The 137,500-nt window shown below is 47.2% G+C and overlaps 8 protein-coding genes across 8 annotated transcripts in view; 3 read left to right on the forward strand and 5 right to left on the reverse strand.

Annotated features, from left to right (window-relative positions):
- The window catches only part of cnpy4 (canopy FGF signaling regulator 4), a 4,060-nt gene extending 1,782 nt beyond the window's left edge, over positions 1 to 2,278 (forward strand). The window contains exons 5-6 of the mRNA XM_080023778.1: positions 926 to 1,043; positions 1,836 to 2,278. Coding sequence (XP_079879904.1) covers positions 926 to 1,043; positions 1,836 to 1,939 — 222 coding nt within the window. The 3' untranslated portion in view covers positions 1,940 to 2,278. The remainder of the gene's footprint in view (positions 1 to 925; positions 1,044 to 1,835) is intronic.
- Positions 2,279 to 7,273: 4,995 nt separating this feature from the next.
- On the forward strand, positions 7,274 to 23,435 carry ntn5 (netrin 5). Its single transcript, XM_080022911.1, has 7 exons — positions 7,274 to 7,370; positions 13,302 to 14,746; positions 15,336 to 15,524; positions 18,114 to 18,263; positions 20,601 to 20,651; positions 21,360 to 21,440; positions 21,696 to 23,435. The coding sequence occupies exons 2-7, from the start codon at positions 13,312 to 13,314 to the stop codon at positions 22,313 to 22,315; spliced, it is 2,526 nt and encodes an 841-aa protein (XP_079879037.1). The 5' UTR covers positions 7,274 to 7,370; positions 13,302 to 13,311; the 3' UTR covers positions 22,316 to 23,435.
- A 7,442-nt stretch (positions 23,436 to 30,877) lies between these two features.
- Positions 30,878 to 46,212, reverse strand: LOC307247092 (active breakpoint cluster region-related protein; the record flags this gene model as incomplete). Its single annotated transcript, XM_080023157.1, has 23 exons — positions 30,878 to 31,112; positions 31,387 to 31,519; positions 31,634 to 31,736; positions 31,837 to 31,971; positions 33,440 to 33,662; positions 33,913 to 34,044; positions 36,178 to 36,288; positions 36,367 to 36,464; positions 36,567 to 36,641; positions 36,851 to 36,943; positions 37,178 to 37,253; positions 37,805 to 37,918; positions 38,382 to 38,541; positions 40,249 to 40,370; positions 40,735 to 40,872; positions 41,276 to 41,328; positions 42,860 to 42,914; positions 43,099 to 43,206; positions 43,597 to 43,667; positions 43,811 to 44,051; positions 44,893 to 44,997; positions 45,433 to 45,530; positions 46,161 to 46,212. 23 exons carry the CDS (start codon positions 46,210 to 46,212, stop codon positions 31,011 to 31,013), a joined length of 2,598 nt encoding a protein of 865 aa, XP_079879283.1. The 3' UTR covers positions 30,878 to 31,010.
- A 560-nt stretch (positions 46,213 to 46,772) lies between these two features.
- Positions 46,773 to 55,919, reverse strand: ponzr1 (plac8 onzin related protein 1). The gene is made up of 4 exons (XM_080022951.1): positions 55,821 to 55,919; positions 52,957 to 53,073; positions 48,620 to 48,765; positions 46,773 to 47,698 (listed from the first exon to the last, which is right to left on the reverse strand). The coding sequence occupies exons 2-4, from the start codon at positions 53,063 to 53,065 to the stop codon at positions 47,567 to 47,569; spliced, it is 387 nt and encodes a 128-aa protein (XP_079879077.1). The 5' UTR covers positions 53,066 to 53,073; positions 55,821 to 55,919; the 3' UTR covers positions 46,773 to 47,566.
- A 623-nt stretch (positions 55,920 to 56,542) lies between these two features.
- On the reverse strand, positions 56,543 to 83,149 carry acadvl (acyl-CoA dehydrogenase very long chain). The gene is made up of 20 exons (XM_080023258.1): positions 79,638 to 83,149; positions 79,479 to 79,545; positions 77,601 to 77,672; positions 77,268 to 77,340; positions 76,547 to 76,611; positions 76,261 to 76,395; positions 75,588 to 75,732; positions 75,169 to 75,298; positions 74,921 to 75,046; positions 74,144 to 74,342; positions 72,547 to 72,651; positions 72,355 to 72,441; positions 71,730 to 71,792; positions 68,380 to 68,481; positions 67,590 to 67,687; positions 67,363 to 67,435; positions 66,843 to 66,915; positions 66,609 to 66,681; positions 57,858 to 57,933; positions 56,543 to 57,737 (listed from the first exon to the last, which is right to left on the reverse strand). Exons 1-20 carry the CDS (start codon positions 79,694 to 79,696, stop codon positions 57,600 to 57,602), a joined length of 1,959 nt encoding a protein of 652 aa, XP_079879384.1. The 5' UTR covers positions 79,697 to 83,149; the 3' UTR covers positions 56,543 to 57,599.
- A 157-nt stretch (positions 83,150 to 83,306) lies between these two features.
- Positions 83,307 to 102,614, reverse strand: dvl2 (dishevelled segment polarity protein 2; the record flags this gene model as incomplete). Its single annotated transcript, XM_080022946.1, has 15 exons — positions 102,109 to 102,614; positions 98,332 to 98,401; positions 94,238 to 94,392; positions 92,796 to 92,905; positions 92,421 to 92,550; positions 91,608 to 91,698; positions 91,330 to 91,399; positions 91,016 to 91,155; positions 89,894 to 89,970; positions 89,736 to 89,803; positions 89,461 to 89,595; positions 86,778 to 86,909; positions 85,668 to 85,844; positions 85,095 to 85,319; positions 83,307 to 83,860 (listed from the first exon to the last, which is right to left on the reverse strand). The coding sequence occupies exons 1-15, from the start codon at positions 102,267 to 102,269 to the stop codon at positions 83,307 to 83,309; spliced, it is 2,295 nt and encodes a 764-aa protein (XP_079879072.1). The 5' UTR covers positions 102,270 to 102,614.
- An 8,301-nt stretch (positions 102,615 to 110,915) lies between these two features.
- LOC307246899 (RING finger protein 227) lies at positions 110,916 to 112,332 on the forward strand. The gene is made up of 2 exons (XM_080022939.1): positions 110,916 to 111,364; positions 111,727 to 112,332. Exons 1-2 carry the CDS (start codon positions 110,950 to 110,952, stop codon positions 111,783 to 111,785), a joined length of 474 nt encoding a protein of 157 aa, XP_079879065.1. The 5' UTR covers positions 110,916 to 110,949; the 3' UTR covers positions 111,786 to 112,332.
- Positions 112,333 to 126,008: 13,676 nt separating this feature from the next.
- Positions 126,009 to 137,500, reverse strand: part of LOC307246830 (insulin receptor substrate 1-B) — a 61,946-nt gene continuing 50,454 nt past the window's right edge. Inside the window, exon 9 of the mRNA XM_080022859.1 lies at positions 126,009 to 128,330. Within this exon, the coding sequence (XP_079878985.1) occupies positions 128,323 to 128,330 (8 nt within the window). The 3' untranslated portion in view covers positions 126,009 to 128,322. The remainder of the gene's footprint in view (positions 128,331 to 137,500) is intronic.

A 137,500-nucleotide genomic window follows, 5' to 3' on the forward strand; every position in this document is an offset into this window, starting at 1 on the left:
TAAACGGGTGAGCTGCGTTTTTTTTTCTGGATTAAAAAGCACTATAGCGTTTACATTTCTCACCTGATTTCAATGAGTCGTTTTTATATCCAAGAGTTTATCATCTACCTGGAGTGGGGGGGGTTGAAAATTTTTATTTGTTTTTTTTCTACTTCTCCACGTTAAAAAAGAAAACAGCTGTGGTATTGAGATCAGTATCGGCACGTGTGTATTGGGATCGGAACAGAAAAAGTGGATCTCGATATAGAGATCGAGCAAGGATATTACATCTTTTTATCTGTCTATATCTAGGTAGATATAGATAGATAGTAGTATCTTCATATATTGTAGGTAGGGAGGTAGGTAGGTAGGTAGGTAGGTAGATAGTGTCTATATCTAGATAGCGTGTCGATAGATACTTTATTCTACCTGGAGGGAAATTGAAGAGGCACAGTAGCTCACATCAAAACAATAGACAATAATAATACGAATAATACAAAGGAAATAAAAATTAAAAATTGAAAAAAGAAAAAAGCAAACAGCAAGATGCAGTAAACCTAAAAGTTAACTAGCTATATAAACTTGCATGAGTTTTAAATGTTTTACATTAAATGTGTCCCTTTTTACTGTCAATTTTTGTTTGACTGCAGTCTTGGTAACTCACTATTTATAAAAGGCACTTTGGGTTTTTATTTTTATTTTTTTTATTCTATTATTAGCTCCTTTCGAAAAGCAAATTAGTGTGTAGTTTGGTTATGAGTCACCCATACGTGTGTGTGTGTGTGTGTGTGTGTGTGTGTGTGTGTGTGTGTGTGTGTGTGTGTGTGTGTGTGTGTGTGTGTGTGTGTGTGTGTGTGTGTGTGTGTGTGTGTGTGTGTGTGTGTGTGTGCGCCCCGTGTGTGTGTGTGTGTGTGTGTGTGTGTGCGCCCCCGTGTGTGTGTGTCAGTGTGAGACCATGCTGGAGCAGTACGAGGACGTGGTGGAGGACTGGTACTTCCACCATCAGGACGAGTGGCTGGAGAGCTTCCTTTGCGAGGGCCATGTCCTCGGGAGCTCCGAGCGAGGTAGGCGACCTTCCTACACACCCATATTAAAATAAAATAGTAAAAAGTAGAACGAGGTGTAAAAGGCTGAAAAGTCGATCCTAAAATGGAATGAGTTTAAATATTTAAACAGCCAACAGGTAGAAGTGTGTGTGTGTGTGGCTATTCTTTGTCAGAGAGTATACTAGGTGCCAGTGAGTGTGTCTATAATAATTATGGTAATAGAAAAATAACAATATTATTGTCTATATTATTAGTAATAATAATAGTACTGAGAATAATATAGCAATAATAATGAGATAAAATACTACTACTGATGATAATTATAATAACAATAGTTAGTTAGTTAGTTAGTTAGTTAGTTCCTCCCGTTCCTTCTGGAACATTGGGCGACGAGCCCCCACCATTTGCGCCTCACCAGCATGGCTTCTTCTCACCTCTTGAATAGAAAATAAGAATAACAAGAATAATATAGTTGTTATTTATTATTAATATTAATAATAATAATAAAAAAAAAAAAAACTACAGAAGCATATTTCTGTCGAGGAAAAAAAACAAAAAAACATCACATTGCGTAGATGTAAAGGCTCATCACACAAAAAGACTAGTGTCAAGTAGCCATGAGAATACATGAGTTCCTAAATGGAACACTTTTCGGGCAGGCACATATGCAAATATATACGTAAATATAAAAATATATACATACAATTCAAGTTCAATCAGAACACCGGAGATATATATTATTTTTATTTTTAAGTTTTTGTACAGCAACGTCTACTTTGTTTCTGTTGACTTTTCCCTCCTTTCGCCCAGAATGTCTGAAGGAGGTGTGGAAAGCTGACACGGGGAACAAAGTGAGCGATGAGGGGAAGAGCGACGGAGATGAAGAGAAGAAACACGATGCAGGGGAACTGTGAAGAGCAAAACTAAACTCTCCCTCTCTCTCAAAACAGTATCTCTGATGGTAAATTCCACTACACACATTCAACCACAGGTTTCACACTGTTTACAGTATTTGCTCTGCAACGGGTCAAGGACTGTTGAAGTCCACTAATGCGATGGTGGTTTTCATTTCAGTAAATCAGCAAATCCTTTCAGATTTGATGGCACTCCTGTTTGTACAGACCTGCCATGCCAGATATTAATGTATAATTTGCTCTTACAAAGCAAAAAGAAAAGTTTTACCTTGTCAGTGTTATTTTATGGGTCAGCACTATTTCCTTTTTCCTTTCTATCTCTATAAGGAACATATATATATATATATATATATATATATATATATATATATATATATATATATATATATATATATATATATATATATATATATATATATATTTTCTTCCGAACCATTTCAGCAATTTGTACAGTTTTTTAATCTTTTTAATAAACGTTTTTTTATTACTATGGGTTGTTCAGGCTTGTCCCCTGTGTGATTGAATGCAACTTGTCAGATGTTACCGTTATATCTTGGAGGATCATGTCGGATGATCAAAATGTTCCTCATGGACTGACAACAACGGTGAGAAGTTTGAATTTGGACTGATCTATGACGCAAAACATTTTTGGAAAGGTTAAATAATTGGGATATGTCGCCACCTGGCGATTTGATTTGGGAAGTGTTCTGCATCGCCTCCTAGCCGCTGAGTTTTTGGGATGAAAGTGTTGTGATCCCGGCTGTCCCTGAATGACTAAATGAAATGGACATGCAGTTGAGCGAATCCAACACGTGTATAGAATGTTGGAGAATGGATTTTTAGTTTTGTTCCCCGTCATGGAAAGTGATTTAATGGTCAACACTTCTTATCGCCTCTGTATCTAGAAAGACGTCTGTGTGGCCGCTCTTGCTAGACCCCGACAGTGGGTCGCCAGAGACCACAGAGATGGGTCGCCTCGGACAATTTGAGGCGGATGTTTCCGAACGGGCAAATATGGGATCAAAAATCAACAAGTGTTGCTTCCAATATGGAAACCCATGACTACGTATTCTAATGTGCTGTACGCCCTAAAAAACCTTGCTCTTTCTCTCCCATCAAAACCGATCTAATTCACTCAAAAATGACCGCCAATACATACTGTACATTAAAAGAAAATGCATGTCTTATAAATAGCGTAGTGGGCAGGCTCAAGCTAAGCAGTGAAATGTCATTTCGATAGGTTGGCTTTTCAAACTGAAATCCTTTCCAGCGGTGAGGCTTTTTTCAAGTTCAAGTTCAAGAGATTATTTGTCACATACATATACATACGTTCATACATATATGCAGTGAAATGTCATGACACCCGGTGATTATGCACAATAAGCTCTATAAATACTAAAAAATACCAAAATGTGCGTAATCGACACAAGGTGCTCGCGCAGGCAGCCGCAAGGGGAGGCGCCACAATCGCGATTCTGGGTCCTATAAGTTCTCTCACCGGTTTGAGTAATTAGATAAACTTCCTCCGGTATCATCATCATTATGATTATGGTGACAGGATGGCCCGGGGGGTTAGAATTAAGTCTTTCATCAAATGATGAGGATTTGAGCGCGCTGTTGGAAAACTTCCCTTCCCACCGAAACACCCTTGAGCAAGACACTAGAGAAGTGGTGGGTGCTGCTGTATTCATGGAACTGATCTCACAACAAACCCCCGCGGGCTGCAACCTCAGCTCCAACAACACTCAAGTAGGAAGCAGAGGGTGTTGCCGATAGCTGTAATGGAGTCAGAAGTAGGATATTTCCTGTGAAATGCACTGAAGTAATAGTGTGAAGTCATATAAAATGCAACAACTTTAGAGCCATACGGACAAATGGACACCGACCGAGGAGCACCACCAGAGGGCGCTGGTGAACAAAATGAAGGGTTAATAAATAATGAGCTTTCTATGAAAGAAAGTCCTGCACACCTTCTTTATGAAGACAATAAAAAACACAACAAACAGTCCAAATCCCTCTTCTAGAACTCAAATAAAAGAGGTTACTTCATTGCATTGTGGGAAAGGCTACAAAAAAAAGAGCCTCCAACCACTCATTAATTTATTTATATCTGTTTACTGGCTCGAAGGCCACGTAATAAAATACAATAAAAACTCGGCTTGGGAATGAAACATTTATCCCTCCGAAAGAACAAACATGATCTCCTTCCCTCGAGCCAGTTACCTGTCCTGGGCGTGACAGGCCGCTGTGCAATCAGCTGTGATTGCTTTCCTCGTGGTATTGTTTTGTTGTTTTTTTTACCGACTTCTAAGCCCGACCAGTCACACAATAGGCATCCGGGGTGAGCTATCGCTCTACCCGACGGGGCAGCGGCGTCACCGGGGACGGCGCCTCGCAGTGGGATGGACGGCAGGGCAGCTAGTCTGCTCGAAAGTTCATTTTGAGACCATCCTGAGACCGTCCCGTGGGTGGGGTGTCGGTGCTCTGGCGCCGGCCCGGCTACTCCCGTGGCCTCTGTACACGGCCTTCCTCTACGCTTCCTGTCCAAGCTCGGGGGCCGCTCGACGCGGAGCCCCGACTGGACTATCTGGTCACGAGGTATCTCAAACAGTGGTTACCCAACAGCTCTGTGGAATACTCCATCCCGATTGGTCGATAGCCGTCGATCGGCGGTCCGTTATTTCTGAATAATGACCGCTGTCTGTTTACAATGACTGTTGTCACGGGCAACCGCTTCTCCGCCTGGATGCGTGCCATTTCTACCGCTCCACCTACGTGCTAATGTTAACACTAGTTAGTGGCGCCATCTTCAACGCTACATGGGAACTACAATGGAAGACTTGAGATGAACACATATGTCCAGTCTCACAAAATTTAGGGCATGTGTGCACGTTGTTGTTGGACCGTCTCGAGGGGCCGCGTGTTAAGCACCACCAGATGACTGGAGCGGAGGATCCAAAAATGGACGTACTGGACGTGATCGTATCGGCGAGGACGGCCCACTTCCGGCACTACGCCTTCCACATGCTCACCTTCGGGGACCAGGCCTCGCTGCGACACAGAAGGGAGCGGTAAAGACTCTGACAAAGACTGGTAGAGACTAGAGACTGGTTTTTAATAAGCCCCGGGGGCTCGACCCCTGACCCGCCCGCGGCACGCCGGCGGTCTGCTCTCCGTGACAGCCCCGCCCCGTCCCCGTTCGCCCACGCGAGCGACAAAGTGAGCGACGCCCACGTCCAAACGCCGGGCTCCGGACGCGTTTTTCTGAAGCCGCCGAGGACAAACGCCCCCATCTTTTTTTTTTTTTTTCATCAGTTCGCTCTCTGCAGGAAGCTACGTCGGCTTTACACCGATTCCGCCCCGCCGGCGCCCCCGCCCGGGGAGCTTCTCTTCAGACTTCAGAAAAAAAATCCATGAAACCTCTGCTTGACGAACCAGCCTCGACGAAGGGAGGGCGTGAGGGTTTGACTGTTGCGGGGGACGGTGGCTTCTCGCTGCACCGTTGTAACACGTTCTATTTTCTCTTCGGTTTTTTCATTAAAATTTTTTTTTTTTAAGCTCCTGGATCGGTCCCAGGCCCGTCAGTCCAACCCTCGCCAGGTAATGAAGACGTCAAAATCGTGGAGTGGAGACGCCGTTGAACCAATCTTCTCCTCCGCCCCGTGTCCCCGAGGCTCAGTTCTGCTTATGCATCAAAGACTGATGGCTTCGTAGCACAAAGCCACCTTGTTGCAATTTGGGTGTCTCTGCTTCCCCCGTGGAGCCAATCCCTCAAAAACGGACGCCAACGCGTTGTGCAATCGGCTTCGGGGTTGTGTCACGCGGTTTCAATAACCGCTGTAATAATTGCACTCCTCCGATATCCCATTTGTTAAGGCTTTGCGTTGCAACGCCGCGGGGGTTGTGTGCGGTTTGGCGGAGCGCAGATCTTCCTTTTAGGGCCGTCCGGTTCATTCTGTTATCGATTTTATTTTTTCATTTACGCCTTCCCCCCCGTAAATCAAATGATTAATTAACCGCTCGCTCGTTTCCCAAGCCGCCCCGCCCCGGGGCCCGGGGCCCAGGCCGCGGCCTCTTGCGTGACGGTGGATCGTGCTGCCAAAACGCACTATCGACGCGCAAACGTGCCATTTCTCCCTTCAATTTGCTTTGTTGCGCTTGTCCCGATTCCAAGGATAGCATTTCTGAACTGCACCGTAACTACCACGTACACACACACACACACACACACACACACACACATACACACCTGGGGAAACATTCCTCCAGGGAAGTCATCAATCAGTTTTATGGCTTTCCCTGGGAAACGTCCCCCCCCCCCCCCCCCCCAGACCATAATATTCCCCTCACCTCTTTTAAAAAAAATTGTGTTCTTTTACCATGTTTTCCATCTGTATCCGTTTTTTATTTTATTAAACTTTTTTTTCTTTCTTGAGTGATGGGCCTTTTTTTTTCATATGGGACCCTTCATGCGCGTTCAGCCACAAATCCCATTTGACGCGATTTTTCGTCTCCTGAAGCCGAAAATCGGAGAAAGTGTTTATTGTTGGATACGATTCAGTGTTTACACTATAGTGAGGGACCTTACGGTGACGTGTCAAAACAGTCATTGTTGTATATTCTGTAATGCTAACGCTAATGACTGTATGTATATGTATGTGACAAATATTCTCGTGAAGTTGAAGTTGAAGTTGAAGTTGAAGTAATGCTCACATCTTGGACATGTAACGACGGCGCAGTTTAAGTAATTGGCAGGGGCCCCCCTGGAGCCACTCGAAGGACCCCCATGGGGTCCCCGAACCCCAGGTTGAGAACCGCCGCTCGAGGCTACGAGCACATCTGAGAACGATCGACTCCGGTCGATTAACTTAAAGTTTAGTTTTTTTCCTTCATTTCACGAAGGGGTAATTGGAACAACCTGGGGGCGGGTCAAGTCCTTTCAGAGCAAGGAGGCGACGACTGCGTTTTGTTTCATTGTGATCCTTAAATGGCTGATCTGTTCGATCATTTCATTCAAAAGTCTCCACATTTATTAAGCTGGCGCCTAATCAGAAACAGCCCCTCAATGTGCATTTGCGTTATGGGTGGCGGGGTCCGCCTTTCCCAGCCCGGGCCCGTCGACGGGCGTTAAATTAAATTGCCCGTTCCTTTGTACCTTTCCAAGTAGGATCATAAACCCCAAACCCCGTTTCCAAAGGCAGTTCTGGAACTTGTAGTGTCGTCCACCCGACGCGGAGGAGCTGATGGATTACCACTTTAAATTGTCCGCCAGCCGCATTGAACGCGAGGCTCGGGGTGGGACGGTCCGCCCTCCCACCGAGGCGCCGCAGGGACCCCCAGCCATGCAGCACAGCAGCGGGCCAGTGGACCCCGACACACCGAGCCATGAGCACGATCACACGGAAGGGCGGATTTAGCTTTGACGCACATGGTGAGTTTTTGTTCTATTTTATTCGGGATTTATTAGAACGGTTGTGACTGACAAAATCCCACTCAGTCCAAGAGAAAACTTCTTTGAATGTGTAACTTCTATATTTCTGTATTTCTACACTGGTCTTAAAGTGCAACCTTTGAGCCGTTTTGGCAATTTGAGATTCCAAAATATAGATTATTATTTTACTTCCATTTTTCACTTTAATTATAAGAATAAAACAAGTAGCACAAGGACAGCCTAATGTTTTTTTTTAAAGCTATTTTAAGGCATACTATATATACTATTCTATCACCCAATTATTATTTTATACTTATGCTATCCAAAAAAAAAATCATAATTACACTAAATGTGTTATGATTGAGCTACTTCTCATTTTTTATCAGCTTTATTATAGTGAAGCGTCGACTTTAAATAAGGGGAAAAGAAATGCAGACGACAAAAAGAAAGTTATAAAATGTGACTAATTTGTGCCCAATGCCTAATTGTGATCTGGTTTTATAAAAATACGAAATAAAAATGAAAAAATAGCCACAACATTATAATGCAAAGAAAGAAAAAAAAAAGCCATACCAACCCATTAAGAATACATTTCATCACATAGGCATTCATACTGGAACCAATTAAATGTAATTACTGCAATTAGGTCTGTAGAAACAATGAATTAAGGTGACGTCGCTTTAGGGAGAGAACTGCTGTAAAAACATTGAAACTAAACCCAAATATGATAAACATTAGTGTTTAATGAATCGTGCCAAAATCTTCCTCTCTATGTAAAGGCCCAAAGGCCCATTTCGATCCCACCGCAGCTTTCTTGGAGTGCGCGTCCATTCAGATCATTAGTGCAATGAACCCGAAAACACCCAAATTAAGAGAAATTATTCATTCAGTAATGTTTGCGTTGTATTATAGATTTTTTTTTTTTTTTTAATAATTAAGAGACCTACAATTTTATAAACACATCGACAGTTTGGGCCTCCAGTGCGTCTGAAACGTATTTGAATGTGGTCACGTCATGTTATCACGTTTGGAGACATTACAAGCACAGACAATATTGTGTAAAGTTATATGTGAGACTTTGCAATTGTTTTTTTTATTCTTTTGTTTTATAGAGCAGCGGCACTCGAATTAAAGTGACGCTGTGCATCCGCATTTGAGGGTTAAATCCAATTTACATTTTTGAATAAAACGAAAAAAAGAAATTAATACATATACACATAATTTTACAAGAGCTTGATTAAAAAGGCGTCCATATGTTTTGAAATGTATTTTGGGTTGTAAGGTTGACTCATCTTGGCCCTAATTATGACTTAACTATTGTATTACACTTTTATTAATTAAACTAACCCACAAACGAGGGCCTTAAATGTATTTCTTATTATTTGTTTTTCAAATGATTTTTTTTTCGAACTCCGGTCCAATATCTAAATAAACCCCAACTAGTCTTGAGTCAACTTGTGTAAGAGGCGTTAGAGGGGAAAGGAAACATAATAATAATAATAATAATAATATTCTTTATTAATTACAATAACACAATAATATTTTTTATTAATATTTACATTTTAATTATTATCTATTATTATTATTGATAGTAAGACAAATATTAATTATAATAATAATAATAACTGATTTACAAACACCTTTCAAGGAACCCAAAGACACTTGCAATTTTTTTTTTAAAGTTAGAAAGTTGAGCTGAGCCCAAACGTTGAGAGGAAATGTGGCTTTTGAATATGTAGGACATGTGTTTTCTTATTCAGAGGGAAATGGACACACGCGCTCTACAGTTTCGGCGTCGATGGAGAGGCAGATTATGGAACATTACATGCATAATAACAGCCAATTTGGCTTTCTTTGCCCAGAATCCCACTGTTTTGGGCGGCGTCTGAAGGCTGTTCCTCCCTTGTTGCTCCACTAAACTTAGGGTATTACACCCAAACAGTGGAATGCCGCCAGGGAATACAGAGGCATGTACATGGACGCTCCCCTTCCTCGCACCCCGGGCCCAGCGTCGAGGCCTATTTCGGACTGGCAAGGACAATTGAAAATTAACAAAGGTGTCAGTGTGGTAACGGGCACGGACAGGTGCCTGGTCTCACATTCAGATATCTGGGCCGTACGGTCTCCGCTTACGTAATCGATCATATTTATTCGGGAGTCCGATGCGGCTCGCGGCGTCCAGCTGTGTACGAAAGAGCGTGCCCAAAAAACAACTTGCGCGCGATGGCCGACACTCTTGTGTTTGTCCGGGCGTAGCGAAAAACACCGCTGTTGACATATTGGTAACAGAAAGATTGAATTTTTACAGCTTTCGTTGAACCCCCCCCCCCCCGTCTCGAGTGGTGCGGGGAAGCGGTCATGGTGGGATCCTCACCGGCCATGGCCGCTGCCCATGACGAGGAATGTTAAAATGTGTGGGACGGGCCAAATCCAGCTCATCTGCTCCCCATAACGGCTCAAAACGAGGGGCAGGCCTCGAGGAAAAAAAAAACCCCCAAAAAAACCCCACTGTGCTGGAAGTGGACAAGTGGACGTAGCAGGTAGCAGGGGCTTTCAACCAGAGGTCCCGAGAGAGGGGGAAACTCTGCTTCAAAAGCCCCTTGATGCACGCCACATGTTCGGGGCTCTGGCAGGTGATCTTTAGGGGGAATTGTTGACTAATCCATTCATTAGATTGGTCTGCTGTGGTGAAGTGGACAGGATTTGCAAGTCAACCCACTGTTTAACCGTTCATAGCCCCCTTCCTGCCTTGGCCGTTTTTGGTTCAATCCTTGCACTCCGCACATCCTGGTTTCCAATCTGCCGGTCTCTAAATCTCCGTCTGGTTGGCTCTCCATCGAACCCCCTCCACCCCCACCCCACAGACGTGCCTGAAAACACAATTGGGACTACACCACCTCCGGGCCAAATGAAATGTATAGGACAGTTTGCCCCTTCTGTGGTAATCCATCCCCTTAATACTTAATAGTTACACCACCTTGCAGCGATCGCCGCAGCCCGCCTCTCCAGAAGCCCTTTCCCATGCTCTTTTGGAAATCATAAAGTATCTCACCTCCGCCGCCACCCGCCAACTCCAACCCCCTGCTCCCCCGCCCCCCGACCCACTCACTCCGTAGTGTACCCCGGACCCCGTCGCAGCCGAGAACCTTCGGAGTAGAATGACGTGAGAAGGTAAAAATACGGACTCCAGAACATGAGCTCGTCGACTAGGGGACTGTGCCGTAAACATGCCCGCCGGGGGCCGTCGGCAAGTGTTTTTCCAGCCCCGTGAGAGTGGCGAGGTGCCGTTGATCTCATCGCCGCGCTATTGGCTTTTATAAGCTCTTTGAGGGACAACGCGCGTGTTGGTACAAGTTAGCGGGATTCTCAGCTTCGAGTACCAATCCCGTCGATCACTTTAGTTTGGAGTCTTTGGAACACGAGGATTACAATGTAATTGCGCATTTCTCCAGTGGAGATATGGAACATGCCTTCCAGCCGTTAAAGAAGCAGAAGAATTCAAGTTTTTTTTTGTTTTTTTTTTGTTCGATGCAAACTTTGATATGGTTCTTGGAATCCGATTTTTCTGTCATTGGGGTTAGATTGGGGGTATATTTTACAGACATATTTACAGTATCTAACGCCTCCAGATATGAGGACGAGCCGTATCTGTCGCGTCTAAGTACCGGCGAAGTACTCGACGGCGGGGAATCCGTGTGCCGTTTTTACAACCACTCGGAACGCTCTCCTGATCAAACGGCACATTAGCGGGGAAATGAACGCCACCTATATTTCATGTTCTTCCGACACGCCAGCTGTCCCCGTTAACTTATGGACAGCGGCTGAGGGAGGAGGGGGGAAAAAAAAAGAAAAAAGAAAAAGAAAAACGATGTTGAAACCGTATCCCGCGGTTTAGCGTGGTGGTGCCAGACGGATGAACTGGTTTTCAGAGAGGCAATCTGGATTTGGCCTAGGGGGGCACATTAGGGATCTCCAGGGCCCACTCTCCGAAGGGCATCCATCTATCAAAGTAGGGGTAATGGGATTATGTTTAATTGGTCATGTAACCTGACAAAGACAAGTGCAAACCATGAGACGAGGGTGTTAAACAAACCGCAGCTCTTCTCCGTGGGTCCTTGAGGAAGTGCTTTTAACCGCCGCCGCAGGCCTCGGTTTGTCGCGGGTTCCGCCGCCACCTTACACGCTAACCGTTCCTCGATGATCTCACACCCAAACCTCCCCCATGACGGGGCCGTCTCCCCTCCTCCGGGTGAGACATCGACACCGTATGAAACCCGGCGACCCAATTAATCAACCGATCAATTAAGGAGGCACGCTTTTTTAGAGGTGCGTTCGCGTTCCCGGGGCATGTCGCGACCTGTCTGGAATGCCCCCCGGGGAGGCGCACTGGACACCGGGAATGCGCCTTTTGTAGCGCAGGTCAGACCAGTCATCGCCCCCGACGCAAGTCATGGGGTTTCCAGTAGCAACACACCGCAAAACAAAGACACCTTATAGCCGCCTTGGCCTCCTTGTTGCGCCCGACCCGGTTAAGCCGATCCACCGCTTCGGATCGTCATTCCCTCCGGAGGTCAAAAGCGGAGCAGCCCGTTCCGGAGGCCGACGGCGCGGCTGCCTCTCTCCGCCGTAAGCCCCCCCCCTCCCCCCCAGAGTGGCGAGGTCCTCGGGGGAAGCCTCATATTTCGGCGTCGCCGTTCTAATTGAGCGCGATGACTCCGCCGGTAGGGCTCCCAGCCCTCCGCGCTCCTCGAAGGTTTATCCAGCCATGCTGACCGCGCTGTCACTGTCAAACGCTTGTTAGGGCATCATCAATCTGGAAGCGGTTAAGAATATTCCCAGAGCTGAAGGAAGGGGGCAGGTGATAGACGGGCGGAACGGCGGAAGAGTGTGTGAAAAGTCGTCCCGAGACGCGCTAAGGCTGCCGCCGATGTGCAAATCTACGGCAAAGCGGCCCCCTCAACACACGCACCGCGCCGAGACCCTACCCTACATCATTCTGTCAAACGGATTGTTTTCGCCGCGCTTTTTTCCCTTGTTCGCTGTTGCCCCTGCGCGGCGAAGTGAACCAACCCTCTCTGGTGTCAGATGCTGACAGTGAAATAAATTACGCTCATCACCGGTTGTACGAACGGAAAAGGGATTTGCCGGCCCGGCGTAGGACAGCCCCCGGGTCTGTCCTCCGCGCGGAAGCGTCCGGACGGAGGCTCAACCCCGACACGCGGGGTTTTTTTTTTTTTTTTTTTTTTTAACTGTTCTCTCGATAAATCTTTCCTTTCATGCCGGGCTCTAATCTCCCCCGACTCCCTTCCCTACGCCCCCCCCCCCCCCCCACTCTGGCTCTCCCCGTACCCCGGCTCTCGTAATCGAGCGGGCTCCGTACAGCTCCGGCTCGGGGGCCCTTCGCTCGCCCGATGTGTGCCGACCAGTGGTGAAGTGATTTGAAATGCGGGACCATAAACGTGATGGATGTATTCCAGCTCATGTTTTTCGGGGCCCAGCTGTCGGGCATGTTTTTTGTCATCTCTCCACGCGGGCCCGTTGGGTTTGCGCACTTCTTTATTTGTGAAGCCCACCTCCCGCTCAACCCCACGGCTTTCTTTATAGGTTGAGAGGCTTTTACGATAAAAATGTTTTTACAGGCTGTCATACTCTCTCTGTGGCCAACTCTGCGGTGAGGGTTGAGATGACATTGTTATGGGATGAGATCTTTACTGAGATTTGCTTTAAGCAAACAAAGCCCAGATGAGAAGATGCGTGAGGCTGGTATAGTGTGTTTTCAATAAAGGTGCAGGAGGTCTAGCTGTGGGTTCCCCCCCTTTGGCTTGGAGCCCAACTCTTATAAATCCATCACTCCTTTCTTTTCTTTTTTTTTTTTTTAACTCATGGCTTTTCTCCTAAAATCGTCTTTTTTTGTTCTGTTTCCCGCCACAGGCTCGATGACATGATGTCCCTGCCCTTTTCCCCTCCCCCTCCCATCTTTCTTTTCTCCATCTTCCCTATACTCCTCCTCTTCCTCCCTTCATCCCACCTCTCACCCGCCCTCTCTCAATCCCCGCTGAGTTGGACCTCGCCCCATGACCCCTGCTACCACCACGACGGCCGTCCTCGGCACTGCCTGTCGGAGTTCGTCAACGCCGCCTACGGTCTTCCGGTCAGCGCCGGCCGCGCCCTCCGAGGAGCCGATCATGACGCGGACGTCGTCTCCTTGACGGACCTCCACAACCCGCACAACCTCACCTGCTGGGCGGCCCACACCGGGAGCCCCGGCGGCAGTGACTGGGTCCTCACGCTCCGTCTGGGCCGGCGCTTCGAGGTCACCTACATAAGCCTGCAGTTCTGCCACCAGCGGGAGCCGTCCGACCCCGTCTCCATCTCCATCCTCAAGTCCATGGACCACGGACGCACCTGGAGGCCCATGCAGCACTACTCCAGTGACTGCACCGGGAGATTCGGTCTGTCCCCCCAGACCGTGGCCCAGACCAGACACCAGGAGATGGAGCCCCTGTGCTCTGACCCGAGGCCCCTGCAGAGGCAGCGCGGGGGCGTGGTGCTGGCCTTCTCCACCCTGGACGGACGGCCGTCCTCCCCCGACTTTGACTACAGCCCCACCCTGCAGGACTGGGTGACCGCCACGGACATCCGCGTAGTGTTCCACCAGGCGTCCAGAAACGACCTCGCGAGTGACTCGGAGCGGAGAGGGGCGGAGGCGGGCGAGGGAGCAGGCGGTAGAGCCGGGGTTCTTCGATGGAGAGCGGGATCTAAGGGACGTGTCGGAGATCAGGTGGAAAAGATGGACGTGGAAAGTACATTGACTCTTTTGGACGGAGACACACAAAACACCAGGACAGGGGCGAGAAGCAAACTGGGAAGGAAGGGTCACGACAAACATTTAGGGCATGGAGAGATGGAACACAACGTCACTGGGAAGGAAGGTGGCGAGACTCTGAGCAGGGACACACTTGCTTCTTCCAAGAAGGGGAATGGGAAGGGTAAAGGGCGCGGCCACAAGAAGGCCACGCAGCAGTGGCAGCCCTGTCCCGGCGGGGGCTGCAAATGGACGGTGGAGGGGCAGAGCAAAGGCAGCAGAGGACGAGAACTGAGGCGCAGGAGGAACAACCACCCCAGCGGCGGGAAACGCTCTGGGGCCTTACAGCTGGCCCCTCCTGCTCCTCCCGTTCTGGCGCTCTCTGACCTGCAGGTGGGCGGCAGGTGCAAGTGCAACGGCCACGCCTCCACGTGTCGCCGCGATGACAGCGGCCGGGCGGTGTGCGTGTGCGAGCACCATACGGCCGGGCCGGACTGCGACGTGTGCGAGGATTTCTACTTCGACAGACCCTGGCACCGGGCGACGCCCACGCAGCCCAACCCCTGCGTTGGTAGGTCCTGGAATTCAACCGGCATTGGATGAGTTTGGGGTAGTTTGGCTGTAAAAAATAAAGGGTTTTGATCCACACAGTGATCCATGTGCATCCTTCAAATGCTTTAGTCTTGTCCCCTGACTGGTTTGAATAACCGATAGACTTGATGTGAAGAAGTGGAATTGTCTTTTATGGGACGTCACTTAAAGAGAGAAATTTGTTGCTTCAAGTTATGTGCTTTGTGTACAGTAGAACTATTGGTGTCCCATAATATGGAGAACAAATCTGAAGACTGTACAGTTCTTTCTGAAAATGACCCCAAATTCACAGATGAGCTCCTTAGGGTTTTAATAAAAGGCATTATTAAAATGTTGGTTCTGTCATTTATAACTGTTCATCGCACAACCTTGCAAAACGCTTTATTATTGGGAAACTTACCACTCTGCTGCAAGTTTTCACTGTGCTTCAATGCAGTCCTATGGGGTCAAACGTTTAAGCCTTAAAAATAATCTCTTTCTCTCCCTCTCCCTCTCTCTCTCTCTCTCTCTCTCTCTCTCTCTCTCTCTCTCTCTCTCTTCCTCTCGCTCGCTCTCACTCACCCTCCCAGCGTGCGAGTGCAACGGCCACTCGTCCAAGTGCCGCTTCAGCATGGAGGTGTTCCAGCAGTCGGGGCGTCGCAGCGGCGGAGTGTGTCAGAAGTGCCGCCACCACACGGCGGGACGGCACTGCCAGTACTGCCACAACGGGTTCACACGGGACCACAGCAAACCACTGAACCACCGCAAGGCCTGCCAACGTCAGTCACTAGCTGTGTGTGTGTGTGTGTGTGTGTGTGTGTGTGTGAGGACCGTATCCAATTTATTTATTTTTTTTCTTTTGGTTTAGAATGCAACAAGAACATGGGTCCTCACTTACCAGGGTTATGTTCTTGGTCATCACCTTGATACCAGTACAAGAACGTGTGTAAGAATGTGTGTGTGTGTGTCCATAATATAAAGCCGTGACGAATCGACTTCCAACGACTGAGGGCGCCCTCCCGGAAAAACATGGAAAAGCGGAACACTAGAGATGGTGTTTATGTCAGCGCACGTACACGCACGTTTGATTGAATGCATGATTGTTTTCGGCGCGCACGTCCATGTTTACCTCTGTGTGTACGACTGAGCCCGCACGAGTGTTTATGGGCTGGTTACATTGTGAGAGAGGACAGCTATTCCTGTTAGGGATCCGCATGCACGCACGCATGCACACACACACACACACACACACACACACACACACTCTTCTCCGCTGCAACTTGTGGACCCCATCGTTACCGGTGGCTGGCATCTGCTGTGACCTCTGACCTTTGACTGGTCACATGTCCGGAGTGACTGTGACACTGTGGAATGCTCGTTTGGAGTTGAAGCGCAAGGCCCAATATAACTACTGTTAATGGGGGTTTTCTCTGAGGCCGCGACACACAGGTGTGTGCGTGTGTGTGTGTGTGTGTGTGTGTGTGTGTGTGTGTGTGTGTGTGTGTGTGCGTGTGCGCGTGGGTGTGTGTGTGTGTGGCGCATGTATCGCCGAAAATGTCGCCACGGCATTTTTGATTTATTGTCAGGGATCTGTTTTTTTCAGCGTTGAGAGGAGCAGCACATTAAAAGCTGGAAGTCCAGCCTCGTGAGACTTTTCTAAAAAAAAGCATTTTCCCCAAAAAAACAACTGATTATTTTTAGGCTGATATAATGACAATAAACTCAATAATTAGTGACAGAATCCAAAATTTGTCAATACCGTCACAAAAATGATATTTGATAATCATATAATTGTATGATTTGAAGTTCAATTCCTTAATGTAAAGACGTAATAAGTCTTATTATTGCCATATTACATTATATTATTTAATTTACGATTATCATAATAAAAAAGAATAAAAATATAATCTATTATTATAATAATAATAATAATATTTTTTTTGATCATTATAATCATTAAAATGCTTTATATCATTTATAATTTCATAATATTATAATATTATATATAATTTTCACAGTTTATTTTATTATATATATTTATTAATTTGATATATAATTTTGACCATTATTTGATGTTCTATCTATTCCGTCAACAGGCAACGTTGAACAATGAGACGATGTGTAGGAAACCCTCAAAATGTAAATCAAATCAGGTTCTTACCCTTTTTAAATGTATTTATCCATTATAGCACAAGGAGAAATAAACAACATGGAGTGGGTCAGCGAGCGGCCACTCCAAACACTTTCCAAGGTCGGCGTCGATGTACGCTCTGGGATCCCCCCTCCTCCCCCACCGTCCCGCTCGGACGTCTCCCGTTTCCACCACTTTCACCGCCGGGCGGAGTGTTTGGACAAGATGCAGGGATTAGTCAAACAGTCGCGTACCGAGATAAAGCAGAGCTGCTAAACTTTGGCTTTTTCTCTCTGTCTCTTCTCTCCTCTCACCGTCGCCCCGTGTCTCAAAGATGGCGTTTTACGTTCGCTGTATACACAGAGGGCGGGGGGGGGGGGGCGGGGTCGCGCGGGGTCGGGGTCAGTTTAGGGACGGTCTCGGCGCTCGGCACACTGGGTGTCCATCTACAGAAATGGGAATATGCTGAGGCTTTGTGTTGTTCACAACAATCGACGCTCACAAGAAGACGTTTAAAGCTAGGGCAACATTTTGAGTCTTGCAGAGGAATTCGGGACCCCGGGGTGTTTTCATTGCAGGTGCTGCCAGACGGCTGGAGAAATACTGTAATGCCAAGTAGATGTGAGGATTCTTTATTTTTTTTTTTTTTTTGGCACTGGTTATCCAACCATGATTATTTAAATGTTGGCTCCGATCATTTTTAACTATAAATACCGTGGCACAGCCTTTCAGAACGATTTACCGTTCCGTACCGATTAGCACTCTGCCGCTGCAGCTCCTCACTGTGCTTCAGTGCAGCCTAATGGAGCAAACGGCGAACCTGAAAACTACACCTTGAATCCCCCTTTTCGAAAAAGGCAAACGCTTTTTTACTCAGACTACTTTTTGCAAATGCGTCCAAAGCATCAGTAGGAGGCGACGCTACTTCCTGTTTCTAGTCCGATTTGCAAAAGGGTCGATGTAAACCTGAAAAACCTGATGTTTTGTAACCGTTTTATTTGAAAGTTTGTGTCCCCCGTTGTGCCGTGTTTTTTTAGCGCGCCGCGTGAATCCGCGGAGGAGTGGTAGGTTTCTGGTCAATCTTTTTGTTTAATAAGGCCTGGGTTGAAAACTAGCCAACCCATCCGTCAAGTCTGTGTATTGGTGAACTTGGCGAAGAACGACTCGAGGTGTGGACGTTAAAACTGAAGTCTCTCTCTCTCTCTCTCTCTCTCTCTCTCTCTCCCATCCCCCCCAGTGTGTCAGTGCCACCCGCTGGGCGCCGTGGGCCACTGGTGCAACCAGACCTCGGGTCAGTGTCTGTGCCGGGACGGGGTGACGGGGCTGAGGTGTAACCGCTGTGCGCCTGGCTTCAAACAGGGCAGATCCCCCCTGCAGCCCTGCATACGTAAGTCCACATATGAGAATGCGGGGGGCTTATTTTGGAGGGTGCGACCGTCAATAACGCGAAGGGCGCAGCTCGTCGTCACCGCCGTGGTAAAACCGCCGCGTATGACCTGCGAACAACGACCTTGCTGACTCCCTCCCTCTCCTCCGAAACCCTTTTTGTTCTTGACCTTAATGGATTAATCTCCCCATCAGGAACCCTGAGCCGTTATCAAATAGCCGCTTAAAATCAAACGGGCCGCCGACGGCCCAAACTAATTTGACCGATAATTTGTCCATCCCTCCGTGGAGATGGTTTCCATTGCGGCGTCGGAACGGACCTTTCTTTTAATTCAGAGCCGTATCTCCCAGCTGATCTGGGATCAGGGTCAGATCAAGGGGAGGGGGGCGGCGCTTCTGACACGCTGCACCTCGGACCGTCCCCGGCGAGCCGCCGTCGGCGCTAATCCACGCGCGCTCCCACCAGCTGATTGCACGAGTGCCGACAACTACACGGGGGACGGGTGCAGACGCGGCGTAAGCCCGCGATCCGGCGGCGGCGGCGGCGGGGAGGGGGCGGCGGGCCGCGGCGGCTTTCACACCTGTCGCATGACTCAAGCCTCCCCCCCGCCGGCCCCCCCAGACTCATAACTCTCCCGGAGAAAGGAGCGAGTGAAAGAAAACCTTGTTTGTTTTTACTGCCAGGACATCGCTGGGCTATGTATAGCATCGCCCCCGTCCTCCTCCTCCTCCTCCTCCTCCTCCTCCTCCTCCTCCTTGCTCGTCCTCTCCACTCCTCCATCTGTGGAGCTTCATCGTCAGGATTCGCGTCAGGATTCCAGTTCCAAACCCACCATGTGCCGCCCCCGCGTTCCATTAAGAACATCGCTGCGTCGCTCCAAATGTCCCGCTCACGGTGAAGTTTATACAGAGGCTCAATTTCTTCGACTTTGTCAGCTTTTCACCGCTGTGGGAACAGTTTGCATTTTAGGATATTTTGCGTTCTCGTACGGGACTTTTTTTTTTTTTTTTCCATTTTCGGTCACATGATGGGTACTGATCGATCCGGACGCACGGCCTCGATCCCCAACGGCTTCGGGGTTTTTTTTTTTTAACTGAGCAGCTCCAAAAACTAAAGCTTAACCTAGACCTGTACACACACAGAGCCTGGTCTCAGTGTTGGGTACTGTAGGACACACACACACACACACACACACACACACACACACACACACACACACACACACACACACACACACACACACACACACACACACACACAATTAACACAAGTGTCAATTTGTGTTTATTTGTTTATTTGATCAGGCGTTGGCGGCTTGTTTGATATTAAGCTACTATTTGATAAAGGCTCAGGGTTGACCTTAATGGAAGATTAATCCATTAAGGTCATTTACACAAATAAAGTCAAATAAACACACACACACACACAGAACGCTGTCTGTGGCGTGGTACCAGGAACATGGGTCTCACTTACCAGGTGTATTCACTCAGACATCACTTTGATACCAGTACAAGTGTGTGTGTGTGTGTGTATGTGCGTGCGCGTGTGCGTGTGTGTGTGTGGTTGGGGGGTGTTGGATCTCACTGTCTCACTTGTGTCAGAAAGAACAGGAAAGTGATGGGACAGAGGGTCAGCGTGGTTGCATGTGGTTGATCTACACACACACACACACACACACACACACACACACACACACACACACCATGCACGCACGTAGCACAGATGTGAACAATTGCCGTGCGCTGTATTTTGGAAGAACGCTTGACAGGTGAGCGAGTCATCCCTGCAAAACAGACCTGAAGCAGATGTCTGGCTCTGGGTAGTGTTATTGGCAAAATCAGTCAAACGTGTCGTCGTTAAGATGCTTAGCGTAAACTGTTTGTGTATGCTGTGTGTGTTTGTGTGTGTGTGTGTGTGTGGGTGTGTGTGTGTGTGTGCGTGTGCGTGTGCACGTGCGTGCCTGCCTGCGTGCGTGCGTGTGTGTGTGTCCAAACATGTCGGAGGGTGTATGTCTAATCCTGTAAAAAGACCACACAGACACACAAACACACACTTTGACACATGCATCTCCTGGCAAAGGCATTCCTCACACACTAAGAGGCGTTCACACATAGTACGCATTCCCATCCTTGGTCATTGCACACACACACACACACACACACACACACACACACACACACACACACACACACAGACTGCCGCAACCTGCCGTGACCACACAAAGACAAAGACGTCCCTTGTAGCCAAGGGCGAGCTTGTGCCGATGCGTTCCTCTCACCTGCCTGCCTGTCTGTCTGTCTGTCTGTCTTTCTGCCTGTCTGTCTTTGGGTTTTTCAGGAATCCAGGAGGTTGCCCCGACGCCCGTCTTCCAGCCTCAGTACAGTATAGGTGAGTGTCCACCTCCTCACCCCGATTCCTGAAATACAGGTGACATCAGTCGCTGATGTCACCTGTGATCCATGGGTCGTTCAATCCACTCGCAGATTATGTCAAAACGACTCCTGGTTTACATTGTCAATGGACGGATCATTTTATTTTAATATTGTGGAATCGGCTTTAAGGCAGGAACTTGAGTCCGGATGATGATCTGAATCAAAATAAATCAAAGCTAAATAATGACGATTTAGAGGATTCTAATAAAGCAGAATAAAGCGGCGATTGTGCTCTTATTGACATTAAGTGCTGTACAAATAAACTGTATAGTTATCATTATGCATTAGACAAATAAAAAAATATATAATTTTATATTAATTAAATAAAATAAAAGTATTGATAATAATAAACGACAATAACCGTATTGACTGTATCACCGACCGTCACACAAAGATTTTTGGAGAAGTTCCCTTCTTGGTGGCTCGGCTTTCCATCTCCCTCTAGCGGCGGCTGGTGGAACTACAGCACCTGTTGCAGAGCGCCTCATCTGTTTGCCATGGGATACTGTGATGACAAATACAAGCCAGCATATTGTAATTAGGAGGGGAGACTTGTGCTGATATGTCGGCTATGAAATTAAACCATCTCTCATTTGATACTAACCCACCCCCATCCCCATCCACCCCCACCCACCCCCACCCCCGCCCCATCTGTTTCTCACAGCGGAGGAGTGTGTTTCCTACTGCAAACCCTCTCAGGTCAAAGTCAAGATGAACCTGGACATCTATTGTCTCAAGGATTTCGGTTCGTGCAGCAGTCATTACATTTAGGGTGGCTTCCCTGACTTAATATTAGAATATCAAATATTCGGAATATATGAAATCTTTCATATTTCATGACATATTGTCGTGTCATATTTTGTACAAACATTTTGAGAAATAATGAGATATGATTCAGTTCATTAAAATGATTAAAATAATTAAAAAAGATGATTGAAGATGTGTTGTTTATTGTGTGGGTGTGTGTGTGTGTGTGTGTGCGTGTGTGTGTTCCTCTCAGTGCTAAAGATCCAGGTGAGAGCGATGGAGCGCTCGGGCCCCTGGTGGAATATCTCCATCTTGGTGCAAACCATCTTCCGCACGGGCGCCACGTCGCGGGTCCGCCGGGGCCCCCGGGCCCTATGGGTCCCGGACCGGGACTTGAGCTGCGGCTGCCCCGCCCTCCACGTGGGCCGCACCTTCCTGCTGATCGGCGGGGAGGAAGGGACCCGCGGCTGGGGGCCCGAGGAGAGCCGCCTGGTGGCCGACCGCTCCACGCTGGCCCTCCAGTGGAGGGAGCACTGGAGCCCCAAGCTGCGGGGGTTCAGGGGCCAGGACAAGCGGGGCCGCTGTCCCCCCAAGTCCCCCGACCTCCAGCGGAACCGCGGGGGCCACGCGGAGCCGCAGACGGGGTACGTCCCTCCGCATCTAGTGTCTGAGAAAGGCGTAGAGACGCTCGGGCGGCTCACACACACTGCGGCGCACACACACACACCGGAGGACACTGGAAACCCGGTGGTGGCGGAGGCACACACACAGGCACACACACAGGCACACACACACGGTGAATCGACATCCTCGACGCAACCCGAGAGGACCACGGAACCCACCCTGATGTGCTCCACCCAAAACCCCCTGTGACTAAAGACTCAGAAGAAACCAAATCGGGAACACACACACACACACACACACACACACACACACACACACACAAACACACACCGTTGCACAATGGTTTGATGCTCATTTCGTAATGTGAAAAACAACGGACCCTTTTTGATTTCATTTATCAACGGCTTTTCGAATGAACTTATTTTAGTTTGAGTCGGATTGCAGCAGTGTTTCCCAAAACCGTGTTTGCAATAAAAACATCCCATCGTCCTGGTAACCACTAAAAATATAGAACGCGTACAACTCTGCAATATTATCATTGTCTACTCATAGTTTTCACTTTCAATGTGATTTTTCTTTTTCTTCTGATGATTAGTGAATTAGAAGCCTTGCAATTTTGATATTGCAACACAAAGGCTCATTTGAAGGGAAGGGACAGAATAAAACAAACGATCAAAATAGAAACGAACAAATGATGAAACCAAGACAAATAATTCTACATTGGATAATATTATTGATTCATAAACAGAGGCACGCTAGACCAAAGTAAATCATGGATTGCGATTGTGTGAGTATTTCAGTATTAAAATAAAACACAAAGTATATATTATTTAGTCTCATAAAATTTTTTATTTTACAGGTTGTTTGACTGATAATGATTCTAACAATATAACATGCACATGCAAAAAATATACAAGTTGCATCATTACATTAAAATTAATAATACATTTTCTTTTTGCCAAAATGATCAATATGAAAGACCTTCTACCTCACATTTTTTACGCTCACCCTTAAACCAAAAATAAATTCTAGCTCTAAATATTTAACAACACAGAATTCAACCCTAAAATAGAAGAGCAGCAGCTTTTTAACCAAGCGGCTCAAGTTTTTTTTCGATAAAATCTAAATTATTTGAAATATTTAAACATTTCCACGAATAAGAAAATGCTTTTTTTTTTTGTTGCCTTTTTTGGTTTGTGACGGTGAACATGTCGTGGATGTTCTGAAAAGCAGCGATGTAAATCCTCATATCCAGGGGATGAATTTACGTTCGACTGTGTTGAACGTTAAAGGGCCTTGAAATAATCCAGGTTCATTTACATTTGAATGTGTTTGACAGCTGTGGACTTTGGGGAGGACTCGTGCGTATGTGCCGTGTTTAGATATCAGTCGGTACAAAGTGTATTGTTTTCGTTTGCGGCGGCGCTTGAATAAAATACCAGAGCATTTATTTAAAAAAAAAGGGGGGAAATCTACATTTATTGTCTCATACTTTCATTGCCTCAATTTTGCCAAACATTCATGATATTATAAACATGTTATGGCATACGATATGTTATTTTTGTTATTTAGTTTGTACTTTGTTTAAATTGGATTACAATTTGGCTACATCAAATAATGATTACATTTATGATTAAAATAATAATATATAAAATATGCATTTACTATTATAGTTATAATAATTAATAATTATAATTAATCTATATTATATATATATATATAAAGTTTTTATAGATAAGACTAATTATATATATATATTTATATATATATATATATATATATATATATATATATATATATATAGATAGATACGATTTTTTATTTATATATTTTTTAAATAATAGGGGAAAAAATATTAATGACAAAAGGTGAACCCTGTTGCTGCAAAAGCAAAAAGCAACTGCTAATATTATATCTTAAATGATGCGGTGCTAACACACACACACACACACACACACACACACACACACACACACACACACACAAAATCATCCCAGTGCACTTCTTGCAGTTGTTTACATGTCGTTCAATATTTTGGGAAAATGACACTATCTGCCATCTCTCCCCCCAGTCGGACAGCTGACTCAGAGACCAAACACACCCAGTTTCCCACTCAGTACGGGAGCCCCCCAGGGACATTTGGGGGTGGGGGGGTGGGCAGGACGGGAGCCTCCAAGTACAGTGTCTGATGATACTGATCTAAAAAGCATCGCTCTGGCACTGCGCCAGGACTCCTGTTTGGACATCAGAGCCTGGGGGGAAATGTGTGTGTTATTCAGACGTGGTGGGTTTTGGGATTTTGGTGTGTGTGTGTGTGTGTGTGTGTGTGTGTGTGTGTGTGTGTGTGTGTGTGTGTGTGTGTGTGTGTGTGTGTGTGTGTGTGTGTGGGAGGGGGGTGTTAAAACAGATGGGAGGGCTCCTATTTGTCGTGCCCTGCATGGGGGTAATTGGCTGCTCTGCACTGTTGCGGTCCCGCAAATGAAAATAAAGGTTGAAAAATAGAGCTGGCGAGTGACGACGCTCTCACTGGGACCTCACACACACATGGAGGGGACGTGTGTGTGTGTGTGTGTGTGTGTGTGTGTGTGTGTGTGTGTGTGTGTGCATGTGTGTGGGTGTGGGTGTGTGTGTGTGTGAAAACATGTGACGATGGCAAAATTTGTCCTATCCCATGTATGTGAATTTGTCTGAAATACATGTGTGTTTTGTTTGGGTATTTGTGTGGGCGTGTGTGTTTGTTATCCTGTACTTGTGAGGACCGTTCTCCGAATTTACTATTTATTTGATTTAGAAGTGCACCAGCGACATGGGCCCTCACCAACCCGGTGTATTTACTCGGACCTCACTTTGATACCAGCACGAGAATGTGTGTGCGTGCGTGTGAAAACAAAGCACCTGCTGCGTTCCTGCAGGAAGCACCTGTTGCCGGCCGTGTCTCCCTCCGACGACAGCGGGTTTGATCTGAAAACTCCCCAAACACACACACTTACACACACACTAACAGACGGCTTGAGCCCACGGTGCATTCTGTCCCGAGTGGAGCACGTGACGGGTGCGTGTGTGTGACTCTGCTCGTGAGGACCGTTCTCGGAATTGGAGGGGCACCTGAAGGGGGTCCTCACTAACCAGGTGTATTTACTCGGACATCACTTTAGTACCTGTGTTTGTGTGTGTGTGTGTGTGTGTGTGTGTGTGTCTGTGTGTGTGTCTGTGTGTGTGTCTGTGGTGTTATGTTTACAACTCACAGGGGGTAAAGTTTTATGGGAGGTGACTGCTGCACTGCAACCAATGCCAAAGTTCAACAAGACCTCTTGCTCTCTCTCTCTCTCTCTCTCTCTCTCTCTGTATCCCCCTTATCCTCCTGACGAACCTCCCCCCATTTCCCTGTCTGTCTTCTTTTCATGTCTTCTCCTTTGACACACACACACACGCACACACACAGACGCAGACGCAAATGTGATCTCATTCTCTCCTTACAGTCTGTCTCTTTGTTTGACACCTACTCCTCCGTTCTGAGAACCATGCAGAGTCCAAGTTCAGCAGGTTTCAGGCGCACACACACACACACACACACACGCACACACACACACGCGCGCACACACACACACACACACACCATACACACACACATACGCACACACACACACACACACGGCTTCTGTTAACCTGAGAAGGAGGGGGTCAATCCCTGTGATCCACAGCCTGCATGCCTTCCATACAGACATGCTGCCGACAGAGCAACCCGACTCCCGGCCAGATTAGAACTAATCAAGCATAGAGCCGGCAGATATATATACACACACTCTATATACAGTGTGTGTAAATATATATATATATATATATATATATATATATATATATATATATATATATATACAGTTTTTTACTATATACATCATTGATCATTGGGAGTGGATCCAAGTGACCGACCAGGTCAGTTCAAAAGAATCTTTCAGGCTGATGGTGTATTGACAGACGTCACCAAACAAGGCTTTGGTCGTTTTCCTTCAGATGGAGACTGGACTCTAGGCAACAACAAGCTGCAGACGCTCCGCTTCTGTGACGTTTGAATGCGCCGCCACATTTGGTTCATTTGTGCGCGTTTCGAGCCGTCTGGCATCCTTTTGGAAAGGACGACACGTTACCTGTAACTACTGAGATGTTTCTAGAAGCAAATTGGACAATTAAGTCATCGAATCATATGGAGCTCTGTGTTTCAGATCCTCCTACTAGTAACTATTCCCATTGTTACTAGTATCTATTTCCATTGTTACTAGTATCTATTTCCATTGTTACTAGTATGTATTCCCATTGTTACTAGTATCTATTCCTATTGTTACTAGTATCTATTCCTATTGTTACTTGTATCTATTCCTATTGTTACTAGTATCTATTCCTATTGTTACTTGTATCTATTCCCATCGTTACTAGTATCTATTCCCATTGTTACTAGTATCTATTCCTATTGTTACTAGTATCTATTCCTATTGTTACTAGTATCTATTCCTATTGTTACTTGTATCTATTCCCATCGTTACTAGTATCTATTCCCATCGTTACTAGTATCTATTCCCATTGTTACTAGTATCTATTCCCATTGTCACTAGTATGTATTCCCATCGTTACTAGTATCTATTCCCATTGTTACTAGTATCTATTCCCATTGTCACTAGTATGTATTCCCATCGTTACTAGTATCTATTTCCATTGTTACTAGTATGTATTCCCATTGTTACTAGTATCTATTCCTATTGTTACTTGTATCTATTCCCATTGTTACTAGTATCTATTCCCATCGTTAATAGTATCTATTCCCATTGTTACTAGTATCTATTCCCATTGTCACTAGTATGTTTTCCCATCGTTACTAGTATCTATTCCCATTGTTACTAGTATCTATTCCCATTGTTACTAGTATCTATTCCCATCGTTACTAGTATCTATTCCCATTGTTACTAGTATGTATTCCCATTGTTACTAGTGTGTATTCCCATTGTTACTAGTGTGTATTCCCATAGAGATCAAGGTTAGTACACGTGTACAGCACATTACCAGCGGTTCCCATATATCTCACAGTAGTAGTTGCACATTGTGTTACTATTAGTTTGGAATACTGCATGGTACGTCTGCAGAAACGCTTTGGGCAGCTTTCCAAACTCCCTGAACCCTCGTATCGTCTGCGTTTCCAACACGTTGACTCTGTCGGAGCAGCGGTCGTGTGGTTCCCAGCGGCTGCAGGTGGCACCAGTCGTCTCGTCGGCCTGGGGTCGCGAGGCGTCTGTCACGTCCCTCCGTCCCGTCGTCCTTCCTGCGTTGCCGTGGCTTTGTAGTCTGCCTTGTGTCTTTGTAGTCGGCGGCTCGAGCCCGACTCTGACAGTCACTGCGTTTTAGGGCTGAGCCGGGTGATTTACGGCACGGGGGGGAGGCTTTTTCTTTCTTTTTTTAATCATTTCTTTTCCAGTGGGTACGGCGTGGTCTGGTTGTTGTTAGAGTGCGCGCACACAGTCACAGACACAGACACAGACACACACACACACACACACACACACACATGCATTCAATTGGTCTAGTGGCTGGTATTGGGGATCCAGGAACTCCAACCTCTCAGTAAGAGTTTGAGGGGGTAACACTAGCCTCCCCAGCCCAGATGCTATGGTCAAAGGCCCCCACCCCCACTTCCAGCTGTGGGTTGGATGGGTCAGCTGTGTGTGTGTGTGTGTGTGTGTGTGTGTGTGTGTGTGTGTGTGTGTGTGTGTGTGTGCAGGACCGCCACTTTCATGGGTTGCGGTGAACTCCGTCTAGTTGCATTTGATCCGTAACTGATTGGATTTCAGGCAGGACACGGTGACCCCTGACCCCCCCGATACACACACACACACACACACACACACACTAATTATTCTGACAACCACCATTCCACCCTGGTTCAAACAGGTTCTCATCTGTACAGCTTTTTGTGTGATAACTTCAGTATATATATATATATAATATATATTACAGTATATATTATATAGCGCTGTAGGGCTGGGCGATATTGACCAAATCAAATTGTGAATTAAGTTTTTATTTTTATGAATACCTCTGTATTGATAACTTGACGACATTTTGGGGGATGACAATTGGTGCTTTCGCGATATATTGACACACCAGAAATATTTGAGAATCAGTCGCAGGATATTATGACGTCAGCAGGTAGGTATGGACTGGAACAGCAAGAAGAGTCGGCGAAGTTGCGAAGTTCCATAATTTTATGTAAGCGTTTAAGAAAACATTTAATCTAACTGCTTATGCATCGCGATATTATGTTACCAAAATCGCATCTTCATGCTGCACGGGAAAATTCCAGGTCAGGTTCTACCTGAACTGCCCGAACAGGAAGTCCTAAGCTTACAGCGGCTCGTCTCTCTGAGCCAATGAGCCTCAGGGAACTGGGCCGTCTCCTCTTGATCGTTTGATTAAAACAATAAGACTCGGATGTAAAAAATCGGGACGTGGAAGTGGACGACGGTCTCTGAAACGACCCTGCAGCCGCGGCCTCGGGGCGCTTTGAATTGCGCCCTCAGGTCTGCTGTCTTGGCATTCAACCCTCAGGTCCAAGTCCTCCGGCGGTTTATCTATTTGAGCCACAGAGTTTCACTTCAATGGGCGCGGTCATCTCCTCCAATCGTCTGGTTAAAGAATCCTCCATTCTGATGAATCAGGACTTGAATTTGCGGCGACAGCTTCTGAACCATCATACTGTCAGGTCGATCACCCACGGGAAAGCGAAAATGAAGTTACATCATTTTGCAGTGTATTAAAAAAATTGGAAATTATAGATATTTTGAATATGTTATATTTTTAATATACAGAGTGAACACTGCAAGTCAGAAGAATGGAACAAAAGGTTAAGATAAGTACTGTATTTTAAAAACTTTTGTTTATGAAACTCAGCCACATAAACGCCTCAGTGAGGTTTGAAGCAATATATATTTGTTAATAATAAAAAGATAAAAACGTGGTTTAACAGTAACCCTTCAGGAAATCCGGACCTTGATTCAGACACATATTGTTAAAATTAAAATTGTTAAGAATTAAAATATATTCTGTTTGCATTTTTTACAGTGAGTTGTTTTTTTTTTTCATAAAAACATCAGAAACATAAGGACGTTTAAATATTGATATATTAACCTCACCTTTCCTGCGGGTGAGCGACATAGACAGAGACGAAGAGAGAAAGAGGAACCGAGCCATCTGAGTATATACCAGAGACAAAGAGAGAAAAAGGAACCGAGCCGTCTGAGTATATACCAGAAACTTTTTACAGTGGAGTCTCCAAAATCTTCTACTCTGAGTCTCCTTTGAAGTTACATAGTGTACGAAGGCGGGCACCAGATCTTCACTGGGGACCCTGATGTGAAGAAAAACCGGCAAAGATCACCTCAGAGAAGCTGAACACCGCACAACCCTGTGTTGCGACACGTTCAGATGCAGCTTGTCCCTCCTGCTGTCGCAGGTTCAAGTCCCAGCTTTTCCATCCGAGTCCTGTTCCATTAATCACATGATCGTAGGAGACGACAGAATGTGATCAGACTCTTGACTGAGGATGTTGAGTTTCCCAGACTTGACGGTTCAATGCCAGGTGAGCTTTTGAAAGCTGGCAATATAAGAGAAGGGACCTGGCAGTTTGACTGCAACCTCTGTGAAATACATATCAAGGGTGTCTAACCCTACAACAAAGTCAATAGCAAACTCAACATGTCGCAAAAGCTCAAAGCCCACATGAACCAGTCTACGAAAACCCCTGGCTTCATACTTCCCAGAGGCTGGGGGGGTGCCAAGTCCCCCCCCAGACCCACCACAGCAGGATTTGTTGTTGTTGCGATCCAGCTGCCAGGGCAGAGAGGGAGTCAAACCAGCCGCCTGCCCAACATCCACAGATGCGCGCCGGGTTTGTGACACCATCACGCCACCAGGTCCCCTTCACACTCCAGCCTGTTCTCTGAGCGCTTTTTAAGTCGCTCTTATTTTGCCGGCTTTCAAAAGCTCACCTGGGATTGAACCGTCAAGCCTCTGAACTTGAAAGCCCTCGAGCCAACGACATACCTCTTTGAGCCACCACACCTCTAGAAGTTCGGTCTCCTCCGCCAAACACCTGATTAAAGGAACAGATCTTGGAGACTTAAACCAGGGACAGCAGCATGTCCCACTTCCCCACCTGGTAACATCCATAGCCTGTTGAGTTCTCCGGGCGTGTTTAAAGGCGCACTGGTAATGCTGGCTTTCAAAAGCTCACCTGAGATCAAACCCTCAAGACTCGGCACACAGACACTCGTATCGAACGACTTATCCCTTTGAGCCACCGAGGCTTACCGAGCTCAGTCTTCTCCGACAATGACCCGATTAAGCGAACCTATGGAAAAGTGGGAGCTTGAACCTGTGACTTCAACGCAGCATCTCAACCACTGCCGCACCTGGTCACAGATTCCAAAGTTGCACTCGTGTAGCCGAAGGTCAATGGCATCGAACCATCAAGTCTCAGAACACCGACGTTCTCTTTTAACAGCTTATCTCGGTGAGCCACCGAGTGGGTCACTGTTTTTTTTTTCTCGTTCACATATAGGGCACTTCACACACACTATAATGGTTTCGTAGAGGCACCTTAGCGGGCACTACATAATGTTTCCTCTATCGAAGCGGCACCGTAAACAGCTGATAGTCCCATTCCAGAGATGAAGAAAAAACATAAATCCAGACTTTCATTAATAAATATTTTTATTTTGTAAATACTCATAGAGAAACTGTAGAAAAGTAAAAACCTCTGGGATATACTTGTTATGATTTGAGCATACCATGGCTTCACACTAAACAGTAATTTGCCACAATAAATAGTACGCAAGCTCGTATGCCATTTCGGACGCAATCTTGTTGGCCAACCACGGCACAAGGAGGAGCTCATCGATCCTCAGAAGCGGGTGGTCTCCTCCTCAAGGTCTGTGTCGTACGGTAGTGAGGTCTGAGCGGGCGGAAGGCCGTCACAGAGCAGGTAATGAAAGAGCACCTGGACCTAAGTACACAAACACACACATCTCATATCACAACAACAAATACCATAATGATATATCGCCCAGTCCTAGTCATGATGAGAATAAATGACATGATATATTGAGTCAAATTTCCTTGGACAATAGAATAGAGGTTCCTTTATAAGTTTGATGTCCCTTCTGAATAAGGTAATCAAGAATGTTCCCATTGTGAGAATCCAGGTATTCAATTCTACAACATGAACAAATACACTCAATCCAATACATTGTCACTTTGCTCCATGTCCCACCCCTTACCTGCACCACCACCTCCTGGGAGATGTCCAGCGTGGGGCCGCAGTGTTGCACGGGAGCACGGAGGAGGCTGGGACCAAAGACTGTCGCCAGGTTGATCAGAGACATTTTATTCACCTCCTGCCTCAAGGAAACCCTAGAAGCAGGAACAATTTGAAAAAGAAAAACCGTCAGGTCCATGAGGCCAAAGACAATATTATAACAAATACTGTCTGTGTGTGTGTGTGTGTGTGTGTGTGTGTGTGTGTACCGCTGTAGGTGGTGCAGGAAGTAGAGGAAGGTGGAGCGGTTGGCGTCAGGGCAGGACTGAAGCAAAGACAACATGGAGGCCAGTCTGGAGTTCATGTCCATGTCTACACAAAATATAGAACCGCACATTGTTGGAGATAAAGAGTGTGTGTGTATGTGTGTGTGTGTCCGTGCGTGCGTGCGTGCGCGCGTGTCCTACAATACCCAACACTGAGACCAGGCTCTGGAACAGCTCGGCCGGAACAAGGGGTTCTGGGAGTTCCCTGAAGTAGAGTTTGAGGACGCCCGAGACCGTGTTTACTTCGGCTCGTCTGATCCTGGAGACGGCTTCACGCAGATCTGGACACAGAGCGTCCACCCCCCTTAGTTAGTCAGGTTAGTATGTCCGGTCAGTAGTCAGCCAATCAGCAGGGAGTGCAACCAGTGCTGTGATTGGTTAAAGCTAAAAGACTTGCGCCGACAAGTACTAGGTAGAACGTGCAACCCATTGGTAGAATGTGCAAACTTCTGGTAGAACGTGCAAACCATGGGTAGAACCACTGGAGGAACATGCAACTAATGGGTCGAACGTTTACCCCTTGGTCAGACAATGCAAACCATGGGTAGAACGTGCATACCATGAGTAGAATGCGCAAACCACGGGTAGATCATGCAAACCACGGGTAGTATTTCCAAATCCTGGGTAGAACCACGGAAGGAACATGCAACTAATGGGTAGAACTTTCAACCCTTGGTCAGAACATGCAAACCATGGCTACAATATGCAAATCACAGGTAGAACCGTGGGTAGAACATGTAACCTATGGGTAGAACGTGCAAACCACGGGTAGAGCCTGCAAATTATGGGTAGAACCACGGAAGGAACATGAAACCAATGGGGAGAACATGCACACCATGGGCAGAACAAGCAAACCACGGGTAGAACATGCAAACCGGGTAAAACGTGCAAACCACGGGTAGATCATGCAAACCACGGGTAGAATGTGCAAACCATGGATAGACCGTGCAAACCATGGGTAGAACATGCAAATTATGGTTGGAACATTCAAACCATGGGTAGAACCCTGGGTAAAAGATGCAACCCATGGGTAGAATGTGTAACCAATTTGTAGTACATGCAAATCACAGGGAGAACGTGCAAACCAGGGTTGGAACCATGGGAGGAACATGCAACCAATGGGAAGAACACTCAACCCTTGGGTAGAACAAGCAAACCAGGGGTAGAACATGCAAACCATGGGTAGAGCCATGAGAGGAACATGCAAACCACGGGTAGAACTATGGGTAGAACATGCAAACCATGTGTAGAACATGTAACCTATATGGAGAAGGTGCAAACCACAGGTAGGACATGCAAACCTTTGGTCGGACATGCAAACCATGGGTAGAACCATGGGAAAAACAACATGAAAAACCATAGGTAGAAAGTGCAACCCATGGGTAGAACAACATGCAAACCATGGGTAGAAAAACATGCAAACCATGGGTAGTGTGCAAACCATGGGTAGAACTGTGGATAGAACACACAACCCATGGGTAGAACAACATGCAAAACACAGATACCTGGAGACGGGACCCTTGAGATTTCGAGCCCAGTCTCTGGAGCTGAGAGACAACAGCCACTGCACCACTTTACGGAAGCACCCTGGCATCCTTTTAATGTGGGGTCCAGCCCGTTTGATCTTGCAACACAAGAGCTAGTTTCCATTACCTGACGAGCTCTCTCGTGTGTCACGGCACAGTGGTTGTAAAAAACACTGATCTGATCGAATGTTATCTTGCAGTGATAGCTCCGCCGCGCTCTTACCGCTGTCGAAGGCCTTTTTCAGGGAGCCGATGTCGCAGGCGGCCCCAGAGACCCTGTAGATCCCGACCTCCTCCATCCCCCTGCGCTCCACCTCCTCCACGCAGCAGCGCACCACGTGAGGCACCAGCACCCCCTCCTGCCTGGACACAGAGAGAGGCGCGCGCGCACACACACACACACACACACACACACACACACACACACACACACACACACACACACACTTTAAACCCAAGCGTTGCACCACTTCTGCTATTCACAGCTTCTCATTATTGCATTATCCACAACGACATCACTTCACTTCCCGAAAATGAATCATTTTACAACCAGGCAGAACAGGGAAAGCACCAATGAAGAAGTGACATTTTTAGTTTTGTAGCGGCGCTCGGACCGGGTCGTCTCCGTGCAATTGGAGAAGTGGGTTGTCACGGGGGACCGTACCGCGCCGCCGTCCCGATGGGGATGCCAAACACCGCGCGTGGCCCGCCTGGGGCGAGGCTCGGGGCCCCCAGGGGGTGTGGGTGGAACATCAAGGACAGGGTCAGCTGGATCGGACCGAGCGGCAGCGTCCGTCGCGTCTTCTTCTGGAGAGACGTGCCGTCCAGCTGAGAGACAAAGAATCTCTAAGCACGTTAGCGTCTCTACCTGTCTGTTTGTTCGTAGCTAAGGAAGAGGTTCAGGAAGAGGAAGATTGGGAGGAAGTTCAAAATATTGTTGTGAAAAAAAGATTGCCTCTGAGAATTCTTTAGCGTTATGAATTTTTTTATTTTTTTTCCCCACATGGCACAATCCGCTTCCTTAAATAGCATTTTGAGGTCTGTGTCACGATACGGTGACCACTTCCATAACATAAAAAAGGAGAACAATTTGGGGGGGAATGAGCGAGTGTCACCGTTATGCATGGTGCTTTTTTTTGTTTCAGTCAATAAGGAAATTGAGTAAAATAAAATACATCTAATGTTTTTATTTGCTTTATTTAGAGGAATGGGACCCACGATCGCTCCCTCTCCAATGCACACACACACACACACACACACACACACGCACACACACACACACACACACTTTGTGATCCAGGGTTATTCATAAAGCATTCAGAGCTGAAGCCCCGGATCAGAGTTTCTGTGAGAAAAAATTGTTGCTGGTCAGCATGTCCTGGAAGATTTCAATTTCCCGGACAAATGGGAGAGATTCCGGTCAAATATTACTTCAAACTGTAGGCAGGCTGTATAGAGAATGACATCATCAAGGTATGTAGATGTAAAATATATATTTTTAAAATGAATATTCAAAATAAAAGAAGCCCTGTTTGTTAAGGTACTTTAAAAGATGTAAAAAATATTAGGAATATTACGACTTGAAATCACATAATTTCCGTTTGTGAACAATAAGTAACAAGTGCAGCTGCTTTAATTAATATTACACTAAAATAAAAAAGTTTGATCAAATCAAAAACAAATTTAATATGCCAAATAAATAAAGTTTGTGGTGTTGTCCGTCTTCGTCGGGACGTCCCGTCGACATATTTTACAGCATGACTATTAACCGTCTGCTTTGGGTCAGAACTTAAATATATCAAAAAAACTAACAAAAAAACCCCAACTATGGACGTATGTGTCCCAGCGACACATCATCTTTCTGCTTCTCCTCTCAGTTTAGGACGCTGCCGCTCCCTGTGCACTGTGTTGACAAGCGTAACCTGCGGGCGGAGCTTCTCTCATGGCGACAAACGTGATTGTTCAGAGGTGAAAGGTCAGAATCAGATCGTCCAAACTGATTGTCTCTCTGTTGCGACTTGCCCAGCGCGGGAGTGAACAGATCTGCGGATCTTATCGGTATCGAAGTGGTCGAGTCTATTTTATTTCAACATAGAGGGGAAAAAATATGGGAATAGATATTGTTTTATCGCCCAAAACGAATTAAAATTGTGCTTAGAGGGAATTATTTCCACCGGATATTATGACCACAGAGATTTAAATATGTCGGACTTCAACAGATTTTCCCAGTCAAAAACCCGGCAAATTACCGGATAACGAATACCCCGCTCCGGATGCCCACCCCTAACGACGCCACTGCCTACTGCTATAGGTAGATTTTCTTAGGAATTCTTAAGGAAATGTATATATATATATATATATATTTTGTTTATATATATATATATATATATATTTTTTTTTTTTAATTTATTTATTTATTCTTTTTTGTATTTTCTTATATATTTATTTATAATTATTATTTATATATACAGTACACACACACACACACACACACACACACACACACACACACACACACACATATATATATATATATATACACACACACACATATTGTTTTTTTTATTATATACCCTTAGATAAAGTATAAAATAGGGATGATCTCAAAAGGAGGACAAATGAGTGTCTGGCAAAAGGTTGCACTGGTGAACAGACACAGTATTTCAAAACCAGACTGCCTGGCCTAAAAACCGGATGGATGGCCACCCCATGTCACCCTATGACAAAAGTAACTTCTTGAAGAAAGGGGAAGTGAAACACATTTGTAGTCAAATGTCGGCTTCTTTCTTCTGTGTGCCTCCAGAATGCAACTGTTTCACAGTGTTGCACACAAAAAAAAACCTTTGCATCACCTTGGCGATTCTTTTATTCCAAAAAAATCCAAACGTCAAGATTCGCCCCTTCGATCCGAAGGTGGATGCTGCATTTGCTTACGCTTTGGCGCCGTACGCACACTCGTACCTTCACGGAGGCCTTCCCCAGGACTGAGTCGTCCTCGCTCCGTCCGGCGTCCGCCTCACTGACGCACAGCAGCCTCAGCGTCCGAGCGCCTTCCACCTGGAACCAAAACTCCTGAGAGAGAGAGAGAGAGAGAGATGAAGAAACAAATAGATAAATGAACGAATGAAAAACCAGGGGTTTCACACCCACCTGCTCCCACTGGGGGCTGAGGCTGGGGAGGCAGGAGTGGCTGCGAGCCTGGTTCTCGTAGAGGCCGACGCCGTCCACCTCCACGCACACATACGCGTCTGCGGGACGGGACGGATGGAACGATTACCACCATCTTAAAGAGGGGATCCGAGAGGATTTCCACACAAAACAAAGTTCCGCAGCGGGCGCTGGTAACCTACATGCCGGGCACCGCAGTCCACAGGCGGAGTGGACCGCCACGCTCAGAGTTCCACACAGAGAGTCGGCCATGTTGTCTGGAGGGAGATGGGGGAAGGTGAAGAGTGAAGAAACCGCCATGAGGCCACAGGAACAGTGGCGACAAACGTCCGTCCAGACACAGGACGTGTGTGGGTGTGTGTTTGCAGAGATAGTGTGACAACATCAATCAGAGAGAGAGAGAGAGAGAGAGAGACAGAGAGACAGAGAGAGCGAGAGAGAGACAGACAGAGAGATAATGTGTCACCATCCATGCTGTGCAACGGTGGCTGCTGGGTCATCCTCAATTTAGCACAGGCGCTGGTGAGGGTGAGAAGATCTGGAGGAAGCGTTTCCACATCTGGAGATGACACAAGTTAGACCAAGTTAGTCATAATAAAAATAATAATAATATTATTATTATTGTCCTGTGTCTGTGCCTGTGTCTAATAATAATAATAATAATAATAATAATAATAATAATAATGTTCAATAAAATGTTGCTATTGTATCTTTTATCATTTTTCTTGTTTTAAAGCTGCATGAAGTGACTCAAGGATGTGATGATGGATGTCAAACTCAGACAGTGACTCACTGTCTGTGCTCAGCTTGCAGATGGCCTCCCTCCACTCCTCCAGCTCGAACAGGGAGGAGAGCAGCACAGAGCGACTCTGCAGAGACACACCAGCTCAAAATAACACACTCACACATTCACACGTACGCCGCTGCGCACATCATTGACATACATAAAAATAACACATTTTAATTACAGCGTCTCATTTGCGAATCACCATGTCTGCAGGTATCAGTGAGTGAGGTATACAGCTCATACTTTTTAAAGGTGCAGTGTGTAGAATTTACTGAACGGACTTCGCGGAAATTGAATAAAATATTCACAAGTATGTTAGAATTAGTGTATGATACTATGAAAATAAGAATCGTGTTTTCGATACCTTAGAATGAGCCGTTTATATCTACATAGGGAGCGGGTACGCTTTGACTTGGATCACTGTGTAGATCCTAATGGGCAGATCCAGATGGTCGGCACAAAAACCCGGATTTCCCACCTCTGATAATCTGATTATTTAATGATTTATAACTGTGGAATATTTGTAAATTGAATTATAGAAATTGGAAGACATTGGAGGACCTTGTGAAATGTAACGCTCGTTGTACGTGTGTGTGTGTGTGTGTGTGTGTGTGTGTGTGTGTGTGTGTGTACCTTGCCACACAGGCTGTGCAGCTCCAAGCGGTGAACATGTGTGTGTGTGAGCAGCATCATCTTTATCTGTTCCAACTTCTTCCTGCAGCGAACCGACGAGCCTTTGGACTCCCCCTTCACACACACACATACACACACACACACACACACACAAGTTATAGTTACAAATATAGTACAACATTTTTCTATTTTTTTTCTTCAACTTGACAACTATCCATTCATCCATCCATCCATCCGTCTATATAATTCAAAGTGCTTTCCATAACAGGCATTTTGTAAAAGCAATAAAAGCATATAAATAAAAATCTAAAAATATTTACAAAGACATAATAAAACAGGACTGATAACTACATACTTAACACAAGAACACAATCTAAAAAGAGACAGAAAAACATCATAAAAGGTCAAAGTGCAATTTAACACATCTACACACTTTTCAAGATTTATTATTTTATTATTCTATTATTATTCCAACCATCGAAATGACTTGTTTGCCCCTTGTTTGTCCTTTCTATCTCTGTTATGCAAATCTATACGCACACACACAAATACATAAACAACACACACACACACACACCGTGCGCTGCTGCTGCTGCCGGAGCTGGAACATCTTGGTCCTGATGGTGTGCGTGTGTGTGCGGGCGTGTACATCAGCGTGCTCATGCTCCTCCGTCCTCCACCGTAGCTTGACGCGGGACAGCGGTGTGTACCAGCAGAACCTGTACTGGGCCTGTTTTCTGCCGCACACACGCGCGCACACACACACACACACACACACACACACACACACACACACACACACACATACACACACACCTCAAATTCTGCCTCACCCGTTTCGCCTGTCTCACATACAGGGGCGGTCTTAGTGATTAGGGGGCCCCAGGCAGGACCAATGCGAGGCCCTTCTCCACCTCACTTAATACATTCATGACTAGTGAGAAAAAACTATTAGAAGGTAATTAGGAAACCCTGAAAATGTATTTTTTTCCTCCTCGTTTGTTATTTATTTTTATTTATGTTGTTGTACATTTTCGGGTCGGACGCCGAGTGAGCCCGGCGCGGGGCAGGCCTGGTGCCGTGATGGTTCAGACGCTGCCTTCACATGTTCAAGTTCTGCTTTTCCACCTGTGACCACAAGGAAATGAAAACCTGAGAGTCAGAGGACTTGAGGACTTCCGTGAATTCAATGGTTGGAGGAGAAGACCAAGCTTCATCAGGCTCTATGGCTCAAAGAGACACTGTAAGTCGTTGGTGTTCCAAGACCTGAGGGTTCGAAGCCGGCAATGCCAGAGCGACTTTAAAAGCTCCCGGAGAACAGGGCGGATGGCGGAGGTGGGGTAATGGCTGAGTGCTGCCGCATACTCTGTGACCTGTCCCGGCGCTTCGGTCGAGGAGGTGTGCGGTGCTATTTCCCCGGGCGGCACCGCGCACGTTCACCAGATTCTACCGTCTCCACGTGACGCCGTCAGCACCGGCGCAGGCTGTTTTGACAGCTGCGAGGTGTTGTGTACAGGGTGAAGCTATGCGGTTGAGAGTCTGTTACGGTCAGGTGATACAAGCTCAGCCGTATGAGGAATCCCCACCCACGAGCATTGTGGTGGGTCCGGGGGGTGGTAACATCATTTACCTCCACACCGTATGAATGGGTTCTTATATGCTGTAAGTGGGGGTTGAGGTCACATCTGCCAGTTGGTCCTTGGAATGGACTACTGGGACCCTGGGTGCTATGGCTCTGCCTTTGGGGGCTTGCGTAGGACACATCGGTTCTGACCTCGCGGCGGGTGAGGGTGGTGGCTGTACAATACGGCATAAGAACTCGAGATCTGAATGAAGTAACACGTTTGGGTTGTGCTGCATCCCGGGATTTACGGATGAACAATGAGAGTTCCTACCGGTGGCATCGCTCAAGAGCTGAATATGTCAGAGGAGGTAAGAGTGGCCCAATCACAGCCTGTCGGGGCCAAGCTGAGACCTGGTTGGTTTAAAGGGGCTTTCAGCTTCATTCAGGGGAGCTGTCTGGAAGCAGCTGAAGGCGGACTAAGAACTCTCGTTCTACATTGGGAAAACCAGGGTTGTAGCACAACCCAAACGTTTTGTACTGATGATAATCCTTGTAGTGCCGCGTAACAAGTTGTATTATTTATTTTTCTTATTCACCTGGTTTATTTATCTTATGTAATGAATTCAGATGACATTCATGTGACAATTCCATTCGCGTAAAGAGCAGAATCTCTAAAAAGAGACAAACTTTTCACCACCAAAGTCCCAGCACTACAAGTCGATGTAGTTAATCGATGTGTCGTTATTATTCTAATTGTCGGGATACTTATGGGATGTGAGTGACGCACAGCGCTGGTCGCTGGAGTTTTTATGAAGAAGAAAAAAAAAGAAAAAGCCACACAAATTCACGAGGCTCCAGGCAATTGCCTCGCCCGCCTCACCCTCTGGCTCCGGGTTTGAGCTTGGTGCACAGCAGGAGGTCGGTGTAGAGGAAGAGGTGACGGAGGTGACGCTCGCCCTCGCACGCGTCCACCACGAAGCCGTCCCGCATCAGCTTCCGCCGCTGACAGACAGACAGACAGACAGACACACACACACACACACACACACAATACAGATAAAAATAAAGACTTTAGATGTTTATTTGGATGTATCTGTCGAGACAAATTCTCTATTTTTATCTTCTATGTTTATTGGTCAACTTGACAACTATCTATCTATCCATCATCCATCCATCTATCTACCTACCTGTCTACATATCCAGCTACCTATCTATATTCATCTATCGTTCTGTCTATCTATCTATCTACTGTATCTGTCTGTCTATCCATCTATCCATCCATCCATCCGTCATTCTATCTATCTATCTATCAATTGATCGATCTATCTTTCTATCTATCTTGTCTGTCTCTCTCTCTCTCTCTCACCATGCCGTGGCTGAGCGTGACCTCTCTCCTGCAGTGGGAGCTCTCGTTGACCCCGGACAGGAAGCTGCGGGACAGCCTGAGCGCTTCCTGCAGCAGGGCGTGGTCCCTGTGGCCCTTGGGGGTCCAGTTCAAAAGGTCCTGGAGGGAATCCCAAATGTCAAAAACCCAACACCCGTCAACCGATCACAATGGAAATGGGGATTATTTCGAGCTGATTTCAATTCCAGTGTTGGTGTGAGATAGATCTGCTTTTTGACTTGTTTAATGCTTGGTTTGGATGTTAAATATCAACTACTGAATATGTGATTGCCCTATATATGATTTAAAAGTGACAAGTGGGTCATGTTTGAGTATAAAACCTTCAAGCCAAACTTAAAAACTTAAAAAATTTCCTGAAAACGTTTTCAAACCTGACAGGGAATAACGATCATTGAGAAGTAGAGCGAAGGGAATTTCTGAACAAAAACACAATGAAAATGTGTATAAAGGGGATTTCAAGCAAAAATGAAATGTGAGAGGAATAAATAATGAAGGGCCTCACATGCAACACCAGCGTGGTTTTGGTGACTCTGTCCAAAGGTTTGTACAGGAGAGCTGGAGGAGGAAGGAGCTCAATATCAGTCCAATCCAATCAGCGGTGATGTCACTGTTTGCACTTTGCTGACAACGCGTGCGTGCACACGCGTTGTCTTCCATTGTAACGGCGTGAATTACAAGCACCGAAAAAGCAATAACACGAGCAGCACTCTTTATTCCACAAATAAAATAATGATCGTAAATCTAGTCGACTGCTGTCAACAACGCTGACCGGTGGTTATAGTAGTTGACTAGTTGGTGAAACCTCTGAGGGCTCTGTAACAGTCGCCGCAAGGGAGCCGTGCAACTCATGGTGCACGCCACTCCCAGATAGCGCGAGCCAACATTAAAACCACTGACTGGTGAAGTGAATAACATTGCTCATCTCGTCCCACCTGTCAAGGGGTGGGATATATGAGTTGATGTGTTGGAAGCAGGAAAAAATGGGCAAGCGTAAGGATCTGAGCCACTTTGACAAGGAGCAAATTGTGATGGCTAGACGACTGGGTCAGAGCATCTCCAAAACGACAGGTCTTGGTTGGTTTTCCCGGTATGCAGTGGTTAGGACCTACCAAAAGTCCAAGGAAGGACAACAAGTGAACCGGCGACAGGGTCATGGGCGCCCAAAGCTCATTGATGCAGGTGGGGAGTGACGACTAGCCTGTCTGGTGTCAGAACACACAGTGCATCACAGCTTGCTGCGTATGGGGCTGCGTAGCCGCAGAGGAATCACAGTGCCAATGCTGACCCCTGGCCGCTGCCAAAAGCGCCTACAATGGGCAGGTGGGCGTCAGAACTGGACCATGGAGCAATGGAAGAAGGTGGCCTGGTCTGATGAGTCATGTTTTCGTCTACATCATGTGGATGGGAAGGGTTAGGGTCCGATCCCATGGAGCATCTGTGGGATGTGCTTAAAGGATCTGCTGCTAACGTCTTGGTGCCAGATACCACAGGACACCTTCAGAGGTCTTGTGGAGTCCATGCCTCAACGGATCAGAGCTGTTTTGACGTGAAGCAACACAATATTAGTAGTTATTAGTGGTGGTTTTAATGTTGTGGCTGATCGGTGTATTTAGTTGCACGTTGCCGCGTAGACGGCATTGGCGATATTCTCCAGAAAGACAGGGGGGGCTGTGCACAATCCACCAGGGGAAACTGAAGGAAGTGCTGTAAACATTACACAAGTTCGTGCAAATTGTCGACGTAAACATTACGAAGAAGTCCCGAGGTATCAAAATAGTCTCAAACTTTGGACAGAGACGGCGCTATCTCCGTCCATGGATTCACCCCCATCCGGTTAGTTTTGTGGTCACGCAAGGATGGTTCGTACAGATTGCACCGGCGGAGCTCTTCGCACAAACTTCCCTCGGACGCGTCCATCTCGAATTACCTAAAGTGCACGGCGCGGGGTTCCAAAAATTGGGAGGTGCACGCCCACGTGCAACACCGCTGTGCGGCCGTGTTGCGGGCGCCACAATGACGTCATTTCACGGCGCGGCGCACTAAACAACGCTGCTGCGACTACAAACCAGGCTTAATGCCGACATACCTTCAAAGGAGTATTTGGTTCTTGCCTTGTCTGAACCACTGTTAGCCATCATGCTCTGAAGACAGACAGACAGACAGATAGATAGATAGATAGATAGATAGATAGATAGATAGATAGATAGATAGATAGATAGATATTTTAAAGCCAAAATACACAAAATTGTGGCAGACCCCACCACCAACAACAATGCAAAACATACATAGGACTTGAAAGGAGTGTTTCAGTGTGGGGTGTGATACCTGGGCCAGCGTTCTGAAGCGCTCATCTGAGTGGGAGCACCTGCGCACAACGTCCACGGCGCTCTCATAGTTCTCGATGAAGCCGCGGTACACACCAAACTGGCTCACCTGCCGGAGAACACCAGTCGAACAACACCGATTCAACTATAGATATGTGTAACCCGACTTAAAAACGTGTGATCTGAGTCGTGGATGATCTCGTGATCCTCTCATACCAGTAAAATGAAAATGTTTTATACACACGTGGTGTGGGGTTGGTGGGATTTAAGCAGCCGCACCTGTCTGGGGTCTAGTTAATAGGGCCCGAGATCAGGGGTGGCTAAGCTCCTGTTGCTCAACAGAGCAGTCAATGAGCACGGGTTAAATCACCCATCCCCCACAGCGTTCCACGTGCTCCCGGCTCGTTACAGCTCGCCACCCTCTCTTGCCACAACATCGGGGAGGCCGGGAAAAGCCACTCGATGGCGTGTGGCAGGGGAACCGCCACCATACACCAACCATTTTCAGAAACAGGTCGCCGACGGTCAGATCCAGACCTCCATGATGAGTCTCAGAACTCCACTCTCTTTCTGCTCGGGGTGAGAGGCAGAAAATCCAGTTACATTTTTGATATTTTCATACCTGTTACGCTGACTCCTCATGGGTATTTACATTTTTATGTGTTATAAAGAGATGATTCTCGCCGAACGGCCGGTACTGATCAAATAGGCACCTAAATCATTTGACGGTATGGACCGGGGAGGATCCTTATCCTGTGGATCTGGGTTTGGTCCGGCCCCGGCCCCAGGCCCGGGCTCTGGGTCCCCGTAGGGGCCCAGAAGGTCCCTGAGGTCGGCGTAGAACTGCCGGTGCATGTCCCTGAGCTCAGGAACCTGGAAGAAGACGGTCTGGACCTGCTGGGCCGACAAGACGGGCTGGGAGGTGCCGGCCGAGGCCCGCAGAGCCTTCATCGGCTGGTGAGGAAGAGGAGGAGGGGGAGGCGGTTTTTGAGGGAAGGGAAAGGGGAGCCGGGTGAGGGATAAAGCAGTGAGGGATGGCAAGGACGACAGGGAACAAAATGAATCTGGAGAACATGCCACAGCCTTCATTTTCATGAAATTCATTTGCACCAAAAGCGTTTATTAAAGTGGTAATCCATCAGATCCTCTGTGTCGGGTGCACTACAGTTCAAGTCCCAGATCTCCATTTGAAAACTGATCTAGCTTTACCCTCTTTTTTCACACATTTGTATTTATTTAATTAATTTAAAGTATATATTTATGAATTTAGTATAAATCCTCATACACTCTTTTCTTGATCACAAAAGGTGGCGGGGATTTTTTTTTTAATCCATATCCACAGTTTACTGACCACAACTTGCTCAGGTGGTTTATATAATTCACGGCTCACGAAAATAATGTTAGGGATTACCACTTCAACTTGTCAGAGCACAAGTGGAGAAATAACCGACGGGAGAGAGAAATCCACCAAAGGGCCGTGGTCGGGGTCCAGAGGCGAGAAAGAGCCGTGACGAGTGCAGACCGTGCGGATCCAAAAAAAAAAAGCCTCCTAAGCAACAAAGAGGAAGAGAGGAACCAGACGCTTGTATTGCGGCGCAACTTCCTGAGGCGAGCGATGTCTCCACCCGGTCCATCTTTTGCACCCTTAAAATGTCGATTCCAAATTGAGTTCCACTCCCCCCACCGACCATCTCCCGCCATTGGACTCCCTCACCGCGACCGTCACCATGTCGTCTTTCTGGATACACCAAAGAAACGGCTACAAGAGGCCGGGGGGGGGGGGCGGCGGAGTCACCGTCAGCAAGGTCTCCAGCTCGTTGAGGAAGACGCCCTCGCTCTCCAGGATGCCCCTGAGCACCAGCAGCCTCCGCTCCAGCAGCTCCACGGGACCGCACATCAGCTGGAGACACACGGAAACAAGCGCGCACACACACACACACACACACACGCACGGTGATTGATGACACAAGGCCATGATTCTCAAGAGGAAGGACTTTGCGCAGAACGATTCCTGTGAAGGGAACCAGTGCGTCTGGAGAACTTTGAGGGGGTTGAAGTTACCGGGCCCATCTTAAAGGGAAGGTCGTACTTTTTCGATCGTTGGGAAGAAAGTGATAAAGGTGTTTATCGATACTGGGTCATTTTTAAGAGTGGCAATGCATAAAATTGCAAAAAAAAAAAAAATATATATATATATATATATATATATATATATATAAAGGGCAAATCATTTAAATGAAGTCACTTTTTTAGCATTTTGGTATTGGAAGGAAAGCGCTTCACTTCTTGTTGGGAGCAGTTGACCTTTTTGCTCGGCAGACATGTTGGAACTCACTGGGATGTCGGGAGAATCCAGGCTCTCCGTCTGGTGGGAGAGGAGGAGGCCGCTCCCCGCCGTCTCCTCCTCGAACACGTCCTCATATGATGCCTCCACTTCGAGGGCAACACACACGCACACGCGCGCACACGCACACACACACACACACACAGTCAAAGGAGGAGTACCAAAGTATAGGCGACGTCCGGGAATCACCTGAAAGTAGACTCTCCTTGCTTTTGCAAAATAACCAAACCTCACAACCTCCAAGAATGACCTTTATACCCCACCCCCCCCTCTCAGCCACGACTAAGTATTCTTGTTTTTGTTTTTGTCGACCCAATTACACACACTATATGATGAGTACTCACACTACGTGTGAGTACTCATCATATTGCACCAACACATGGAATTCTGATGTCATTTCTGATTCCCTGCCCTCGTATCCGGCTGAATTTAGAAACAGGTGCTCAGGTGAGGCAGGTGTTGTAACATGTTTCGTTGACTCGTTATTTCCTGATTTACTGGCCTGAACGTTCACCAGAATGCAGGAGTAAAGGTCACCCCCCTGACGAATGCTTTGTGAATAGCGTGGGCCGTCCAGGGTCAAAGTCCCGGGCCAGTTTTTCGCCCCAGTCTGCCCCTGCTACCACTACCTCCCGACTTAAACATTATCAGACAGTATAGCATAACCTGATAGTAATTCACGGCTGATTTTAGAATTCTTATCCATATAATTTCCTCACCTGCGACCTGGCCAGGCAGCAGGTATGGCGTGGCGTCCTGGTAGACGTCCATGGCTCGGCAGGGTCCAGGTCAGACTGCGAATGCAGCCGAGCGTGTGAAAACTTCCTGTTTCTGAACAGGATCTGCAAAAGGGCGGGTGGGGGTGGGGGACGGGGTTTCTTCTGCTTCGCATTCTGGCACCTTCCCCCCCACCCCCCCCTTTTTTTTTTTTACATTTAAAGTACTCAGTCGACCAGTTCAGGATTTTCCACCCAAAAATTGTAACATGAACGACACAAGTCAAATCGGCAGGCCAGAAAACTCCAGATCGAACTGGTGAAAGGCACGATTCATTCATATTTTTTGAAATAGTGGAAGGAAGAATTGGGAGAATGGGAGCCTGCAAAAGAGGCATTATTATCATTTGTATCACTTGTTTTTTAGCCATGGTTTACTCGGCCTAATTGTTATTTTTGCATCTTATTATTTGCGTGTGCATTCTAGAGACCTATATATATTTATATATATATATATATATTGACTGACATTTATTTTCCCCATCATATCTGGACATTAGCCGTGTGACAGCAGTGAGAACGATGAGAACAGTAGGACCACGCTTACACTTCTGCTATTATAAATGAAAAAATTACGTTTATTGACAATTTGACATTAACACCAGGAAATGCATTGAGTTGTTGCACATAAAACACTCCCATAACGGCAATTAGCAATCGAAGCAAGGCTACTGGCTCCAGGGAGTACAAGTCCTCTGGGTTTGAGCAGCAGAGGGGTTAGCCTTTAAAATGTGGTGACACAGCGCCCTCTGCTGTGAACTCCAAACGAATACAGCGCTTCAACCGAAGCGCAAGCAGTAGGAATACGATCGCTATATAGAAAAACACATTTCAACACGTAAACATACAAATCACTTCATATCACTTGAGTTTGAATAAATGGATGTGTAGGCGTTGGCATTTGTGTCCAGGACTAACTCTCTCTCCGGTGGAAAATCGAATCTATCCATCATTTATCTTTAAACCAATAAATGCCGCCTCACCAGGTCAACCTGGATAAAATGGCTGAATGTACAAATAATCTGGAAATGTGACAAATTTATTGAAGGCGGTCACAAACAACGATTAAAAAAAAAAAAAGCCAAAGGTAATTGAACACATTACCATCAACTTAAGTGCAACTTATATTATTCATTTATTTATTTATTTATTCAACGTTAGTTTTGTGAATTATGGCCGTGGAATGGTCAGTAAAATGGAATACTCTCGTCTTCCACTTAATGTCTTATCATATAAAAAAAAAAATTGGTCCAAGTCATGAGCCTGTAAGTGAACGGGTGGGAATGAATAAGTGTAATCACAATTTCTTTTTTGGGGGGGGGGGGGACCGAACACGCCCCCACGCCGCCTCAAATGGCCTGGGTGGTGATCACGGCCGTGCTGACCGGGAGGTGCTTCCGAAGTTTGGCCTCCCGAGCCATCTGGCCCCACGTGCACGGGTAACACCAACACAGCTTACAGCCGTCGTCACAGCAGGAGCCCTGCGAGGGGAGGGGAGGGTGGGAGAGAGGGAGGGAGGGAGAGAGAAGTAGAGAGGGAGGGAGAGAGGGAGAGAGAGAGAGAGAGAGAGAGAGAGGGAGAGAGAGAGGGGGAGGGAAAGAGAGAGGGAGGGAGGGAGAGAGGGAGGGACAGAGGGAGAGAGAAAGGGAGGGAGAGAGGGAGAGAAAGAGGGAGGGACGGAGAGAGAGAGGGAGGGAGAGAGAGCGCGAGAGAGATGTAGAGAGGGAGGGAGAGAGAGAGAGGGAGGGATGGAGGGACGGAGGGAGAGCAAAAGGGAGGGAGAGAGGGACAGAAAGAGGGAGAGAGGGAGAGAAAGAGGGAGGGAGAGAAATAGGGAGGGAGGGAGAGAGGGAGGGAGAGAGAGAGAGGGAGGGAGGGAGAGAGGGAGGGACGGAGGGAGAGAGAAAGGGAGGGAGAGAGGGAGAGAAAGAGGGATGGTGGGAGAGAAAGAGGGAGGGAGGGAGGGAGAGAGAGAGGGAGGGAGGGAGGGAGAGAGAGAGGGAAAGAGAGAGGGAGAGAGGGAGGGAGGGAGAGAGAAAGGGAGGGAGAGAGAGAAAGAGAGAGAGGGAGGGAGAGAGAGGGAGAGAAAGGGAGAGAGAGAGAGACAGCGAGAGGGAGAGAGCGCGAGAGGGAGGGAGGGAGAGAGAGAGGGGGGGGGGGGGGAGGTCACCACAGTGTCGTTGTCTGCATTAGCAGAAGCGAGAGCGTCGGCAGGAACTACAGAAAATGTAAGTCAAAAGTAAAAGCCACTCTCCAAACACCTCCTCAGTGCGTCAAGCCGCAGAACGTACGGCTACGCAGGAGGCGGAGAGGGGCGAGCCGGGCGGAGACCTTTAGCAACCCCGCCCCGACTCCCCAACTCCATAGACGGAGACGCCCGACGAGCCGTGTGTGCCACGTACCGAGATGCCGTAGCGCTCCCTCATGGAGGAGCGCAGGCAGCAGGACACCACGCAGCAGAAGTCCAGCATAGGGAGGAGGCAGCACCACCCGAAGTCGCTGACCGCCTTGCACTGCATGCAGGGGAAGCACCAAAAGCCGCAGCAGCCTTCGGGGAGGAAGCAAGGACACTTAGAGGGAAGCAAGTGAACACATTGAATCCATTCCTTTTGGGGCGGGTGGTGCATGCTCGCTCGCTGCTATTCGAGCCACTCCGCCCGAACGCGCATCCAACGTGGGCCCGTTATGGGCGCATCCGACCGACCGTTTTCGCTGAGAAACGGCGCTTTTTTTTTGGAGCCGAAAATTCGACCAACGCCTTGCGGATGGGAAACCTACAGTGGCGGTGGTTATGGGCGTTCGAACTATTACGCAGGACTGACTTTTGCGGTGCTTGTGCACATATATGTGGGTCTCCGACGGGTCTGCTGGCGCGCGCACACACACACACACACACACACACACACACACACACACACACACACACACACACACACACACACACACGCACACCCTGTGAAATAAGACTCAGAAGGCTCGGCGACACGAGCCATTCCAGCTTCGCTGCCCTCCGACACGTCACCGGGGGCGTCAATTAGAAGCGCCCTCCGTCTGAGTAACTCCACCCGCGGCTGGGACGCCGCCGGAAGGAAAGAGGAACTGAAATCAACCGTCCTGACAAAACTGCAGCAAGGAAAATGTAAATATTTGCTCTGTGTGTGTGTGTCCACGGTAGGTTGAGTGTACTGTTGGCTACAGCGTGGGATCCACTCCGCCTTTCTCCAAACAAAACGGTCGATGTATTTATTTTATTTCGGTTTTTTTTTCCCCCGACATTTCGTAATCGAATGAAACAAAAGAAAAAGAGAGACCCGAGCCACGCCAGCTCCGGACGCCGCGGTGGAAGTCGGAACAAACATTTAAATCAGGCCTTGTAGATGTTACATGAGCGGAGAGCAGCTGCTTATTTCTCGCCTCCAATTTGTTCAGAGACGGGGTTTTGTTTTTGGTGGATTTTGGTGGACTGATAAGGGGAAATCGGTGAAAGTTTACAGAGCAAATAAAACGGGAGCCCAGGGTAAAGCTCAACGTGCCCCGACTGGCTGACCGGAACATTAGGAAGAATGTCTAAACAGAAACATCAGGTTTATTGAAAAAATAAAAAAATAAAATACAATTATAAGTCATCGTTGGGTTTATAGCAGTGGTCCCCAAACTAAGGCCCTCCACATTTGGCCCGGCCCCCTGAACAATACCAGAGACGCATTATGATTTTTTTTTTTCCCGTCTGGCCACGCAAATCCTAGACTAGCCCCTGTCAAATAGAACGGAATAATGGCGAAAAGGTCAGGTAAGAGAAGAATTTGATACAGAATGCAGGGTATATAACCTGCAGTGGTCAAACGATTATTTTTTTTGGTTCAATGCAAAGAAAAGGCTGTTTCTCTCATCTGTCAAGAGGCGGTGGCGGTATTCAAAGAATACAATCTGCGCCGACGCTATGAGTCCCGTCACAAAGACAAGTATGATAACTTGCGAGGCCAAATGCGAGCAGACAAACTCTCAAAGCTAAAAAGTGGACTGTTAGCTCAGCAGAATACATTTGTACGCCGAGCTCAGCTGAACCAGTCATCCGTTCGGGCCAGCTTTCGGGTTGCTCGACTGATAGCGAGCAGCGGTAAACCTTTCACTGATGGAGAGTTTGTCAAGAAATGTTTGAATGCTGTCGCGGAAGAGGTGTTGTCCCGAGGAGAAGGACGTCTTTAATGCCGTGAGTCTGTCGGCGAGTACAATCACCAGACGCAGCGAAGAAATCGGGGGGTAATGTAAATGCCCAGCTGCAGCAGAAGACGGAAGAATTTTGACTTTTTTTCATTGGCACTGGATGAGAGCACGGACGTGCAAGACACAGCGCGGCTGCTCATTTTTATTCGGGGAGTTAGCGCAAACTTTGAGATGTGCGAGGAGCCGGCAGCCCTCCAAAGTCTCAAAGGGACTACAACGGGGGGGGGGATATTTTCGGCAAAATACGCCAAACCATGGAAGAGTTGGACCTAGACTGGTCAAAGCTTGCCAGCATCACGACTGACGGGGCTCCTAGTGAGGTGGGCGCGTCTCGGGGTCTAACCGGACGCATGAACCGGGAGATGGAAGAACGGGGTCTCACCGCCCCGCTACAAGTCCACTGTCCAATTCGCCAGCAAGCACTGCGCTGCAAAGTGTTGAAGCGGGATTCTGTCATGAAGGTTGTGGTGTCATGCATAAGCGTCATCAGAGCGAAGGGACTTTAAACACAGGCAGTTCCAACAATTCCTGTCGGAACTGGAGTCCGCGCACGGCGATGTGCTGTACTACACAGAGGGTCCGATGGTTGAGCCGGGGTTTTGAGGCGTTTTTACGAGCCGCTACCCGAAATTAACGCGTTTCTTCATTCGAAAGACAAAGCGGTCCCAGAGCCGATCGACCCAGAATGGAAATGGCACCTCGCATTTTTAACAGACGTGACAGAAATGCTGAACAGCCTTCACTTGCAGCTGCGAGGCCGGGGGGAAACTCATTTGCGACATGTATTCCCACATCAAGGCATTTGAGGTGAAGCTTGCGCTGCTTTTGGAACAAGCGAAAAAGCACAACTTCATCCGTCTCCCTGCTACCCCAAAACCTCCCCACAGAGAAACCCAGCGGTCCCGTTCCCAGCTGAAAAGTGTGTGGAAGCACTGGAAATGCTGAAGGCGGAGTTCGGTGTGAACCCCTTTCTTGCCCAACGGTCTCATTGACTTCTATGCCGCCTTCCCAAACGACACGTACCCTAACACAAAAAAAAAACACGTAATGAAGATGTTTTACACTTCTTTGGCAGCACGTATATCTGCGCGCAAACCTTTTCACACGTGAAACACCTGAAAACGCCGATGAGGTCGAGACTGACAGAGGAACATCTGCATCAGTGCTTGAGACTGGCTGTGGCTAGAATGGAACCTGACATTCAACTTCTCGCCAGCCAGATGCAGGCCCACGGTTCACGCTGATGAACATACATAGGTAAGCTCACTTTTCCGACTTGAACAAATTGAAAAATCTACCGGGATAAAATCCATTTCCACAACCATACTGGTCGTGAAATGTATTGTGCTGTGTAGGTATTGTGTCACTTAGTCCGGTTTATCAGCCTGCTTGTTTTGTGGTTTTCACAGGGAAGTTGATGAGAGAGAGCTGCAAACAGCGGCGTCTACAAGCCTAAAGGAACCTACAAAAGGGTTATAAGGAGGGAACACAGGAACTTTAGAGACCGCTCATATGAGTCATTTGAGTAAGAGATTCTGCTCTGACAACTAAGCTAAACTTTTACCTGTTAAGATTGCGCACGGCACAACAGAAAGTTATTGTTCAATGGACTTTTTTTCTGTGAAGAACCCAGAGAGGGTTATTTGGTTATTATTTATTTCATAAATAGTGTTATTATATATTTCCCGACTTAATTTTTTCTGTGAAGAGCCCAGAGAGGGTTATTTGGTTATTATTTATTTCCCAAATAGTGTTGTTTATTTCATTCATAGTGTTATTATTTATTTCCTGACTTTTTTTTCTGTGAAGATCCCGGAAAGGGTTATTAATATTTGGTTATGTGTGGCTTTCTGGAAAACAATAAATGTTTACGTTTAGGCACCCCTGCGATCGTCACACTTTTTCTGTTACAAACTGACCTCGGCCCCCATCAGAGAAGGGAAAAGTTATGTGGCCCTCACAGGAAAAAGTTTGGGTAGCCCTGGTTTATAGCATATTGCCAAATTCCTGTTGCTCGTGTATGAGAAGGTTTATGTTTTTGGTTTGTTGTTCATTTTTACGTTTGTCTCTTATTGTGTATTGTTAATCATTAAGGAATTCCCATCGCTGCATTTCATAGGCGTAGATTTCGGGGGGAGGGGGCGGCGCAGGGGATACGACCCCCTCAATATGTAGAACACCCCCTTCCCCGCCCCCCAATAAAACTAAGAAACTTTTTGAAGACTTTTGACTTTTCCATAAATGAAAACATTTCCACCATAAATCGATACAGAAAAGTCACTAATCAGCGCATCGACATCCACCAGAATGCAGGAAACCAGGCGCTTGCGGCTCAACGTGTGCTTGTTCGCGCGAAGACCTACACCAGCGGTGGAACTGATGCCTCCGCCCTGCTCGTCAAACTCTGTCATGTTGAGGTTTTAACAATATGAGAAAAACAGGCCGTGCTGCTTCCTGCCGCCGGCTTCCTGCGTGCCGCTCGCTGGAGGATTTGGATGTAGTCAAGCAGACTTACAGGTTTCCATGTCGGTGCAGCAGTCGCACATGTCGGTGCTCCACATGCCCGGGGCGTTGGCCGTGACCACCGTGGTGACCACCTGCTGCGGCTGATACTGGAAGGCCATATCTGAGGCTGGTGGTTAGAGGGAAAAGGGTGGAGGGGAAAAAAAAAAAAAAAAAAGAACAGAATTTAGCGCCGGGCGGACCAGCGCTGCTCAACATGCGGTCCGGGTTTCACAGCTAAGGTCGCCTTCTGTGTATTTCTACCGGTCCCGGTTCCCTCTGGCGGTGTCTGATTGCCTAGTATCTTCCAGCCAGCTTTCCAGGGTTCAAGTCCAGGTCCTTGCCTGCCTGGAACCGACCCTGTTCCCGCCTTGTAGAATGTGGACTCCGCCCCTTCGCCCGCCCTCCGTTGTCGGCTGTACAGACCGTGGTCCCGGTTTGAGCCCCTCGCCCGTCCCTTCCCCTGCCTGCCCCGAGAGCTGTTAAAACTGCTACGTCTGCTGCTGTGGGGGGGGGTCCTTCACAGGGTCCCTAGCAAAACGGCAAAATAGTTTTTGTTTTTTTTTGGTATTTGTTTTATAGATTATTTTATACAGGTAGTCCTCACTTAACGACCAACTCTCTGACCAGTCTGTATTGTACACTGCATACAATACCACGGTGTCTCAGTGTCAAGCATCTCATCACCCCTTTATACACTATACACACTATATACACTATATACACTATACACACTATATATACAATATATACTATATACACTATATACTACATATACTATGCACATTATATACACTATACATACTATACACACTATATATACTATATACACTATAGACACTAAATGCACTCTACGGGAGCAGCCGAAAGAAGAAGACACTATTATACTATATATACTATATACACTATATATACTTCTTCTTTCGGCTGCTCCCGTTAGGGGTATGCACTATATATACCAGCCACGCCCCTTTAACGTGAAATAACGCGGGTCCTCGTTGATCAATCAATTCGCTCAACATATAACACTGATATATAAATAAAATACACATACAATGTGTGCATTGCTATATATACACTACTCACAAAAAGTTAGGGATATCTGGCTTTAGGTTGAAATTTATGGAAAATGTGAAAAGTTCACCCTGCAGTGATATTACTGTATATCATGAAAGTAGGGCATTAAAGTAGAAGCATGCAATGGTGATTTCCGGTGGGTTTACCCCAACAAAAAATGTCAATGTCTCAATAACTCGTCATGTGGCCTCGAGCATCAATTACAGCTTGACAACCACGTCTCATGCTGTTCACAAGTCAACTTATTGTCTGCTGAGGCATGGCCCCCCACTCTACTTGAAGGGCCCTCAGGTCATTGAGGTTCTGGGGCACAGAGTTACAAGCCTCTACACGGCGACTCAGCTGATCCCATAGGTTTTCTATGGGATTAAGGTCTGGAGAAGGTGCAGGCCACTCCATTTGAGGTGCCCCAGTCTCCAGCAGCCGTTCCCTAGTGATGCGACCTCGATGAGCTGGAGCATTGTCGTCCATGAAGATGAAATGAGGCCTGTGTTGTTCATGCAGGGGCACAATGACTGGATTAATGATGTTATGCAGGTAGTATGGGCTTGTCACTGTACCTTTCACAAAGTGTAGGACAGTTCTGTATTGACTAGACACACCTGCCCACACCGTAACACCACCACCACCACCACCAAAGGCTCGTCCGGTGTCAACAGTGGCTGATGCATAGCGCTTGAAGCCTCGCAAGGTTGCGAGGTACTGTCGATCAGTTGTTAGGCGTCGTCTTGGGCGCATGATGTCAAAATGTTTATCAGCATGATGAAGAGGACTGTTTAGTTACCAATTCTAATTGAACCAGGAAATGTATTGGTCGATTCATGGAGCAAACACCTGTTGTGCATTTTGCCGTTCGGCTCCTTGTGAGAGAACAGCGAAGTTGTGCAAAAAGTACTGAGACGCTGAACAGTTGGATTCATGGATGTGCATTCAAACGTTTAGAGAAGGTCAAATTAAGTTCAAGTTGTGTGTGTGTGTGTGTGTGTGTATATATATATATACATACATACATACACACACAGTATTAAAACTTGCAATGTAGAATAACGACTGTTCTGATCCTAGTTTCACTGTTATCCCCCTTAATATACTAGAGCAGTGTTTCTCAAACGAGGGTACTCGTACCCCTAGGGGTACTTTGTGGGTACTACTCCGAACATACATTTTCAAAAGTGTCGATTTAAAAAAAACATATATTTTTTATATATATATATATATATATATCGTTTGAAAAAAAGCACGTAATTGATGGTAATCTCTTATTTCTTTTCTCCGGGCGCCAGGCGCTGGTGTTGGCCGTGCCGTATCGGTTCGGTCCAGCAGTTCAGAACAGCCGCTTGACACGGTTTAACATGGACGCTCAAACCGGGAGTTTAACACAACCGAACAATAACAATAACAATAATAATAATAATAATAATAATAAAAACAAAAAAAACAACAATAAAAATAAACGGAAAAAAAGCTGCAGGTTTAAACCTGAGATTTGTGCGGGGCCCAGAAAGTCATTTGAAACAAACCGGGAGTTCAACAACGCGCACACGGGGACGGGCCGCGTCGGTCCGCGCACGCCCGTGCTAGAGATACACAGCATCCGAGCGGGTGCGTTACTGTTCCAATTCCATTTTCCACCGGCTCCCACGTCTTCGCGACGTCTTAATACAATCGCCAGGTTTCGCGATTTATCGCCTCGCCGAGTTACATTCGCACGCGTCTGCGTCCACTTTGTTCGGGTAGTTATTCGACCAGTCTGACCGGAGAAATAAGGCACTAATAACGTAATAATAGCGCCGAACATACCTGGTTGTATCTCTTGATGCGAACGACTGAGCTGCGAAGAGATCTGCCTCGGTCTGGCGTCTGTGTGTGTGTGTGTGTGTGTGTGTGTGTGTGTGTGTGTGTGTGTGTGTGTGCGTGTGTGTGAGTGGGTGTGAGCGCGTCCGTGCGTGCGTGGAAATGAGGTTTCTTCGGTTAAGTTTCACTTTCCCAGAAACCCTGGGATCTGGGAGCGGACCCCGTAGCACGGAATAACATAAAAACATTACAAAGAAAGAAAGAAAAGAAAAATTAAAAAAAAAAAAAAAATCAAACAAAGAAAAAAGGGAAGAATGAAAAATTGAAAGCCCAGCTGAGAAGCCCCGGTCACACGCACGTCACAAAATAAACCTTTTCACGCATCACAGTATTAGACGTGTGTATTTATAAGTAGTGCAGCTACAAGTGTTATTCGTTTAATAGCTCATTTTCTTCTTTTTATATCTCCAGAGGACCGCATGGCAATTTTCTCAAAAGAGTTTTTCACGCCCAAATAAACGCTCAAACAATGTGATTTACCAACAACAAGGACGCTGGAATTGAAAACAACGGCGAATAACAATAAACGTATGAACGTTATTTAAAGTTAAACGATAAAAACAACATCACAGTCCATCGCGTGCTGCAGGTGACCGGGGAGGGAGGGGGGGGATAATATTTGTTCGGATATTATGTTGATTAAAGAAAGAATTTGGGAACAACTTGGATCTCATGAGGTCATGTTTGATATTTATTTCATTGTTACAAACCAGCAGCAGCAGTTACAACATTGGTATTTATTACGTTTTGGACACAGGGAAACTCAAGAGCTAGAATCCATGTTTATGAAGGCCGGTTCTGCTACCATCCCTTTTGGACATATTTATATCTGGACAGCGGTGACCTGATAACAGATCAAGGTGATCTCGAATAGTTTACAAAAATAAAAACAACACACCCAACTCAAGGTAATATGACAAGAAGCCCCATCAAGTTCCATCACTTAGTTTATGTACATACACCCCCAGAAACCTGAAAACCACCTGGGAAACGATCCATACAGCAACTGTGTTGCAGACTGTAGTTCATCTTATTTTGATTATTATTATTATTATTATTATTATTATTATTATTATATTATATAACACAATTGTAGGCAACGGTGCTGGAAACATTTTGGCTGAATCAGTTGAGCGTTTGCACTTGGGTGGCTCACGTCACGGCAGCTCGCCTCCCCGCACGCCCCCCCCTTCCCGGCGTTTCCACAGCGTCCCGGGGGGAGGGGGGAGTTAGTTTTCTAAGGCGAAAGTTCGCCGCATTGAAATACGGCAGTTCCGACGGGAAACCACACCGCATTCCACGCGGTGGACACACAGCACATCCGTATCGTTGGGAGATGGGGAATACCAGCGTTACCTCGGAAATTAAAAAGAAAAAAAAAAATAATAATAAAATAATCGCGTTTCGAAGGCTGAGGAAAAAAAAAAAAGTGGCACTGGCATTTGCTGTGTTCGGGCGCAGTGAGAGACCCCCCAAAATCACATCCAACCAGATCACCACATCTTCCAGAGAAGCTCAATGACCCTGGTGTACAGTTTCAAGGTCATTATACACTCGTTTGCTTTGCTATAGAAAACACCAACGCTTTCCCTAAAGAGACATTCATTGAGAGGTTGCGTGTTCAAAAGAATCAAAACTAAATACTTTAAACAACCGGGGAGGAGGGAAAGAAGCACTGGTGGGGGGTGGGGGTGTTAATGGTTGCGCGTCTCCTCGTCGTTTCCTTTAGAAGCCCAGAGGGTGAGGGGACACCACGCCCCCGTTCTCCACCACGGCCGCCGAGATGGCTCGCAGGTTCTTGAAGACCTGCCGGGTTTGGCCCGAGCGCAGAGCCTGAACGTCCAGCATGATCCTGTCGTGAGCCTGGCGGAAAGGAGCAATTTAAAACAAACAAGAACAATAAACAAAAAAACAAACAAACACAATTGTTGCTAATATCGAAATTGAGATGCCGTTTCCTCCCTGGAGGGTTTGTGGTCCTACCTCCACACACCAGGTCTCACACAGCATCTTCTCGTGCTGGGCGGAGGAGTGGCCCTGGCTCAGCGAGCGGGACGCCCTGCGGAGGAAGGAGGGGACCGAGTCACGAGGGCACGCTGCATTTTAATATAGAGGGGTAGCTGTTATGAGAATTTTATTAATTACTTTGCTATGTTATGTTACCATGACCATATAAAGTTGCGTGTGTAACAATATATCTAAATCGATGTAAATCACATATCAGCACACAGTGTTAATTCCCACAGACAGTATGCACTGTGAACTACCTAAAGAGATAAACTGTACATTCAATCCTTCCGCGTCACCGAGTTTGCTTTATCCTGAACACGTACAAATCTGCGACCCCAAACTGATTATATATTCTGACTCCCCAAATAAACTGTTGATGCCAGAGAGCTGCTCTTAAGCACACTTCTGGTCCAACCCTTGTACAACCTGCTCTTGTACGAGATAATAAATTCACTTTGAGACCAAAAACCTTTTTCTCTTCATCGCTAATTAGAAAACAGAGCATTCTGCAAAATAATGTTTCTAACAACTTGGCGCCCAACGCGGGGCTCCAACATCCTTGATTTTCTTCCAGGAAGACCAAAAAAAAAAAAAAAAAAGCTCCACCTCTTTTCCCCCCCCTAATAAAAGGGATTTGGAAATAGGGAGGCAAACTCTCACTGGAGGAGAACATGGTGACGGAGTCCGGCGCGAACCAACCGGGAGGAAAAGGTAAGGTCTCATCTAATATAATTCTCGCTATAAAACAATTAATTGAAATAGTTAACTAGGCTGTTGTAATGACAAACTAAACTGTCCGCTCGTACAGGTCAGGGACCTAAGGAAAAGTACCTGGGGTACTAAAGAAGGTAAAGGTGATCATAGTCTTGGAGACTTGGCCTCATCTTAAAGAAAATCAGTCTGGGACTGAGGCCGTTTGGAACTGTTTAAAGACACGAGGGACAGCAAAGATAGTCAGGATAAATAACCATGGGTAACAACAACCGAAAAATCACGAGAAGCAATCTCAAAGGCGATCTTAAATGTATGCATGAGAAAGACAAAAGAAATTCACAATACTATTATAGGTGGAGTAAGAAATATGTGTTCAGGGGGAAGTTGAATGCGGATGAATGTAACCAGCTAGTGGCATTGACATTGCAAAGGAGGCGAGCGAAAAAAAGAAAGACAAAGAAAAATTTGGTTTTGAGGAAGCAAGACCATGGCTGGAAGAGGCTAGGAAGAGAAGGGACACAAATGAAAAACAGAAACTAACGCTATCATGCATACTGGAGACAATGGAGTACTTTATAGACGGAGACAACAACTTGGACCACAGCCCGATCCTCCTCCAGGCCCAGAGCCGTCACTCCTCACTCCCTCAGCGCCCCCCTGCTCCCTTCCTCGCCGGGAACCAGACCCTCAAACTCCATCAATAAACCCGGACTTACAAGACTACACGGCCGAGATCCCGATGGCCACGTCAACGCCCAACTAACCCCAAAACGCGATAAGGTAAAACATTCTTTAATCCTTTGAGTCTAACACCAAAATTAGCCAACTGTACTATAAGCGGTGCAGAACAGTACCCTATGATAGCAATGCCAAATGCAAACGCTGGAGAAGACAACCAGTCTCAAACAGTGTATGTGCACAGGCCCTGGAATATGAATGATGTAAAGAAAGCTGTTGCCGGTATACCACATCCGCGAGATAACCTCGGCGCCTTTCTACATTTACATTTAGTAATTTAGCAGACGCTTTTATCCAAAGCGACTTACAAGGGAGAATAACATTCAGCTACATTGCGACAGAGATTAGTGTAACAACAACATTGGTGTAACAATAAATACTGCAAGGTGGTGCTAAGTAATTGTAGATTAGGACAGGAGGTACTCACTGAAGAGCTGGGTCTTCAGGTGCTTCTTAAAGACAGAGAGGGAGGTCCCCGCTCTGGTCATTTTTGGCAGCTCGTTCCACCAACGTGGAACTACAAATGAGAATAGCCTGGATTGCCGTGGCTGTATGGCCGGCAGAGCCAGGCGACGCTCATTTGACGAGCGCAGCATCCGGGGGGCAACATGTGCTCTTACAAGAGCATTTAAGTAGGCGGGAGCATTCCCAACAATCACTCTGTAGCATTCCCAACAATCACTCTGTTTCCCAACACTCACTCTGTTTCTCACAGGGGTCAGAAATTTACAAGCTAGCTATCGACTCAGTGCTGTAGAATGTGAACAGGCACTAAGAGAAATCCTGCGGACAGATTGGTGTTTGGTAGCAGGACAGTGAAACCCCGTAGCTGTAAATGCGCCCGCCGCCTACGACCCAACACCAGGAGGATAATACCGAGGCTTAGTGGAAGGACTGACCGGCAGAATTAAGGATCATTTTGTCAGCAGGGCAGACTACTCAAAAATCGGAGAAAGTACACAAAACAAAGAGGAAGTGGTCAACCCCTACTATGCCCGCCTTAAGGTTATCTTTGACGCCAATAATGGGCAGGTGGCCCCTGTCATGATGACAATGGGCCATATGCCCAACAGGTAAAAAACTAATTCTTAAACTGATTAAGGCCCAACATCTCTGGTTTCGTGAAAAAGAACTTGGTGGGATGGAAAACGTGCACTCCTGCTAACATTAAAGCTTACGCAACGCATGCTGAAGAACTAGAAGCGAGCACGAGACCGAGAACCAAGGTATTTGTCCGAAAAGATTCAAGTTGTGAGCAAGTCCACAATGACGGTTTGTGTGGCGCTTCCGCTTCTGTCATGTTCCGAGGCGACCAAAACACCAGAGGCCAAGGAAGAGGAAGACGGTTCCGAGGCGGAGGGGGGAGAGGAGCAGCGGGAGGAGGCAACGGGAGGGAGGACGGATGTTTCATCCGTGGAAAGAGGGATCACTGGGGCCGTGATTGCCCTCAAAGGACCAATGGATCTCGGAATGGAGGAGGGGGAGGTAACCAGACCAACACTGCGTGACTGACCGACTGCAAGGACGGAAATAATGTAATAATGTCAACACAGCTCACGACACCTCGTTCTCTGTAAGTGATGATGAACTTGAGAGAGAGGGGGAGGAAACTGAGGTTCTAGATCTGGAGGAAATATTTGCTCGTGCCAGGGAGAGTAATCACAGACCAACTGTAACATTAAAGGTTCATGGGAATAACATAGTGTTCCTGTGGGATTCAGGGGCATGTAAAACTGTGGTAACGGCAGCAAATAAACCCAGTGGAGTCACCTACTCAAAAGAGGAAATAACAGTCAAATCAGCAACCGGACAACAGTCAAGTCAAAAATTGACCAACCCCATCCATTTCCACCATGCGGAATCAAACCTCTCTTGTAAAGGCTTTTGGTTCTGTGACAACTCCGCTGTTGGGAAGTTGTTGATAAAACAGACTCCGGGAATGGTGCCAGTGAGCAGATAACAGTTGGCTCTGCACTCAAGTCACGCCTTACAGTATTTATAAAGCGCATTTCACTGTTTTTTCACAAATTCCTTTGCGTTGACCGAACTTATTATTTCCAGATTTTCTTCTGAACCTCGGTTGATTTTTTCTAGTTTTTTACATTTTATACAGCGGTCACCATCTCCAAAAATACCCATCTCAAAATTTAAATATGGACTTTATCAAATTAACCCCCTGCCAAGGGAAGAAATAATGTCTGGTAATCATTGATGTTTTCTGTAGAAGGGTTCTGTAGAGGTTATTCCAACAGCTAAACCTCATGCTTGAACGGTAGCAAAAGCTCTTCTACGAGATATTATTCCAAGATTTGGGATTCCTGAGAAATTATATAGCGACTGGTAGTCGTTTCGTTAATGGGACGATATGTCACTTAACTAAGGCTTTAGGAATATCAATGTAAAAAACACTGTTCCTACCATCCACAATCTGCAGGCCTAGTAGAGAGAACTAATGGAACAATAAAAAATAAATTGAGAAAAACTATGGCAGAAACAGGATTCATTTGGGTCGAGTGCCTTCCATTAGTATTATAAACATGAGAACGACACCCTGTGTCAGAGGGTTACCACCATATGAAGTGTTGTTTGGACAAGCCAAGGCAAAAACAACCATTGAAAGATTTTTCCGGAGAAACCAGACCTGAAGAAGCCACTCTGGCTGACTATGAGAAAACCAATCACTAACAAAAGTGTTGTTATCGACAGCTTCGCCGAAGAACACCCACAGCCACAGGACGAGCAAAAGGTAAACCCGGCGACTGGGTCTTCATCAAAGTGACCCAAAGGAAAAGATGGCATCAACCTCGATGGGAAGGACCGTTCCAAGTTCTTCTAACAACGTCAACAGCGGTGAAGCCTTTGCGAAGTTGCCAGCAGTTCTCAGCTCCAAGCACTCAATCAGTTATTTACAGATCAAAAGTACCTGTGTATAGGGGGTCCTCATTGTCTGTCGTGGGGACAGGTGTGGTGGCACACAGATCCCTATGGGTGGAAACACGAAAACACGCTTATAGATAAAAAAACAACACAGATTTAGTATGGTCCGCCGCCATGTGGACCTTGTAACCTGGTGTACATAACTACAATAAAAGCACAACCTGACAATAGGGGGGATCTATTGCTTGGCATCAGACGGCACGGGAAGAGACACAGGGGGCCAATTTAAAATCTTGGTGATACGAAAGCCACCCACCACCACCACTCTGCTCACGGACAACAAAAGAGAGCGGTAGCCCCAGGTGGATCTTTTGATACACAGGTTTACATCGACGCCATTGGAGTTCCCAGAGGGGTACTTGATGAGTTCAAAGGTAGAAATCAAATAGGCGCAGGTTTTGAATCTGCTTCGTTCTGGCGGTCCATGACAAATAACAGAGGTTCATAAATCACACTAGGAACACAGTTAAAGGCTTGGCAGAACAGATGGCAGCTACTAGTCTAATGGCGTGGTAGAACAAAATGGCATTAGACATGCTCTTAGCTGAGAAGGGTGGGGTACGCGTTCGGGTCGATGTGTTGTACATTCATTCCCAACAACACCGCATCGGATGGCTCGGTGACCAAGGCATTGCACAGGCTCACAACATTAGCTGAGGAACTGGCAGAGAATTCCGGCATTGACTCCTCCCTCACTGGCCTCTTTGGATCATGGTTCGGCCAGTGGAAGGGGGTTGATGGTCTCCATAATAACCTCTGGAGCTGTCGTTGCAGGTGTGCTAGTGGTCTTCGGATGCTGCATCATCCCACGTGTCAGAGGCCTGCTCCAAAGGCTGATTGAAACTGCAATAACCGAGAAGGAACTAATGGGGATTGAAGCAACAACTCCTCTTCTCGACTACAAGGGACCTTCATGGCCTAAGCGTGCCTATTATCCTTAGCATTATGACTAGCATGTTGAAAATCGTAAGAGGTGATGTGTGACGATGTCACACGCCTTAGGGAAATAGTGCATTAATGAAGCATTGATATATCGTACATACAGTCATCCAGTTAAAATTTTCCGTTTATATGCGTTATGTTGTTTCATTCCGTCGACCGTCACAGAGTGTGTCTTATCTTGAACACGTACGAATCTGCGACGCCAAACTGACCATATATTCTGACTCCCCAAAATAAACTGTTGATCCCAGAGAGCTGCTCTTAAGCACACCTCCAACCGGGTCAGGGGTGTGCTTAAGATCAACCGGCTCTTGTACAACATAATAAATTCACTTTAAAACCAAAAACCTTTTCCTCTTCTTTGTTAATTAGAAAACAGGGCATTTTGCAAAATAATGTTTCTAACAAGTTGACAAAGGGAGGTGACATTTTCAGAATTTCTTGATTTCCAGTGAGAAATACACACTCACTAAGCACTTTATTAGGGACACTATACTAATACTATGTAGGGCCTCAGTTTGCTCTCAAAACAGCCTCACTTCTTGGCATGGATTATACAAGCGGGGTAGTTCCAGCGGTACGTTGGGCTGACAAACCACCCTCTGCGGGGCCTGCCTGTCCTGAGCAGTACAGTTCCCAAACCAGGCAGTGACTTGCAGTACAGTATGCTACATACAGTACAGTAAGGCAGTGACTCAGTGAGGACCCCTGGTAAGTTCAGCAATGAGAGTCCTCATGGCTTGCAGGCACTTGCAGTACAGATGATGCACTTACAGAAGCACTTACTTGTGCTTCTGTAAATGCATCAAGTTTCTAAAATTTCACTTAAGTGAGTGAAAGTGCTTCTGTAAGTGCATCATCTGTACGGCAAGTGCCCGCAAACCATAAGGACTCTCAATGCTGAGCTCACCAGAGGTCCTCACTGAGTCACTGCCTTACTGTACTGTATGTAGCATACTGTACTGCAAGTTACTGTATCACTGTACTGCATTACTGCATACTGTACTGCATACTGTATCACTGTTCTGGGTTACTGCATACTGTGCTGTATTGCTGTTCTGTTTGGTGTTACTGTATTGCTGTGTCATACTGTTGTATACTGTTCTATATATCTCCATACTCACTTTATTTACATGCACTTTACTGCACATATCTGTATAAACAAATAGCCTATCCCATATGCATAACTCTATTCCCTTTACTTCTATTTTGTACCCCCACTCTGTATTACCTTTTTGAGTCTTATTTTATTTTATTTATGTTATTCTATTCTATTCACTAACTGCGTTACGTTTCAGGAATCAGTTAGTTTCAGTAAGTTAGTTCGGTAGGAATTAGTTTAGCTATTATGTTCAGTTTAGTAACTATTGTGCATAATCACCGGGTGCTTTGCAAAGACATTTCACTGCATATATGTATGAAAGTATGTATATGTATGTGACAAATAAACCTCTTGAATCTCACTTTGAGATTCTGCTCCATGCTGACATGATTGCATCACGTAGGTCCTGCAGATTTGTCAGCTGCACATTCATGCTGTAAATCTCCCGTTCTATCACATCCCAAAGGTGTTGTATTGGATTCACAAGGCGGGTTTGATCCTTAGATTCATGGCATTGGGCCAAATCCTGCCCCTACCATCCGTCTGCATCAGCAGAGATGGAGATTCATCAGACCCGGCCACGTTTCTCCAGTCTTCAACTGTCTAGTTTTGGTGAGCCTGTGCCCACTGCAGCCTCAGCTTTCTGTTCCTTGCTGACAGAAGTAGAACCCGACGTGGTCTTCTGCTGTTGCAGCCCATCTGCCTCAAGGTTCCACGTGTTGTTCATTCTGAGACGTTTTTTTTCTGTTCACCACAGTTGTACAGAGTGGTTATTGGAGTTACCGTAGCCTTTCTGTCAGCTCCAACCAGTCTGGCCGTTCTCCGTTGACCTCTCTCATCAACAAGGTGTTTCTGTCTGCAGAACCGACGCTCACTGGTATTTTTTGTTGTTTGCACCGTTCTGAGTAAACTCTAGAGACTGTTGTGCGTAGAAATCCCAGGAGATCAGCAGTTCCAGAAATACCCAAACCAAAGTCAAAAACACTGAGATCACATTTTTTCCCCGCTCTGATGGTTGATGTGAACGTTAACTGAAGCTACTGACCTATAAGCATTGCAGCCACACGATGGCTGACACGCACGCACACGCACACACAAGTATTAAATGAACTGTTTATTTTTGAGAAGGGAAGGAAGGAACTGGTGCCTAAAGTTCCCTGCGTTTCACAATGAGCAGATTTTCATCACATGACCTGTCCTGTGTTGTGAAGTCACATTTTATTCTTGAGAAATACAAAAAAAAAAAAAAATCTCATATTAGGCCTCGTTGCAAAGAGTTTCCCTTTCATCTGTAGTTAGCAAAATATAACGCGGTTTCCTGTATGATTAAATTACTGAAAATGTCTATAACATCTATGACGTAGCGGGATCACTCGACAGAACAGAGAGAGGAATGGAGCGGTTCAGCTGAAAGATTTAAACGATCAAATTAAAAGGAGGTAAAGACTCACTTCCCCCCGACCCCACAGGGTCCATGAAAAAAAGAAACACGGCGTTCCACCGCAGGACAAGTGTTTTTTAACGTGATCCATTTCTCATCACTTCAGTGATCTCTCACTAACTGCAAAGGTAGGAACGTCCTTTGATTATCCCAATGACCGTTCATCCGATCGACTCCACACCTGCTGGGTGTACTACCGGGGACCCAAGGATGTGCTGTGTCAAATTTGGTGCAATTTGGACACCCCCGGCACATGTGATATCAATAAACAGGGAACAGTGACCCGGCAGTGGGGGCCTTCAAGGCTCTGCGACTGAGTCACAAAGACTTGTGTGTGTCTTTCCACACCCGGTGCGTGACATTTTGTGAAACGGCGCCATTACAGTGTTTTGGGCACGGGCACGCTCATCGTCATGGCTTTTGATTTTCTTTTAATCCGGTTAGTCAGGAATTGCTTTCTGTTTAGCTTACATTTCCTCCATCGTGCCTGTCAGTCACATGACCTGACAATTTGCATGTCTCAGTTAAAAATACTTAATGGAAAAAAGGGACACACTGTCCTTCACATTTGTGGAATAGAAAACACATTTGAGTCTGCATTTTCATTTGATTTCCGTCAGATCAACTAACCTATATGTAGATCCATTTCCTGTAAACTATATGAGAGAGAGAGAGAGAGAGAGAGAGAGAGAGAGAGAGAGAGAGAGAGAGAGAGAGAGAGAGAGAGAGAGAGAGAGAGAGAGAGAGAGAGAGAGAGAGAGAGAGAGAGAGAGAGAGAGAGAGAGAGAGAGAGAGAGAGAGAGAGAGAGAGAGAGAGAGAGAGAGAGAGAGAGAGAGAGAACTAGCTCACCTGGCTAGGACCACCACCATGGCGTAAAGGTCGATGGCGCAGTCAGCGACTCTCTTCTGCACAAACTGTTCCTCTGCGAAGGCAACGGCAACACGGTGGATCGTTTAAAGTCCCGGGGCAACAACAACAACAACAACGAGCTGCGGCTCCTCTTGGGTGCCAAAAGCATGAAGGCGGTTCCCAGTCAGTATCAGTCTGTTTGCCCGCACACCCCCAGAGCGAAGCCCCACTCACCGATGATCTTCTTGCCGTGTTTGACAAGCTGCTCCTCCACGACGGCGCCGAACTGCTCGATGGCCTTGACCGTCTGGAGATGGGAGGCAAAAACGGGTCAGATCAGGATACTCTCCTTTTTTCTCAATTAATACATGTAAAAAAACAAAATCATTCAAGTTTTATTCAAATCCAACAATATTTTTTTATCAACTTAAACACCCCGTCAATATCCACTGTCTGTATGCTTAGGGCATTAATAAACATGAATCCCATTTCTGTACAGACAAGGCGTGGCTTTGTCACAAGTGTTTTCCGTACCGGTGCACAGATACAGAACGAACCCATCATTTAAGCAGAGCTTCACTGTTTCTATAACGTCCGCACCATTAGGCCGCGGTGAAGCACCGTGAAGAAGAGCGAGTCCGTTTCTCACCAGCAAAGAGTCCTGAAACGCTGAAAGCTACACCTGCGCTAAGACGCCCCCCCCCCTCCGCGCTTGCATTTAGAGACGGCCGCCGTTCACATCGAAATCACGCACCAGGTCGCCGCATCGCGCCAGGTCGGGATGCACGGTGCCCTGCAGCGTCAGACCGGTGCCCAAGCCTGCCTTCCTGTAGACAGAACAGAGAGGAGAGCCATCTGCATCACACATCACATTACAGCTGAGTTTAAATACACGCCAAACAAGTGTGTGTGTGTGTGTGTGTGTGTGTGTGTGTGTGTGTGTGTGTGTGTGTGTGTGTGTGTGTGTGTGTGTGTGGCCACCTCTTGGCTCTCTTGGTGAGCTCTTCTGCCAGCAGCCCGGCGTTGCCCAGAGGGTTCTTCAGGGCCTTCTGGAGACCCTTCAGCTGGTTTCCAGCGTTCTGCGGGACAGCGATCAGTTCAATTCATTGATCTATAGCAGACTTTTTTTCCCCAAACAAGGAGCCCTTATATGAGGGAAAAATACACCCTCACTTTTGTCCCAAAAAATAATGTGATACTCGGCCTATTTCCCACACTACTACAATATGTGTGGAAAAACATTCAAGGGAAAATGTATTTGTATTACACAATTTCAAAACACAAAATATAAAAACAATGTATTCAATTCAATTAACAAGTAACATTGTTTGTAGCTTAACAAACTATCAAACACAAAGCAAGAGGAATGTAAGAGTAAAAAGGAGACAATTATATACATATAATTATATATATTGCATAAAAATATAATATTTTTAGTTTTTAGTTAATAGTTTTTGTTTTGGTTTTTTTTCTACCTCCAAAAAACCTTTTCCCTCTAGCTCAGTGCCATTGGGCCCCAATTTGAGAATCGTTGTATCATGTAACTGTTCATTTCTCTGTTGAATTCCTCAGTTTGTGCCAAAAGCGTATCTGGAGATTTCCTCCCCCGTTTTCTGTGTGTGTGTGTGTGTGTGTGTGTGTGTGTGTGTGTGTGTGTGTGTGTGTGTGTGTGTGTGTGTGTGTGTTGTGTGTTGTGTGTGTGGCGTCAAGCCCAGAACTCATCTGGAAAAATAATGATGTTTGGGGTTTTTCCCCCTTTGGTTTCTGTCACCTGAAAGCCATTGAGAGCTACGAAGAGCCTGAGGATGTCATTGGTGCCCTCGAAGATCCGGAAGATCCGGAGGTCGCGCATCACTCTTTCCACCCCGGCGTCCTGGAGAGAGGAAGACACAGAGATGGAAGACCATCCTCCATTTTGTTAAACAGGGCTATAAAGTTGACTCACTCAGGATGAGCCTGAACGAGAGTGAGCACAGAATCATAATAAAGAATAGCAGTAAAGAAATGTTACTCAAGACTTCTGTGGCAGCGGGGAGTGGTTTTGACGCTGCTGGTTGCCATTCTCTAACAATAACCTTAACCCTAACTCTGACCCAGCTTACATTTTTGGCTGCTGCCACGTACTGCACCGACATGTGGGACTTCCTGTTTGACATCACCTGCACTGCTAGATCATAAAAGCAAAACTGCAGTGGAGCATGTGCCGCTTTCAGTCAGGAAGTGGAAAAAACCAAAGCCAGCTGGTGACAACCGGTGAACGTGCCAAATCAGGGCTGGCCGTTAAAATGATCTTGATAGGGGATCGTTACAGCGACAACAATGATAGACTTTGGACATTGTATACTAACAACCTAAAATGAACGTGGCAATAGCCACTTAGACTGAATTTTTTTGGCTTGCACGTCACAGTGCATGGCCATTTCCTACCAGAAAGCACTGTTTGCCCTCCCAGAAACGACAAAAGTGAATGTGAAAGTGGGTGGTAGAAAAACAAGTGGAGCCGAGGGCCACAAAAGCGACGGCGAGAGGGAACTCGCTTTGTCCCCCGAAAACCTGAGGAAATTGTTGACAAGAAAAAAAAAAAGGTAACACAAGGACAGCTTAAGACAGTCCCACGTCCTGGTGGTTCTTCTGCGGCGCTGCTGGGGGGCCACACCAAAACAACAGTGAATCGTGTCATCTTTTGTGGCCCCTGCCACATTATGAAAAGCGATCAAAAAGGAGCAGGGGAGAAAGGCGGGTTCAGGAAATTGATTTCAGAGCCGGACTCCAGGTACGAACTCCCAGGCAGGAAACACCTTTTCCAAAACTGCACCGCCTCATCTTCACCAAGAGTGCCGTGGAAAGCTGGAAATTCAGCTCAGGGATGGGAGACACTTTACCACAGCCACCACGGTCCAGCCGATCATCTGAACCATAAATGAGCCTCTACGTTCATAACATCGGCGAGGAGCGGGCTCTTCAAAGCGGACGCTCGCCGACGGCACATTTTCCGGAGGACCACGCCGCCGAAATAATCAGCCAGGGGCTGGAGGAGGCACTCGTATCTTGGGGCCTGGGCGAGGACCGACGGGTGTGCATCACAACGGACAATGGGGCAAAAATTGTCAAGGCTGTTTGACTCAAAGATCGGCCTCGCCTGCAGTGTTTCAGTCACCGGCTGCATCTGGCCACCGGTAAGTTAATGAACCCGTCGGGGGAAAAGAGTTATGCCTAAATGTTACCTTTTCAGCTGTAAAAAGGCTGTCACTTTTTGTTCATAATTCAAATATGTATTCGAGGTGGAAAGTGCACTCGGTACAGCGCAGACCTCCGCCAATGAGGCGACGCACCGAGGAGAGGCGGAGAACTCTGCGATAAGTGTCAGGAAATTTTGAAATGTCCTGGTAACAGACCAACAGAGAGACGGCATGATTTCATTACCTCCTCGGGGGATGTAATATAATAATTATATGAATGCAATGATGTGTTGGAATTCAAAATGTCCTCTTGCGATCTGCCGTGGTGAAAAAAAGAGACAGCCCCGGTGTGTCGTCTAAATGTAGCTTCTCATTGTACCGAAAATGTCATGAAAATATTATAATTTATTATCACAAGATTTTTAACTGATCTTTACAACTTGCGCGTATATTCTGTTTTCTTCCCTATTTACAGAGGGAAGTGAGAGAGACAAGAGAATCCAAAGAGCCATGGGTGTGTGCAAAAAGAAAAATGTGACCGACGGCATGGTGGAACATCCAGGCAACAACAAAGCCAGAGTGAGCATGGCAAAGCGGTACCTGGGTATTCCAGCCACCAGCTGGTGGCAATATTGCGTCCTGCCACAAGGGCAGCTTTAAAGCCAGACCCCATGAACAGACAGAAAAAATAATAATAATAATTATAATGGGGTTACAACTGATGTGCACTCGCTAAAAGATGTCAGGAGTTCCATCAGAAGAGTTGTGAGGCCCGGTGGCATGTACAGGGTGATGCTGAGAGTGTCCCCGCTACGCGCGGCGCTTTTTTTTGTTTCGTTCGTTCGCTGTTCCGTTTTTTGTTTCGTTCAAATTGAGTCAAATAAAAATGAAATGGAATCCAATTATTTTGATTTTTTTCGTGAACCAACACCTACTAACCTAAATTGTCCTACATTACTTTTCACATGTTAACAAATAAACTGATTGTTTATTGTCGTTGTGAGAGAGCGAGAAAGAGATAGAAAGCAGCGTTATTTACATGATTTTAATAAGCTACAAGCCAAGCTAACCTGTAAGGGAGCATGTTTGCAAAGTTCAATATTAACATTCAGATGTTATTCAATATATTCTTTTATGACTAAATATATTCTAAACCAAGCCATGTTTGCACAGTTGAATGTTTACATTATGTTATTCTATTTTTTTTTCCATGTTTATACACTATATTCAAAAGTTGAACTTATGAACCCTCTGGTTTCTTCAGGCTTCATTCATTATCAGAAAACTCTTCCAACTGGCAGAGTCATCGAATTTTATATTGTGATAATTATCCGTATTGATCACTATGGGAAAGTGATCATGGTCATATTTTTTGCCATATTGCCCAGCCCTCAAGTCAAACTAGCATGTCCATCCAAAACGTGGGGAGTTAATATGACACTTAATCAAGTATTTCAAACTAAGACATGCAACTTGTCCCATGAGTGTAATAAGCTAAAATAAAATAATAATGACATAAATAATGTAGGACATGTAAACATCGGTAAAGTACAAAATGATTCCTGAAAATCGATTAAAAGACCTTTGGCATTATGTCACAGCAGCCGATTTTCCTCAAAGATGTTCTTCAATAAATCGCTGATAATATAAGAAAATTATCACAGTAAAAGTCTAGTCCGGCACCGTGACACAATGTGTGTATTTTATTTATCCCTTGTAAGTCGCTTTGGATAAAAGCGTCTGCTAAATGACTAAATGTAAATGTTATAATCAATTTATGTGACGAGTTGACAGAATTAAATAGCGAAATACAGGGAATCTTTGTGACCAGTTACTTTTGTCAACTACCCTCATGCATAAATGTAATAAAAATAAGAATAGGTTTTTTTTGGCAGGTGTCATGGGCTTACACAACTAACGTGCCACACTCCACCTCCCTCACCTTCATGAAGCCCATGCCGCCCATAACTTGAATACACTCGTCGGTCACCGTCCAGGCCGCTTCCTGTTGACAAAGCAAACAAAATTTAAAAAAGACACAACCGGCATGAATATTTAATCTACTGTTGGGGAAAAAAAAAAAAAGCCTGGGCTTGACAAGAAGTGACGTCAGACAAGTTTGTTATTATTACTTACAACAAATGAATAAGTCACATATTTCAAAATAATCACATTTTTAATATTAACGTTGGATGTCCATATTATGTATGTCCAATAAATCTCCTTTTATATCAGTTTATGTGTATATATTTTTTTCGCACTTTACAAAAACTATATGAAGGGAGTTTTAAACTCTCATTAATGGGACATGGTAAATGTCCGGCAGAGCAAACCACTCGCTTTCGTAGTGGGGAAATAAAAACAAGCTCTCCCATTTATATTTATGACATAATTTGCGATGCAAAACTTATCCGACCACTCGTCGGCCTTCAATGAGCCCGATTTCAATTCCGCCTCTTGTGCAGAAAGGGGAACCTCATGAATCTACACTTCTACAATCTAACACCTTCTCAATCCCCAGAGGGAAACCTCGGGTGAAAACAACCGCAAAGAGGAAATGGACGTACAGAGGCGAAGATCTTGCTAATGGCCGCTTCGATCTGGAACTCCGACGCGCCGCTGTCCATGTTGCCGCTGACCATGTAGGCCATGGACTGCAAATAGAGGGAGGCATCTTAAAACCCCATGGTGACAGGTGGAGTTGCGGGGAGCGCGGAGGCTCCAACGCAGGCGTTCCTGGAGCGCCACGGCGGCCTCACCTCTGTGACGTAGTGCAGCATGGCCATACGGGCGATCTTCTCCTGGATGGCGCCGTAGTTGTGGATCTTGTTCCCGAACTGGGTTCTGTTCGCCGCGTGGTCCACCTGAAGGACAGAGAGGGAGGAGACGGAAGAGCCACGTGGGTAAACGCGGCCTTTCGGTCACGGGCCTTACAGTCACACCTTACTACGTCAACATAAATATGGAATCTGACCAGAAAAATATGGAATCTGACGCCTGGACGCTATGGGTAGCAACTAATCAATCCCAGAGTTGAAATTGGGATCCCAACACATAATCCCCATGACAGCGTCTGCAGCAAGTGGTGCTGAGAGGAGGTGACGGTGCAGTGTGCCACGGGGAACGTCCCACCACAGCACAGATTAAAAGCCCATCGGAAAGTCCAAATCAAATGAAAGTACTTTACAAAAAGTCAGAATGTGTCGTGCTGCAGCTGTTGCTGTGAGGTTGTGTCAGCCGAGGATAGCACAGCAGTGGGCTCTAGGGACGGGAGATAAGAATCGGTTTAAGAACGTGCACGTTCCCCACTTGGCGCCAATAAAAATATTTAAAAAACATTAAAAATTGTATTTTTATTGTCGATTTATTTCTTCTTTTTTTTCCCGACATTAACTGAATGAAACAAAAAAATGTGCATGCGCTATCCCAATGAGAGTCCTTGCCTTGCGAACGTTGGAGCAAACTTTTAGATCACAAAGATATTAAGTGAAGGTATTTGATTCTCAGGGGACCTTCAAAGTTCCTACTTCCCCTTAGGGAGTCCACAGAACTTTTGGTCTGAAAACACCTTTTTTTTTTTTTTATTAATTTTTCATGTAACATCAAAATACTACCAAAACAAGAACATTTGCTGAAGGAGAACTTTTTAATAATCCATAATAGTTGCACTTTGTAATGGCTGTATGACACTTGCAATGCCACTTTTTCGATACTACTGATATTACTGTAGTACCCACTGCACCAAAAAAACGGTTACAGCCGCTAACATCTGGCATTTGATGTAGAAAAAGAAAAAAAAGCATACACATCTAGCCGCAATGGGAACGGTGCTTATGACCTGCTGATTTTGGTGTAAACACGGTTATTAACACTTCCCTTTTTTTTCCTGCTGTTACTACAGTACGCCTCTTGTGTTAGTAATACTGCAACGCTGTCAAGTTCAAAAGACTATTTGCCACATACAAATACATACGTTCATGCATGGAGTCAAACGCCATGACACCCGGTGATTACGCACAATAAACTCTATAAGCTCAATACTAAATCTACTAAAATGTGCGTAATCGTGTTCAATATAGAGCTCAGTAGCTGACTCTCTACATCCCTAGATTCTCATTTCAATTTGTACTGTTTTTTTTTGCTGCTGCAACGCCTGAATTTCCCTCCTCTATCAATAAAGTTTTATCTTATCTTATCCTAATTGTCAAAAAATAACTTGATATTTATATGCAATAAACACAAAATCATAACACATTGAGATTTGGGACCCCACACATTCAAAACAGAAAGTCAACTCAAACCGTCTCGCCGTCGCCCCCTGGTGTTCCAGCCATGCCGGTCCTGAAAGCCACTCACCGCCTTGGAGAGGACGCCCTTCATGGTGCCGGCGAGGGCGGCGGCCATGCCAAAGCGCCCGTTGTTCAGGATGTTCATGGCCACCTTGAAGCCGCCGCCCAGCTCTCCCAGCACGCAGTCGGCCGGCACGCGCACGTTCTCGAAGTAGACCTCGGCCGTGTTGGATGCCTTGATGCCCATCTTCTTCTCCGGGGGACCGCTGTGTGGACGAGTCCCAAAATGAGTCTCCAAACTTTATTTGTCGCCACGTGACATTGCAGCGTGTCAGATTAGCACTGCAGGCCAACAGTGTGAAAATAAAAGCAGCAAAACAAGTTGAAATAAGTTCACTTCAAACATATTAAAGTGACTCAAATGAAGTGGCAAAGAAAATAAACATATTGAAGAAATATTTACAAATATAAAATAATAATAAATAGGAACATTTAACAAAATTGAGTTAAAACAAATTAAAGTGACTCGAATGAAGTTAAAAAGAAAATATGCAAATTTAAGAAATATTTACAAAAAAAAAAAAAAAAAAAAAATCAGGAACATTTAACAAAATTTAGTTAAAATTAATTAAAGTGGCTCAAATAATGTTAAAAAGAAAATATGCAAATTTAACACTTTAAGACTATTAAAAAAAAAAGTAGGAAAAGCAAGCTGAGAAAATGCACAAAATCTGGGGCAAATAAACTGAACTGAAAGCGTAATGCATACTGTAGGTCAGTGTACACACAGCTGCCGCTTCGAATAAGACGTGACATATTCTCGCTTAAAAGGCTTCGACCTTACTGCGACACTCCACCGAAGGCCCTCTCCACCACAAACGCCGTGATCTTGTCCTTCATCTCCCCCGTCTTGGCATCTTTCATCGGCGTTTTGGCAAACACGGTGAAGATCTCGGCCAGGCCTCCGTTGCTGCTCGGGTCAAAGAAGAAGAAGAAGAATCGATAAAGGCACAAGCTCCTTCGGCCAAAAGGCGCAGCGCTGCGAATACGTCCGGCGCATGGTGCAAAGCCTCTCTTGGCCGGAGCGCCGACCTGATCCAGATCTTGCTCCCGTTGAGGGTGAAGTACTCCCCGCACGGCGACTGCACCGCCGTGGTCTTGATGGACGCCGCGTCGGAGCCGCTGGCGGGCTCCGTCAGACAGAAGGCGGCCATGTTCTCACCTGGACAGAACCACAACATGGACACGTGCACGTCTCAAAAAGATAAACAAATGCTTCTATATCCAGTTCTTTGTTGGTACAGAGGTGGGGGTTTGCTGTGTGTGCTGTTCCTTTTTGTTTTTTAGTCTTATTGTCAGTATTCTGTTTCACCACTTCAATTCCTCAGGTTTGGTACCGCTTAAAATCTTTCAGCTTTATACTGCTTCCTTTTAAATGTTCAGGTTTGTTTTTCCGTGACACTGCCATATTACATTTGTTGTGTCTATCTATCCAAAATGACCTGTCTCACCTGTGGCCACCTTGGGCAGGTATTTGGCCTTCTGGGCGGGGTTGCCAAACAGCAGGATACCCTTGAAGCCGATGGACTGGTGGGCGCCCAGGGTAATGCCAACGCCCAGGTCGTGCATGCCGACGATCTCCACCAGCCTGGCGTACTGGGAGAGGGACCAGAGCGTTAACCAAACTGTCCGTGTGTTCGGACAGAAGATAGGACGGCCACGACGGTCCTCGGTAACTTGAATCGGTGCAAACGGAGAATCCTCTCATCCGGTTCTCGTTCCTTTAAACACCAGTTCAATGTAAGAATGAACCAACGTCCCTCTCTCTCTCTCTCTCTCTCTCTCTCTCTCTCTCTCTCTCTAAAAAAAATAAAAAAAAATAACTGATAGGCATATCCCTAAAGTACCTGTTATCTGTTTAATCCTGTTATTGTAATGAACGGAGACGGATTAAAAAAAAAATTGGACTCCAAGGGGGCAGCCCTGTACATGAGCAGTAGTTTTATTTTTTTGTACATTCAACTCCTGTGTTCATCTGTGTGGTCCAACACTGTGCTTTTAGAAACATTCTATGGCTGAATCCCATAATAACGTAAAACTAAATAGTTGCTTAAAAATGAAAACACGCACACACACACACACACACACACACGAGGACTTGCTGCTACGTTCCAGGGGGGTTACCTGTGTGTTGGTGAGGCCCAGGCCCCCCAGGTCGGCAGGCACCTGCAGCCCAAACGCCCCCAACTCCTTCAGCCCCTCCATGGTGTGGTCCTCCACCTTCTCCAGGGCGTCGTTCTTCACCGGGTCATTCACCTCCTGCCCGGGTGGAAGCAGAGAGGTGAGAGGGAGAGGGAGAGAGTTGGGACCAAAAACATTGCAGTAAAACACACGCCGGCCATATTGATATCAACATACAGAACATCTTCCACGTCAACAAGCGTCTCAGAACGGGTGTTTTTCTACTTACCTCAAAGAATTTTCCGACCGGCCCAACAAGCTCTCTGAGGAACTGGTCCTGCTCTTCATTCAACACTGCAGAAAGATGGAGAACGGCGTTCAGATCCAGGATGTTGGGCCGAGGGGTTGAGGCGCGGCCCCCAGAGCGGGGCGTGTCAAAAAATGGCGCCACCTTGACCAAGGTCAACGCGAGGGTGGAGCTCCACATCCTCTTTAACTTTGTTGGACATGATGGAACAAGTTGCGTGAAAAGAAAAGTCGTCGTACTTCATGTCCCGTGTTTTTTTGTGGTACGGCGAGCTTTGATGACGCTTTAACTTTTTATTTCATATGTGTATTGTATATGACCTTTTATTTTTCAGGTCTTTATCATTGAGACCTTTTTTGTATATTTGTATTTGTGTTATCTTTAAGGTTATATCTGTTATTTATCATTAGGTTTAGTGTACATTGGCAGATTTTTTTAAGTGTTTTTTTTGTGTACAGTTAAATGTTTTGTGTATTGTATCGTTTAAAGGTTTTCAATATATCGCCATTTTCTTTCTTTTTTTTAATGTGCCTATTGTGTTTATGTGAGCTGCTGGGACACTGCAATTTCCCTTCAGGACACACACACACACACACACACACACACACACACACACACACACACACACACACACACACACACACACACACACACACACACACACACACACACACACACACACACACACACACACACACTCTACCTGAAGGGAAGGGGAACACCTGAGATGTGTTGATCTGCCCTCTGAACATGTTGACTGCAAATGATTTGGATTCCTGCGCGGAAAAGAAATAAATAAGGAGTTTAGCTGGTGGAAACACAAAAACGATTCGTCACAAATAATCTCATGATTGCTTTTACCTAAAATACTTAAAACCTATTACTCAAAGGACACAAGCTCAAGATCATCTGTGAAATTGCCATTTAAGAAGACACGCGCCCACATACACGTGACGTGAACTATTAGGAAAGTGTCACTAAGAAGGGATGAAGTGTTCCAATAATTGAGGCGGTATTAGGTGTAGTATTGACATACTGGGGAGACTGCCTTCTTCTCCGCCTTAGAGGAGGCAGCGTCACTGGCCACGGCAGGCTTCTCCAACGCCGCCTGTGGGTGGAGGGCGAGAGGAGGGCAGAGGGGCGGAAAGTAGGGGAAGGGTGGCAGGGGATTCAGTTCAGCATGGCTGCAATTTAACAAAGGGCAGCTGACGGTGAAATAATTATTTGTATCATTTTGTAAAACTGATAGATTTAACCATCGCCCTCACTATTTGCAGATTGTATAAGATAATAATACTGTAATATATCGAACATAATATAATTTTATTTAAAGAGACGCGCATTTGAGTATTTTTCGAGCTTATAGAGCTTGTGCGTAATCACCGGGTGTCATGACATTTCACTGCATATACGTACGACCGTATGTGTATGTATGTGACAAATAATCTCTTGAACTTGAACTCAATGAATAAATTAACTGATTGAAAGTTTAGACAGTGTGCGAGAGTCTTCATTTTCAATGTCCAAATATTCAAAACAATAATTTCTTTAATATATCATATCACATGGCCTCTTGCAGAGGGATGTCCGAGATATTTGACCTTTGGCAACAGCTACACACTGGAGGCAACTTGCCATGAACATAATTAAAGATGTGCTTTGACAACACTGATAAATGCTGTTGTTTCTGTAGTTAATAGAAGTAGGGTAAAAGTGTAGGGTTTCCCTTGAAAATAATGTATTAAAGTTTATGCACCGTGCATTATACACAACCGGCGGGCAGTCATACAAGCCTTCTTATAGCAACTTGGCACAAAAATTAAAGTTGTAATCCATAATATTGGCTGTGTTGGGTGGATTACACTATATTTACTCCCCCCCCTCCCTTTCAATATCCAGGCTCACTTTCATTTTCGCTCCAAGACAGTAAAATTACTTTCTTGAAACAATGCACCCCACAAATTCACCCCAGCGGTCTTTCACTTGTTGCGTTTTCCCGAGGAGCGCATTCTTGGCCGGGAAAATCAATGGAAACAGTGTATCGAGGAGATGGTCCTTAGCGCATAAACACATTGATTGGTTGTTTCCAATCAAGTGCCAGCGAAATAAACTAACAAATATAGGAAATGATTTGACAAAATTGCACGCACAACCCCAACACAATGAAGGGCCGTTTCTTATAAAGTGCCAGCTAGATGAATTTGATGAATTATGTTTTTTTATATATATATTTTTTTTTCATTTTAATCATACCCTAATATTTTACCATATTCAGGTGACATTTAGAACCAGAATCAAAATCTGTTCATTGGGCCGTGTACTGTAGATGTGGTCTTGGTAATGGATAAAAAAAAAAACGGGAAAAAAAAACAAAACAAAACAAACAAACATGTATAAATACACTATATACGAAGTGTGCTCAAAGATAAGCCGCAGGAAAGTATATTGGGGGACTAAATAGCAGAAGGGCTGCAAGTATTGACTGGGTATGAATACAAATATGAATACGGTTGGATATTTGCGTACATGGTTAATAATATGTAAACAACAGTACAGGAGCAGAGTGAGGGGCAGGGGCTGGGGACATTGTTCTGTGTGTTATTATTATCATCATCATCATCATCATCATTGTAGTATTTATATGCAGCTCTGATGAGGACGTGGAAAAGCTCTGTCTCTGCACAACACGACAAGGCGCCACCTTCGGAAGCGGCCACGCCATGTGACCGGTGAACTCTCCCCTACTTCCAGATAGGCTGGAGGGGCTGGCGGGGCTGGCGGGGCTGGGTGACAATGAGGGCACGGGTGTCACCTCGGCCACCAACCCCCAAAATAACGAGGACCCATCCACCCTGTCGACATACAGGACGCCCGGAAACACGGTGGAATTGTCGTGTGGAAACGCAAAACCCACCTCTGCAGCCTGGCCGGCGTACAGGCGAGCATTTTGGGCAGCGACGACCGCGGCCTGACGTTGAGCCCTGGTAGAGAGACCGGCATAGAAAATTCAGGTTTTCGTCATCGAACCGAGCGCCGACACTACGATTTGATGGGAAAAGTTTCATCTACTCACCCAGAGAGAAGAATGGTGCCGCACAAAGCGGTGGACCGGCTCACTTTGCCGAGCAGCATACTACCTGGAGGAATGACTTTCCGCTCGGACGAGACGAGAGTATGTTTTCGCTATTCGAACGACTTTTAATACGCGTGGCTACGAGTTAAATTCATAGACAAACGCGGGGGGGAAGGTCAGCTGAACACGTACCGTGCGGTTGGACAGGAGCAGCTCTGTCAAAGAGGCGACGTTCGTACTCTTAACCGGGACCTTTTTTTTTTTTTTCCTTTCCTCCCCTCCCCGACGCAAACGACGCCGGTGCAGCACGGGAGATGTAGTGCGGGCGACAGGCGCCGCTCTGGAACTACAACCGGCGGGTGGCGGCGAAGGACCACGCAGCTGTCTGATTTTGTTGGGGTTGTTTTGGGTTGTTTTTTTTTTGCCTGTTGACCAGTCAGTACTACACGTCGATCGCTCACATTTTTAACATTGTTTTAAAATGATGTCTAACTTCAGATTACAACTGCGGCTATACACTTTTTTGCTTTACTGTGGTTACTTAATTTAGCCTTATTTTTTTTTTTTTTTTGTCATTAATTCCACTGGAAAAGGCAGAAGCACAATTACTTTACAACTGTATGATGTGGCCTTTTGGGACATGGGGCGATGACACACAGACGCCAGAGTTGAAAACGGTGTTTCAAAGTGAAAAGCACAGCATCAGAAATTCTAAACGCTCAGAAAATAAACACACTAGATATTTAGGTATTAAAAGAAGTGGACAAATAATCCTGCTGCCCATTAAAATTGGACCAAGGACCTCATTTTGGATCAGGACCCACCGGTTGAGAACCAGTGTCTCACAATTTAGATGGAAATAGATCATTTATGTGCAAAAACAACTAATTCACTACTAGGGCATCCTGTAAACACCCTTACTTTGAGTTATTGGCCATGGTTGTGAAAGTGTCAGTGTTTAACATATACTTTCAACATATATATTTAACATATACCTCCACCCAACAAAAAAAAAAAAATGTAGATGATATAGTATACAAGTATCAAATTTATTCTCAAATGCACAAAACATAGGCAACAATATTAAAATCAAAACAAAAGTGACACGTCCATGTCATTTTTTTTTTGTTTGTTTGAAACGTCGACTCTTCATTTAGCACCTTTATGGTTTGATTATACACGACCTATATGGACACGCATACAAAGACATGGAAAACGGTTGAATAATGCGGGTCAGTAACGTACAAAATCTGTATAGGGAGCCGGGGCGTTTAAAATCACAGCCACTCCTAGATATACATTCTATGTAATCCAAAAGTACCATATTCCTTGATGTGTTTGTCTCTTTGTTCAAGTACCATTTTACAAGTCCACGGCCCCGTACAAAATGACGTGGCACTCATTCGGCCACTACTCAACAGAAACTAATAAAACACAAGTTCACCCGATATGTTTTTGGACCTGTTTTCTTTCACATTAGATCTCACTATTCTGTATAGTTGTTTTTTTTTTTTTTTTTTTTTTTTTAAACACATGGGAGCAGAAGATATTTACAAAGACCATTTCTTGGGAAAGTAATCATTCTCCATGGATGAGTTACATGTGCAGCCTTGTGTGTAACAGTCTTATTTAAATGTGAACCATAAGGCACTCTTGATATATTGCTGGTGAAGATAGCCCTCTATTTGGGTTTAGCCCTCCACGAGGTCTGTGCGTTCTTGGCCGTTCTTCCACCCGACTGCGGCGCTGGCTTGGGATCTGTTCCACATTCTTATCATTTCTACATTTCGTCTCAGAATCAGATCACAGATCAGCTCCGAAACACCCTCCGGCGACACTCAAGCCGGGTTATTTTCACGTCAATGAAAGAGCGCCTCTGTTCCCTGGCCTTAGTCCTCTAATTTGGGGGGAAAAAAAACCCAAAACAAACAAACATGACGCTTACAAGTTGCTGGGCTTGAATACAGGCAGCAAACTGGAGGAGTGGAGGAGTGTCAGAGAGGGAGCCACGGAACTTTATCATTTATACATTCACTGGCCACTTCATTAGGCACACCTTGCTAGTACCGGATTGGACCCCCTTTTGCCTTCAGAACTGTCTTAATTCTTCGTGGCATTGATTCAACAAGGTGTTGGAAACATTCCTCAGAGATTTTGGTCCATAGTGACATGATAGCATCACGCAGTTGCCCCAGATTTGTCGGCTGCACATCCATGACGCTAAACTCCAGTTCCACCACATCCCAAAGGTGCACTATTGGATGGAGATCTGGTGACTGCGGCGGCCATTGGAGTCCAGTGAACTCATTGTCATATAAAGAAACCAGTTAGAGATGATTTGAGCTTTGTGACATGGTGCATTATACTGCTGGAAGTAGCCATCACAAGATGGTTGCACTGTGCTCATAAAGGGATGGACATGGTCAGCAACAATACTCAGGTAAGCTGTGGCCTTTAAACTATGCTCAATTGGTACTAAGGGGCCCAAAGTCTGCCAAGAAAATATCCCCCACATCATTACACCACCACCACCAGCCTGAACCCTTGATACAAGACAGGATGGATCCATGTTTTCATGTTGTTTTTACTCCAGATTCTGACTCTACCATCTGAATGTCGCAGCTGAAATGGAGACTCATCAGACCAGGCAACGTTTTTCCAATCTTCTTTTGTCCATTTTTAGGGAGCCTGTGCCAATTGTAGCTTCAGTTTCTTGTTCTGAGCTGACAGGAGTGGCACCAGGTGTGTTTTTCTGCTGCTGTAGCCCATCTGCGTCAAGGTTCGACGTGTTGTGCGTTCAGAGATGGTATTCCGCATACCTTGGTTGTAACCAGTGGTTATTTGAGTTACTGTTGCCTTTCTATCGTCTCAAACCAGTCTGCCCATTCTCCTCTGACAGCAACAAGGCATTTTCGTCCACACAACTGCCGCTCACTGGATATTTTCTCTTTTTTCGGACCATTCTCTGTAAACCCGAGAGATGGTTGTGCGTGAAAATCCCAGTAGGTCAGCAGTTTCTGAAATACTCCGACCAGCCCGTCTGGCACCAACAACCATGCCACGTTCAAAGTCACTTCAATCCCCTTTCTTCCCCATTCTGATGCCCGGGTTGAACTTCAGCAAGTCATCCTCACCATGTCTACATGCCTATATGCAATGAGTTGCTGCCATGTGATTGGCTGATAAGCTACTTGTGTTAACAAGCAATTGAACAAGTGTACCTAATAAAGTGGCCAGTGGGTGTAGTTTGTGTACAGTTCATTGTTTGGATGTGTTAAGAGAGTGGCGGGTGCGTTTCTGGTCCTAAATCTTTTACATACAACATAGCATTGTGTACATTTGTTTGTCTAAAAAAAACAAAAAAGAGAAAAAACTAAATATCGAATACAAATGTGGTAAAAACATAAATGTAGTTTTACTGTGTAAAGTAAATCTCTAGTGTTATTTTTTTTTTTATTCTCAATGTTAAACCCTGTTCTCACCAAATTCCAAAATAGAAGGACTCAAATCCAATCTAACCCAAATGGCCCGTGTGGTTCAAAAAGCTCCTATCACATACTCAGTCAGAACAAGTGGAAACGGCACACAAGCATCACATTGATGGTCACTCACACCGGGACAGACCAAACCTTCCAGCCCTCCGCCCCCTCCACCCCACCCCACCCCCCACTACATCACGTCCACAAAGAACTCGCTGGGGTTGCCCATGGCCAGGTGGAAGGACTGGCGAGAGGCGGTCAGCTCTGGGGGGACAGAGCCCAGGTCGCGGGTGGGCGGGGCACCGGGAGGGCCCCCTGGGGTGGAGGAGGGCAGCTGGGCCAGGGCCGGGTGCATGGGCGCCGTGGTCAGCTGCTGGGCATGGGGGTGCGGTGCGCCCAGGGCTGGATGCGGGTGCTGGGGCACCATCATCACCATCATGGGATTGTAGGAGAGGGGGATGCCCGGCGGGTAGGGCGACATGTGAGGCGGCTGCGCCAGGCGGTGGTGGTGGGAGCGCTGCGACGAGGCGTGGCTGTGCTCGCTGGGCGTGGCCGAGCCGTGGCCGCGCCTCAGGCTGCTGCGGGTGGAGTACTCCGACTCACTGCCACTGCCCGAGCGCGAGTCGGCGCCTTCTCCGCCTGCCGCGGAGGGGGACTTCTCGCCCCCGCCAGCACTGCTGCCGGGGCCCTTACTGCTGCGGCGCCGCTCGCCCTCGCTCCGCGTGGAGCCACTGCTCCGGCTCCCTGCCGACATGAAACAGCCGCTCAGGACAACAAAGACTCAAAGACGCATCACATCACATCATCATAGAGACACAAAATAAAAATATAAATGGTCGATTAGGCAAAAAAACTACGAAAAAAGTGGGGCAGGAGTACCCAAACTGGGGTCAGCCAGGTTTAAGTTAAATGAGAAAAACATCACAAGGCAGTTTCTTATCGGCAGTTGAAGTGTGTATAACTTAATATATTCATAAAACAGATTGCAAAAGACTGCCTGAAACCAATGAATTCGAAAAATAATTGTATTTACACATGTGGTTACATGGTTTTTTACACTAGGGGTGTGTGGAAAAAAAATCTCTTCACTTAAGAATCACGATTCTAAGATTGAAAAAACAATTTTCAAATTCCAAAAATCTATTAAAAAATAAATTAATAAAGATCATACAATGACCATTAAATTATATGATTGTCAGTGTCGATAGTAATCGGGAGGAATATAAATTTTGACATCCTTTAGTTTGCTTGCAGCTCCAGAGCAACGGGTCTGAATCGTCTTTTATTTTAGTCCCAAAAGTTCATAAAGTTGATGAAATATCTCTAGGGTGTTCACATGCAGAATTAAGTCCATTTGAATGGAATTGTGGTGTTGGGAAGTTCCACACGGAGTGATTTCCATCGACTGAGACAGCGTGAGGACTCTTTGGACTTTATTTGAGGACAGTAGGAGACAACGACATTCTAACTTTTAGGATAAAGGAACAAGCAACAAGTGTATTGGCTCTCATCAGCGATCTCTCTGGCATACGCATTTTGTAATTAATGTTCTTAATTGGTTGGGTATTCATGTGCAATGAGTTAAATAAAAGCATGTTCAAAATAATTAATTTCATTTCTTTATTAAGTGGGCATAGGTTATTCAATGTTGGGGGTCTATGTTAGCAGTGTACCTATTAAAGCAGAAAGATGGGTTCTGTAATGCTACACTACAATATTTGTTTATTTATCGTAACTCATATCGTCATCGCAATATTGAACAATGTCACCGCACACGGCAGATTCCAATCATATCGTGCAGGCCATTCCACAGACTTATAAGGTCTGGTCACGCCGGGTTCAGCACTTGGTTGTTTATTCAATCGAAAAACAAAGCCAAAAACTTCTACCAATACACAGCAGAATGTGCAAATAAACTTTATCCAACTCTTTAAAAGTGATGTATCCATGCAGTGCTAAAGGACACGTCTGTCCTCACCTTCGCTGTGCTGACTGCCAGTGCTTCCGGGAGCGTAGCTGTAGCTGGTGAGCTCGTGGTATGGCGGCGGCTGGCTGGAGTAGGGGTGAGCGGCGTACGGCTGGTAGGAGAAGGTGTGCATCAGGGGCCACGGAGAGGCGCCGGGGAGGGGCAGGGGGGCCAGGGTGTCCTGGTCCGAGGCCCCGCTGGAGCCGTCGTTGTCGTTCAGCGACAGGTTGGCCATGTCTGGGAGGAAATCACCAGAAGATGAGGATTTAACCAAGAGATGGGTCCGATCCAACATCGGGTGCGGACACCGATGTCATTCACCCATTGGATCTCGCACTGTCGTCGTCAAGTTTAATCAAGTTTATATTTGAACTGCAAGTCCAAAAATCCATGACGATGGATGGACTGGACTGGACACCCTAAAACCTTGCTCTCTCTACCATCAACATATGAATAAGGTTGGAAACACCAGACCAGTCTATAAAAATAAAAGCAAAGAAGATGGATGGATGGCTGGCTGGCTGGCTGGCTGGCTGGATTTTCCATGTTGTTATATTGGCTTTAAAAGGTTGTTGGTTTACTCACAGTTCTCACAGTCGCTGAAGTCACCAAAGATGTAGTAGCACTGCTCGGAGAAGGTGATCTTGTTGACAGTGTGTCGGATGAAGCCGGCCTTCAGCAGATTGCTGGCGTACTTCCTGGCCTCGCGGCGGTCTTGGAAACCCTCGATGTGGTGGTACAGCCACTCCACCACGTCCGAGCCTAGAGGCGGAGGCACAGAGGGGTTCACCGCTGGGATCTTCCGTTCACATGGTTGCAGAAAGACCAACACTGAATCGCATCGCGTACGATTGTTTGTCTTATCAATTTTTTAAAAATGTAACCAGATTTATTTCCATCAGCTTTTATTGAGCTGACACAATATCACATAAATAGAAATTCTTTGAGATCACTTTTTATTTATTTATTTATTTAAATTGCATCATGTTTCCATCTATACATCGAGATAATTTAAAGGCTACGTCAGGACAATCAATATGAAATCAATAATTCAACACAAACTACGTGCGTCTTCATTGCCAATCATGATGGCTCTATTAAGATTCTATATCTATTCTGCAGGCAGACATGTTTTATTACACAATTAGAAGTCTCTGCTGTGATAGTGGCATAAAAGTAAAAAAAGCTATATTTATTTGCGTGCCAATTAAAACAACCTAAAATTCAATGGTTCTGAGGGCCCTGGAGAAACCCTACCATAAGCAAACGACGGAAAGGAAGGAGCCGATACTCTGTATGAATAAAACACACCGTGACCACAACAGCCGCTAAGCTGTTGCCATTCTGCAAAACCTAATTCCCTCATAGTACATTACAAATGGAATGCAAGTTAAACCCAAATGTGGTGTGAAACGCACCGTACAAAACATGCAACAATGGACGGGAGTGTAGTTTAGGTAATTGTACCATGTGATTCACCAGCAGGTGATTCCAATTTAACAGAAAAAAAGAATCTTTTTTCAGTCAGCACTCCCACTTGTGCACTGGAATTTTTCTCTCTCTCTCTCTCTCCCACCTCTTCCTCCCCAGGAAGTCACACGCCTCTAATTCCAGGAGCATAATGCCCGCGCTGTGTTGTCTCACGGTGGTTCAAACCCCCGAAGAGCTCTCATCTCCGCTGGCCTCAGGTCTTACCGAGGAAGGCGTTGGGGATGGTGATCTTCAGCCACATGCGGTCCCGGACCTCCAAGCCGGATTCCGGGGACGCCATTGCCTTGGCAACGGATGCCATGTCGGAGTGTAGAGACAGGTTGAAGTCATCGAACCCTGGAGAGAGAGAGCGAGAGAGAGAGAGAGAGAGAGAGAGAGAGAGAGAGAGAGGTTGGTTCATTCTTACATTGAACTGGTGTTTAAAGGAATGAGAACAGGAGAGGACAGGGGTTAGCAGACAGACAGGTATGAAGAAAAGGCAATGATATTCTTCAAGACCTTTTAAAGACAGATAATAAAAACAACAACAGAATGAGAATACAAAGAGAAAATGTTTCAATTGCAATAAACCTGAAGATGATATAAAGTATAGCAAGGGATTACCGTGAAGATAGAAAAATAGGGAATGTTCAATAAAAATAATAAGAAACAAAATTTTCTATCACAATAACCTTCTGATAGACAATAAGTGTAAACCTGGAATTAATATATATTAAAAAAAGAAGAAGCTAAAACAGGCCAGAAAGCAAGAAGAAGGAATTCAAGACATGCTAAAGACATATTTGAATTCAATTGGAGACCAGATTTTGGACAAATCGTCTTTCTCTTATTCAACACAGTCCTGCAGATAAGTACAGCAACACTTTAAGTACAGCAGGTATATAGTTTTATAGGGTGTGTTATGAATGAGTTGATCCTATGAACTGTTTTTCCACAGAACTTGAGACAGGTGAGTACAAGGAGGTTTCTTGGAAGTATGAGGTCAGATATCAGATTCAGCGGCAGACTATAGAAATATTGACACAGAACTTTTAATTTGTCAAATACTCAGCATGTTATCAATACTAACAGGGTGTTAACAGGGTCGTACGAAACAAGGGTGACGATATGTTGCTATGGTGATGTACAAAGAATAAAATTTATAATGATAAATTGTTTGATGTCTGTTATTATATCTAAAAATTCATACAAGTAATAACATGGAGCTGCAACTCCACTGCAACCACGAGACCAACCGCACCACGCGAGACCACCACGTCCAAATCCTCCATCTGCTTCCTCGTTACAACAACCAAACAGCCTCCATGCAATTACTAAATAGAAAAAACAACTTTCATATCAATCCACGCTTTTTTAATTAAACCATCAAGTGAGAGGTTCCAGAGAAAACGGCTTCTACCGGGTCCGGCGCCCCGGGTTCTGCACAGAAGACATGCGCAGTAGGCTAGGCTTGGGCAGATTTACAATGAAATCATCAATCGCGATTGACATTGATGACAGACCTGTTTTTATTTTTTTAATCCGCCAGGAAAAAACTGGAGCATTAAAACGGCGTAAATTCAGTTTACCGTGTTCTGAAACTGTAGTGGAGAGGGAGAGAGAGGGGACAGGGGGGATGGGGAGAGAGAGAGGGAGAGAGAGGGCGTGAGGAGGAGAGAAGGGGAGAGAGAGAGAGAGAGAGGACAAGGGGGAGGAGGGCGGAGAGAAGGAGAGAGAAAAAACAAGGGGGAGGGGGAAAGAGAGGGAGAGGGAGAGAGAGAGGGGACGAGAGAGAGTGGGAGAGGGAGGGAGGCGGAGAGAAGGGGAGAGAGGGGACGAGGGAGGGAGCAGGGACGAGAGAGAGGGAGGGAGGCGGAGAGAAGGAGAGAGAAAAGACAAAGGGTAGGGGGAGAGAGAGGGAGAGGGGGGGAGAGAGGGGACGAGGGAGAGGGAGGGAGGGGGCAGAAGCTCTCGCCCTCTCCGATCAGAGCTGTCAGTAACCACTTGCGATCGGATCTCACTTCCCTGCTCTATATGCAAATCTTGTGATTGTAATATCTCCTACTATCTTTCGGTTACTCCCATAGAGAAAGATTTAGATTTATTTTATTTCCCTAGTTTATTACTTCTATGGAAAATGAAAAAGGTAAACCTAACTCAAAGAATTGAAGCAGAGTTTTTCTTATTTCTCCACCAGACACAAGCACCGTGCCTGTGCTTTTATTTTAGACCTATTAATTTTCTTTTGTTTCCTACATGTATGAAACTACTTTTTTTTTTTTTTACACTTTTTAGACGCCTCTCCCCCGATAAAATCGTCAGTTGGCAATCACTGCCTGGGGGCAAGCAATCGATTTTTGCACGATCGCCCAAACCTAGTAGAGTCTACAGATATTGTTCGTCAGCGATCTGAAAATGTTTGCGTTTGCGGTAACACCGGTGTTGTCACGAGTTTAGTAACCGGTGGGAAATGTGAATGCACCGGGTCTAAGGCCTTTTAAGGACCTGCAAACGCCTTGGACAGAGAGAGAAAGAGGAGTACAAAAGTGGTTTATTACGGTTGAAAATGACGAGGAAACGAGAGGACCTGGGTCTGAAGGAGAAAAAAAAAAAAAAAAAAAAAAAAAGGAGAGGAGAGGGGATCAAAAGACACAGACACATCCATCACTTGACATAAAAGAGACAGGACAAAGGGAGGAGGACAGATGTGAAAAGCCATTCTTGTGCCAAGATCACAATGGAGGAGACGAGTCTTACGATAACGACTCAATGACATCCCTGCCTGGGATGTCAACACACGGACAAAAAGACCAGACGCGCTTTGTGAGGGGACAGTGTGGCCAGAAACGCAACCCGAGAGAGAGAGAGCGAGCGACGGGGAAAGAGAAGATGTAGGAGATGGTCTCACGTTCAGTTTCGGTGACGGAGGAGGAGGAGGTGATGGTGCTGAGGGAGGAGCTGCCTGGGTAGGGGGGGTAGGCCCCAGTCAGAGCCACAGAGTGACTGACCCACGCCGCCGGGTCTATGGGCCGGATGGGCTCGTCTAGATGGATGGGGGTGGAGGTTGAAAGACAGGCAAGCGGCTCCATTATACTTATTATCACATTTATGGATACAGTAGCTATATGTATATACATAAGTATTGATGTATTGAATTTCTATAAGTATTACATAGGTACTGACTGCGAGGCAGGGTGAAGTAGCCCTGGGGAGACGGGTCCCAGCACTTAGCCACGGTGAGGATAATGGGCCTAAAAAGACAAACGGAGAAGGTGAAAACGTGGCACGGCCGGCCTGGACCGCAGCCGGTCCCCGTCGATGACAGACGCCATTCCCCTCACCCCGGTTTGTGTACGATTTCCCGCAGCACTCGAACGGCGTCGTCGTTGCTCATGTTCTCAAAGTTGATGTCGTTCACCTGAGAGAGAAGGGAGTGAAGGGAAAGGTCAGCCAGTCATGATGAGGTCGTTTGGCGCTGAGGATCAAAAACGGAAAAGGGCTTCTTTTGGTTCTTTTTAATATCTTGTTCGTTTGATAGTTTTCATCCGAGGACGCCGTTATTTTTTCCCAACTTGCTACTATTGGTTTTTTAATATTGTATTGGTATTTTTAAGATGTGCAAAATCTGATGGATTACCACTTTAAGGAACATAACTATAACAATGCCCAACAGTGTAGTTGTAATACAGATGTAAACCATGATGCGGCTTTGGAGAATAATAAATCCATCCAGGAGAGCGGCAGCGCTGTCGACAGCACCGTCTGGTATTTCGGCGCTCCCCAGACCGCAGCGCGCGGCTCGTAACAGCGGCTGCAACGCGCAGCATTTCAAATTCAGTATTTGTTTCCCCTGAAGATTACTTCACATTCCAATGGAAGGAGAGCCATCGCGGGATACTCTGTTTCCATTGGATAAATTCCGCGTGCCCTTTTAAAGAACATAATTACCAGTGTAAAACGGACTACTTAGAGCTCGGAGACAAGGTAAATGGACTGAGCCTGCCAGAAAGCTACTAAACACCCCAGCCACCGCTACATGTCGACAACATTCCTGCGCCACTCCCACTTGCCAATAGAAGATTTCCAGGGGAAACACTGCAGCGTCTGCCGACACCACGATGGATGCAAAGCAAAATAAGACATTTAGATGTTCTTCACACATCCCCCGAGGAGGAACATTAGCGCTTTATTGCCGCTGCTGGTTTTGGGGTTTAGAATGAAGTCACTTATTATGCGTGGCAGGGCTGAGCAGTATCAATAGAGTCATATACCACAAATACCTCAATAGCGATAACTTGACGATGTGTATGTGGATTATGAGCAAGCAGTCAGAGGCGTGGACTAGACCACTCTATAAAACTCAGAAAGTCATTTAACTATGTTACAATAACCAAAATACCAGAAAATGTCTCCTGTCCCAATATCACATTGATTTATTGCATGAGGATGCCCCTCCCACTCACCTGCAGCAGCATGTCCCCGGGTTCGATGCGACCGTCAGCGGCCACCGCTCCGCCCTTCATGATGGAGCCGATGTAGATGCCCCCGTCTCCCCTTTCGTTGCTCTGTCCTACAATGCTGATGCCCAGGAAGTTGTATTTCTCTGCGTTGGTGGGGGTCGGACAAGAGTGTTGAGACATACCGCCTGTGGCTGACTATCCGAATAACAACTCTCACCAAGTTGAACATCAGAGCTATGGAGTTAAAAGCCCATAATCACCTCTCGTGGTGGTCAATATGTTCAATAACTTCAATCAAAGCTCAGAGTAATACTGACCCATGTTGAGCGTGACGGTAATGATGTTGAGGGACATCGTGGAGTCCGTCACACTGCTGAAGGAGGAAGCCTACATTTTGGGAGAAACCACATTACTACGATATCATATTTAGCGTATCAAAATACATCCACATAAAACTACAATCCTCTCTGAACGACTGGAAATATACTGTGCCATGAACATTTGAACAATTAAAAAACGTTCCGTCTTAATTTGTTGATTTAATGCTCCATCTAATAAAATAAAAAGCACTAAATAAATCAATGCCTGTACTTGCCCTCTCCAGACGCGGGGGGCGCTGTTTCCTGCGTCGGCGGTGGCGTTTGAGAAGCCTGGATGCCGTGCTCTGCTCCGTGGAGCTGCTGAACCTACAAGGTTGAAGGTCAACCAAAGGTGAAAGGTCAGAATAGAAGCATGCCTACTTTAAACCTTTAATAGGCTTACTTTATTTTGCCCTATTCAATTTCTACTTTAAAGCTACAAACCAGGAGATTATTTTGTTTTCGGAAAATCACATATTCAGTACTCTTTTTTTAAGTTGATTGATTAGTGCACCCTCTTTCTTATAAAATCCAATATATGGTCTTCATGCTCTAGTCTACTCCAATGGTTCTTAACTGGTGGATTGTCGACCTGCGGGCCATTCTGAGTGGAAAGTGGGAATATATGTCCACTTCTTAAAATAAATAAATAAATAAATAAATAAAAATAGAAATCTGTATATTTGTTTAAGTATATCGGATTTCGTAAACCATGCTTTTATTTTGAAATACTGTTTTCAACAGCTGCCAACAGTGGCCGTCGTGAACTCATATCACAAACATCCCAAAAAAATAACATCAATGTCGTTAGCAGGTCAAATTAAATCAGAGCTAATCTCATCAGATCATTTGCTTCCCTCTGGATTTCGACGTTAAAGCCAGCCACACAGTGTATGAAGGGTATTGCGGAACCCTGTACCATTCATGCTGTGCTTTATTTTTTAAGGAAATTCAATTTGGGGCACGACTTAATGACTAAAGGATGAATGTGGGTCCTGAGGCAAGGGCAGTGGCGAGCCACTCGTCTACTCCGTTCCTTCCTCTCTGACCTGCTCATGGTGTCGTCGTCCTCCGAGTCACAGAAGCTGGTGGTGTCCAGCTCGCTGCTCATCACCGTGGTGGAGCTCTCGTAGCCTGCGAGGTGGCGCTCCAGCCGGCTCTGGCCGTTAATGCGCGGCCCTGGGCGGCGGCGGGGAGTCAATGAGAGAGAACATTCGCTGTGAGCATTCATGTTTGATCATGTCGGGGCATATTCGCAAAACAACAAACATTCTGCTCTGTTGGTCGCGTGTCCTCATTCCACGATCGTATCAGCCGCTGTTCATTGTTCGGCGGCGTGGCAGCCTGCCAAATCTTGATGGCACACCATCCTCAATGAGGAATCGGAGAGGACCCCCACAAGGCGACCGCGCGGCGACGCTCACCGTGTGGCTCCAGGTTGTCTCGGTGGCGAGGCCGCTCTCTCCTGAATGAAACCACCGACTCCGTTTCGGTCTGGTCGTCCAGGGTCTCGACGCTACCTGCTGCATTGGGACTGAGGGGCAAAGAGAGGAGGGGGTCAAACGGGAGGTCCACGGCATACACGATCACAGCCGATATAAGGGCCAAATCATTCCCATTTGTTTTTACATATAGTCGCAATTGATTTCATGTGACGAGTGTGAGAAAATGTTTCGCAGTATCAGCACAGGGGTTTCAACATCAGATTTAGTGCAATATTGCAAGCACTGTCAAACTCAAACATGTGGAAACGCGTGTTACGTTGGCCTATTGATATCGCTATCTGGATTTTCCATAGTCCTAATGTTGCTTAGCTGCTTGGTTAGCCTTGGAAGAACCTGTCATTCTACGGGAGCTTTTCCACCGCAGGAAGCATGTCGGGGACAAAGGCCTTTTTCCAGCGGAGGAACTCTGTTCCGAAAGTGGCTCCACGCAAACAGTTCCCGGTGCCCAATAAGTTGCTGCAAGCGAGGTGGTACTTTTCTGAGGGCTTTGGGGTAGAGTTCGTAGCGCTGAACAACGCTGATTGGACAAACGCAAGCTACACAAGAACACACGTTGATTTAATAGAGATGGTTTGGCACTCACTCTAATCGCTTCCCCTCTCTACTATTGTTTTAGGAAAGAAAAAAAAACAGTACCCGAAACAGAGCGGCTGATGAATCGATGACCGAGCCGTGGGCCAAAAATGACGTATCAAATCTAACAGTTCCTTAGTTCCTGTACCTTAGTAGAAAAGCGGCTTATCACCTCCAAGATCAGGTGACAAGAACATTTTGTCTTGCGTGTGATAAATAGCCTGGGCTTAATGGAGATCTCAATGCAAGAACGTCAAAATGCAATTACTCCATTCGCACACAAAGGAACACAGTCTGAAATAAAACAGGAGAGCAAGCACGGGACACAATCTCACATTCCTTATAAAAATAGCCCCAACACACCTCCCTCTAAACGCCAGTCCAGGTTCTACTTATGTGATAACCATGTGTGAATGAAAGCGCGGGCCGAAATTATCAGAACAGTTGGGCATTGGTACATAGTCACAACAGAGTCGGTGAGAAAGTAGTTCCCAAGGCCGATGACGTTAATGAGAGAGGGCGGCCCGGACTGAGATTAACTTCAAATGGGCTGTTGTATTCACTGTAATAGTCAGAAAAATGATACTCGGGGCCGTTTAGGCAATCCGAGATACAGTACCCACAGTATTATGACAAAGAGAGGGGCGTGGAGACGTGTTCTCATATGCGAAATTACGTTATGTGTACAGCTTTTGACTGAAAATGTATCTACGCCCGACTCATTCAAGGTGGAAATAAACATTGCTTTGGGTGTGAAGAGTGTGTGTGTGTGTGTGTGTGTGTCTCACTGGAAAGACGGAGGCCTGGAGTCGCCGATGCCCCCAGTCCTCTCCGTAGGCGGGGGAGGCAGTGGCGGAGGAGGGGGAGAGGGCTGGGCGATGACCTCCGGTGGGGGGACCACAGCAACCGGGGGCTCGGCTGCCGGAGCGTCCGAAGATACCAGCTGACCAGAAGAGAAAGAGAGAGAGAGAGAGAGAAGGTTAGCAGCTCAGGTAATGGACAGGAAGCCACAGAGGAGTGGAAATGAAAGAGGAAAAGAATATAGCAGAGGGGGCAAACAGAACAATGAGATATTGAGTTTGGACGATGCGAGTAGAGGGTGAGAAGTAGAAGGGGAGTCGGGAGCCAGCGGAGTAAGATGTCAATTACTTTGACATACAAACGTGGTATTCTTTTCAGGTAGACGTCTCAGGGGCATAGTGAAACGCTATCCCACACTTAACCCGTCTCTCCCTGTTATACAACCAAAGTGTGTGTGCACACAAACGTTCGGGCATTTGCAAAGCGCCTAGGGCTGTGAATTTTCTCTGCCGCCGTGAAAAGCAACGTATAACCGCACCCCATCATGCACAGTGCTTGTTTCGTTACATAAAGAAACGGGAGTAAAATAAAATAACCTACCTCTAAAATAAAAACACTGTTTTTGCGCATCGATCCAGGTGACCCATCGCTGGTGCACAGTCGGTACCGTCAGAGAGGGAGCCGCGATTTAAATTAAAATAAATAAATTATATAGTTATGTTTATGATGAAAATTTATGACAATGATATATTGAGGAGGACAACTCTCTGTTTTACCCAGGAAACAGGGTCTGGACACCACTCCCCCCCCCGTAATTTCCACCCCATATTTATTGTAGACTTAATATTACATTGAAGTAAATGTCTACCCCTGAAAAAAAAAAAAAGAAAAAAAAAAAGAAATAATAATAATGATCAAAATCTCTTCTGTCGTAACCCATCCGCAATTATTCTGAACGTTTATTGCTGACTGCCACCCGCCCAAAGCACAGATCTACCCGCGGGACCTGCGGGTCACGAGTCAACCCGCGAACCACTAATGAGCACCGAGTTGTCCATCTTGGATACAGAGTACCGATACAAATACTGACATTTTCAGTTACAGTAAGAGTTCGGACAGATGTTTGTTGATCATTCTGGGTAGTTCAGTCATTCGCTGCTTTGTTTAAATAAAACCAGATATATCCTCAAACTGTCCAAAAATAAAAACATCAAATGGGAACTGAACGCAATTAACTTACAGTGGGATCAGGTTTGGGTTGCCGAGCTATTTTACAAGTACACAAGTGCGGTTTCGGGCCAAGTACAAGCATTGTTCTCCGTGCAACACTCATTAGTAAATTGAGTAATTGGTACAATCGGGCCACACCCATCTGAGGCTTCCAAAAGTTCTACACATTTCACACTGTTCCAATAACAAGCAAGGCTTGGGCCATTGGACAAATATTTCGGCAACTGGCGAGTCCATGGGCGTTTTTTGGGGGGGGGGTGTCCCATGTCACCGCTTTAACCAAGTCCGGTGCTTTTCTCCACGTCAGGAAAAAAACCCCAAAAAGAAGAAACAAGTCACCGGAAACCCCGTTTCCAGGTAATTCTGAACCAGGTTGGGTTCAGGTATTGGAAGAACAAGGCGGCAGAGTGAAGAGCGCACACACACCAGTTATTGTGGGGTCAAGGGCCGGGCCCAGGGCGCCCACCTCCACCGCCGGGGGAGCGGAGACCAAGACAGCTCCTTCTCTCCGGGATAATTACACGATTTGATCATTTTATTTTACTCCTCCACTCTTTATCCTTTGTTGTGAGATTTTAGAAAGCAGCCATCAAAAATCGAAAACAAAAAAACAAACGCCTAATTAAGCGATTGTTTGCGGCCGGTGAGACCCGGCACTCCGTCCTGGGTCGCGTTTACAATGAAGGCAAATTACTTAATTTACATCCTCCGGCTTGCCGGCTGCATCTGTCTTAAAACCAAATTCATCCCATAAAGACGATTCTGCATTCTTTTTCACAGCGTGCTCTTCAATGACTGCATTCGCTGAAAATCCTTTTTCCACCCAAGCGGCCCTGTACACACTGCACATGGCGCATCAGGGCCCGAGCACCCACGGGAAAAATGGAGAGGGAGAGTGGGAGAGGGGCGCATGGAGAAGCTCATCGGGGCACCATCAATCCGACCCCTCCTCCCCCAGCAAGTATATCGATAAGTGTATCGACGGTGGCGGGTAGTAAAATTTGGACATATTGCCCAACCCTGCTACAAGCAAGTACTGCAACACTCGGGCCATGTCCACACGTATATGAATATTTCTGAAAATGCATCCCCCCCCCTCCTGTCCACACCATTGTGCGAAAATCTGTACCATCCACAAGAAAACGCACAAACAATTTAAAACACGCCATAATGTCATAAAACGTGATGGGAAAGACCGCAGAAGAACATGAGGAGCATGTGTACAGTATTAAGCGACGGCATCATTAAACTCATACACAACACTGTTTGGACGGGATTCCTAACGTTGGAGAGACTTAAGCACTGACCACATGTAAACAAACTGGTCGGTGGCCATCGCTCGCAGGCTCCTGACGCACGCGCAAACGCACAAGTTGAGGTTCTCCACACCAATACATGGAAAACAGGATTTTGAAAAATCCCCACCCTCTAAGGCGTTTTCCAAAAGCTTTGTTTCCAGTGACCCAAAACACAGTCTTGCGTGGACGGGAGGCCAAAACTCAGTACTAAACTCCCTACTGTGTTTTGAAAATCTATATCTGTGTACCTCCACACGCAGGGCATCAGAGCAAGTTCAACCCAGAGGAGTCAATAAATCTGCTCGAGTGAATGAACGGCGTCTTGCTGCCCCGCTAGCGGCCGTGAGACGACGGAACACCCCGTCCTGTGGGAGATCACCGTCCACCCGAGCTGGGGCTGCGGATCACATATCAGTCCTGGCGGTCTCCTCTCTTTGTCCCCCCACCCCCCTCTCCCTCCTTTAATCTTTTGCCTCATGCTTATGCACTTAACAGATGCCTCCGCCACGAACCTGTCTATCTGGGCCAAGTCCCGATGTTTTGTCTCTACGTTAATAGGAGTCGCGGGGGTGGAGTCGGGAGGGGACGTCGCGCGCACACAGTTGGGTGCACGGCCAGCCGGGTAAATTAGGCAGTGCGGGTTCACCGTGCTAGGCAGACCAACTCCGCCCCCTGCGCGCTGACCGTCCCATTAGCACCAGATGCTCCGCAGGCAGAATATCTCTGATGCGCATAGTTGGGGTATCGTGTAATTTCCCCGGGAACTTCTCACAGCAACGGAGCACCGAGTGCAGTTCTGAGTGTGAAATCTGCTTTGCTAAACTCTTCTGGACGCCCGTCGTAAGTTATGAGCTTAGTGCAACCCAGAATCTGGCGACTTCATTTCCTGCTGCTCCCCGCCCACCCCCCTTACAGGAGATCATATCTAAGACATTTTTAACCACACTGCACAAGTTAAATACTTAGGGATAGCTTTAAGCAATGGAAAGGGAAAAGTGCGGTTTGAAGCATAAAATATCATCAAAGCCACTACAACTAGGTTTGGGAATTTTCGGTGATATTGGCAGCCGCCGTAGATAAAACGGTTTCCCAGAATAAAGACTGCATAGTGTATGAAGTGCATTACCTCCTGTTGCAAGGAGTTACCTCCTTTCTCTGGCCATGGGAGCGTTTGGATTGGAGAAAAAAAAACGAGAGATGAAGAAGTCGTTCTGAACAACAAAATGTCGCAAAACAAAGATATTGCAAAACAAAGATATTGCCTCCTTGCAGTGCATCTTTGCCATACGCGTCGTATCAGATTTGGCAGGAAATTAAAAGTTAGATATTTGAAACATTTGTGATCATTGTACTTCGGTCGCTTAAGTCGAAGAAAAAGTAGCAGGTTTTGGATTTTTCTTGGGGAGCTTGCAGGTATTGCCATACCGTTGTGGTTTTAAAAGTCTGATTGTCTAGAAAGGCCACACAAGTGGCCTGGCTCGCCTAACATCTCCCGACAAGAAAGAATCAACGTTGTCGTTTTCACCGTCTCGGACCCCTTTATCATTTCTTACCCATGACACCACTCTGCCGTTGAAACACGGCAGTTTGGCACTCTCGTCGGAAATTTCTTCCTTCACCACCCTGCAAAGTAGAAAAGAGGGAGAGGGGGAGAGAGAGAGAGACAGAAAGAGTTAAGAAAACAGGATATATTGCCGCCATGAATCAGCTCCACAGCAGATATTAGGACACAGAATAAACAAACTTAAAAGCCGCTCCTCTACGGCTCTTTACAAATTGCTTATCCACACTTTTATTCATTAAAAAAATAATAATTTGAAGCGTTAAGTGTATTTCTTCTTGAGCCTGTTTTCCTGTGTGCCAGCATATGGCGAAACCAAACAGAAGCGAGTAAATAGGCTAAGAAACCCCCCTCGCCGACAACCGCATGTCCTCGACAGCCGTAATTTTTCTCAAACAACCCCTTAAATCCATCAATCTCTCACATCCCCCTCCCCTCCCCATCTTCAGCGTTGTCAGAAAGACAAACAGCCAGCCCCGGCCGTGTAATTCCTCCTCGGCGGCCCGCCACCGTGTTATTACAGCAGTTTACTGGGACCGGGGCTGGGGCACAAGAGCTCCACAGAGGGACACTTAACCGCTCCAACCCCTCGAGAGGCCTTTTCAGCCTCGCCTTCCAGCCCCTGCTTAAGCATTGTGAGCGCCGCCCGGGCTCCGCCGGGGTTTCTTAAGCAGCTGTCGGGAGCCGGCGTTGTGGGCGAGTGTTAGCATAGGGCCGGATTGTTGTGGGCACGGGGGAGGAATTGTCACGGAAAGCTTAGCTGTATATAGGCCTATATATTTAACTTGCTTTGGGCACCTTCCACCTTTCCTTGACAGCCACCTCAAGTTCTTGGTTGCCAAGACGTGTTTGATTTTCGTTATTCTACGGTGTGCGTAGCTCAGGACATTTTAATCTCCACCCGCCCCCCCTCAATATACCTCTTCCTGTGCACTCTTGGAATGGCATCCAGAAAGCAGACTGACGCAACACTCTACCCCCGAGAAAGTAATTGTCTTCATGCCTTGGCCCCCCGAACAAACGAATGACCTCAGTCCGAGCCATCTCACACACACACTAAGATGCCTGAATTGCACACGCGCATGCACACACACACAAATATGCTGTGTCCCGCTGGCATTTGAGAAACCTGAAATTCTAACCCCCTCCCCCCTCAACCCCTCAACCCCTTTAACCCAGGTTCCGTTAATCTCCAGTCCAAACACGTGCGTGCGTGCACGCACGCACGCGCACACACCCCCCCACCCAGGGCAAATTCATTAACCGTTCCTCTACAATCCCCCGGTCCCAGTAAAGATGCACCACACCGCTCCATCTCTCCTTCACCATCCCTGCTGTTGACTCTGACCCAGACCCCCAGAAAATGGCCCCCGCCCGGCTCCCACCAAAACGATACGGAGGGTCTGAACTACTCTGCCCCATCATGCATCTCTTCCCCCGCCACACACAGATCTCTCCATTAGACAGCTGGCTTCGTATGGAGGTGGGGGGGGGGGGGGGGGGGTGAAAACACACACTCTGTTCCACACTTCTGCGCTGGGGAGGGAGGGAAATGCCCCGGCTTTGATTGGACAGCTGACAACTCGGAGCTATGTTTGAAATCCTGCATCTCAACTGGGTTGGAGGGATTCGGATGAGAGAGGAAGCGCCACACGGGTCGCTATACGATACGCTCCGAGCCGTGAAACTTTCCACCGCCGCTCCTCCGGAGAGCTGAGTGCTCCTTTGTAGATCGGCGCTCAAAGTGGAAATGCTTCCATTCGAGGGGAACGTTTACAAACGGGCAGTTGTTTAAAATAAAGAGACGCGCAGAAACCTCTTTAGTCCAGCGTTGCATTGTTGGATCGGTACGGTTGGTACTCGAGGGAGACGGACACGGAGTACTGAGAACTCAAACTTTGCAATACTGAGTACTTATACAAGACACTTTCTGTTCAAATAGTTGACTACTCAGGCAGGACATAGTTTAAAAAATAACGATACCAGTACCGATACCAATGCCAGTACCATAAAGTGATAACGATACAATAGAGTACTTCCCTCGATACCTTTTTTTTTTACTATCACGACAATGTCTAATATCATGTCAATAGAAGCAACAAAACCCAAACACCGTTAATAAAATCACATTTAAATGTTTATTGATGGTTTTCTACTGAATCGTTTGTCTGAGGGATGGATTGATAACTTTTTCCCCAAATACCAACAGCGGCATCGGGTCAGATATTGGGTCCGATCATAATGTGCCGTAGTCGCGACTCAATTCCCTTTCCACGTTCATTTGGGAACAAAGTGAATTTCGTGTTCTACCTGGTCGTGTTTAAACAAAACAGCAGGTAACTGAATTACAGAGGTTGACACACACACACACACACACACACACACACACACACACACACACACTCAGTGTGTTCCGTGGTCACCGCTCTCACCTGTTCATTTCGGTATTTGTTTTGTTACCGTATCAGTAAGAACCCGAGCGGCGGCGGCATTCTGCACTCCACTCAGCATCCCAAATTTATAAACTCCAAGCAACCAAGAGTTTCGACTCAGCACCTTTAACCCAATTTAAGTCATCGGCCAATCACAGAGTTAGTCTTGTTAAGGATTCTACCTTGTTGCCGCAAAAATGCACCGCCCCGCCACCTCCGCCCCCGGGTTGCCATCTCATCAGACCGAACACACGTCGGCATCAACTTGGGCCGGACGGGCGCAACCGACAAAATCAAACAGTATATTTGGGGAGCACCTCCATTTCGACACGGTTTTTGGGGGGCGTCAGAACAAACCGAAACAGTCTACCGGGCTAAAAGAAAAAAACGGCGTCGCTTTAGCGGAGCGGAACATTTGGGAATATCTCCGCGTGGAGAGGATCCCCCAACGCCGCATCCTTTCAACCCAGGAATACAAAAGCTTTACCAGGAGCCTCTGACAGGGCGTCGCCGGGGAGATTTACCCCCCCCAAAAAAACCCGCATTCCATTTGGGGGCTTAAAATAATAGTAAATATAAAAAAAATTAAAAAAAGATGAACTGATAGAGGAGACGGCTCCTTCGGGCTGGGTGGGAGGGAAGGCGTCTGCCTGGCCAAACTGTTTAAAAGACAAATAATAATAAATAAATCACAGCTTCACTCCTGAAAAACAAGAAGGGGGGGAAGGGGGAGGAAACAGATTTGAGAAGATGATGGAGTGAGGATTTGGGAGAAGGAGGGAGGCTTCCATTGTTGAGACGGGTCTGATTATCTGCAGCGTTTTTTTGGGGGGGTGGGGGGGGGGGACGTTTAAAATAGTTTGGGGGGGGGGGGCGTTTAACACAGTTTTTGGGGGGACGTTTAACAGCACACAGTTTTGGGGGGCGTTCGACAGAGTTTCGGGGGACGTTTAACACATCTCGCGTGATTCCATATTGTTTATTAGTCACTTGCGATCCTTTAAAAACAAAACAAAAAAAGTAGGACGCAGCGAAATGAGCCGAAACAAGCTGGAAAGGCTGTTTAAAACAACCCCCCGCCCCGCGGAGAGGAAAAAAACGGTCTTCACAGATGATAACGTGCGACGCGCTTCTGATCGAGTCTTTCGTGACATTTTGACACGGGGCGAAACTGCACTTTTCCTACGCGTTTCCACAAATGCGGCTGAATAATACGCCGCGGAGTGGAATTCAGAAAGCCGTTTCGGATCCAGCGCGTTTGCTTGGAAGCCTTTACGGACGTTACACACACGGCCACACCGCCGACCATCACCCGGCTCCGCACAGCCATCACTCACCCGAAGTCCTGGTCCATGGACTTGAAGAAGAATTTGTAGTTGGGCTTGTTTAAAACCTGCTTGAAATCCAGCAAAGTGATGTTCTCGGCGGGAATCGGTATCTTCACCAAGTACGGCGTCTCCTCTTCGTCGATGTGGTATATTATTTTGGTTTCCGCCATCGCGACTGTTGGTTTTTACGCCGTTACACGCTCCAAAAAAAAAAACTTGTGAGGCGAGGTAGGGATTAGCCGCTAGGTGGCTAATTAGCATTAGCGACTAGGTGGCTACCGGCTAGTTCGCATTAGCGGCTAGGTGGCTAGTTAGCGTCAACAGATAGGTGGCCCGTTAGCATCGGTGGCTAGCTGGCTAGTTAGCATTAGCGGCTAGCTGCTAACGGAACCGAGAGGTGAAGCGATGGCCACCGGAGGGAGGGAGGGAGGGAGGGAGGGGGGGTGGGTGGTTAAATCCGAGCCACACGCGCGCAACTTTTAACTTTCGAGCCCCCGTCGCCGCGAAACCTCGAGAAGGACGCGGTCACAAAAAGCACAACCTGCGGCCCCGCTTCACCGAGGAGCGAGAAACCGCAGCACACTACATCCACACGACGGAGACACAACTTTTCCCCCAACAAAACACCGAGGGGCGGGGGCGGGGGCGGGGGTGGAGGCGGGGGGTGGGGGCGGGGGCGGGGGGGGGGCTGAATCAGTTCTCACCGCGGAGCCAACGCGGCGTGTGACGTCACCGCTGTGCCCACCCCACCCCCCCTCACGCATAACGTCAACGCCCCCCACCTCGTTACCTAGTCCTGTTTATACTGTTTGTATCGGTGTTTCTGTAGCTATATACGATACATGTGTATATGTAGAGTATATACACACCGAGTACATACATATACAACTCGAGAGAGAGAGGGAATGCGTTGCATTATGTCGTTTTCGGGCCAAATCAGATCGCAGCGGAGAACAGCGGAGCACGGACTTCACCTGGACGCGTCGTAAACCACTTTCCTCCGCTTTTCCCCACCGCGCACGTTGTTCGGTCCCCCGCCCGGAGTGACGGAGAAGGATATGATGGAGGAACGTCACCGGGTGATGCATACATAAATACTTTAATTCCTAGGGTGGAAGTAGCGGAGACGAGGGAAAAGCGCGTGGATTTTGGAGACAACACAATGGTCGAAAGTGGTTTGGTGTCAACACTATGAGCTTTTTGAATTCTTACATTTGTTGTCCGATTAATATTGATGATTGTATTCATACACCATTTTTGTTTATTCATATAAACACACCAATCCACAGTGTGTTTTATGTAATTATTAAGTGTTTATTAAGGCTTGTGTGTATTTGATGTAAGTATTAAGTGTTTATTTAGGCTTGTTGATCTCTAGGGAATGTGCTGGTTGCGGTGGGTAGCATGAGGTGGGGTGGTTGGTGCCCAGCAGCACCTCCGCGGGTGGTACGGGGACATTTGGCTCCCCCTGGTGGTGGCCTGCGGTAGGACCCCCCCCAGGTGTGGAAAGAGGGACAGATGTTGGGTGAGGAGAACGAGACATGATTTGGCTGCAGTCGGGATCAGAGAATACGATGCGAGCTGCAGGAAACACAAACATCCTCAGGATCAGACGTCTCATTTATGTCAGGGGAGAGGGAGGGACGCGCGCACGGCGGGTGCTCAAGCGGCTTCAGTCCCATTGTCCCACTGTCTCACTGTCCCACTGTCTCATTGTCTCACTGTCCCACAGTCCCACTGTTCCACTGTCCCACAGTCCCACTTTCCCACTATCCCACTGTCCTACTGTCCTACAGTCCCACTGTCCCATAATCCCACTATCCCATAGTTCCATAGTCCCACTGTCCCACAGTGCCACAGTCCCACAGTCCCATAATCCCACTGTCTCACTGTCCCATAGTCCCACTTTCCCACTATCCCACTGTCCCACTGTCCCACTATCCCACTGTCCCACTGTCCCATAATCCCACTATCCCATAGTTCCATAGTCCCACTGTCCCACAGTGCCATAATCCCACTGTCTCACTTTCCCGCTATCCCACTGTTCCACTGTCCCACAGTCCCACTTTCCCACTATCCCACTGTCCTACTGTCCTACAGCCCCACTGGCCCATAATCCCACTATCCCATAGTTCCATAGTCCCACTGTCCCACAGTGCCATAATCCCACTGTCTCACTTTCCACTATCCCACTGTCCCATTGTCCCACAGTCCCACTGTCCTATAATCCCACTATCCCATAGTTCCATAGTCCCACAGTCCCCCAGTGCCACAGTCCCACAGTCCAACTTTCTCACTATCCCACTGTGCCACTGTCCCACAGTCCCATAATCCCACTGTCTCACTTTCCCGCTGTCCCATAGTCCCACTGTCCCATAGTCTCACTATCCCACTGTCCCATAATCCCACTATCCCATAGTTCCATAGTCCCACTGTCCCACAGTGCCATAATCCCACTGTCTCACTTTCCCACTATCCCACTGTCCCACTGTCCCACAGTCCCACTGTCCTATAATCCCACTATCCCATAGTTCCATAGTCCCACAGTCCCCCAGTGCCACTGTCCCACAGTCCCACTGTCCCATAATCCCACTATCCCATAGTCCCATAGTCCCACTGTCCCACTGTCCCACTGTCCCACTGTCCTACAGTCCCACAGTCCCACAGTCCCACTGTCCCACTGTCCCAGCCAGATGTTGCTCCCTCAGGGATGCTGATGTTTTTCATCTCCTGTTTTATGGAGAGATTCCAAAGAGCGTGAGTCACGGCGCTCATCCGTTTAACCACTCGCCACCGACTGGGTTTCCTGGGTAATTTGTAGTAGCTCCACGGATGAAAATCAATTCCCGTGTGCATGTTACCCGTTTGCGTGTCCGTCCTTGGGCATTGTTCACACACCCTGCCCTGTCCATTCTGTCTTTCGTCTGGAGAGCTACTTGCCACAGACCAGTTAAAATACCATCACGCTAACAACACACCCCAGGCCCATGGACAAATATGTACACTGCTGAGTTTGGAGGGATTCCAAACAATTTAGCACCATAAAACAAGTTTACGTGGGGGTGTGTGTGTGTGTGTGTGTGTGCCTGTGAGTGTGTGTGTGTCTGTGTGTCTGTGCACACATTTAGTTAATTTATGTATAAATTCCTTGGATCAAGTCCAGCGACGCTGCTCCCGATATTTTCAGGCCCAAACCGGGGCGGGTGGAACCAAACCTTTGCCCATCGAACAAGACAGTCGGAGTAAGGGCAAATATTCTGAAACGGCAGCAACAATGAGAACGCCCAGGAGGACTCTCTGTCGTTTATTTATTCGTATGTGTTATGTATTATTTTTCTCTACCACGACTCCGCACGGATAGCAATCTGCCGCTCGGCTATACTGACTCGCAGCGTTGTCAGATGATAAGAGAACTTCAGCAGGAGAAAAAGCAGAGAGTTAAAAAGAGGTCGGCAGGCTCCGAAGCCTGGGGGGGCCCCCGGTGCTCCCCGCAACGCCCCGCCCGCAGGGGGATCAGAGCACATTTTTACAGCCTTGCATTTGGTTAACCAAACCCCATCCGGTTACAATCCCCTCGAACCCCGCCCTCACCCCTTAGCCCCGGTACGTGGCGTCCGGATATGAACCCGCTGTATTTTACCCCCACCCTCCGCCCTCTCTCTCTGGGAGGCACGCTACCTGGAATCGGGGCTGATGACGAACCCTGGAGGCGTCTACCTGCGGCGCTCTGCACCGGCAAAAAAACGCCCATATTGAGTAGCTTTAACATCGCAGAGTAAAGAGGTACAACATCCTATGATTTTTCATATTATATTATCATTGTTGTTGCCCACTCGGCCTCCATTGTGTCCCGGTCATCCTGGAAGGGGGATTCTTCCTTTTGTGGCCCCTTCTCAAGGCTTTTTTTTTTTCCCCCCAAAAAGGGTTTTCTGGGAGTTTTTCCTCGCCTGGATGAGGGGATCAGACTCGGAGGATGCCGTTGATTTCTCCGGGAAATGTGGATTTTTGCGACGCCCTCGGAGAGTCGTGTCATTAAAGGGCTTTATAAATAAACCTGACTTGACTTGACTTGACTTGACTTAACGCGAAGAGCCGCGACGCGCTGCGGCGCTGAATTTCCCCGCGCGGCCGAAGGCGCCAAGCTGCGCGGGACGACCGGTACGGCCCCGACGGTACGACCGGAAGTGACGTCGGTCAAGTTGTTTTTATTGGAAGTGGGCTTAAAACTAAGTCAATAGCATGTGAACAGTGTGTATTTATTTGTTTTTATTTGCAGTTTGCAAACACTACATGAAGAGAGTGTTGAACTCTCATTCGTGGAACATGGTGAATGTCCAGCTGAGCAAACTGCTCACTGTTGTTCTGGGCAAAAAAACAACCCAGTGCATTTTCCCCGGAGATATTATGCGACGCCAAACCCCGGGGGCAGTTCAGCGGCCACTGGGCGGAGGCTCCGACAGTCGGATACGATGACGGACTCGGTGTGAAGCGGGCTTTCGAGACGAGGGGAGCCATGACACTAAAAATGCAATTATTGAAGAAACACCCTGATCCATCCCTGTCGGGTGGAGGCTTATCGGGCATAAGCCCTGACGTAGCGTCCAGCCCGTTCATCGTTGGGCAAATTACTTTTATAATGCAACTCACTGCGTAATACGTTTTACTTTCATTTGAAAGTAAAAAATTACTCCACAATAGTACTTACTTTGTGAGGGCAGAAGTCCGACTATGCATTCATGATAAAGTGGAAGCGGGTTCTGGAGGCGGTCTAGAGATCATTACTGTTCCAGAAATTAGAGGGTCGCTGTAATCTGCAGTTTGTCAGTCAGTGGTTTTAAATGAAGAGGCAGACAGACGTTGGTTTTTGAACTCGTACGAGGGTCGGATCAGAGATGTGCTCAAGAGCAGCTCCCTGAGACCAACGGTTTATTTTCGGGCGTCGGAAGAAACATACGGTGAGCTGGACCTCCTCGCGGGGTCGTACGTGCTCAAGATAAGGCAAACTTCAGTGGCGGGAGTCCAAGGTCCAACGACAAGCAGCTATGCTTGTCTCTCGATGTGCGTGAGAGAATGAACCCTGGGTGCCAAATTAAACCTGTGACTGAGGCTGCATGAGGTGGTGTTCATTATATTCAAGTTCAAGAGATTATTTGTCACATACATATACATACGGTCATACATATATGCAGTGAAATGTCATGACACCCGGTGATTACGCACAATAAGCTCTATATGCTCTAAAATATACTTAGAAAATACAAAAATATGCGTAATCGACACAAGGTGCTCGCGCAGGCAGCCGCAAGGGGAGGCGCCACAATCGCGATTCTGTGTGTGCATACTGTACATGCAAATGTGATTATATAGGTTTAGATATATTCCTACCAATCAAGATTACCCTTAATGTGCCCTCGGATGTCTCTGCAGCGCTTTTTTTGTGGCACGTTCACACTTCATATCGAATGGCGACACGCGTTACTTGACATGGTAACTGTAATTATATTGTAGAAGTAACCCGTGTATATTACTGCAACTCGTTACTTTTGAAGCCCCACACTGGGCCCAGTCACATATCAAGTCTTCGTATGAGAGGGACCACAGCAAGGCGCCATAATTCCTTTAGGATCCTACTGGAATAACATTACCATTCCCACCGTCTCCCCCCTCTCTCTCCATGCCCTCCGCTCGTCCTTCTGGACGTCTCTTCACCCCCGGGACGGTTCCGCCTGACGGAGAGCGTCTCCTCAGTCGCGGAAACGCTGCCGATGCACGAAACGAATGAATGAAAATAGAAAGAATTCTCCCGTCGGACTGGATTTTTTTTGAGGGGCGTGCCAGTTGCCTTTCACCATAAAAGAGACGCCCGTTGATGTTCCTGGCACGCCCGTCTGTTGGTTGAAGCCACCTGACGCGGGGCCAACTTCAGCAATTTAAAGATTTTTTTATTATTATTATTACTTCAAGGGGCCCTATGAAAAAAGTACGAAAAACTCACCTTTTCAGTGCTCGTGCACATGCGTTTGGGTCTTATTGTACTGTATTGATTCCGATTGACTTCCAGGTGCGCCGTAGTAAGGTCGCACCGGTAATGGCAACTCGTAGTTTTGTCTTTATTATGATTTGTATTGTTCCCTCATAAAACACTTTGAACTTTGAAAAAAATAAAATTGAATAAAAAATAAAAATTAGACTGACCTACTTCTGTTGGAACTGCTACAATGTCCAATTTTTAGTTTCCGTTTCAGGATTATTTTCTTATTTTAATTTTATGTACATACACCTCTTGCCCTTATTTGTAACCCAACTCTTACTTTTTTTTATATTGGATCATCTTTGCCTTGTTATTTTATCTTTTCATGCACACTACGTAGTTGTTGCCTGTCATGCCCTAAGAATTTCATTGTACCGAATGACCTTGTGTTGTACTGTACACCTGACTAATAAAACACTTTGAACTTTGAACTTTGATGGGCCTACTAGCACACACACTGTGAAATAAGACAACCCAGTCAGGTTTTTTGTGAGCTGTCTGTTCCAGAAAACATGTGATTCATCAAGCCGTTCAGATCTGCCACCCCTTCCCACGTCACTCGGCCCACATTAGGATAAGAACTGCCCCACCGCCCCCACCTGAGTGACTCCACCCACGGCTGTAGAGTAACAAGCGCCGCTGGGAACTGCTCTGCTGCTTTCACAGACCAGCACAAATCTTTTAAAAAGAAAGAGGAAATAATGCCACGTGTCCTGGAGGAAACTGCAGACGATGGAGATGTAAGTATTTGAAAAACAATTCTGCTCTGTTTCTTTCGAAAAAAAAAAAAAAAAAAAATGTTTTTTTTAAGTATGTGGTAGATGAACGTAGGCTGCGGGCACGATCTGCTGTGCGTTTCTCCAAACAGAACCGATAAAGATATTGTGTTTTAATTGTAGATGTATTTTTTATTTTTTTATTTTGTTTTACGTACTTCATACAACGGAACCCTACTACTCATGCTCAAACCCCATTGGCTTACAGTGAAACAGCCCGTTCCTGGAACAGGATGGTTTAGAGGCATGTTATAATGTCTAGAATGCATAAACCGAGTGGTATTGTCAGCAAAAAACTTCAAAAACACGTTTTGGGGACCTCGGAGACCCATGTTTACTGGTTAAAAATGATAAAATAATAGGTCCCCTTTAATTATTATTATTATTATTATTTTTTTACTTTTTTCATTGAAACATTGTTGGTTCTTTAGAAGCAAATGGAATAGTCCAATGAAAAGAACGTTATCCCACATAGAATTAAGCAACAAGGCCTTTTTGCAATAGGCTAGTTAACTATCTGATTAAATACTTATGGTAAGTTGAAACATAGTCATCTTTGTTCTTCTCACTGCAGCCTTACTGTAAGTTCACCACGGGAAGGCCAAAGAGCACAGCTTACAATGAACATAACTTGCGAGAAAGAACAACAGACAGACAGACAGACACACACACACACACACACACACACACACACACACACACACACACACGCTGACTCTGGGAGAAGGAGGAGGAAGTCACCATGAAAGGAACGAGGCGGAAGCGAGGAATCTGTTTGAAGATCGCCACGGCGACGGGCGCTGACATCATATCTCTGATTAGACACGCTTCCCCCCGGCAGTGACAGCATGGGAGAGACTTCTGGGAAATCCCGATCAGAGCAGCGAAACCAGACAGAATTCACCAGTTAGAAGTCGTCAGCTCACAGGCCATAGGAGTAGGAGTCTCCACTGCTGGTATTGCTTCTTGTTTCCCATAATACGATTGTATACAGATGTTTTTGGAGGGCTGGGTAAAGTTAAAAAGCTACGATACCAGTACCAATACCAATACCAGTACCTTAAAGTGACAATAGAGTACTTTTTTTCTGCTATACCCATCATGTGAATGGAAACATTCAGTTGCGTAAAATTCCACCACTCCTCCCCATCCAAATGATTTTAACACAAATACATTTTGAAAATGTTCAAATTATTGAAATATGTATTTAATAACTGTACAAAACGGTACAATTAAATATTTGTGCAGTGTCATTTTAAACAAATAGCCGGTACAGGAGAATGATTAGAGCGAGGAAAACCTCTCTCACTGCTTATATGGACGCCAGACTTTTGTTTTAAGACACATTTGAAAAATGGCGAACCTGTCCTTCGACAGACTGTTGTAGCTGCTGCCGGGGGGTGGTCAGCCCATCACACGTCGCATTCAATCGAAGAACGCCGGCGGCGATTGGCTGCGAGCAAAAGCGAACAAAAAGTCGTTTTTTCTCCAGATCTGGGTGCAAAAAGGACGGAGTGCGGCTGTCGTTTGACCGGAGAGCTTTTCGACACCACTCGGTATTGTGTTATTTCGGTCGATACCTCAAAAAAGTGTGAGGTACCAATAGGCACCAATACCCAGGCCCATGTTTTTGACACTAATAGATATTTTTTTTTTTCGGTTTCTTCAACTTTTTAGGTCTCTCTTGAGTAAACACCAAAAAAAAAAAAGAAATAAATAAAATCTGTTACTGACTTGAATCAGTGTTTGAGGTCAATAGATAAACATCCAGTCTGCTGAGTGTGTGTGTGTGTGTGTGTGTGTGTGTGTGTGTGTGTGTGTGTGTGTGTGTGTGTGTGTGTGTGTGTGTGTGTGTGTGTGCGTCTGTGTGATAATGATCTAGGGCGGGACTGCCTCACTTTTGTTGATTCTTATTACTCATGTGCTGGCAGGGGCCCGAGTCCCTCCCACCTCGGCCACGGGTATAAATTTCCAGCACCTCTCCCAGTTGCCTTCACTATTCAACAAGTCCTCCCCGGCCAATACGAAAGGACACCACCCGCCATGTGTTCCGAACTGGAGTGCGCGGTCTGCTACCAGCCCTACAACGCGGGCCGGCGCTGTCCGCGGGCGCTGCGCTGCAAGCACAGCTTCTGCGAGGCCTGCCTGGTCTCCCTGAGCCGCGGCGCGCCGGACCCGGTCATCGTGTGCCCGCTGTGCCGCCACGTCACCGCGGGGGCCGTGAGGGCGGCCCTGCGCGTGGATGAGGGCGTGCTGGAGCAGCTGCTGGCCGCCGGCCGCCTGGACGACGTCGCCGGCGGGGCGGAGGCCGGCGGGGCGGAGGCCGGCGGGGCGGAGGCCCCCCGAGGCCCCGCGCCGGGGGCGAGCGACCCGTCGCCGGGCTCGAGGGGCTGGAGGCTCCGGGGCTCCTGGAGGCGGATGTGGAGGAAGATCACCGGGAGTCAGCGACACAGCGCAGGTAAGGTCATTTATAGGCGAGAAATATATACATCTGTAGTATATACTATTGTGTTCGTGATAAATACATAAAAAATACAAAAATGTAATAATTTGAACCTTATTCAATACCAATGTAAAAAAAAAAAGTATAATAATAATAATAATAATAATAATAATAATAATAATAATAATAATAATAATAATAATAATAAAAGTACATTTCTAAATAAAAATGTACTTAACAATGAAATAAACATGAATACGTATTGAAACATATTTTTTTTTTATTATTGTTTTTTAATTCATTGAATTTTTGTTATCATCATCATTATTATTATTATTACACATTTTACAACTTATGTGTTCCCCTTTCTCCGACAGACTGCATGACCAATGACGAGTTTCGAGACCTGGTGATGATGTCGCTCTACTCGTTTTGACCATGTCCATGTAGTGGACCTGCCGCGTTTCTCCCTGGACCAAGTGACGACGGAGCTAAGCCGCGGTGCATCTCGCCGCGACGCGGGACTCGGGATGACGTCGTCCATGACGACCCATGACGTCAGCGGCTTCTCTCCAGACAGCGACGTCTGGGAAAGAGGATGGGACGTTTCGAGGAATTAGGATGTGCTGCGCGGGCGCGGATTTGGATCTGGCTTATATTTGAACTATATTTTTGAGTCAAATTTGAGTGTACTATCACAGATGCACTTTTAGTACACCCGAGTGCACTTAACAGTTTGCGCTTTTATGAACTGTAGTATGCTTATTTGTATACTAAAAGCGTATTTGAGTACACATTGTTCCCAAAAGGTAGTATACTTTTTATACTTCAGTGTATTTCAGAACACAATGTTATTTATAAGATGAACGTGGATACTGGTGAAATCACATGTAGATATAATTTTATATTTGTTTTCAATGTTAATTATTTCACAATCGTGTTATATATTTATTAGAATAAACGCTGTCCGTTTTTCCCTCATCCTTCCTGTTGCGCGGCCTGTTGATGTCATATCTTTCCTCACGGTTTTAAAAATAAATAAATAGATAAGACACGAGGTACCCTTTTTTTTTATTACGGTCTGACCATCTCGTTTTTCAAATGGGTGTTTGTGTCTTTATACGCAAGTGATCATTTATCTTTAACGGGGCCGTCCCGCAAAACGACGAAGCCCTCGAGCCGCCATCCTAACTCCCAATTGAAGACGAGGTGCATTGTGGGGCTGCTGCCGCTGGGCTCCGCCCCCTGAGGCTTCAATTAGGGCCCCTCACCTGCCAGGTGCGCCGCGTCGGTGCGTGGCGTGGACGGAGTGACCTCAAAGCCGCTCCTGGATCCGTCGGGCTGCCTCGACTCCGGGAACCCGTCGGCCATGGCGTGCGGCGTTGGCCTTTATGCGAGGTAGGGCCGGCGCTTCCGGCGGGGACGGCTCCGCCCGGGACGGCTTGGTTTTCGGTCACCGGTGCCAACTCTTGCGTTCCTCCGCAGGCTCCTGGTCGCCTTGGTGGCGCGCTGTGCGGCTGTGACGCCACAGGCCGGGCTTTCGCACGCGGCCGGAGGTGAGCGAAACGTCCGTGCTGACGTAATCGGATGGCAACTGTGGTCATGACGAAATCGCGTTGAATTGAGGTAGAACACATGACATACATTGGCCGATGTTTCTACCCCGTGAAAGTGTCACCGGAGTACAAGGAACATCGCCGCGTGAAAATAAGTGTTTTTGCCACAGCGGCCACATGTATTTTTAAAGGCAATATTACCCTTGTACATTGTGATTACCATAGTACATTCAAGTGCAGGAAGAGGGCCTGTACTCAGTACCGGATCAGTTTTCGGCAAGAAACCAAAAACTGACTGCATCCTTGTCACTGAACGGTTATTTATGCCTCAAAATGACTTGGTTTCATTGGCGAGGGTTACATTTAAAAGATTCCAGCCCACCCCGTCCTTTTTGCCTGTTGAAATGCCTTTTTAAAGGGCCGAAACCAGTCACATTTAGTTTTCCACTTGCCAAAAAAAAAAAAGTGATTGCAGCTCCTACCTGGTCACTGAAAGGTTGTTTATGCCTCGAAATGACTTGGTTTCGTTCATAGTTACATTCGACTGATTATAGCCCACCCAATGCACGGTGATCACTTTGCGGCACTTCTCGAGCTGCCCGTGTCTGTTCTGCCCTCTCAAGTGGACATAGCATAAAATTACTAAAGTTCTATAAATAAAGTTACTTTATTGAGTCGAAGTGCACTATTTTTCTTTTATCGTCATAACGGGCAAGCTGCGAGCTCTGGCTAGAGGTTGCCATGATGTCAGTGACCATATATTGGCGCGGGGGGGGGGGATTCCTTTAGATCGTGGGCGTCCGTGTTTGCGCCTTCTATTTCGCACCTTTTTTGGTGTCAACAGCTGGTCTCACTCATCCACCAGTCGTGTTCCATCGTTGGTGAAGGCTGCTACCCCGCGCTCCGGTTGAGGTGGATTGGAAACTCCCAAGTTCGCATCAGGTGGAAAGACTTGTGATGCTGCATTCCATGGGGACTCAGAAATCTGTCATTCAAGTGGATGGTCCCCGTGTTTACATAACATGAGAAGTGCAGAGTAGTTCCAAATGACAGATGTGTTTTTTAAAATATAAGGGAACGTTGTTCACCGTCAGGGGGCGCGCGACCATGTTGCCATGACGTCAGGGCTGTTATCTTGGTAAACTTGGGTGTGCTTTATTGGCTCTCAAAACTCCAACAAATGGCCGTTCCTTTCTACTTTTCCAAGTGTGAGGTTGGATTTTTCAGAGTTCAGACTTGAGTGGAATGCATCATTAGCTGTTTTACACACACACGCAAAATACTATATTCCTTTATTGTAAAGCACTGGGTATATTCAATAAACAAAGCAAATTACCCAGACTATTATGAGTCACCTTTTAAAAGCAGAGAAAGCCAGAGCAGTGTTTTGTCGCCTATTTTTTCCTCCGCTTTCTTTTTGTGTCCACGTTTGCACTAAAGACAAATAACAAACAGTGAATATAGAAATACCTGAGTTAATGTTTATTTATTTCTGCCATTTTTTTTTTCCTCTCCCTCTTTTCAGCGAAAGCCATAACTGCTCAGGAGATAAATGGAGTGAAGCACAGTAAATGGAGACCACTGCCGAATCCATACTTTTCCAGCCCTCACCACCGCCTCTTCACTGCTGAACCGCCGCTCGCCCGCCATGAGATAGGACTCCAAAAAGGAACTCCCAGGAGAGCGTCGGACAAAGACTCTGCGTTAATTGTTGACCATGCATCAAACCCAATCGCAGCAAGTCCGCTGACCGCTTTGAAAACTGCCGAACTTGGCTTTTGGCGTGATCCCGGTGGCCTGGACGACAGAGCCCGCCACCGTAAGCCCCGAATCATCAGACCGCTGAGGGGTTACCGCAGAGGTACAGGGTACAAGCACATACAACAAGGTATTACTAGACAGCAAGCCACAGCGAAAGAACACTCCTTTCCTCACTCAGAAGCCATCAGTAGTCATGCAAGGGATCTGCTAGCAGGTGGGGCCTTTGGTAGACAACGCTCTGCAGCCAATGAGATCAGTGCTGTGCACCAGGTAGGGCAATCTGGACGTCGTCTCGGCGGCTTTCCCGGTGTCGAGAAGGGACCCTGGACAGAAGGCTCAGCTGCTGTCAGTCCTTTCCGCGATAAGGTTCTTTCCTCCTCCAGGTACTCCAACACTGCTAGAATAGAAGCCTATGGCCAAGAGACAGGTCCTCAAAGTAAATCCCCACTACACGCTGGTAGGACTGACTATACGCTAATTTCTCCTAAAACAGTTTTGCAGCCCCTTTCACCCTGGACTGCTGGATTTTTGAAAAAGACAAGTGACCTCAATTCACAGAGAAGTCTTGAAGGAGGCAAATATCCTGTAATTAAAAGTCACCCAACTGCACCAATCAGCGATGACCCCGTCTCCTCTGGTACTCAACAGAAACAAGTCGTGCCAATTCCAAATTCCTCTCAACATGTGTTGAGAAAATCCCAGTCCTATCTGTTCGTCTCTCCCCCAACCACATCTGTCAGACGTGACAGTCAGTCAGACAACGAGCAGAAAAGCTCAAGTGGGCACAGCATTTCATCCTCTACACTTAAGCATGACACTTCTCCTGCCCTCAAATCGCACAGAAAGCCTCCGTCTACTTCCTACCAGCTGCAGTTATCAAATCCAGAAAGTTCCAGCCGGGAAGCCCGGCGTCCTTTGAACGAAGCCAATCGGCCCTTTCGCATTGTCAATGTTTCTCAAAGAAACTCTGATAAACCAGACTATCACCCAAGTAGGGTCGACAGCAACAACCCACCCATCAATGGGCCACCACACTTTCCCCCACGAAGCCACACTGGGAAGAAAGGCCACACCCCAGAGACTTCCGCCCCCAACCAGCCTGAGGCACTGACATTTACCTTTGGCTCTGGCAGTGACAAACATTACGTAAGCCATCTGCCAGCCGGTGCCCAAGTTCGAAGATCCATGCTTGATTTTAAGTCTTGGAGGCCCACAAAGACCTCCAATGGAACTACAGGGTCTACATCTAGCATCCAGCTGCCAGTTGACGAGGGAAATGAGGGACAACCCGCTATCGCCTCAATCAGGTCAAACCAAAGGCCCGGCCCTCAGAGATACAGCCTTGACAAAACCATGACCTACACAATTAGAGGCACTAATAATTACCCTGTCGCGTCAAAAGAGTATGAATTTGGCCAGAGAGGAGTCCCAACTTCACATCCGCAAGCTAGAATGGAGATTAACTCCCAAGGTTACCCCGAGCCGAATGCTGTTGGGTTTCCCCGAGCGAATCAAGCCGCGGACATGAGATCTATGAGTTCTCTATTGTTTCCCGAAAGTGGTGCTCCGAGTCACTCCAAGACATCAGCTGACGTCCAACTCTTCTCTAAACAGCACGACAAATCCAAGGCCTTGCACTCTCCAGACACTCCCTTAGATACAAATACAAAGGCTCTTGCCACACCAAGTGAAATTAAAATGGACTACATAAATATTCGGCGGGCGTTACGTGTGGGCAATGGCAATAAGGGCGACAAACCAGATCTGAAAGAATACAGGAACCAAAGGGGAACGTTTGGTCTAAGAGGATCTACTAATGTACCACACAGCAATTCCAGCTCCGAGCTGAGAGAGGGCGCCAAAGCTTCAGATATTTCCACCTCTGGAATTGATAAGCATGACAGCCTAAAGCGACGCAAAAGTATTAAATTCAACAGATGGTTCAAGCCATTTTCTTCGGCGTCTACGAGGGAGTATTCAACAACTTCCATCCTGGAGGGATCTGATATCCCCGGGCTTGATGGTGAAAACATTGAGGCCGAGCTACAACCGAAGCCTGATCCATTTCAGTCCGTGCCTGACTACAGCAGACTATTAGAGAATGGAGCCCCGCCCGACAAATCCTCCAGCTACAGGGTCTCCCAGGGAGCTCTGACTTCAGGTTATTCCGCTCTCATCCCTAGAAGCTCGATCGCTCTCGGAGAGGGAACGGCCTCGCAGTTTGAGGACGACTCTCCTTCAGCATCCGCAACGTTCAAAAGTTTGCCCCGCGGGGTTTCCTCCTTTCATCCGGTCGAAGGCGAGGTGCATGGGAATGCGCGAGAATCCATTTTCTCCAGTGAAGCGAGACTCCAGAACGTCCGCCCCGGATCTGACCAGAACGGAGCGGCGGCGATAGAAACGGGGCAACCACCGGCTAACGCAACATTCACACGCAGCTTGGACGCCCATCGCGGCGACGAGCTTGAAACGGCTCCTGTGACGGCGACGGAGTCACCCGAGCGACCCGGCGGTGAGTTGGATAAATATCACCGCCAAGCCTCTACTTTAGTAGCCCAACCCAAAACCGCGAGAACAGGGACCGAAAGTCGCTCCGGCTACACGTTACAAACCCTCACCTCACCCCTCGCCTCCACCGGACGCCCTTTAGCCGACCCTAGCTCAGCACACCTCAAGGCCGAGTCGGTTCCCAGCAACTCCAAGCTGAAGCTGAAGCCAAGGCCCACCAGCATCACGGTGAAGGGCAAGCGTGTTCGGGCAAAGCCACTCAAAGGCAAAAATCCAGTCGTGGCCACCAACGACACCTCCAACATAAATGGAAGCCAGTTTGACCCCCTCGTCCCGATGCCGAAAAAACGTTCCCACTTTAAACACATCAGGTACGTGGACATTGTGGGAAGCGCGACTTTCAGCGGCGTCCATGCCAAGAGGCGGAGCGAAAAAGCCCCGGCGAACCAACAGGCCGTCGACAAAGCCGCACGGCCGGCGCCGCAGCGCAACGCGCAGGGTGGAGGAGCCGTGACGAAATCGGACCCCCTCGGCAACACCAAGGGGCAGCGCGGCGGGCCGGCCGGGAGTTTGAGGGCCGCGCATTCCGGCACCTCAGAGGAGCCGGACACAGATAGCGAAGAGCTGCAGGAGTTGAATTACCTAAAAACATCAGCCGGAAACGCCTCCTTCAAGTCAGCAAAACTGTCCCGGGCAGATGAAGCCACCTCTAGAACGGCACAAACCTGACTGCCCTGGTAACCGACTCAGACTAACTGCTTTAACAAAATGGTTTGTTCCAATAAATTATGTAATTATTTATTTGTGTTTGTGGTTTATTGGTGAAACATGATCATAATAACTGGTATTTTTTTTACGTAGAATCACTCCTATTAAGCTTTCCCGTGTACATGTCAATGTGGGATGTTCAAATTGCACGTGGCCAAAGTGTCAATGAGATAACTTATTAAAAGCTTAAGGGAGGTACAAAACGCTCAAGCTTCTGAACACAATGTTTACAACTTTTTTTATTTTTTATTTATTTTTTATTTTTTTCCCCTACTCTCTGCATGAGCTGATGTCTGCTCGTCACATTTCTTTATTTGGCCGTCTGCTCCAGCCGCAAGCCCGGAACACGGCGACGCAAGTCGGAACAAACTTTGAAATGAGGCCTTGTAGAGTTAACGAGTGAGGATCCAGCCGCTGAATAGCTTATTTCTCCCCTCAAATTGGTTCAGAGACAAATGATAGTGCACCGACTGAGGTGACATCAGGGAGGAGGGTGGTGCCGCCCACTAAACAGACCACCCGGGACCAGGATGGGTTAGAGGCATAGTATTAAGGCTAGAATGTTAAAAAAAATAAAATAAATACAATTCTAATACATGCTTTAGGGACCTGGGACCTATATAAACGAATGGGTCCCCTTTAAACCACACTGTGTGAGAGGCCTTTCTGTGATGTTTTGAATTGAGTTGGGTCATTACCCAAACAGGAGTCCAATTCTTCCTTTAACGAGTATTGAAACATTTTTGGTTGATCCATACAGTTTGCGTGAATCCTGAATGGACTCGGCGGAAAATCCCGCACTTTAAAACAGAAACGGGACGGAGTTGTTTGCAAACATCTGAACGAAGTCCGCTTTCCCGATCTTAAACGGTGAAAATCTGTCTTTGGCCTCGGAGGAAATCTTATACCTTTTTTTTACATCTGTGAATCTGACTCGGACTAAACCGCGTGTTCTATTGAGAGCGTTATGAAAAGCGGCTATTATGATTAGGCGGGGGGGCGTGGGGGGCGACCGCAGAGAGGTCAAAACACCGATTCCTGGTAACCATTCCCGCCTTTCTTGGAAAACCTCTCTCTCTCTTATTGTCATGTGGAGTCCTCTCCCAACAGGGATGTCAAGGAGAGGAGGACGCGCCACGAGCTGCTTCTCACTCGATGGAATGGACGCCTCTTCCCGCGGCCGGACGGACGGTCCTCCATCCGCTGACGGGGACTTTCCGTCCCGCTCGGGAGCTCACGCTGCTCCGTGGGGTCAGCGCTCCAGAAAATGGAAAGTTTGACCGTCCCCGAGGAAAAGCTCTTTTGAAGACACTGCCAAGCAGCCATTAAGCGCGCAGAGGGTATTTGCGGAGAAGACGTCATTATGTGGCGTGTGCGCCGTCGCCCCCAAGATGTCTCCAATTATTTTTCCCTCCTCCTCAATTAGGAAAGAAAAAAAAAAAGGGAAAAAAAAGCTAGTTCAAAACATTCTGGCCCCCGGATTTCCCCGCATCCAGTTCACGGTGTTTCCACTAGATGGTGTTGGGCGCCCGCTGCGGTCACCGAAACGTCTTCCAAGTGTGATTTAGTTCCCGGCGGCAGTGTCCTGACGTGTGCAACTCTGGTGCGGCACGAAATGCAAATTCAGTGGAAGCGGAACGGGATTAACCGCACAATTATTCCCCGCGTGTTTCCAGCCGGGGCTTGGACCCGAGTCGACGGGACGGAGAGGATATGGTGCGGCGGTGTTCAAACGGATGCGATTCGATTCCCCCGCCCTCCTCTTGACGGTTGTACGTTTCATCGGTCGATCCAGCGAAAGGGCCCCCGGGGTTCACACTAAGCCCCGACCAGCCGCTCCTCCGGGGCCCTTTTCACGCCGCGTGACCCTTCACCTTTTCCCAGCCGCCCCGGAACACCCAGCTACCACTTCCCCGCGTGTCCTCAACTGCCACTCTGAGGGCGCCGAGGGGCCCCTGAGACGGGGTGGGGGTCTTGAGAGTCCTAACCCATCAAAGTTAAATACATTGTACATCGGATTAACTGCCCCCACCCCCGACCCCTCGTCTCCCCAATAGCCGTGGAAAATGGAACTGACCACTTTCCCATACAGTCCCGGCCGGGAGCGGTTCACAGGTTTTCTGACCCGTCGCCGTGAAGAAGTGCACGATATGCATTTATCTGCATGCATTGTGTGTGTGCGTGTGTGTGTGTGTGTGAGGCGGCGTGGTGTTCTCTTACAGGCCGCCCCCTCCCCCATCCACTGCGGAAGGGGGGATTCTGTACCATGTGCTCGCGCCTCTCACGGCGCTTTTGAGGGAAATAAAGCGCGGAGGCCTCACCGTCCCCTACACCCACGCCCACTCCCACGCCTCATTCTTCGTGCTTTCTCACTTTTTTTTTTAAAGGCTTTCGGGCCCTCCGCCACCATTTCCCCGCCGCTTGCCAAACGCCGCCGCAGAGAACCACGGAAGCGAGTCGGGGCCCGGGGTTCACGCCGAGGCCTGACCGGCCGCTCCTAACCCGGGGGCCCTTTCGCGCCGCGTGACCCTTCACCTTTTCTCAGCCGCCCGGCCCCAACACACCCAAATACCAGTTCCCCCGCGTGTCAACTGCCACTGTGGTGGCAAGGGGCCCCCAAGGTGGGTTGGGCTGGGGGGGTGGGGTGGGGTGGGTGGGGCTTGAGACTCCTACCAATCAAAGTTAAATACATTGTGCATCGGATTAACTGCCCCCGCCCCAATAGCCGTGGAAAATGGAACTGAGCCCTTTCCCATACAGCCCCCTCCAGCGGGGACGAGACACTCAGGAAGCAGAATGTGGGGCTTATGTGTTTAGGCCCCCGTGCGCCCGAGGGCCCGTCCGACCGGGAGCGGTTCAAAGGTTTTCTGACCCGTCGTCGCCAGTGGTGTAAACCAACTCTGTACTTGACTTGAGTTATTGTATTTCTGTCGACCTTTACTTCTACTTTGCTCATAAAAGTTTTAGTTTTACTCCGATACATTCCCCCTGAACACCTTCGTGACTTAATAAAATGGGAGGAAAACTGGCAGCCAATGGTGTTGATGGAGCCATTTATCGCCAGGTTCATGTTGTAAACCAAGGGTCACATCCAGCAGCGAGCGGAGCGTAAACAAACACTAGGGCCCCCGTTCAGAGTTGCCAGGTCTGCGGTTTTCCTGCCGACTTGGGCTACTTTTTAAGCGTTGGGGCGGGTTGTTTTTGTCGTCTGCGGGTTGCGGGATGGCTGGGTTTGTCATGGAGACCTGGCAACCCTAACCCTTGGTAAGAAAGGTCTTTGCCGTGTTGCTGCCGCTCGAGGCGACACGCCCACAGGGACGGTCTCCCCCAGCGGCGATGCTGCTCCACCTGCAGCCGCCCCTGCACCAGCTGATGGAGACCGACACCCGGGGCAATGTTTACACCAAATGTCTTCTTATGTCGGATTGAAAGATGCGTCTAATTCTTACCGAATGAAGCGCCTCTCATGCTTACTGAAAAATACTAAAATATTGGCAACCGGTCTAAAATATGAGAATGAATAGGAGTTTTTATTTTTTCCCTCCGCACCATTTGCTTTCAGTTTTGATACTTAAGTACATTTAATATCAGCTACTTTAAGACTTTTGCTCAAGTACTATTCTAATGAGTGACTTTTACCGGAGTCGTTTTTTGGTACCATGTCTCTCGACTCAAGTGCAGCTTTCTACTACTTATTCCACTCTTGCCCATCAAGTGGTTATGCTTGTTTTTCAGCATTTTGGTGCCTAATATGCATTTATCTGCATGCATTTTTGTGTGTGTGTGTGTGTGTGTGTGTGAGGCTGCGTGGTTTTCTCTTGCAGGCAGCCCCCTCCCCCATCCACTGCGGAAGGGGGTAAATTCTGTACCATGTGTCCGCGCCTCTCACGGCGCTTTTAAGGGAAATAAAGCAAGGAGGCCTCACCGTCCCCTACGCACACCCCACTCCCACTCCCACTCCCGCTCCTCATTTTTCCCAGTCGCCCACTATTTAATTTTTTTTTCCCGGGTGTTGGGCTCTCCACCGCCATTCCTCCGCCGCTTGCCAGACACGACCGCAGAGAACAACAGAAGCGCGTCGGGCCGACAACTTCTGCCGAGAAAGAAGACAAATCTATAATCAGAGCAGCATTGTCTCCGGCTGACGGCGAGAGGCGAGGGGGAAGGAGGGAGGGAGGGAGGGTGGGAGGGAAGCGAGGGGAGGGGAGGCGAGGGCAAGACGGAGAAAGGCTTTTTGTTTGGCTAAGTACACTATGTGAATGAGGGGGTGGGCGAGGAGAGGAGACTGGAAGTACATTAGCGAAACGGTGGCGTTGGCGGATCGAGTTACCTCGCGCCATCCCCACCCGGGAGTCTAAACCAACGCTGGGGAGAAGGCAGCGTGTGAGTGAATGGGTTAAAAAAAAAAAAAGGAAAATTCCAACTCCCAAAAGCACAATGCCGCCACCTCCTCCCAAAAAAAAATTTGAAAAAAGAAGAGGAGGCTGGAGGAAAGTGAAGGAAAATTGGGGGGATTAACAGAAGCCAACTGCAGCGGCTCCCTCTGTAATCCAGTGTGATTCAAAGGGCTTTACGTGCTTGGTCAGACAAAGGTTTACTCGCAGTGGGAGCGACTGTAAAGAAAAAAAAAAAAATTATAAAATAAAAAAGAAATTAAAAAAAACAAACAAACCCAGGGATGTGACTTATACGCGCACGCGAGGAGACGAGCCCGGAGGAAGGGTTCATGTCAAAACCCGGAACACCGCCGCGTTCCCAGAGGTCGCCCCCCCCTGACCGGAGGAGGTAAACAGAACAAGTGTCGCGGATGGGAAGGAAGTCGTCGGGAGTCCCGGCCCTGCCGCGTCTGCCAGGACCCGAGGAGCTATTTCCGTGGCCTTCCCCGCCGCCCCGCGCCGCGGCGGAAGTCATGGTGTCACCGACGTGAATCCTATTTGCCCCCCTCATCCGTGTCCCCGTTTATTTAGATTTGATCGACGTGACCTTTGGTTTGGAGGCGGCACGTTCGAGTTGTGGCGGGTTTTTTTTTTTCCTTAAAAAAAAAAATACATATAAATATATATTTATTTTTGCTGCCTTTTTTTGGTTTTGTTTTCGGCAAGACATCTGGATTTGCATGTGTCACCGCCCGCATGTGTTTGAGCGATTGTGCGTTCGAGGGACTGGGACCGGGGAGACGGTTTTTCGGGATCGGAGCCAAGTGTGTGTGTGTGTGTGTGTGTGTGTGTGCGCGTTCCGTACCACAGTAGGAGCCCTTGTTCCTCCCTGTGTCGGTAGATGACACACACACACGCACACAGAGAGAGCGAGAGAGCGAGAGAGAGAGGGCGGAGGTGACGCCCTGGCTCGGTACCAAGCAGACACAACAGACCCACCCCGCTGGCCGCTGACTGAGTCTTTCTCACTCGAACTCGGTGTCCTCTTCCGCTGGCGCCGCTCCAGCACATCCTCCCGTGTTGCAGCGCCGGCGGCGGGGAGACGGAGTCGATACGCGGGGTAAGCGGGATATCGCCACGGCGACCAGACGGCAGGTGCGCCCCGAGCTCTCGACCTCACTGCCCCCTCCTCCACCTTCGTTTTTCTTCTGCCACTTTGTAGGGGGGAAGAATTTTATTAATTTATTTATTTTTTTACAACCAAGGTTAAATCCCGGGTTTCCTGAAGTCTTTATGAGGGCCCTGTAACAAAGCCAGCCCCCCGGAGATGAAGGTGCAGCGCAAGAGAAGATCAGATATCACAATATGTTTTGGACAAATTCCTCGATGAAGATAATTGGCGACGCGTGAAAAGCCACGTCACGGATTCTTACGCAGGAGAATTTTCTGAGAAACGACCATGAGTAATGTTGGACGTCGTGACCGAGCAGCTACGTGCATTGGCTGGAGCAGGCCCATGCCGTTCAGAAGTTCAGGGTGGTATAACACCACCCCCAAGACATCATGTCACCCTATCACTATATTGCAACAACCAAATTCTAAACCGCAATCAGACCACAACATCAGCGGCATAATGATTTTTCCAGCTCGTGCTTTTTCGGCCGCGCGTGGCCACCTCGACAGACTGGGTTGGGGGAGTGTTTGGGATTTTTCCCTTTGTCTGCGAACCGGGAAGGAATAGACGCGGTGACTGCGCGCCAGACCGGGCCCGACTGAATTGAGTTTGCGTTCCGCCGTGGGTCACGCCACGCAGGTGTGGCCGTGGACGCTTCCACAGGTGCTGACAGTGGCTTTTCTTTTTCTTTCTTTGTCCACGCCGACCGCCCCCACCACCACCACCACCATCCGCAGCCAGGAAAGCGAGACGGCGCGTTCCGTGTGGAGACCAGGTGCGGCAGGTGGAGACCAGGTGTGGCGGGCGGAGCCCGTGCATTCCGTCCCGTTGGTTCCTGCGCTCCCTCGGCGTGGCGTCCGGGGGTCGGGTTACCTTCCCATCTGCGCAGGGGATGGCGGAGGATGACTATGCAGGGGCCCCCGGAAATGTGATTGCAACCGAGACCATTAACAGAACAGAGACGGAGAGGGAGTAAGGGTGAGGGATGGGGGATGGAGCGCGGGAGAAGCCGGCTCTGTCCACGACGGGGCTGCTACTTGAGGGGGACAGAGACAGAGCGGTGGTGTTGGTAGGGAGCAGTGTCACAGGTGCGGAGGTGAAGGTGGAGGACAGAGGCCCCCGACGGTCGTCGAAACCCCTACGCCACCGTGAGCGATTAACTCCATCGGGTCACCCGCCACCGCGGAGTGGAAATAATCTCATCGCCGCGGGCGATGGATGTGACTCACGGCGGTTCAAAGGCTTGGGGCGAACAATCACAGCAATTAAATAATCACTTCCCGCGCAATTATGGGCGTCCGTGGCCTCCGGGGGGGCCGCTTGTGTGCGAGCGGCTTGCGTGTGAAGGAGCACCGCCCCGTCCGGTTCTCACCACAGCCCGGCAACGGGGCCACACCCGGCGCTCGCTGCCAATTTGGCGTCCGTGGCAGAGACCCAATTACTTCACATCAAAAGGAACCGCTTTCTCCGTCGCAGGGGAAACAAAAATAAAACCCTCGACTCCGCCGCTTTGACTTAATTTTAGGTCGTTTTTTTTTTTTGTCCCCCCCCCCTTTCTTCTACGAGCGACAAAAGCGATCAAATTGTCGACGTCACAGGCAAATGATCAGCACCCTTTGCCCCGCCCTGTTTCTTAAAGACAACACGACGAGGAACAACAAACAGTCAAAAAGCCCCACATCCGCCTTTCAGCCCCGAGCTCCCTCCGAGGAACTTCCTCCGCCGACGACGACGCTTTTTTTCATTTTTTATTATTATATTTTTTTTTTTGTCATTCAGCGTTTTCGCCTCAAAGCCGAACCTCATTGGAGGATCTCGGCAGCTGGAAGGGGATCCGCGTGGCGGGACAACACAACGATCAAACCTTAAAAAACAAACAGGAAAAAAAGCCGCCCCTGAGCACCGGTGCTTCTCGGTCTCGGTCCCCCGAGCCTCCGAAAACGGTCCGGCCCCGGGGTCCGGTCTGAACCACCGGCGCTTGTGAGGTCCAAGTCCAATCCCCCAACCACCCCTCACCCCCCACTCCTGACATCAAGAGCCATGAGGAGACGTTATGAGCGCAGATCCAAATCTGTTAGTAATAAAGCTGCATTGTTAAGCTCCAGGCAACGTCACGTGACTCGGGTGAAGAAGTTCACGAAGGACCCGAGGGCAAACAAAAAAAACAAACAAACAAAAAAAAAAACATGAATATGCTTTGGGAGCACACCGCACCCTCGCCTGCCTTGTCGCCCCCCCCCACCCCCGTGACCATTTATTTTTGTCTCGCGCATTTAATTTCCACTTGATCCATCGGTTGAAATTCAGAGACAAATCAATTCCCGACAAAGCATTCTGAGTGAGTCCTCAAAATAACCTTTATATTGTTTCACATAAGCAGACGACGAGGCAAGATATGTCACAGTTGTTGTTTTGTCCCCCCCCCCCCCTCTGCAAAGAAACAAGACAAACAAACAAAACCAAAAAAAACAAAAAAAACAAAAACAAAAAAAAAAACACAGATCAAACATCGGGAGAGCAGGCCATCTGACACTTATGAAACCAAACATGATAAAAAAAATAAAAATAAAAATACAACGTGAAATGAGAACTTAGAACCTGCAGACAGACAGGCACTTAAGTGCTAATGCATAGCCGAGGACATTAAAGTGAGAGCCAAGAGTGAGACGGGGGGGGGGGGGGGGCAGGTCCGACCGAGACCCCCCTCGACCCCCCCTGGCGATTTCGCCGCTGACGACCGCCCTGCCCACTCTCTCCGTCCTGGCTTCCTTCCCATGAGAAAATACTAAGAGCTCCCTCAGCGAGGGATGGCAGAGTGAGGTGCGGCCCTGCGACCACAACAAATTGAACGGGGAGGGGGGCCCGTGGAAATAAATATGTGCCGGTTCTCCCCTTATTCACATGTTGACGGGGGCGGGCTATGATGGGGCCTGGGGAGGTTTCCCGCCAACGAGCGGGAAAGGCATCCACAGGAGAGTGACCCGGCGGGGCGGTGGTCTGTGATGTTATAAGGGGGCGGGTGGGGTGGGGGGCTTCCAGGGTTGGCGGCACCGCAAAGAGATTCCCGTCGAGAAAGACCGGACAAAGTTTGAAAAAAGAATCTAAAGCGATGTTGAGTAGCTCAACGTTCATACTGGAACCAGTGGGAGGTCAACTCCACCGTCGATTCAACAAATCCAGGATTTAGACCTGTTTAAAATGTAGGAAAAAGGTAAAAATTCAAAATTTTATTTTATTTTACATTAAACCGAGGAAGTCTGGGTCGCAAAACCTGATTCATATTTGGAAATGGACCGAGCTAAAAGCAGGGCTGCCAAGTTTCACCAAAGTGAGATTTGGGAGGGGAGGGTGGGGCTCAATTTGTTTTCTTTGGAGAGACGGCGAGCGGGGACGCTTTCTATCGTCTCAAACCAGTCTGCCCATTCTCCTTTGACCTCTGACACCAACAAGGCATTTTCGTCCACACAACTGCCGCTCACTGGATATTTTCTCTTTTTCGGACCATTCTCTGTAAACCCGAGAGATGGTTGTGCGTGAAAATCCCAGTAGGTCAGCAGTTTCTGACATACTCAGACCAGCCCGTCTGGCACCAACAACCATGCGACGTTCAAAGTCACTTCAATCCCCTTTCTTCCCCATTCTGATGCTCGGGTTGAACTTCAGCAAGTCATCCTCACCGTGTCTACATGCCTAAATGCAATGAGTTGCTGCCATGTGATTTGCTGATAAGCTACTTGTGTTAACAAGCAATTGAACAGGTGTACCTAATAAAGTGGCCAGTGAGTGAATATATGGAGAAAAAAAAAAAGAGCTTATTTTGGGATTCTCGGCGTGAGAAATACGAGGTGTGGCGTGTGAGCGGTGAGACCTGGCAACTCTGGCTAAAAGCCTCGCCGACAGCCGGAGAGGCCCTGAGCTGAGTGCTCTGCGTCGGCATCCTGAGACAGCGAAGATTATGCTGGAGCGCACGCACGCGAGCGTCCGAGGCGCACGGCTCTGAGGGGGTTTGAACCTGAGCTCGTCGGCGGGGGAGCCCGCGCCCCCCGCCCGGCGCCCGGCCAAATGTGAGTTTTGACACCGGCTGTATCAAAAACAAGGAACAAACTGAAAAGGAGGGAGGTGAAGCTGAACTGACGGCAGCTCAACTAATATTTCTCACAGTAGACAGTCAGGCCCGGCAGAGTGCTTGTGTCATTATTATCATCATTACTGTTATTATTATTATTATTATTATTATTATTATTATTATTATTATTATTGTTGTTAGCGACATTACTGTACATACGGCTGCTCTCCACTTCATGGACTCGCTCTGCTGCGTCTTTCATTTCCACTCTCAAACAAGCACAAGATGTCCAGAAAGATCAAGTGAGGCACTTTTTTGAGCAGATATGGAACTATCTATTTTCTTATTTCCACTCCATATTGTCAGCTGTCGTAGAGCTGTTTTTTTTTTCTTTTTAGGATCTGATTTCCTCTTCTTCCCTAGGTTAAAAAAATAGAATTCTGCAGTTGTTTAGGTACCTCACTCGTATTGGCTTTTTTTTTTTTTTTTTTTTTTTTCATTTTCTTCCTAAGAGCACGTGAAGAAGTCCGTTTGGCACACAAACGCCCCCCGTTGGGACGAGCGAGGAAATCAGCTAAAAGCCTGAAAATAAAATAACAATAATAATAATAAAGGAAAAGAAACCACAAAAATAACAAAAAAAAAAAAAAAAAGTTCTCTATAAAGTCTTTCCAAAGTGCTACAGGGGCGTGTCCAGTCCGGCTCTCCTCTCCCGGGCGACGGCGTCTCCGAGGACGGGACCGGCTCCGATGGGGACAGTGACATCAGCATTCTGCAAAAAGATGACAAACAGAAGGAAAATGGTTAAACTCAGACGGATAAATAAGCGCGGAACCCGATATGAGGAAGGTATAAATATTATGACATGTATATACACCGTCTACTGCACTTATCAGGATAATTATTATATTTAATGTGCAATCTCAGCGTCTGCCTTTCGGGCTTGAGAACACCATGACCATACCCAGCAAAACAAAAATACACAAAGGAGCAGATTCCAATTTCTTTATCGCTTTTCGGGGGCGGCGGGCGTAAACAAAACGTGGGGGGGGGGGGGGGGGTTTAAAGGGAGGACCGGGGGATCCTGGGATTCAAACGCGTGCGTTATTTGTCTTGGGGTGGAAATTCGGGAACGAGGAAAATGTGAAAAGAAAAACAGAAACATGGAAAATGGGGATTCGCCAGATTTCCATTTCACGCTGTCGTTTGCGTGACAATTCCGAAATCCGCTCACATGTCGTTGGCGGAGCATCCGCGGCGCGAGGCGCCAGCGGCCACGGGTGTGCGTGGATTTCACCCCCCGCAGGTCATGAACATAAAGATAAAAACATCAAACCCTCCAGGCGGGAGCGACTGGCCGCACCACCATCCTCTGTCTCAATACGGTGTTACATAATAAATAAATAAATTAATAATAATAATATCAATGTTAAGCAGTTCCAGGATGACTCCAGCCAATACTGATACGGACATTGGAGTATCAAAACAAACCAACGGAATTCAAGGACTTTCAAGTGATTTTTTTTAAGCATAATCTTTTTTTCAAGGACTTAACGCTAAATAAATATTATCTATTTTTCAATGTGATCTTTATTCACTAAAATATAATATAATCTTAATCTCATTGTCTATTATTTATATTGGCATATCTTTCACACACACACACACACACACACACACAGTATACATATATACTGTATACAGTATACACACACACACACACTATCTATCACACGACTATCTATAAAAATGTCATTGTCATCTACTACTATAAGTGCCTTTATTACATTTCCCTGGCATCATCAATGTCGTGAGTGATTTTTTTTATTACGTTACGATTTGAATAACAAAACCAGGGGAATATCACAGGTTTTCGATGATTAATTCACCAATTCAAGGACTTTTCATGTACTTTCAAGTACAAAAGGGGCTATTTTCAAGGTATTCCAGCACTTAAACCTCTGAGGATGAAGTTCAAGCACCTCAAGGACATGGCAAGAACCCTGACAAAACAAAAGTCTGAGAGCCTTTGGATAAAGTAAACAGATTTATACTAATTTCACTAATCCATAGTTAAATATACTTGGGGATGGTGTGGTTTGAGCAGCCACACCTGTCCTGGGTCTAGGCACTCGGGGGCCCGGGATCAGAGTGGCTGCATACCTGTTTCTTATTGGTTGGTCTCACTCAGGAGAGAGGAGCCCGTATCATGACACATGTCTGTCTGCTCCGGGGCTTGTTCCAACTAGCCCTCTCTCTACGATTAACCAGTGTGGCTACAACCACTCGGGCGGTGTGCGGTAGGCAAAACTGCCACAATACTCTATATTTAATAATGTTTTCCTTAAATGATGAACTTTCCCCCCCCCTTCATATTTTGGGGTTAACATTACTACACTTATATTTAGTAACATTCCAACGTAATAAATTGCACCTTTTCCACAGCAAAAATAGTACGCCCTCGTTCGTTTTCGCAACTGACTCAAACTTTGCATACCATCCCCAAAGATTAAAAAGGCTGGTTATATTTAGAGACACGTGGAAAATTAAATCAACATTACTCTTTAAGATCGCAATTCTTTGAATGTTTTGGCAACCTGGATATGCCTGGCCCCGATGAGGGAGCGGACGCCCGCCTCTCTCTGCCTCCCCTGACTCTCTGATGTGCTCAAATAAACTGGTCGGGCGAAGCATGACCATTCAAGGCTTCCTTTTTCGGGCCATTTCACCAAAGTTCGCCGGCATGGACGGCGGATGCCTTTAGAGGCACAACGCCTGATGTTTCATCTGACCTGTTGCCGAAATTGACCATCATATATCAGCGGCGTGTGGTTTGCAAATGCGGTTCGTCAATGACAGTCCCCTGTGACCTTGAAGGCTGCTGAGATTTCAAGCTCCCATAACAAGCGGGCATTCATTTTGGCGGAAGGATGGATGAACGTTCGGCGGCCTCCAGCTGTGTGCTGGGGTTCATTCTGGCATTACAAAAATACATTTTAGGACTTGAAGTAGCAGGAGTGGGGGGGGGGGGGATTCCGGAGTTCCCCGCGATGCCATCCCCAAAATTCCCCCGCTCGGCTCTGTAATTGCACAGGGACACGCTGTATTTATGACCCTCCTCTCGCGCTGTGTGTTTTCTCTCCTTCCTGGTGCAGTGTGCTATATTTAGTCCCCTCAGCACAGACGCCGCTTGCCTGCCTGCCTGCCTGCCTGCCTGCCTGCCTGCCTGCCTGCCTGCCTGCCCGCCGAGCTGCGGCCGCCCAGAACAGGAGGGAGGCCCGAGCAGCGCCCCCGGCGGGCGGAAGCAGCCGGCAAGAGAACACACACACACACACACACACACACACACACACACACACAACACACACAAGAAGCAGGCCGGGGCACGCTGATGAAAGGGATGCAGGACAGGGCGGTGTAATTATGTGGATGACATTTTGCCTTCACGTCTGCTGCTACTTTCCACAGCACACAGACGGGGCAGGAACGAACGGACACAGTGGATCGAGCAACACACAGACGGACGGAGACGCACAGCGACAAATAGAGCGACGGGTCATTTCTCAAAGATCTTCCCGCGTCGTAATACGTGGCATTTCGAGATGTGTGACTGTTCGTCAAACACCCGACTTGAATTGGCCCGCCCAAAATTCGAAATCGGGGTCGAAACTGCCTCCCGAATCCGACGTTACCCCCTGAATACATGCATTTCGTTCCGAGCGTGAAAGAGAATATAGTGTGCAGTGTGTGTGTGTGTGTGTGTGTGTGTGTGTCTCTGCTCTGTTTTTCGACAGGGAAGGAAACATTTCTTCTTCTCGAGCTACTCTAATCAGATAACCTTTCTATTTCCCCATTCTTCTTCTTCTTCTTCTTCTTCTTCTTTTTCTTCTTCCTCCTCCTCCTCCCGGACGCCCGTCCATCGATCTCACCTCAATCTTGTTCTGACTGTCGTTGCTCCGTCTGGCCGCTAATCGATGCGATTATGGCTTTTGGGGAGGGACTGTGTGTGTGTGTGTGTGTGTGTGTGTGTGTGTGTGTTTGTGTGTGTGTATGTGTGTCTCTCTTTCTCACTTCAACTGGAGAGACGATCTGCCCCCGAAACGTCTACTCAATAAATTGCCCCCGAGTCGTCCTGTGGATGTGGGTCGCTGTGAATCTGTGCGTGTGTGTGTGTGTGTGTGTGTGTGTTGTATATGGTGTATTCTGCTTTCTTTGTGATGTCTCATTCTGCAGCTCCATAAAAAAAAAAAAAAAAAAAAAAAAAAAGAGAAAGCGGCTTTGGCCTACGCTCGTAAAATCGCCTCCCCTCCCTGTGTCTGTCAATTTCGGGCTCCGGCTGGTTTCCCACGAGACGATGGTCCTCTCTCTCTCTCTCTCTCTCTCTCTCTCTCTCTCTCTCTCTCTCTCTCTATCCCACCCTCTCTCTCTCCCGCCCTCTCTCTCTCTCTCTCTCTCTCCCCCGCCCGCCCTCTCTCTCTCTCCCGCCCTCTCTCTCTCTCGCTCTCTCTCTCTCTCTCTCTCTCTCTCTCTCTCTCTCTCTGTCGAGTCACTGAGTCCACCGGGTCCATCGGTGACTCTGCGTCACTTCGGGGTCAAGTTATATTTATTTCCAAGGCAAGCGGACACACCTGCCGAGCGCGCACACCCGCCCTTCTTTACACCGTCACTGGAAATAAGAGACGGCGGGCCAGAGAAGAAAATGGAGATTATTGCTGGCGCTCGGTCGCTGCGGTAAAACCAGAGCCGCCACAATTATAACGCCATCGCCCATATCGCGAAATTATTTGAGCGGATTGCGACCTTTTTTTCGAAAAATGGCAAAGATTCCGCCACCCCGCCGTGTGTTTCCGTTGCCACTTAAAAAGGGGGATTTTAAACCAATGTGAGATATGTTGCAATAAAAAAAAAAAAAAAAATCGCAATTCAATGCCAATAAATGTACCTTCCGCAGTCTTAGGAGATGTGCTATTACGTGATTATAAACTCATACTATGAAAAATGGCCTAACATAAACAAAGTAGACAACCACCTCGCACTTCCTGTCTTCCGGGTATGGACACACCGACAAAGGCTCCGCATTCAACTCGTTGTTTTGTGTTTATTATTATTTGTATTGTTCTTATTTTTGCAGGCTGTGCACTGTCGCTCTCACAATATGAACCACAAGCACTCCTGGACGTCCGTTCGACACTTAATACGGACTTTTTCGCAACTTACTAGAGTACGTAGTGCTGCGATCCCTTTGTCCTGCCGCCGCTGTGTTTTACCAATACGCCGGCGGAGGAGAAAGAGAAGAGGCAAACACGCCGGAATTCTATGTAGATCTCGGACGAGTTACTGCGACCTGCAGCTACCGAGCATTTTACTGGCAAATGTTCAATCCTGGACTCTGCCGTTACTCCGGCTGGATTTTCCATCTGCCGGCACGACAGAACCACGGAGTCAGGTAAACGCAGAGGCGGTGGGGTCTGCATTATGGTTAACTCTCGCTGGGGTTTGGATGTATCAGTACTTTCAAAACACTGCTCTCCAGACCTGGAGCTCTTAACCATAAAAGTCCGTCCCTTCTACCTATAATCACGGCAGTCTACATACCCCCACAGGCGGATAAAACGTGCGCGTTAGAGGACCTTTACGGAGTAATCAGTGGATTGGAGAATGCTCACCCTGAGGCAGCTTCTATTGTTTGTGGCGACTTCAAATGGGCTGTGAGGAAAGGTTTGCCTAAATATCACCAGCATATCAACTTTCCTACCAGGGGTGATCAGACTCTCAACCATTGTTATTCACAACTACTGGACAGCTACAAACCCCCCCCCCGCCCTGTCTTTGGTAAGGCGGATCACACCTCCATTCATCTCCTACCAACCTACAGACAACGATTAAAGCAAGGAAAACCAGTTTCTCGAACAGTCCAACGTGAGTGGACTGGAGTGAGGAATCCACTGCCACTCTCCAGGACTGTTTCGAAATCACGGACTGGCAGATGTACTGTGTTGCAGCTGATGGGGACATCGATGCATACACAGACTCTGTCTCAGTCTACATCTCCACGTTCGTCCCGAGAGTCAAGGTCAGGACTTTCCCCAACCAGAAGCCCTGGGTAAATGGTGATGTCTGTGCTAAGTTCAGAGCACGGTCCTCCGCCTACAGCTCTGGGGACATGGAGGCCTGGGGGAAGTCCAGATATCACCTTCGGAAACCGATCAGAGATGCCAAAAGAGCCTACAGGGACAAGCTGGAGTCGGGCTACCACAGTTCCGACCCCAGACGCATGTGGTGTGGACTGCACACCATCACAGACTATAAAGGGAGACACAGGAGTGATGCCCAGCCAGCCACCTCTCTTCCCGATGAGCTCAACACCTTCTACGCACGGTTTGAGGCGAGCAACACCATCCCGGCTGCCAGGCTAGCGGAGGACCAGGATGACTGCACTCTGTTCCTGTCTACGGCTGACGCGGGGAGAGCTCTTAAAACCTTAAAACCCTCTTAAAACCCTTGGAAGTCTCCAGGGCCTGATAGCATTCCAGGTCATGTCCCCAGCTGGCGGAGGTATTCACCTCCATATTCAACCTCTCCCTGATCCAGTCTACAGTCCCCACCTGCTTCAAACAGACAACCATTGTCCCGGTACCAAAGAAACAACCCATCACCTGCCTGAATGACTATCGCCCGGTAGCACTGACCTCTACCATCATGAACTGCTTCGAGCGGCTAGTCAGAACCCACATCTGCTCCTCCCTTCCTGACACCCTGGACTCCCTTCAATTTGCATATCGCCCCAACTGATCTACGGACGACGCCATCGCCCTGGCAGTGCACACCACCTCTCCCACCTGGACAAGAGCAGCACATACGTGAGGATGCTGTTTGTAGATTACAGCTCAGCATTCAACACAATTCTGCCGGCTAAGCTTGTTCCCAAGCTCAGGATCCTGGGTCTTAACACCTCCCTCTGCAACTGGATCCTGGACTTCCTGACGGGCAGACCCCAGGTGGTGAGAATGGGAAATCCCTCCTCCTCTGCACTGACCCTGAACACCGGAGCCCCGCAGGGCTGCGTACTCAGTCCCCTCCTGTACACCCTGTTCACACATGACTGTGTGGCCACGCGCAGCACCAACACCATCCTGATGTTTGCGGACGACACCACCATCCTAGGTCTCATCTCCAACAACGATGAGTCCTCCTACAGAGAGGAGGTCAGCGTCTTGGCAACATGGTGCCAGGATAACAACCTCTCTCTCAACGTCTGCAAGACTTAAGAGATGATCGTGGACTACAGGAAACGCCCCCATCCACATCGACGGAGCTGAAGTGGAGAGAGTCTCCTGCTTCAAGTTCCTCGGTGTGTCCATCAGTAATGACCTCTCCTGGTCCAGGCAATCGGACGCGGCAATAAAAACTGCCCAAAAGCGCCTATTCTTCCTGAGGAGACTCAAGAAGTTTGGCGCGTCTGTCAGGACTCTCACCAGCTTCTACCGATGCACCATTGAGAGCTTCTCACTGGCTGCATCACCGCCTGGTACGGCAGCTGCTCCGCTGCTGATCGCAAGGCGCTCCAGAGGGTGGCGAAGACAGCGGAGCGCATCATTGGCTGCCACCTCCCCTCCGTGCAAGGCATCTACCACACACGATGCCTTAGGAAAGCACGGAAAATCATAAAGGACTACAGCCACCCAGGCTACGGATTGTTCGCACTGCTGCCGTCTGGGAAACATTACCAGCGAATCCGGGTATGGACGACAAGACTCACGAACAGTTTTTAGCCTCAGGCCATCAGGCTTCTCAACCTGCAACATCTGTAGTCACCTATGTAAATTAAATGTACATCACCACAACTACATGTACATATCCACCGGCACTCCTTCACTTTATATTTCTATCCATATCTTGTGCAATAGACTGACCAATTTCTGTTGGAACTGCTACAATGTTCCAATTATTTTAGTTTCCGTTTTAGGATTATTTTTCTTATTTTCATTTTATGAACATACACTGTGACCTCTTGCCCGTATTTGTAACATTGACTCTTACTCTTTAAAAAAAAAAAAATTATATTTATATTTTATTAAAAATTATCTTTTTATGCCCACTACGCAGTTGTTGCCTGTCATGCCCCAAGAATGTTATTGTACCGAATGACCTTGTGTTGTACTGTACACTTGACAAATAAAACACTTTGAAATTTGAACTTAATTACAATTATATTGATCAGTAGAAACACTAACATACGATATGAGTTTAGTCTCAATCACCGACAGGCATAAATAAAGGTTTTCCCATTCAGGATATTTAACGCTCGTACTGCCGTAAGACCGCGTCTTATTCAGCTGTGTCGTCATAGACTACGGTGGAAGGACGTCCATTTACTGTCGGGAGGGGATAACGCCGCGGCCGGGGGAACGAGGCCCTTGCTGACCACGTCGAAGCCTCCGGCGGAAGGGATCGTCCCCGTGCCACTTGTCTGTTGACCCGCTGCTCTCCACCCGGCGTCTGGAGACGGCAGCGGCCGAACGGCGGAATACACGAGGAGCGTTTTCTGGCCATGGCGTGGAATTCTCCTCGTTTCGCCGCGTTTAAAAAAAGTTTCGACTTTTTCCAGTCCCGACCAAAATGGCTGTGTGATAATGTCATGGCCGTGACTACCAACGGAAGAGCCAGATAATTAAGTCATTAAGCACTGGCGAGGGAGTCACTCTCTCTCTCTCTCCTTTCCCCCCCGGCTACGCAAATACATGATTTTTTTTTTTACTACTTGAACACAAACCGTCCTTTTTATGAAATGTTCTGGGGAAAAAAAAAAAGAAGTTTGTGGAAATTAGGAAATAACTTCAGCAAACGACAGTCAGAGGGACATCAAATGATCAATTACGGCAAATTACATGTTGCAAACCTTGAACGTAAACCGAGCCGTTTTATGTCATCGGAAAACCGCAGCAAAGGGGGGAGAGCGTAAGCGGCCGGACGCAAAACCTTTTAAAAAGACATTTTCTCATTTATTTTATACGTTCTGCTTGGCAACTTTGTTTTTTGTTTAATATGCAAACAACGGAGGTCTATGTATTTTCTGCTCGTTGGTCTCGGTGTGGACAGCCGAGCGCCTGAAACAGGAGTGCCTGGATGCATGTTGGGACACACTCCGGTTCTCACACACACACACACACACACACACAGACAGACACACACACACACACACACACACACTTGCGCTCCCCTTTGACCCTGCTGCTGTCAATCACCGTGCTGGCTCCACGGCCGCCGCTGCAGTGCTTATGTAACGTGCTGTTTTTTCAGGTGTATGCATGCGCGCGCGTGTGTGTGTGTGTGTGTGTGTGTGTGTATGTGATGTGGGATGTATATGAGCGTAGGCATACCGGCATGTGCTCAGAGCTTTGAACTGGAGGATACTTTTGCATTGTAACATGGAAAGATCACCAGGACTGCGAACAAGTACACACACACACACACACACACACACACACACACACACACACACACACACACACACACACACACACACACACACACACACACACACACACACACACACACACACACACACACACACACACACACACACCTCTATTTAGGGAAGAGAAAAAAAAGTCCTAAAAGCTATGTGTTATAACCCCCCGCCCCCAACAGAGAGAGCGAGAGAGACAGACAGACTGACTGACAGAGAGCAAAAGAGAGCTGGCAAGAAGGAGAGACGCTAAATAGAGGGGAAACGGAGCTAGATCAGCTAGAAAGAGAGAGAGAGAGAGAGACTATTTATAAAAAACGATGCAACGTTTGGGCGGCGATACTGGAGAGCCAAATTCAAGCAATCCGTAGAGACGTTTTCAATTATTTTCCCAGACTTAAGCTGTTGAGATTTTTTTTTTGCCCAATGTCACAGAAACGCAGCCTTTATTTCTCGAAGTCCCAAGCACGATT

This window comes from Zeus faber, assembly GCF_960531495.2.
Source record: "Zeus faber genome assembly, chromosome: 22".
NCBI lineage: Eukaryota > Metazoa > Chordata > Actinopteri > Zeiformes > Zeidae > Zeus > Zeus faber.

Bases quoted from the DNA above. Each gene is read 5' to 3' on its own strand.
- ponzr1 (XM_080022951.1), bottom strand. From the start codon at position 53,065: ATGGCCTTCCAGTATCAGCCGCAGCAGGTGGTCACCACGGTGGTCACG. The intron at 48,766-52,956 runs GTAAGTCTGCTT...TCCTCCCCGAAG, and splicing joins CTGCACCGACATGGAAACCT to GCTGCTGCGGCTTTTGGTGC. The intron at 47,699-48,619 runs GTACGTGGCACA...CTCCCCTCGCAG, and splicing joins GGGAGCGCTACGGCATCTCG to GGCTCCTGCTGTGACGACGG.
- acadvl (XM_080023258.1), bottom strand. From the start codon at position 79,696: ATGCTGCTCGGCAAAGTGAGCCGGTCCACCGCTTTGTGCGGCACCATT. The intron at 76,612-77,267 runs GTAGAGTGTGTG...ATCTTTCTGCAG, and splicing joins GGTGTTCCCCTTCCCTTCAG to TGTTGAATGAAGAGCAGGAC. The intron at 57,934-66,608 runs GTGAGCTAGTTC...CTTCCTCCGCAG, and splicing joins ATGGTGGTGGTCCTAGCCAG to GGCGTCCCGCTCGCTGAGCC.
- ntn5 (XM_080022911.1), top strand. From the start codon at position 13,312: ATGATGTCCCTGCCCTTTTCCCCTCCCCCTCCCATCTTTCTTTTCTCC. The intron at 14,747-15,335 runs GTAGGTCCTGGA...TCACCCTCCCAG, and splicing joins GCAGCCCAACCCCTGCGTTG to CGTGCGAGTGCAACGGCCAC. The intron at 18,264-20,600 runs GTAAGTCCACAT...TGGGTTTTTCAG, and splicing joins CCCCCTGCAGCCCTGCATAC to GAATCCAGGAGGTTGCCCCG.
- LOC307246899 (XM_080022939.1), top strand. From the start codon at position 110,950: ATGTGTTCCGAACTGGAGTGCGCGGTCTGCTACCAGCCCTACAACGCG. The intron at 111,365-111,726 runs GTAAGGTCATTT...TTTCTCCGACAG, and splicing joins GAGTCAGCGACACAGCGCAG to ACTGCATGACCAATGACGAG.